Source organism: Scyliorhinus canicula, chromosome 4 (genome assembly GCF_902713615.1).
Source record: "Scyliorhinus canicula chromosome 4, sScyCan1.1, whole genome shotgun sequence".
NCBI lineage: Eukaryota > Metazoa > Chordata > Chondrichthyes > Carcharhiniformes > Scyliorhinidae > Scyliorhinus > Scyliorhinus canicula.
The window spans coordinates 82,553,813-82,697,991 of record NC_052149.1 but is presented as its reverse complement, the minus strand read 5'-3'; the positions used below and the strand labels follow the sequence as shown (position 1 = coordinate 82,697,991).

At 48.0% G+C, this 144,179-nt stretch overlaps 2 protein-coding genes across 7 annotated transcripts in view; one reads left to right on the top strand and one right to left on the bottom strand.

Moving 5' to 3' along the window:
* tprb (translocated promoter region b, nuclear basket protein) overlaps window positions 1–18,873 on the bottom strand; it is a 162,294-nt gene extending 143,421 nt beyond the window's left edge. The window contains 4 exon segments of the mRNA XM_038793506.1: window positions 183–279; window positions 5,580–5,653; window positions 5,907–6,011; window positions 18,639–18,873. Of these exon segments, the coding sequence (XP_038649434.1) occupies window positions 183–279; window positions 5,580–5,653; window positions 5,907–6,011; window positions 18,639–18,798 (436 nt within the window). The 5' untranslated portion in view covers window positions 18,799–18,873.
* A 23,006-nt stretch (window positions 18,874–41,879) lies between these two features.
* On the top strand, window positions 41,880–123,044 carry npl (N-acetylneuraminate pyruvate lyase (dihydrodipicolinate synthase)). Of its 6 annotated transcripts, none has more exons than XM_038794614.1 (13): window positions 41,880–42,135; window positions 59,348–59,415; window positions 59,511–59,584; window positions 71,688–71,775; window positions 75,599–75,656; window positions 83,165–83,240; window positions 99,170–99,262; window positions 99,338–99,483; window positions 103,116–103,162; window positions 110,983–111,067; window positions 112,803–112,961; window positions 113,074–113,113; window positions 118,615–123,044. In XM_038794614.1, exons 1-13 carry the CDS (start codon window positions 42,034–42,036, stop codon window positions 118,758–118,760), a joined length of 1,182 nt encoding a protein of 393 aa, XP_038650542.1. In that variant the 5' UTR covers window positions 41,880–42,033; the 3' UTR covers window positions 118,761–123,044. The 6 variants fall into 6 exon arrangements, with proteins under 6 accessions (XP_038650542.1, XP_038650546.1, XP_038650547.1 ...); XM_038794616.1 differs by lacking the exon at window positions 41,880–42,135 and adding an exon at window positions 43,642–43,699; XM_038794615.1 differs by lacking the exon at window positions 41,880–42,135 and adding an exon at window positions 45,022–45,095.
* Window positions 123,045–144,179: the final 21,135 nt, after the last annotated feature.

Genomic DNA, 144,179 nt, shown 5'->3' with positions numbered 1-144,179 from the left:
GATGGGTCGAATGGCCTACTTATGCTCATACGTCTTATGGTCTTTTTAAATCAAAGCTTGTAAATGCAGTTATGCTTTTCATAAATGTTTAACATGGATACATTAAAGCTGCAAACATAGATATATATTGCAGACCTTCACAAAAATATCTGTCTTTTGTCAAAAGGGTAAACCAAATTTACCATTTAGGTGTTCAACTTCCTGTGACCGACGCTCAAGTGTTCTCACCAGTTCTCGCTTTTCATTATCCAGCTCCTCTTTTGTGCGTGAAAGTTGATTCTGTTTTCAAATATATAATAAAAATTAGCATTCTTTCTTCCCCTGTATCTTATCTAAATCTAACATTCTGGGGTTATGACTGATCAAAGGTTAAACTGGACCAGTAGTACAAATACAGTGGTGACAAGAGGTCAGAAGCTGGGCGTTTTGTGGTAACTAGCGCCTTACTGACTCCCTTGCTTCTGCCTGCCAATTACAAGGCACAAGTGTGATGCAACGTTTCCCCCTTAGCTGGATAAACGCAACTCCAACAACACAAGAAGCTCAACACCATCCACGACAAATCAGCCTGCTTAACCAACAGTCACAGCATGTATACCACCTACAAGATGCACTTCAGCAGTTTACCAAGGGTACATTGGTAGCATCTTTCAAACCCCAGGCCAGAACCAAGTAGAAGGACAAGGGCAGTAGATACCTGGGAACATCACCACCACCTGAAAATTCCCCTCCAAGCCACACACCATCTTGACTTGGAATACATTTCCGTTCCTTCACTGTTGCTGGGTCAAAGTCGTGGAATTTCCTCCCTAATAACACTCTTGGCGTACCCCCACTACATGGACTTGCAGTAGCTCAAGGATTGGATTTGCTCATTGTCACATGTACCTGGGCACAGTGAAGAGCATTGTTCTGCGTGCAGCTCAGACAGATCATTCGTACATGAAAAGAAAACCACCACCCTCAAGTCCAATTTACAGTTGACAAGTACTGAACCATCCATTGATAACCCCATCCCATGAAAGAATTTTAAAAAACTTTGCAACATTTAATTCTCAGTCTTGATTTTTCTGTAGCCATGTCTCAGTAATACGACTATATCCAGTTCTTCCCATGCAGAATTGCCTCCAGTTCCCCTATGTTATTGCTGATAGTTGCATTACTCTGCATAAAGTTTAACAATTTTTAGATATAGGATTTTCCCTCGATGCTTAATCATCTTGGACTCCTATAACTTGTCCCTTGCCACAAATGTACTCAGTTACTTAATGGCGACTAGGGGATTTTCACAGTAACTTCATTGCAGTGTTAATGCAAGCTTACTTGTAACAGTGATAAAGATTATTATTGAATGATTTCCTTTCATGTTTTGCTTACATTTAGGCTAGGTTTCTTGTAGATCTCATATCCTTTGACCAATTTAAAACCTTTGGTGCTCCCACTATCTTTTCCACTAGGACACAGGTCCCAGCATAGTTCAGATAGAAGGTTTATTCCCTTTAGGGCAGCTCCATCATGTTAAAGTATTGGTGCCCCATGAAATGGATCTTTGTTCCCCAACTAGCCCTTTAAGCATTTTGGAATGCACTGTGTGGAGGCAGAGCTCATCATGGCTTTCAAAAGGAGTCTATAATTATCGGAAGAGAAAAAAATCTACAAGACTATAGGGGAAAAAGCAGGGGAGTGGAATCAGCTGAGTTGCTGCTGCACTGACATGGGCCAAATTGCCCTCCATGTTATAATGATTCTCTGATTAAATACATACACTTCAGTCATTTGAACAACACACAGCATCTCCAACATGAGCCCAGCTAAAGACAAGTTCCTCCTGTTCTTCCACCAAAATATTCTTCTTTCAAGGCCGTAAAATATGGTTCTCAATTACTGGTAGCACATTCTTTACATCCGAGCTGAGAGAGCAAGTGCTCAAGTCCATGAGTCCACCAAAATTAAAACCACTCTGGCAGCAGGAACTTAGGTTTGTTTGACTACTCCTTAGAGAACATCAGGACTAATCGCAATGCCACCTCTATCTAGATTGAGACCGGTTAATGCAAAACAAGTCTGCTGTTTATCTTCTTGATATATTTGGTTCACTATCCCAGCAGACCATGTATTTCAGAGGGTGCCATGGATTTATATACAAAAACAGGAGTCAAAGTCTTGAAAAGTACATGACCAATATTACTAGGCAAGCTGCCCTTTTAATTTCAGGGCTATTTTTTGTAAATAGACGTGTAGTTACACGCTCAACTGCAAATATTTTTTGTGGGGGTACAATGTATATCCTGCTATTGGATTGAAGAGAGAAAATTTAGAAATTCACCAGTATCTTACATTATGCAAAGGTGTTTTCAAAAAACAAACCAAATCGAGACTTCTGGTGGCGGCAATGGAGTGAGTGGTGGCACATTTGGCAGCTCCCGCTCAAAATGGATTTTACGAACCTTATTCCTGCTCATAGTGTGCAAGATTTGATTTAGGGTGCAGGAGTGATTAGAGAAAGCGAGATTCCACTGGTGTAGGTGGTGGATGGCGCCACCAACCAGAAGTGGGTCGAAAAGAGAGCAGTTGCAGTAGGAGAATCTTGTGTGCCAAACATCAAGATGGCGGAGGGTAAAGGCCTGTTCTGCCCGCCAAGTGATTGACGGAGCAACTTGTGGACTTCTTGAGTGAGATGCTCTGCCAGCAGAGGAGGCAAGCCCAGGAGGACCTAGCCAGGGCGTTGGAGCTGCTGAAAGTGGGAAATGACTATGGAGAGCAGAGGCTGGAGTCCCAGGGCCAGGTGATTCGGAGAATGGAGGAGACGGTGGGGGGAGCACGAGCAGCAACTCGCCTCCTTGGTAGCCGTGATGGATGTGATACAGGAGATCCAAAAGAGGTTGAACGAAAAAGGTGTAGGACCTGGAGAATCACTCCAGGAATGAAGGCGACGAGGGACTGGACAGCATCATGTATGTGGCTAAGGTGCTGGATACGTTGATGGGGGAGGGGGCCTTCGACCTACCCCTGGAGGTTGACAGAGTGTAGAAGGCGCTGATGAGGAAGCCGCAAGCGAGCGAACTGCCGAGGGTGACGGTGGTGCGGCTTAATAGTTTCCCGGGCAAGGAAAAGATTTTGAGATGGGCAAGGCAGACGAGGAGGTGCCCCTGGGAAGGGAACGAGCTGCAGGTGTATCAGGTCCTGGACGCAGACCTGGCAAAGAGGGTTGCCCGGTTTAACCGGGTTACGGCTGCCCTTTTAACAGGGTGAAGTTTGGGATGTTGTACCGGCCCTCCTCTGGGTGGTCTTCCACAACCTAGAACATTTTGAAATGCCAGAGGAGGCGACGGAATTTTTGAGGGACAATGGACTGGCAGGAGAAGGAGAACACTGATCTTTGGAAGAGGCGTTCGTTTTTCTTGTCTCCTCTTTAATGGTTGCTGGAGAACATTTCTCCTTTGAGATATTTGGCAGCAGGTTCTTGGGGAGCATCAAGGGTTTTCTATTTCTTTGTTTTGTTTTTTGTTTCAGCAGGAGGATGTATTTTGTTGGGGAAGAGGGGGCTGCTGACCAAGGTGTGGCTGAAGTTGTGCAGCAAAACAAAAAAGGGAGTGGCAGTGGGCATCTGTGGATGGACTTGGAGGGTTGCTCAACGTGGGCTGGGTGCCCCACAACCAGGCTGGTCAAGTGGAATTAAAGAGGGCTGAATGGGCCAGTCAAACAGTCACGTGATCAGGGATCAGACAAAGTTGAGGATGGGGTGGGGAGGGCAGGTCTTTCATTTGAGATTGGGCATGAAGAAGGGGGAGGGGGAAGAGAGAGATTGTGGTTTAAGACCACTCACCGCACTGGGTGGATATGAGAGTAGACCAGGCCCCCCTGGTGGGGGCGAATGGGGTATTCAGGTTTTATAGGAAGCTATACGAGTCAGAGCTCCAAGCTTTTTTGCGGGGTGGAGGGTGGGGGAAGAAAGAGAAATGCAGCCGTTTTTGGATGGGTTGGAGTTTGCCAAGATGGAGGACCACCTGGTGGAGGGGTTGGGGGGCCCCCATTGGGTTGGTGGAAGTGATGGTGTGTATGAAGGCGATGCAAGCATGGAAGGCCCTGGATAGGTTTCCGGTGGAGTTTTATAAGAAGTTCAGGCAGGGCTTTGTGGGTTGGGTCCAGCTGCTGTATAGGGCACCGGTAGCAAGCTTGCGGACGAACCGGCTGAGCTTGGGGTATTTTGGGTTACAAAGTGGGGGCATTGGTGTGATAATGAGCATTATGGAGTATTTTGGCCAGTTTTCTGGATACAGACTGAACCAAGGAGTGAGGTGCTCTCGATTGAGGCGAATGTGCAAGAGGGGTTGGGAGAGCTACCGTTCAAGATGCTGGGGTGAGTTTCAGGTACCTGGGCATCCAGTTGGCACAGGGATGGGCACTGCTGCACAAGCTGAATCAGGCTCGATTGGTGGAGGAGGTGAAAGGGATTTCAAGAGGTGGGACGTGCTGCCATTGTCGTTGGCGAGGCGGGTGCAGACACTAAAAATGGCGGTGCTGCCACGGCTCTGTTTGTACTTCAGAACCTCCCAACCTTCAGTCCAATATCATTTTTTAAGAAGGCCAAAGTCCTTGGGGATTGGGGATTTGTGTGGGCAGGGAAAACCCCACAGGTCAAGAAGGTGGTCTTGGAGCGGGGGCGGGACTGGTGTTGCCAAATATAACGAATCATTATTGGGCAGCCAACATCGCATTGGGAACATGTTTCGGGATAGTGTTGATAGTGTCTCTGCCGTTCTTGCCTGCCATGTCCACGAGCCCAATGGTGGTGTCAGCCTTGAAGGTATGGCGGCAGCATCCGAGGCTGGAAGGTGCCTCGGTGTGGGCACCGATTTGTGACAATCACAGGTTGGGGGGGGGGGGGGGGGGGGGGGGGGGGGGGGGCTGAGGAGGATCAATGCATCCTCGTCGTGTGCAAGCCTTATCCAGTTCAAAGTAGTTCACTAGGTGCATATGACGGTGGCGAGGATGAATAGATTTTTGTTGGAGTAGAGGATAGGTGCAGCCGATACGCAGGGAGACCCTGCTAACCATGTTGACATGTTCTGGGCGCGTCCAAAACTGAAGGGGTTCTGGTAGGGATTTGCGGACGTAATGTCTGAGGTGTTGAGGATGAAGGTGGCCTCGAGGTTGCGAAATGGGGTGTTAGAAGACCCAGAAGTCCAGGGGACGAGAGAGGCCAATGTCTTGGCTTCCCTGATAACCCGGAGACGGGTTTTGCTTGGGTGGAGGGACTCGGAGCCACCGAAATCGAGGGGTGTCGGTGAATCACCTGGCGGAATTCCTGAAGTTCGAAAAGATTAAGTTTGTCTTGAGAGGGACGGTTGATCGGTTCGTCCGGAAGCGGAAGCCATGCGTCGACTTCTTTTAGGCGGATTGTGGTATGTGTGTGGTGTGGCATTTTCACAAGTTTTTGAGAGGAAATTGGTTTTGAATCAAAGCAAACCAAATCCAATCTGCATTTTTAATTTATTAAGCACAAGCATCAAAAGTGGCTGAAAAGGCAAATTCCAGAAGACGGAGAGGAGATTATTCTTGCACACATTACTCCATACCTCAACACTGATTAATCTTTCCGTAGCAGATCCTAGTTCTTCATTTTTTGCTCTGATTTCTTTCAACTGTTCACCTACAAAAGGGAAAAAAGATATTGTAATGATGAAGAAGTCCTTAAATAATTGAAGGAAAAAATTTCTATACTTCCTACTCAGGAAGGGCCAGTCTTCAATGCAATGAATTTATTAATTCGATAATATACTGTTCAAAACATTGCAACAAACTCAACACAACACTACTTATTTTCCACATTGTTGGCATAAATTAATCTCCTAAAGACTTAGGTTGTCATTTTTTAAAAACTTAATATATGCAGCAAAACTTACGAAGTGCCAAATGTTCCTCACGCAGCTGTTGACATTCTTGCATCTCTGACACTAATTTTTCTTGTCCCTGGGTTAGTCGTTTCTCCACTTCAAAATACTGTTGCTCTGAAATATTAAAATCATAACTTGTACTTTTAGTGCAACTGTTAAGGTCCACAGTCACCGGGGATTTTACTAGATGACTGGTTACGGTTAGGACAAGCAATCTGGTGAGGTGCATTACACATAACAGAATTTACCACCAATGTACCACATTTTCCATTAAAGTCCCAGGCTATAAAAATGATAACCTCCAAGCAATTAAATACAACAAATCATAACCTAAAATATGATCAACACAAATAAAAGTTCACAGTGGAAACTATTAAGACATTCATCAAGTCCAATTCTAATGCAGAGTATTGAAAAGAAATTCTGACTTACAAAAGAACTGCAAGCAATATTCAATTTGCAGAAATGTAAAATCAGAGCAAGTAGAATCCAGCAGGAGCAATTATTTTAATTTGTTAATATTAATTTTCAGCATCAAGGCAGCCCTGGCAGTTATGTCCAATTCCTGGTGGACTTTTGAACAGTTAAATACTGGTTCATTATATCCGAATAGCCTCAACCACCTTAGAGAGCAGTTAACAATCTACTATATTGATATGAATGATCACACTGGTGAGATTGTATAAGCATGGCATACTGCTTTGTCTAACATGACATCAGCCAGCATGTTGGGCGGGGGGCTTCCACAATAATTCAACAGCTGCATGGTCACATTTACCAATAACAGCTTTTAAATACTCAAACCGTAATCATTTAGTCCTCACTCTTTGCATGGCAAGATAACTAGTTGTACTACCACATACATTGAATATTACAAACTGGGGCAGCATGTGGCACAATGGATAGCACTGGGACTGCGACGCTGAGGACCCAGGTTCAAATCCCGGCCCTGGGTCACTGTCCATGTGGACAATCGCACATTGGGTGACTTCTGCTCGAGGCTTGTTTTTTTCTTAAGAGTTTAATGCCCGCTCCCAGGACAATTTTTTGACAATCAAGTGTAAGAAGGCATAAGGAAGATGTTGAAAAACCAGGAGAAAACCGCAGTGAAGGAGGGAGGGAGTGTGGGTTCGCCGTCGAGTGAAAGGGTCAGCCTGGAAGCTGGTAAGATGGTGGAGACTGAGTCGCTGGGGCCGCACTGCTTAAGGCAGAAAAGATGACCGAATTGATGGCTTTGGAACTGGAGAAGCAGTTCGCAAGGCACATGGAGGTAATGAGGCAGAAGATGATGGTGGCGTTGAAGATGTTGATGGAGGCAATTGCCCCAGTGAAGGTGGCTGTGTCGAAGGCATCTGCCGAGGTGCGCAAGCTGGATGAGAAAATGAAGGCAATGGAGGAAATCATGCTTCCGGTTGCGGCTATGACCAGCTAAGTCGCACGTTTGGCTGCTCCTGCTACAAAGGTGTTTTCGGGCCGATTGGAGGGCCCCAACGGCGCTGGAAGGACAAATCCCGGTGGGGGAAGGCTCCCTGAAGAGAACCAGACCAACTTTATGGTCGGTACCCGGAGTGGGGTGGTAAAGAAAGCAACAGCAGCACCCAAAAAAAAGCGGGGGAAGAAGACCAAAATGGCGGCCGGTGGCGTACCCGAGGAATGGAGGAAATGGGCGGAGGAGCAGCAGGCCGCTCTCCTGCGCTTCTTTACGGAGCTGAAAATGGAGCTCTTGGAGTCAATGAATGCGACGACCACCAGGCTGATGGGAGCCCAGGCGACCCAAGAGGCGTCGATTCGGGAGCTGCAGCAGGAGATGACTGCGAGGGAGGAGGAGGCCACGGTCCTCGTGGGAAAGGTAGAGGTGCACGAGGCACTCCACCTGAAATGGCAGAGCCGTTTTGAGGAGCTGGATACCCGAATGAGGCGGAAGAACCTGAGGATCTTGGGCCTGGCAGAAGGCCTGGAGGGGTCAGACCTCCCGGGATATGTAGCAGAAATGCTGAGCTCCCTGATGGGGGCAGGGGCCGTCCCTTCGCCCCTGGAGCTGGAAGTGGCCTACAGGGTCATGGCTAGGAGGCCAAGAGCAAATGAGCCCCCGAGGGCGGTGCTGGTGCGGTTCCAGCGACTCAGCGATCGTGAGAGAGTGCTGGAGTGGGCCAAGAGGGAAAGGAGCAGCAAGTGGGAGAATTCGACGGTGAGGGTCTACCAGGACTGGAGTGCGGAGGTGGCAAAGCGGCGGGCCCGGTACAACCGGACGAAGGCGGTGCTACATGCAAAACGGATCAGGTTCGGAATGCTGCAGCCAGCGCGCTTGTGGGTCACCTACAGGAACCAACACCACTATTTTGAGTCCCCAGAGGAGGCGTGGGCCTTTGTACAGGAAGAGAAACTGGACTCGAATTAGACCCAGGGGATACTTGGCGGCCGTAGCCGCTTGGGTACTTTCAGCTGAATTCTTTGTTTGGATTTTGAACTCTTGCTGTGGTTTTTCTTCTGATGTTTTTTCCCCCTTTGCCAACTTCCCTTAGTTATTGTTATTGTGGTTATTCATGGTCATTTATGGTTATTTATGCTGTTTGGTAGAGGGCGACTGTTAAGTACATTGTTATTTGTTATCTATCTGTTATTTATAATGTTAAGTTGGGGAGGCGGGACGGGGGGGAGAGCAGATCGGGGATATGGGCTCCTAGGGGGGGTTCTTTACAGGCATGGACGGGGACGGGGGTGGAACTGAAGATGGCGGGGTGGGGTGTGGCAGGGCGAAAGCGCGGGCTTTCCTCTGTTTTCCCGCGCGCGGGGCAGAGGAGGGGGGAGGGGAGGAGTGCGGGGCGTGGCTAGCAATGGCGACCTTTCCCGCGCTGGAGCGGGGCCAGGGAGGAGTGGCAAGGGGGGGGGAGGCCCCCCCCCCCCCCCCCCCGAGCCGGGGGGAGTCGGTGTGGCAGGAGCAGCCGGGTCAGGGTGAACCAGCTGACTTACGGGAGTACGATGGAGGGTACATCGCGGCTAGGAGGGGTCCTAGCCTGGGGGGGGGGGGGGGGGGGGGGGGGGTTAGGGAGGGACACCGGGTTGCTGCTGAAAAGACCAGAAACGGGAAGTGGAGGACGGGAGAGGTGGGGGGAGGGGGACATCGCCATGGGGAGCGGGTCAGAAGGGGAGGGTCGACCTGGGGCGAGCAGGGAACAGGACATGGCTAATCGGCAGGGGAAGGGGGCGGGTCGTCCCGCGACCCGGCTGATCACTTGGAACGTGAGGGGGTTGAATGGGCCGGTCAAGAGATCAAGGGTATTCTCACACCTGAAGGGACTGAAGGCTGATGTAGCAATGTTACAGGAGACCCATTTGAAGGTAGTGGACCAGGTTCGCCTGAGAAGGGGGTGGGTGGGACAGGTGTTCCACTCTGGATTGGACGCAAAGAACCGGGGGGTGGCGATTCTGGTGGGAAAGAGGGTGTCGTTCGTGGCGGAGGAGGTGGTGGCGGATAAGGAGGGTAGGTATGTGATGGTGAAGGGTAAGCTGCAGGGGGAGAAAGTGGTGATGGTCAACGTATATGCCCCGAACTGGGATGACGCGGGTTTTATGAGGCGCCTATTGGGCCTCATTCCGGGACTGGAGGCAGGGGGCTTGATCATGGGGGGGGACTTTAACACAGTGCTGGACCCCGGGCTAGACAGATCGAGCTCAAGGACCAATAGGAGGCCGGCAGCGGCAGAAGTGCTGAGGGGGTACATGGAGCAGATGGGAGGAGTAGACCCATGGAGGTTTGGTAGGCCGAGGGCGAGGGAGTATTCCTTTTTCTCCCACGTCCATAGAGTGTACTCCAGAATTGATTTCTTCGTGTTGAGCAGGGGGCTGATGCCGAGGGTACGGGAAGCTGAGTACTCGGCCATTGCGATCTCTGATCATGCACCACATTGGGTGGATGTGGAAATGGGGGAGGCGCGGGACCAGCGCCCGCTGTGGCGGCTGGATGTGGGGCTGTTAGCGGACGACGAGGTGTGTAAAAGGGTCCGGAAGTGCATTGAGAGCTATCTGGACTTGAATGACACGGGTGAGGTGCAGGTGGGGATGGTCTGGGAGGCCCTGAAGGCAGTGATCAGGGGAGAGCTGATCTCCATAAGGGCACACAGAGAAAGAAAGGAGAGGCAGGAGAGGGAGAGGCTGGTGGGGGAGCTATTGGAAGTGGATAGGAGATATGCGGAGGCACCAGAGGAGGGGCTGCTGGGAGAACGGCGCAGCCTGCAGGTCAAGTTCGACCTGCTGACCACCAGGAAGGCAGAGACGCAGTGGAGAAGGGCACAGGTCTATGAGTATGGGGAAAAGGCGAGCAGGATGCTGGCACACCAGCTTCGCAAACGAGATGCGGCCAAGAAGATTGGGGGAGTGAAGGAGAGGGGCGGGAAGGTAGTGCAGAAGGGGCAAGAAGTGAATGGGGTCTTCAGGGATTTTTACAAGGAGTTGTATCGGTCTGAGCCGCCGACGAGGAGAGGGGGAATGGAGGACTTCCTAAACAAATTGAGGTTCCCAAGGGTCCAGGAGGGGCTGGTAGAAGGGCTGGGGGCGCCAATAGGGCTAGAGGAGCTAGTCAAGGGAATAGGTCAGATGCAAGCGGGGAAGGCGCCGGGGCCAGATGGGTTCCCGGTGGAATTCTACAAGGAAAATGTGGACTTGGTGGGACCGGTACTGGTACGAGCCTTTAATGAGGCGCGAGAGGGGGGGGGTTCTGCCCCCGACAATGTCGCAGGCTCTGATCTCCCTGATATTGAAGCGGGATAAAGACCCAGTGCAGTGCGGGTCCTATAGGCCTATCTCGCTTCTGAACGTGGATGCCAAGTTGCTGGCAAAGATCCTGGCAGCTAGAATAGAGGATTGTGTGCCAGGGGTAATCCATGAGGACCAGACGGGGTTCGTGAAGGGGCGGCAGCTCAACACGAACGTGCGGAGATTGCTGAATGTAATTATGATGCCGGCAGTGGAGGGGGAGGCTGAGATAGTGGTAGCGCTGGACGCGGAGAAGGCATTCGATAGGGTGGAGTGGGAGTACCTGTGGGAGACGTTGGAACGGTTTGGGTTTGGGGCAGGGTTTATTAAGTGGGTGAAGTTGCTCTACTCGGCCCCGACGGCGAGTGTAGTGACAAACGGGAGGAGGTCGGAGTATTTCGGGCTCCACCGAGGGACCAGGCAGGGATGTCCCCTATCCCCCTTACTTTTCGCACTGGCGATTGAACCGTTGGCGATGGCACTGAGGGGTTCAGGGGGGTGGAGAGGACTGACTAGGGGAGGGGAGGAACATCGGGTATCGCTGTATGCGGATGATCTACTGCTGTACGTGGCAGACCCAGAAGGGGGAATGCCGGAGATAATGGAACTATTAGCAGAGTTCGGGGACTTTTCGGGGTACAAACTAAATTTGGGCAAAAGCGAGGTTTTTGTGATACACCCGGGGGACCAGGGAGAGGGTATTGGGAGACTCCCCTTCAAGCGAGCAGGAAAGAGCTTTAGGTACTTAGGGGTGCAGGTGGCAAGGAACTGGGGGACCCTCCACAAGTTGAACTTTTCCAGGCTGGTGGAACAGATGGAGGAGGAATTTAAGAGGTGGGACATGGTACCGCTGTCGCTGGCGGGGAGGGTGCAGTCAATCAAAATGACGGTCCTCCCAAGGTTCTTGTTTTTATTTCAGTGCTTGCCCATCTTCCTCCCCAGGGCCTTCTTCAAAAAGGTGACGAGTAGCATCATGAGCTACGTGTGGGCGCACGGCACCCCAAGGGTGAGGAGGGTCTTTTTGGAGCGGAGTAGGGACAGTGGAGGGCTGGCACTACCCAATCTCTCGGGGTATTACTGGGCGGCAAATGTGTCAATGGTGCGCAAGTGGATGATGGAAGGGGAGGGGGCAGCTTGGAAACGAATGGAGAGGGCGTCCTGTGGCAACACAAGCCCTAGTAACGGCACCATGGCCGCTCCCCCCCACGAGGTACACCACGAGCCCGGTGGTGGCGGCCACCCTCAAGATATGGGGGCAGTGAAGGCGACACAGGGGGGAAATGGGAGGTCTGTTGGCGGCGCCAATAAGAGGGAACCATAGATTCATCCCGGGGAACATCGACGGGGGATTTCAGAGCTGGTACAGGGTGGGCATACGGCAGCTGAAGGACCTGTTTATAGAGGGGAGGTTTGCGAGCCTGGGAGGGCTGGAGGAGAAGTTTGAGCTCCCCCCGGGAAACATGTTCAGATATTTACAAGTGAAGGCATTTGCTAGGCGGCAGGTGGAGGGGTTCCCCCTGCTCCCCAGTAAGGGGGCGAGTGATAGGGTGCTCTCGGGGGTCTGGGTCGGAGGGGGGAAGATATCAGACATCTACAAGATAATGCAGGAGGCGGAAGAAGCATCAGGGGAGGAGCTGAAAGCCAAGTGGGAAGGGGAGCTGGGAGAGCAGATAGAAGACGGGACGTGGGCGGATGCACTGGAGAAGGTCAATTCTTCCTCCTCGTGTGCGAGGCTGAGCCTCATTCAATTTAAGGTGCTGCATAGAGCTCACATGACGGGGACAAGGATGAGCCGGTTCTTTGGGGGTGAGGACAGGTGTGTCAGATGTCTGGGAAGCCCAGCGAACCATGTGCATATGTTCTGGGCATGTCCGGTGCTGGAAGGGTTCTGGAAGGGGGTGGCAAGGACGGTGTCGAAGGTGGTGGGGTCCAGGGTCAAACCAGGATGGGGGCTTGCGATCTTTGGGGGCAGCAATGGTCGTGGGGGGACATGCACGACTGTAACGCGGGCAAGTCTGCTCGCTGCTCATGTCTGAAACTGTAGGCTGCCTTGTTTGTTAAGTTGTTGCTTGGGGGGGGGGGAAGGACTGGTGCGCGCGAGAGGGCGGGCGAGGGAGGGATATTTGCCTAGAGGGATTGTGTTGTAAATAATTTAAAAATTAGTAGGGGTAAATGTCTGTATGGAAAAACTCTTTCAATAAAAATTATTTTTAAAAAAAAATGGAGGAAATCATGTCGAGGCACAGCGATCACCAAACCTCAATGGGGGAGGAGCTGCAGAGGATATTGAGGTCAACAAAAGGGCTGCGAGCTAAATTGGAGGATCTGGAAAATAGACTGAGGTGGCAAATTTTGACGCTCATGGATCTAACCGAAAGGGTGGAGGGCCCGAGGCCGACTGAGTACTTTGCCAAGATGTTGGTGGGGGAGGAAGAGGATGCTTCCCAGTACGAACTGGACCGGGTTCGTCAGTCGTTGAGGCCTAAACCAAAGGCGAATGAACCGCCAAAAGCAGTGGTTGTTTGCTTGAACAGGTACCATGGAAGGGGAAGGTCATGAGTTGGGCGAAGCAGAAGCAGGAGGTGCAGTGGGCTGGAGGTGGTGTACGTATTTACCTGGACTTAACTGTGGAGCTACCGAGCAGCCTTCAGCCGAGTGAAGACAGCACTGTGTAACAGTGAGGTGTAGTTTGGCATAGTGTGCCCAGCGAATTTGAGGGTGACCTGCAACTCCAGAGACCTTAACTTTGAGATGGTGGAAACGGTGGAGGCGTTTATGAAGGCAGAAGGATTTGGTCAGAACTGAGGAATTTTGGATCATGCACCGCATTGGGTGGACATGGTCTTGGAGAGGCGAACAGTGCAGAGGCCGGGGTGGAGATACGACGTGGGGTTGCTGGGGTACCAAAGTTTTTGTGACAAGAGCGAGACAGAGCGCGCGCGCGAGACAGAGCGCGCGCGCGAGACAGAGCGCGCGCGCGAGACAGAGCGCGCGCGCGAGACAGAGGGCGCGCGCGAGAGAGAGCGCGCGCGAGAGAGAGCGCGCGCGAGAGAGAGCGCGAGCGAGAGAGAGCGCGAGCGAGAGAGAGCGCGAGCGAGAGAGAGCGCGAGCGAGAGAGAGCGCGAGCGAGAGAGAGCGCGAGCGAGAGAGAGCGCGAGCGAAAGAGAGCGCGAGCGAAAGAGAGCGCGAGCGAAAGAGAGCGCGAGCGAAAGAGAGCGCGAGCGAAAGAGAGGGCGAGCGAAAGAGAGGGCGAGCGAAAGAGAGGGCGAGCGAAAGAGAGCGCGAGCGAAAGAGAGGGCGAGCGAAAGAGAGGGCGAGCGAAAGAGAGGGCGAGCGAAAGAGAGCGCGAGCGAAAGAGAGAGAGCGAAAGAGAGCGCGAGCGAAAGAGAGAGAGCGAAAGTGAGAGAGCGAGAGTGAGAGAACGAGAGAGCAAAAGAGAGAGCGAAAGAGAGAGAGAGAGCGAAAGAGAGCAAAAGAGAAAGCACGAATGTAGTTCTGCAGAGAGGGTGGCAGGCAGGGAGTTGGGCCTCCCGAATTTAATTATACTATTATTGGGTGGCAAATGCTAAAAAGGTGAGAAGTTGGGTTGAGAGGGGGAAGAGTCCAGTGGGTTACAACAGAGAAGTGTCCGTGCAAGAGGTCGGGGGCGAGGGTGTTGGCAACTGCACCGCTCCCGATGGCCCCAGGTAAATATTCTGTAGTCCATTGGTGGTGGTAACACTGACCATTTGGAGGCAGTTGAGGCAGCACTTTTAAGCTGGGGGCTGGGTCAAGAGCCGATTAGGTGGAACCATAGGTTTGAACCAGGTAAGTTGGTTTGAAGGTTTTAGAGATGCGAGCCAAAGTATTAAAAGACCTGTTCCTGAGGGGTTGGGAGAGAAATAATGCTAGTGAGGCAATATTTAGGCGCCTGCAGCTCCAGGGTCTTGCCAGGAAGGTGGTCCAGAGTTTCCCGATGGCGCCAGCCCCCACATGCATGAGGTTGGGGCTGATACAGCTGAAGGTCGTGTACAGAGCGCACCTCAGGAGGGTGAGGATGAGCCGACTCAGAGGGTGGAGGATGTGAGTGAGCACTGTGGGACGAGCACCAAAGCACCCAGTCTCAGTGGACTGAGGAACTAACAAATCTGCATTTAAATATCTCAGTACATCCCAAAGTGCTACATGGGCATAAAATGTAGCAAGTAATTGCAGTAGCTGTAACAGCCAATTTGTGAACAGCAGTTCTCCACAAACACCAATGAGATCAATCAGCTGTTCATTTATTTTGGTGCTGTTAGATGAATACTGGAAAGTGCTTTGGTGTCAGACCACTGCTCAAAAATGCACTGTTGGATCCACAATATGATCACGCAACAGGAAAATGTTTACGATCAAATGGATTACATAGAACATAGAGCAGTGCAGCACAGAACAGGCCCTTCAGCCCTCGATGTTGTGCCGAGCAATGATCACCCTACTCAAACCCACGTATCCACCCTATACCCGTAACCCAACAACCCCCCCCCAACCTTACTTTTTAGGACACTACGGGAAATTTAGCATGGCCAATCTACCTAACCCGCACATCTTTGGACTGTGGGAGGAAACCAGAGCACCCGGAGGAAACCCACGCACACACGGGGAGGACCTGCAGACTCCGCACAGACAGTGACCCAGCCGGGAACCGAACCTGGGACCCTGGAGCTGCGAAGCATTTACGCTAACCACCATGCTACCGTGCTGCCCCTTAACATGTTTTGATCAGCAATATAGCACTACCTCACCACCGCTATGATGTGTCAGCCTCATTATGTGCTCATCTTGCAAAGGTGTTTTGAATTTCTAACAGGCTGACCCGAGTCAGACTCTTCATGAGCTAACGTTGAGTCTGGATGACTCTTTGTCAAAGCTTTGACAAAGACTCATGCAGACGCGAATCGTTAGCTCCCTTTTCTCTCAACAGGTGTCAGACTGGCTGAGATTGCCCAGTATTTTCTGTTTTTGTTTCAGATTCCAGCATTCGCAATAATTTGCTTTTAACTTCTTATTGATCCAAGTCTATATTGCAAAGTCTGGAAATCAATTATTAATTTTAAACAAATGCAAACGTGAATCAAATCAAGATTTTTGCATCTAGGGGAGGCATAAATTTCATATTGCATAGTACTGTCTTGTTGAAAGAACTCTTAATAACATCATTAACCACTGTATTAAATAACCAAATTTCCTACTTAGAAATTCTATTTATATTTCCATGGTATCATGGCAGAAAATAAAAATGAATCTCAATGTTTAAATCATTACTTTTAAATCAATAATTATGAAGACATTTGCACACTTCAACCGAACAGCCCTGCACTCATTCCATAGGAATATTAATGCCTGTACACAGATGTGAAATAAATGAATCATTAAGGAAAATGGAACGGATAACATCTGATGTTAACCTATTATCGACATTAGATTGCATACAAATCAGAATTGTTTTCCTGTCAAGGTGGAATCTCCAACTCTAATCACAACGTGTATATTAACTGGATAAGAACTGTCCAAATCTTTTAAACCTTGCTTCGCATTAAATCAATTATCGTTGCAAACATCAGGGGGCCGACAAACATCTTAATCGATATGGTTCGCAATTTCTGAATCAAGTTCTGCTTTTCATTTTACATTCGCAGGAACTGCAAGAACATAATTTAACCAGAGGGTGGTGGGAATTTGGAATTCGCTGTCTGAAAGAGTGGTGAAGGTAGAGACCCTCATAGCATTTTAGTAGTACTTAGGAAAGGGCAGCATGTGGCGCAGTGGTTAACACTGGGACTAAAGTAGCACCGTGGGGTAGCACTGCTGCATCACGGCACTAAGGTCCCAGGTTCGATCCCGGCTCAGGGTCACTGTGGAGTTTGCACATCTCCCTGTGTCTGCGTGGGTCTCACCCCCCACAAATCAAAGATGTGCACGCTAGGTGGATTGGCCACACTAAATTGCCCCTTATTTGGAAAAAATTAATTGGGTACTCTAAATTTTTTAAAAACATGGACTACGGCGCTGAGGACCCGGGTTTGAATCCCAGCCCTGGGTCACTGTGCACGTGGAGTTTTCACCCCCATAACCCAAAGATGTGCAGGTTAGGCAGATTGGCCATGCTAAATTGCCCACTAATTGGAAAAAATAATAATTGGGTACTCTAAACTTATTTTTTAAAAAGTAGTACTTAGCTATGCACTTGCGATCCCAGGGCATAGAATCATAGAATTTCCAGTGCAGGAGGCCATTCGACCCATCAAGTCTGCACCAGCCCTTGGAAAGAGCACCCTACCTAAGCCCAAATCGCCTAGTAACCCCACTTAACCTTTTTAGGACACTTAGGGCAATTTAGCATGGCCAATCCCCCTAACCTGCACATCTTGGGACTGTGGGAGGAAACCGGAGCACCCGGAGGAAACCACACAGACACAGGGAGAAAGTGCAGACTCCGCACAGACAGTGACTCAAGCCAGGAATCGAACCTGGGATCCTGGAGTTGTGAAGCGACTGTGCTAACTAACCACTGTGCTACCAGCATACAACTCCATGGGCCAAGTGCTGGAAAATGGGATTAGATGGTTAAGTGGTTTTTGACCGGCGCAGACACAATGGGCCAAAGGGCCTTTTCTGTTCTGCATGATTCTATGACTATATAATCAATGTGAAAGCGTTCATCCCCCTCCAAAATCTTCCTCCACAACCATGGACTGGTTTAGCTCACATGGGGCTGGTTTAGCTCACTGGGCTAAATCGCTGGCTTTTAAAGCAGGCCAGCAGCATGGTTCAATTCCCGTACCAGCCTCACGGACAGGCGCCGGAATGTGGCGACTAGGGGCTTTTCACATTAACTTCATTGAAGCCTACTCGTGACAATAAGCGATTTTCATTTCATTCCAGTCAACATACTCAAGAGACCAGCTCTTCGTCATCCACTCTCCCTACATCAGCCGGTTCAACTGTTGAACTAGGTTGAATCAAGTGCACTTTTAATTTTCACATGCCACCATACACAGTTCATTTCAGATTCCTATATGTTTTAGGAGGAACTGTTATATCATAGATCATAGAATTTACGGTGCAGAAGGACACTATTCAGCCCATCGAGTCTGCACCGGCTCTTGGAAGGAGCACCCAACCCAAGGTCAACACCTCCACCCTATCCCCATAACCCAGTAACCCCACCCAACACTAAGGGCAATTTTAGACATGAAGGGCAATTTATCATGTCCAATCCACCTAACCTGCACATCTTTGGACTGTGGGAGGAAACCAGGACTCCCAGAGGAAACCCACACATACACAGGGAGAATGTGCAGACTCCGCACAGTGTCCCAAGCCAGGAATTGAACCTGGGACCCTGGAGCTGTGAAGTAATTGCACTATCCACAGTGCTGCATGTGTTGGGGTGAAACTACATGAAAAGTCATAGCAAGTGATCAATAGCAATGTCAAAATAGGCAAAGTAGAAGAGTTTAGGGCGAGAATCCCCGAGAGCACGGTGGCTGAACATGATACTAATGGTAGAGCAAATTAAATCGAGCATACAAAATGTATTCAGGAAGTGCTGTGCAAAGTTGTGCACAGAACCTATGGAAAGGCTGCAAAAGAGAACACTTTTTAAATTATGGGTTAGGGAGCTAAAGCAGGTGGACCAAAACAGGAATGAATACAGATCATATTATGATATTACGATCTATAATACAGATAGTATTACCTTAACAGAATGATAGAATTTACAGTGCAGAATCTGAAGCAATTCTTAAAAGAAATGGCAAATTAAAATGCAAGCTTAGGGAAACAAGTATCAATAGGATATATAGTACTCATTCAAACCCTGCGGTTGACCCTTATAAATATAAAGATCCAAAAGTCTCAGTATAGGTGAAGAGAAACAAAAATACTCCGTCGCATCCTCATGCCAAGGGGCGGCCTACCTCCCTCTGGCTTCTCACCCAACATGCATTCCCATCCATTACTCACCACTGTCAATTTTAAAACGCTCATATTTGGTTTTAAGGAGCGTGAAATCCGCCTCTTTGTCGGTGATAAACTTCTCAAGTTTGGACACAGTAAGTTTGGGGAGTTTGGCGAGTTCAGCACGATCGAGCAACTGCTGCAATACAGCCACAGCCGCCGCCATATTACCGTCTGCGCCTGAAACTTCCTCCCGTCCACAAACCTAACAAGGCGCTTGTGTGACGTGTGACGTGACAGGCCGCGCGCGGTATCTGGGAGTCATAGATCCGCGCAGCCTCACTTCCCCTGTCTTTCCACAGGCAAAATCTACAAGACCCGATAGACACTGCGGGGGTCATGCACTCTCTTCCCCGCCCCCCAGCTGACATCCGGGTGAGCGAAAGCGGGGGGGAAAAGTCCTGGAATTAGAGCCGGAAAATACAAACAAAAACAGGAAAGAGCAATGATCCCACGAGACCTTCAGCGTTCCCAATCTAGTCTCTCATCGCATTTCAATGTTATTGGATTATGCCTTCCGCAGTCAGTACCCGGTTGCGTGTGTCTGTACACAGGATTTTGCAGCACGAAATAAAGAGGCCTTCCGGCCCACCAGGTTACAGCAGCGATATTCCAAATGTGGGTCGCGACTCGCGGATGGGTCACCAAAATGACCCACAAAGATAGCCTGACCACTTTTTCCGTTTTCTCTTTAGGTAAATTCTCACTGCAGTGTGACCACGCGAAGCTGATTATTGCCGATAGAGAAGCCGGTGCCGTGCACTTGTTTGCCTTTCTGGGCTAGAGTGTAGTTGGGCAGTTTGCAGTCGGAGATCTGTAAAATTCTCTTTGGGTGGCATATCCTGCTAATGTGTTCAGCGTCAGGATCTATTATTTTTTGAATACACTGTATCACTAACCAACCACTTTTTAATCATTGTTTCAGTTATCATTCTCTGGACATACATCCTCCTCCACCCCTACAAGCCCCTATGTCCACTCCATCTACTTCCGAATTGTCACTTCACACCGGTGCTCTTGGCCTTCATACTTTCCCGCAAAAGTGGCAGCACGGTGGCCTAGTGGTTAGCACAACCGCCTCACGGCGCTGAGGTCCCAGGTTCGATCCCGGCTCTGGGTCACTGTCCGTGTGGAGTTTGCACGTTCTCCCCGTGTCTGTGTGGGTTTCGCCCCCACAACCCAAAAATGTGCAGAGTAGGTGGATTGGCCACGCTAAATTGCCCCTTAATTGGAAAAAATAATTGGCTAATCTAAATTTAAAAAAAAAATACTTTCCCGCAAATATGATGACACCCCCTCCCGGGAGTTACTGTTTAGTTTTTCCCTCGCCTGCTCTCGGTAGTTCCTGCCCATTCTTTCCCCATCTTACCCTGCACTCCTCTGGCTTGCCACACCACTTTCTCTTTTCCGCTGCTCTGGGGCGGTGGCTTGCTGCTTCGTTGGCTCGTTACCGTGCTTTCGTTCCTTGCCATGGGCCCTTTATCGGTTCCCGTGCTGTCGCTGCTCCAATCCGCATTCCACAACAAACTTGTCTGCCTTGACAGGTTCTGAAAAAGTGTTCCTTGCCTTGGTATGTTAACCAGAGCTTTGCTGGTTACAGCATACCAAAGGGTACGCCATTCTTGTACAGTTCTGGCTTCACCCTGTTAAATTCCACCCAGCGCTTGGCCAGGTTAGCCCTAATGTCTTGGTATATTCTTATTTTTTGTCCTTCCCAACTGCGGTTCTTGGACTGCCTGGCCCAGCGCAGGATTCTTTCTTGGTTCTGGTATGAATGCAGTTTGCCTATTACTGCCCTCAGTTGTTCTCCGGCTTTGGGTTTCGGATGCAGCGACCTGTGTTACCTTTGTGGGTTGGGGAAAGTCTCTTCCCTACCAGGTTGCCCAGCATCTGGGCCACGTAGTTCGTGGGGTCCATGCCCTCAATTCCCTCTGGTAGGCCCACAATCCGGAGGTTCTGCTGCCTTGAGTGGTTCTCCTGATCCTTGACTTTACCCCTCAGGCTGCCCTGTGTCGTGACCAACTTTGCCACCTCTTTCTCGTGCCGTGATCCAATCACTCTAGTCGGTTGCAGCATTCTCTGAGTCCTTGATGGTTGCCTCTTGGGCTTCCAGTCACTTTTCCACTCTGTTCAGGGCGAGCTGTACTTGTGCCAGAGTTTCGGCCACCACTGCGGCCTGAATGTCCGCTTTTATCTCCAGCTGGTGTTCCCTCAGTGAAGGATGCCTTCCAGCTCTCTTCCCCCCCCCCCCCCCCCCCCCCCCCCCCCCCTCAGTGCGGGAATGGTTTGTTCATCCCTGCCCTTATCGCTCTGGCAAAACTTGCGCTGCGCTGGTTGGCTCGTCCGATTGCTGCTGTTCCTGGCCCCTTCCTGGTCACTGTTCAACAACTAGACTGTCTTTTCCGGGCATTTTTTCCTCCCTTTCTTCCTTTCCCTGTCTTACGAAGATTTGGGGAACGAAATGGCGAGTTTTCTGACAAGCTTTCGTTAAAGAGTGGCTATTTTTCGGATCCACTGGAGGAGAGCCACCTGACGTGCGACTGCTCAGCACATCGTTGTCACCAGACATCTGGACTCAAAATTAACAAGCAGGACCTCTGGATTATTGCCCAGACCATTTGCTAATTCGCATAGGAGCAGATTGTTCAGGAGAGCTTGTGACTGGTGTGAGAAAGAAGGAATCATTTTCATGGAACACACGACAGGAAGGATCTGTACCAAGGCTGCACCTGAAATGGGATTGGACCTGAAAGGGTAAAATGGGCATAAATAGGTAAATTGATGGGTGGAATATTCTTCAATAAACAGAAGTAGCCTACATATAAAAAGGAGAACCTGGAACAAAAATTAAGCAAGGGAGTTATTGTACACAGCCTAAAAAAGATGGTTAAGCAAGAGTTGCAATCATTTTAAGTCAACTAAAATCTCTGTACCGTATCCACAATAAAACAAGAGCTAGAGGGCAAACCTGCATTGGAGAGAACCCAAAATCATAGGGATTACTGGTCAGCACTGCTGCCTCACTGTACCAGAGACCCAGTTTCAATTCTGATCTTTGGTGATGGGAATTTGCACATTCTCCCTGTGTCGGTGTGGGTTTCCTCCAGATTCTCTGGTTTCTACCTTCAGTCCAAAAATGTGCAGGTTAGGTGGGGTTGGGGTGATAGGGTGAGGGAGTGGACCAAGGTAACCTCGTTTTCAAAACAAAAGGTTTTAATTTTTAAAATATAAATTTAGACTACCCAATTCATTTTTTCCAATTAAGGGACAATTTAGCGTGGCCAATCCACCTACCCTGCACATATTTTGGGCTGTGGGGGGCGAAACCCACGCAAACACGGGGAGAATGTGCAAACTCCACACGGACAGTGATCCAGAGCAGGAATCGAACCTGGGACCTTGATGTCACTGTGCTGCCCCTTTCAAAACAAAGGTGGCACAATTGTTAGCACTGCTGCCTCACAGTGCCAGGGACCCGGGTTCAATTTCAGCCTTCGTGACTGTGTGGAGTTTGCACTTTCTCCATGTGCCTGTTTGGGTTTCCTCCGAGTGCTCTGGTTCTTCCCACAGTCCAAAAATGTGCAGATTAGATGGGGTTACAGGGATTGGGCCCAGGTAGAGTGCTCTTTCAGAGGGCAAGTGCAGACTTAGAACATAGAACAGTACAGCACAGAACAGGCCCTTCGGCCCTCGATGTTGTGCCGAGCAATGATCACCCTACTCAAACCCACGTAACCACCCTATACCCGTAACCCAATAACCCCCCCTTAACCTTACTTTATTAGGACACTACGGGCAATTTAGCATGGCCAATCCACCTAACCTGCGCATCTTTGGACTGTGGGAGGAAACCGGAGCACCCGGAGGAAACCCACGCACACACGGGAGGACGTGCAGACTCCGCACAGACAGTGACCCAGCCGGGAATCGAACCTGGGACCCTGGAGCTGTGAAGCATTTATGCTAACCACCATGCTACCGTGCTGCCGTAGGCCAATGGCCTCCTACTGCACTGTAGGAATTCTATGGTACCTCGACATGGTTAACAGGGATGAGGATTTTCAGACTCTTGACTTTCACTGCCTCCAACACTAGTAGAGCTGAGAGCAAAAAGTCTGTGCCAATATCGAGGCTGGGAGCAGGCTTGGGGAAGACACCACTCATTTACCACAGTAGCATAGTGGTTAACACTGTTGCTTCACAGCGTCAGGGTCCCAGGTTCGATTCCTGGCTTGGGTCACTGACTGCGGAGTCTGCACGTTCTCCCTGTGTTTGCGTGGGTTTCCTCCGGGTGTTCCGGTTTCCTCCCACAAGTCCCAAAAGACATGCTGTTAGGTAAATTGGACATTCTGAATTCTTCCTCCATGTACCTGAACAGGCGCCGGAATGTGGCCTACTTGTGAGACTAATAAAAGATTATCATTATTTACCAGGAGAGTGAAATTTGTTGATGGAGTTAACAAGCTAGGCAGAGGTGGAGTACTGGAGCCCCAGCATCAATGGGTGCGACTTTAACATTGTTGTTAGCACTTCAGCCCCCAAGCTCCTGATCTACGGGCATCGGTGCAAAGGGGACAGGGAAGGCAGAGGACCTCTTCGTGAACCTGGGCCTGGCGAAGTTTGCCATAAATTAGTTCAGGCAGCGGGCAACCAAGATGAACATCCAACCTGAATGTCTTCCCCTCTTCCGCTCCTTCATTCGTGGCCGGATGACCCTGGAGAGGGAGCATGCGGTGTCCACGGGCACACTCGAGGCCTTCTGTGCTCGGTGGGCACAGCAGGGGGTTAGATTACTTTGTTGACCCCAGTTTGCACATTTTGATTTTATGGTATTAAGTTTCCGTTCCTCTTTTTAAAAAAAATATTTTTATTCTCCTTTTTCACATTTTCATCCAGATTTACTCCCACTAACAAACAATCAACGGTAACAAGTACAATGTCAATCCCCTGGCCAACAACTCCTTCCTCCTACCAAACCCCAAACAACCCTCAACATTTTAAATACAAACATCAAAGAAAAGGATTCAGGAATCCACCATCCACCCACACATAGTCATCAATAACTCACACAGTCCAACACCCCACCCCTAATGTTCGGTGTCATCCAATTCTTGAAAGTGCATAATAAACAAAGCCCATGAATTGTAGAACCCTTCCATCCTTCCCCTCAACTCAAACTTCAACTTCTCGAGTGTTGAAAATTCCAACATATCCCCCGCCATGCCAGGGCACAAGGTGAAGAAACTGACCTCTACCCCAACAGGATCCGCCTTCAGGCGATCAGAGAAGCGAAGGTTGAAGCATCTGCCTCTGCATCCGCTTCCAACCCCAGCTGATCTGCTACCCCGCATATGGCCTCCAGGGGACCCGGCTCAAGCCTCACTTGTACCACCTTCAAAATTACTCGGAACACCTCCCTCCAATACCCCTCCAGCTTTGGACAAGACCAAAACATATAAATGGTTTGCAGGGGGACGCTCACAAACATCCTCTACCCCCTCAAAAAGTTAGCTTATCCTCGCCTTTGTGTGGTGTGCCCTATACACCACCTTCATCTGTGTCAGCCCCAACCTCGTGCACAAAGTTGAGGCATTCACCCTCTGGAGCAGCTCACACCACAACCCCTCCTCCATGCGCTCTCCAACTCATCCTCCCACTTTGCCTTAATTCTCTCCAGCGGCGCCTTCTCTTCTTCCAGAATCGCCCCCTAAATCGCCGAAACCACCCCTTCTCCATTCCCCTGTCGTCAGCACCTCCTCCAACAGTGTGGAGGCCGGCGCCACCGAAAAGCTCTGTATCTCCTTAGCGAAATCTCGTACTTGCATATACCTAAACATTTCCCCCTGCCCCAACCCATATTTCACCACCAGCTCCTTCAGTCCTGCAAACCGGCCCCCTAGAAATAAATCTTTTAATGCCCAGACTCCCTTCTCCTCCCATCTCTGAAAACTCCCATCCCACGTCCCTGGCTCAAATCTGTGATTCCCGCAAATCAGCATTTCCTTTGACCCGCCCCCAGCCTAAGTGCTGGTGCAACTGCCTCCAGATTTTCAATGCCGCTACTCCCGGACTCGCTGAGTATTTCCCTGGGGCCATTGTTGCTCGTTATGCTGTCCCTTAATTTGCTCTTTTTTTATTAACCTTTGCTCAAGAGTCGCCAGGTATCTTTCTGATACCACCACAAGGTTCAAAACCGAATACTGATCAATGACTCAATACACCAGTTAGTAAGTTTGAAATCAATGCACATTTATTTACACACAGTCAATTATTACTCATGCATAAACTCTACTCGCTAAACTACAACTACTAAAAGCCTATACTTAGCTTCGGGGGGGCCCACTCGGTCAGAGGAACAATGGCCGTTGTCCAGTTCTGATACTGCTGGCTTCAAACTGGTATACAATAGTAGCTAGGAGCGCCTATCTCGTAACGTGCGTTGACCTTAGACTTAGTTGGCTGGTGCTTGGCGGGCCTCTCGTCGCTGAGAGCCAAAGGCCAAGGTGAAGGTGACGAATAAGAGTAAGGGAGCGTTCTGACCTTGGGAACTCTGTTTTATAGCCCCCAGGGTTTCGCGCCCTTCTGGGCGTTCCCTGGACTTGGCCCCAATTAATTGGACCATGTCCCAATCGTTTGTATCAATTCTCTCCAATAACGGGGTCGTTCCCCAATCGCTGGGCGGGCTCTAGGTAACCGTTGGCCTACCTTTGTTTTAGTCTCCACTGGCGCCGGGGAGTCTTTCCTGGTACCGATTGTTTCAATGTTTCTTTTTGTCCCCGGAGATAGCTCATTACTATGCTAATGGCCTGTAGTTTCAGTTCTGTCTGGACTCTGCAAGTTCCAATCCACAGGTAACCTTGTACATGCTTGTTTTTCTAGTGCTGTCGATTTTTGCCTGCACTCTTTGCGAGTATCCATTTTGGAATCGGGACGTAGCCACCCCAGGTGGCTACACCATCAAGAGCAGCGCTGTTGCCAACGTCCTCAGCCATGACCCTCTGCACACACTCCTCCATTCTGACCCACTGAATCTTCTGTTCCTCTTTGTTCTTTTTGGGCTGTGCTCCATTTGTCTTTTGTGAGCGAATCCTTTTAATTTATCCCTCAGTTAATTTCTGTTCTTCTATTTAGTTGAATGGGCCCTAAAATACAACATCAATGGGTGGGACCTTTTCAGTTTCTCAACAACGTTTTTAAAGTTTTGTTTGCACTTCAGCCCCACGCTCCTGATCTACGGGCATCCAGTGCGGAGGGGGGCAGGGAAGGCGGAGGACCTCCTCGTGAACCTGCTCCTGGGCCTGGCAAAGCTTGCCATAAACAAGCCCAAACAGGGGGCGACCGAGGGGGTCGTCCAACTGGACTGTCAGCCCCTCTTCCCCGGTTTCATTTGTGGCTGGGTGTACCTGGAGAGAGAGCATGCGATATCCACAGGCTTTATTGACCCCGGTTTTCACATGTTGATTTAATGTTTTTAAGTTTCCGTTCCTCTTTGTTCTTTTAGGAGTGGCCCCTTTTAATTTATCCATAAAACACTAATCTGTGTCCTGTGACCCAGCCAATCCTTCAAACAATAGTTAAATTACCTGATCATCTAGTTTTTGTTAATGGTGGGTGACCAATTGAAGATTGGCCAAGGCACTGGGAAGAACACACAATGTTCTTCAAGTTGCATAATATGACTATTAAGGGCTGCACGGTGTTGCACGTTTTACTTGAGTGTATTACGCGTTTATTGGAGTGTATTAACACGCCTCCGTTTAAAGGCCGTGTGCTTAACACTACTACAGCTCTGTGTATGTATTTTCAGCTCGGAGTCGCCAGGTGCCGTATTTAGACACCTCACAAGTATTTCAAGGTCAGGTTCAAAGTAATAAAACTATACACCGATTAGTAAGTTCAAACGATTGATATTTATTATACAAATATAATAAATACGCATGCATACGCTAAAGACTATACTTATTTCTACAATTTAAACGACTAAATACTTATCTAAGTAGGAACCAGCAAGGTCAGGGGACAAGGCCTTTGTTCTTTTCCGGACTGCACCTTCTGTTCTCTAATAGTCGGCTAGAGTATAGGTAATGCCGGGGTCACGTAGCGAGCGTCGTTTGGCACTTACTGAACGATGGCTGGTGCTCAACGGCCGGTGATGAAAGACAGGATCTGGAGGCTGGAGTCGGAGTCAAAACAGCAGTCCAAGCCGGAGCACAAAAACAGACAGCGAGGCCGGAGCAAAACAGACAGAACCAAGTGCGGGGTCTACCTTTATAGGTCCCCCAATGTCCGTGCCTCTTCGGGGCGGGCCTCTACCTGCCATGTATCGATTGGGTCATTTCCCAATTGATATCTTACAAATCCCCCAATCTGAGGGTCTCTTCTCGATGGGTGGGGCGGTCTCTAGGGTCTTTTGTGATGGATACTTCTGGTGCCGTTTCGTCTGGGCGTCCACTCAAAGTATCCATTCAAACTCAAATGTTGCTATTGTGTGGGCCCAGATCTGGATCGCCTCATTACTATGCAAAGCGTTTTGCTATTTACACCTTTGGTTGAGATCTTGCACCTGGCCATAAACTGGTTTCGATACGTGCAGAATGCTAATTAGCCTTTTGCAAACTGCTTGTCCTGGCTAAAACTGTTTTCTCCCTACAGCCTTAGCAGTTCTCCATTTTGGTAGCCCAGTGTCCATCTTAGGTGGCTACATTCCCTCCTTGTGATCCTCACAATAAAATTGTGAAGGATCACCTATGCACGTTGCTTCGAGTGCTTCTGGGTGCCTTCTTTGTGTTCCCTGACCTCGGCAAGTTCCTGGGCGTCTACTCTGTCCTTGACTATGGGAAGAAAAATTTTTTACCTGACATTTCTACTTGGCGCTATGTCAAAGGGGACATGCATTACCAAAACCGGGAACCTCTACCTATCACAACTATCCTTATCTTACCTTAAACATTTTATTACAGTCTAAACCTTATTCATTCATACCACATCACATAACATTTTCTGACTCGGCAGTCGAGTTCAGAACAATATAATACATGGGTATCTTTTATTCACATAGTGCTTTATTCATTGAGGGGCTGGGGGGATTGGTGGAAACCGAAAATAGGGGATTGAACTCCACAGATGGTTGAGGGGCAGGAACGGGAGGCTCTCCTTTTCCATTTCCTCAACCTGAGGGTCTGTACAATTATGCAGAGAATTGCAATCACTAGCAGTGATTCAATCACGTATGACATGGAGTACCACGTCATAAATTTTGTGCACCAGGTCTGAACTTCACTGATCAGAGCTGAGCACGGGGGAGTTGGTGTGAGGGAAACATTGACGGCGGGGGTTGTGGGGGAAGCGTGCCTTGCTTCCACACATGCAAATACAACATTTAACAGTAATAGGTAGGCTTCCATCATGGTCTTCTCTTCGTTCTCTTTCTCTTCCTCCTGTATGGCCGATCCTTGCTGTGAACCCTCTTTCGTCCTTCGAAAGCTATAGGATCAAGCACAGTATCTGTCAATACACAGTTTAATATCCGTACTTGTTAGTGTATCTGTCCTCTAATTCCAATTGACCCATTAAAATGACTGGCCAAGTCACACCCTGTGACTCCCCTCATTTTTTTTTCTCAAAAGCGAATTTTAGGAACAGAATACACCTAACAACTTTCCTCCTGCGAGCCGTCTCGCAGGCTTTGCTAATTTACCATCCGAATGTTCCTGGATGTAAATAGCATGTGGGATGGCAGCCTAAGGGCTACCTAACGAAAAATGAAAACAAATTTGAAACAAAAGGTCGAATGGGTTGCGTATGGGCCGCTACGGGTAAGAATTGAATGGGATCCCCGGGTAAGGCGTGCTGTGCCGTACCCGAGCTTGGCTGACCAAAGTGGGTTCTCAGACAGGGCGGGTCCTCAGTGCCGTTTGTCCACTGCCTGAGTAACCTGGATTAAACGGGCAAGAATGTGTTTACCGTGGGTTTGCAGCCTCTATTCACCGAATAGAGGGGCACCTAAAAACAGGGGAGGAGCCAAGATGCTCCAACATCCATTAAGGTTAATGGGGGTTGTTGGGTTGCTGGTATAGGGTGGATACGTGGGCTTGAGTGGGGTGATCATTGCTCGGCACAACATCGCGGGCCGAAGGGCCTGTTCTGTGCTGTACTGTTCTAATTCTAATCTGAAAACAGTGAACTGGAGTTCTCAGAGATTTCAGCAGAGAAACTTAGTGTGCGTGTAAGGTGGTCACAAGCCTTACAGCTGAAAAAATCTCCAATCAAACCATTGGGTTGGGAACCGAAGTTCTCAAAGGTATCGGCGGACAAGCTAAAGTGCGTGCGAGGTGGTCACAATCTTTTCAGCTGAAAAGAAGGTGTCCAGCCTCCAACTGAACCAGTAACATTAAAACAAACAAACATAAACTCACAAACAAAACATACGTGCAGGTTCCATCAGAAAGGAGATCGCTTCCCTCAAGCGGTTCCTATTTTACATCATCTGGACACCTCACTTTTTCTCTGCCTCTGTGAACAGGGTCACAAAGGGGTTGCCGTATCGGGATTCAGACACCGTGTCGTCCTGCTCTCCCGGATCCCACACCCTTGTGTGGATCAGGCATGAAATTTTTGAATTATGTGACCGGGGGTCACTTTCGTCGTTGCGGACAAGTCTGTACGAATTGTCCCTGTGCCAACGTAGTGGGTCTAAAACTGAATGGGTATTGTCGGGGTAGTCGGGGTCGGGTGGTGGGTCTGGGTTTTTAATATAAGTGACTTCCATGGGGTCACTGGAGTCGGGGTCATAGTCGCTGCAGTGTGGGCTGTAGTGTGTGCTGTGGCTGTCCTCAGAGTCAGTGTCTGTATCGCTGTCTCTGCTGCGGCAGCTTGTGGGCGTTTCGGGGCGTGGTCTGTCGTCAGTAGGCGGAGTCGTGGGCGAGTCCGATGAAGAACTGGTCTGTGAGGGGGATGGTGGAAACTTGTCTCTAGTGGGCGGGGCGAGGTGTTCTGCTGCGTCTAGCAGGACATGGTGTGCATGGTTAGACTGTGTTCCATATGCCTTTAGCTGGTTAATATGGAACCACGCGGTCTTTCCATTGGGGTATTTGATCCTGTAAACTGAGGGGCTAATTTTGTCCGAAATTGAATATGGGCCGGAATATTTTGGTGCCAAAAAACTGCTGGGGTTATATACAGATAGCATTACCTGTTGCCCAACCTGGAATTCTGTGGGATGTACGTTCTTGTTAAAGAAGGCTGTGCTTTGTCTACGCCGTTTCCCTAGCTGAACTGCGGCTGCGATCTGTGCAGACCTCACAGTCTCAACCAGGTCTTTAACTGCCTTTTCATGTGTGAGGGCCGTCACTACGGGGCTAGTCATGTCTAGTCCTAAAAGGAATTCTGTACCTTTCATAGGGCGTCCGGTCATGAGTGTGTGTGGTGTGTATCCCGTGGAAGTTGAAACTATTTCTGATAAACATGAGTGCAAATGGGAGCACTGAATCCCATGTTGAGTTGTTCTCTTGAACCATTTTTCTAAGTGTGGATTTTAGGGTCCGATTCATGCGCTCTACAATCCCGCTGGACTGTGGGTGATACGCAATATGAAAGTTTTGTTTGATGCCGAATATGGTCAGGACGTTCTTCATGACACGTCCTGTGAAGTGAGATCCCTGGTCCGAATCAATACTTCTGGGTAAACCCCATCTCGTGAAGATGTGGTGGGTCAGGATCTTTGCAGCTGTCTTAGCTGTATTTGTTCTTGAGGGGAATGCCTCTACCCATTTGGTAAAGGTATCAATTACCACCAGAACGTATTTATAGCCATTCCTACAAGGGGGCAATGGTCCTATAAAGTCGATCTGGAGGTTTGTCCAGGGGCCATTAACTGGTCGAGTATGCCGAAGCTGTGCCTTTTTAGAATACCTCTCCGGGTTATTCTGGGCGCAAATAAGGCAATTCTCGATGTAGTGGGTTACATCGGTCCTTAGGTTAGGCCACCAACAGAGCTGCCTGAGGTGCCTCGTGGTCGTGTCGATCCCTTGATGTCCATGCCCGTCATGGAACAAGGCAATCATTTGATTTCTGTCCTGCTGCGGGACCACATAAAGCTGGTCCTTGATGATCACACCCTCATGTGTGGTCAGTGCGTGTCTAAACTTGTCAAACTGAGGCACAAAGTTGCCTTTAAAAATCTCCCTGAGATCCTCATCCTGCTTCTGTGCTTCAGCTAAATCCTTGATATCGGTCTGTGAGATTTGAACTGCGCTCACAGGGGTGCTAGCTGGTGCGCTAGCTGGGGGTGTCCACAAGTGTCCTCGCCTGGAACCTGCCTTAGCCAGTGCGTCGGCTTTTACATTTCCAGGGGGGGATGACCTATGGTGGCTTCTAACTTTTATGATGCCGAAGGTTCTGTCCTTCGCTTTGTCTAAAATGTGGCGGAGTAAAGGGGCTGATGGAAGGGGTTTCCCGTCTGCGGAGACAAAACCTCGTGTCCTCCACAGGGGTAGAAAATCTGTTAGACTGTTGCAGACATATAGACTGTCCGAATATATGTCCGCCGGGCTGGGGAAAGAATCGGGGTGGTCCACTATATAAGCTATGGCCGCGAGCTCTGCTGCCTGCGCGCCTAAGTGACCTGGCAATTTTAAAGCTATTTCTTCGAGAGCGCGACCCTGCGCGTCCTCGACATAGATGCCGCATCCCGTGATACGCTCACCTTCTAAAACCGTGGATGAACCGTCCACGTATATCCGTAGTGGGCCACACGTGTCTGTGTGTTGGGGGCTTTGTCTTGGGTTCACTATCTTCCTGGGGGGTGTCTTCGCTATGAAGGGTCCTGTGTTGTGTAGGGGTGCTACAATTTCACATTCATGGGGCTGTCCTGGATATTGGAGGTTGTCGGCTAAAAATGTGTGTGTCCGGGTCCGTTTAACCGTAATGTCGCGTCCTTGTAAAAGTAGTGTCCACCTAGCTGCCCTAATCTGGCTAACTGAACCGTCCTTCAGTCGACCGTCTAGGAGTAACTGTGTGGGGGTGTGCTCGGTCAAAATAGTGATGGGGTTGAGTCCGGTAATGTACGAGAAGTACTGAACTGCCCAGAAAACTGCTAGCAGGTGCCTCTCGCAGGCTGAAAATCCCTGTTCTACTGGGTCTAAAAGTCGGGAGGCATAAGCCACTGGTCTTAGCTGCTCGTGCCGTTCCTGAAGTGACACGGCCGAGAGGGTCAGATCTGTGCTCGCTACCTCTATTGCATAGGGGGAAAGGTGGTCTGGGACTTGCAGCGCTGGTGCTGCGCTAAGGGCTTTCTTTAACTCCTCCACAGCCTCTGTATGCTGCGGAAGCCATTCCCAGGGGGCTCCTTTCTTAAGGAGGTCTGAGAGTGGGGCTGCCTTTGTCGCGAATCCGTCGATGTGGTTCCGACAATAACCAACCAGTCCTAAGAACGACCGGAGGGCTGAAACATTCTGGGGAAGGGGCAATTTGACAATCGAATCAATTCTTTTGAATTCGATCTCGCGTTTGCCGTGTGTGATGACTGTACCCAAATACATCACTTTATTTTCCAAAATCTGGGCTTTTCTGGGGTTAACTTTACATCCAATTGAGGTTAAAAGTTCCAGGAGCTCGGCCAGAAGCGTAATGTGCTCTGCCTTTGTGTCTGTCTACAGTAGTAGGTCGTCTACATACTGTACCAGACATTCGGGGCGGGAAAATTTTTCTAAACCATTCGCCAGCTGTCGGTTGAAAATGGAGGGGGAATTGTGGAATCCTTGTGGAAGGCATGTCCACGTATACTGTTGTGCTTTGAATGTGAAGGCAAATTTGTACTGGCACGCCTTTGCAAATGGGATTGACCAGAAGCCGTTGCTAATGTCCAATACCGTGAAATATTTGGAGTTGAGTCCCTGTTTGAGCATGGTCTCGGGACTTGTTGCTACCGTGGGGGCTACTGCTGGGGTTACTTTATTGAGCTCCCGATAATCGATGGTCAGACGCCATGATCCGTCGGGCTTTCTCACTGGCCAAATAGGGGCATTATTGGTCGAGGCTACTGTTCTAAGCACACCTTGCTCCAATAAGCTACCTATTACCTTCTCTATTTCTCCCTCTGCTTCTAGGGGAAATCTGTATTGTTTCTGTGGTCGGGGGTCAGGTCCGGTAACGTGAATTTGTCCAGTCATTCTGCCGCAGTCGTGCCGGTGACTGGCAAATGCTGTCCTGTGTTTGTGTAATACTGCCTTTACTTGTCTGTCCGTGTTTAGTGCAGTCAGGTCAAATGAATAGTCGCCTACTGCGCTAATGCGATTAGCGTACTCTCCTACTGTGAGAGTAGCGGGTGCTCTGTCTGATCTCGCCATTCGCCAGACACACTGGTTAACTGGGTTGAACGACAGGCTATGGGCATTCATAAAATCTATCCCCAGTATGTGTTCTGCTGAACGGGGAAGATTCACTAAAACAACTGGGTGTCTGGTGGAAATGTTCCCTAGCTGGATTGCTACGGGTGCCGTAATGTGTCCCTGCTGCGAGTGTCCTGTGAAACCGCTAAGTGTGATGGTGGAGGTGGTCGGCCACGTGTCTGCCTGTGCCGTGGTGGTGGATTTAATCGTGGTGCGGGACCCTCCTGTGTCCCAAAGTAACTCTATGGGCTTCCCTCTAACCTTAGCTGTGACTACCGGTCTTCCGGATTGATCCCAAAGAGTGTCACAGACCCAAGTGGGGGAGCCCGAACACCGTCAGTCCGTCCCGTCCACATTGGTCTGTCCTGACTGTATCCCTGTACTATGGATTGGCTTTGCTTTGTGTCTATTCAGAGTGCCTGTCTGCTGGCCTCTCTGTGATCTCTGGGGTGCATTGCATTCCTTAGCCCAATGTCCTAACTGGCCACAGTTGTAGCATTCCTGCGACTTCTGTGGAGGGCTGTTCTTTCCTTCATTTACCCATGTGGGGTTTTGGTGCGCTCTCACTGCCTGAATGTCCGCTGCAGCCTGAGCTTCTTCTGGGGACTTCACTTTGCCTCTGCTCTGAACTGATTGCTCCCAAGCGCGGGACAATCTTTTCAGGACCCACTTCTCATTATGGGCCTCTTCTGAGGGGTCATAACTGTTGCAAGCACTCTGTCCTGCATCTGTGGCATGGGAGATTATGGTGCGCGTCCATTTAACCATATTTTCACGGTTCAAATGGGCTCTATTTAAATCGCCGAAAACTGCGTTAAAATGGATCCACAGCCTTCCTGCAAATGCTGTGGGGTGCTCGGTTTTCTTTTGTCGGCACTTGTTAAGTCCTTCGACTGGGTCACCTCGATTATACCCTATGGCATCTAAAATGGAGGTGTGCATTTCCTCTAGGGTGCCTCCGCCAACGTTCTGTGGGTCGGGGAGGGCTGCTACTACCGATTGGTCTAAACTCAGAACCGTGAGCTTAACCTGCTCTCTCTCGTCCAGGCCGTACATGGTTGCCTGTTGCTTTACTTTTGCGAAAAATTGGTGGGGGTCTGCGGTGGGGAGAAACGGAGTGATCTTCTCACACGCATCCCTGAGTTGGGTTACAGTTAAGGGGGTGGTGTAGGTGATATCGGGTGCGCCTTCTGTGGTCGCTTTCCTTTGGGTGGTGACTGGATTCATTGGTGCGGTAACTATCTGATCTGTGGGGGGTTGGGGTGCTTGTCTTTTCTGCTGCGCTGCTGGCGCACATGTTCCCTGAACATAATGCTGCGCTGTCTCGCTTAATTCCTTCCAGTCTGGGGCATTCTCCTCATCTAACTGCGTTCCAAAGGTGCTTTGGAACCCATTTTGCACTGAAAGCAGCGATTGCAGCTCAGCAATCTGCTTCCTGCATTTTGCATGGTCTACTGTACTCTGTCTTTGTTCTGTGGTGGCAGCATGGAGTGCTCTTAAAGCTGCCTTTAGGTCAGAGCATTGCCTCTGCAAAGCCTCTACCTGCTTCTCTGATTCTTCTCTTATCAGGACGGCACGTTGCACGTCCTGATAGGCCTTTTCGTACTGGGTCTGGGAACTGCTGAGATGGGCTAGACAAGACTGATGTGCCCTCTTGGCATCATCCACCTCTCTACCTTTCTCTGACAGCTTCCCTCTAAGATCCATATTTTCTTTCTCGATGTCCCTGACATCCACTTTACTCATCCGATTTCTTTCTTCTAATTCTGCCCGGAGCGTCTGAACGACCTCCTCTGTGCCTCGCAATTGTGCCAAACAGGACACGATTGCCATCGGCTTGCGTGCTTTACTCAGGGTTTTCTTATGAATTTGAGAGAGGTTCTCCCACCAAGTATGTCCTATACTTCCGGGACCTGTCTCCTCATTCATACAGAACTCTTTCCAAAGGGGACATCCCTTTCCTTGCAGATAGTTGCGGAGTTCCAGCTCCCACACGGGACACTGACCTACTCGGCTACTGCTGGTCGCTGCGACCACAAACCGTTCTGGATTCATGAGGCGTTCCATTGCCTGCATGGCCATTTTCTCTGACTCACTTTAATTTGGAACAGGGGGTGTTGAGGTTATGTCTCACGAAACGGGTAAGGCTTACGCTATGTTCCGTTCACAAAACTCCCGAAAGTTTGTCGCAACAAAAATGCTTTCAGGTTTTCCTTACAACCCTGTTAGTACGCATACACTAAACACACTTCCGAATTATGTTTATTCGTTTGAACACCTTGAATACTTGTGATTTCTTTTCTTTTTCTTTACTCAGATTTCTAATTCAAATTTCAGGGTCTGCGACGGAGTGGGGGTGCCACTTGTAACCGCGTCCCGTTAGGAAGTCGCCACTAAATGTTGCACGTTTTACTTGAGTGTGTTACGCGTTTATTGGAGTGTATTAACACGCCTCCGTTTAAAGGCCGTGTGCTTAACACTACTACAGCTCTGTGTATGTATTTTCAGCTCGGAGTCGCCAGGTGCCGTATTTAGACACCTCACAAGTATTTCAAGGTCAGGTTCAAAGTAATAAAACTATACACCGATTAGTAAGTTCAAACGATTGATATTTATTATACAAATATAATAAATACGCATGCATACGCTAAAGACTAATACTTATTTCTACTATTTAAACGACTAAATACTTATCGAAGTAGGAACCAGCAAGGTCAGGGGACAAGGCCTTTGTTCCTTTCCGGACTGCACCTTCTGTTCTCTAATAGTCGGCTAGAGTATAGGTAATGCCGGGGTCACGTAGCGAGCGTCGTTTGGCACTTACTGAACGATGGCTGGTGCTCAACGGCCGGTGATGAAAGACAGGATCTGGAGGCTGGAGTCGGAGTCAAAACAGCAGTCCAAGCCGGAGCACAAAAACAGACAGCGAGGCTGGAGCAAAACAGACAGAACCATGTGCGGGGTCTACCTTTATAGGTCCCCCAATGTCCGTGCCTCTTCGGGGCGGGCCTCTACCTGCCATGTATCGATTGGGTCATTTCCCAATCGATATCTTACAAATCCCCCAATCTGAGGGTCTCTTCTCGATGGGTGGGGCCGTCTCTAGGGTCTTTTGTGATGGATACTTCTGGTGCCGTTTCGTCTGGGCGTCCACTCAAAGTATCCATTCAAACTCAAATGTTGCTATTGTGTGGGCCCAGATCTGGATCGCCTCATTACTATGCAAAGCGTTTTGCTATTTACACCTTTGGTTGAGATCTTGCACCTGGCCATAAACTGGTTTCGATACGTGCAGAATGCTAATTAGCCTTTTGCAAACTGCTTGTCCTGGCTAAAACTGTTTTCTCCCTACAGCCTTAGCAGTTCTCCATTTTGGTAGCCCAGTGTCCATCTTAGGTGGCTACAACGGTGTCGCAGTGGTAAGCACTGCTGCCTCACACGCCGAGGTCCCTGTCCTTGGGTCACTGTCCTTGTGGAGTTTGCACATTCTCTCCGTGTTTGTATGGGTTTCGCCCCCACAACCCAAAGATGTGCAAGTAAGGTGGATTGGCCACAATAACATTGCCCCCTAATTGGAAAAAATGAATTGAGTACTCTAAATTTATAAATAAAATTTTAAAAATGACTATTAACATTCACCTGAGAGCATCTTGGGGTCTCATCTGATCCAAAAACCAGCTCGTCTGACAATATTGCACTCTCATTCATGTGCAGGATAAAGCCACAATTTGATCAGCAATGATCTTATCAAAAGGTGAAGAACATGTAATGGGCTGAATGGCCTATTTTTTGCTCCTTGTGTTCTAAAACAGAAATGACAGGCTTGTGAGGTTGGTTACCTTCACATCACCTTAGCAAGTGTGCTGTCTGATGAGAAAATAATACCATAATGCGCTACTCAGCCAGTGAAAGTGCTTTTGATAGCAGAGTTCAACAATAACTTATTAGAAATAAAAATGTTCACGTGAAACTGGACCCGGGCCCTCAGGAGGCCATATTCGGGGTGTCGGACCAGCAGAAACGGGTGCAGAGGCTGATGTAGCCTTCGCCTCGTTGATCGCCCGAAGGCGGATCCTGTTGGGATGGAGATCAATCTCTCCACCCTGTGGCGGGGGACCTGCTGGAATTCTTGACTCTTGAGAATGTCAAATTTGAACTGAGGGGAAGGATGGAGGGGTTCTTCAATTCATGGGCGTTATTCATTGTGCACTTTTGAGAATTGGATTACATCGAACATTAGGGGGTGGTGTGGGTTGTAGGAAGGTGGACTGTATGTGTTGATGGTTACCATGGGAGATTCCTGATTCCTTTTTGTTATTTGTTTATGTTAACATGCGGGCTCCTGCTTTGGGGTTTGGTGGGAGGATGGGATTGTTGTTGATATGGGCACTGACATTGCATTTGTTACTGATTATTGTTTATTGTTGATGAGTGTAAATTTGGGAGAAAATGTGAAAAAAGGAGGATAAAAATATTTTTTAAAAATACAAATGCTACTCCAATGGTTCAGTGGATAATTACATCATATGATGTGACACTCCTGGATGAATCAAACCAAAGATTCTTAATTAATTTATTTTTGAAAATATTTTATAAAGGCAATATAATTTTAACAATTTTCAAGAGGAAAAAACAACAACAAACAACACCCACCCAACCAAACCCAGCCAGCGTGGCTTACATACACAGTTCCCAAGTCCCCCTTACCCACTATTTCCCACTCAACCAAACCCCCCATGCCTCCCTCTTTCCCATTACCATCCCCCACCCCCCTTATATTTGCTGACAACTTAATTTTCCCCAAAGAAGTCGATAAATGGCTGCCACCTCCGGGCGAATGCTAGCATCGATCATCTCAGGGCAAATTTGATCTTCTCAAGCCTGAGAAACCTGGCCATGTCACTGACCCATACCCATGATTTTGGGGGTTCCGAATCCCTCCACGGCAATAAGATCCGTCTCCAGGCTACCAGGTAGGCAAAGGCCAAAACATGAGCCTCTCTTGCCCCTTGGATTCCCGGGTCTTCCAACACACCAAAAATCGGCACCTCTGGGCTCGGAAGCACCCGTGCCTTCAATACCGTTGATGTGACATTGGCAAATCCCTGCTAAAACCCCCGAAGCTTCAGACATTCCCAAAACATGTGGACATGATTTGCGGGCCCTCCCGAACACTACCCACACCTGTCCTCCACCCCTTCAAAGAACTTGCTCATAAGGGCCACAGTCATATGCGCCTTGTGGACCTTGATTTGTATCAAGCTAAGCCTGGCACACAACGAGGACGCATTGACTCTACTCAGGGTATCCTCCCACAACCCCCCCCTCTAATTCCTTGCCCAATTCTTCCTCCCAATTTTGCTTCACTTCTCCTATCGGGGCTCCCTCCCATGAGTTATTTATAAATTTCTGAGACCTTCCCTTTCCGCACTCCCTTTTTTTACACTACCTTGTCTGTATCCCCTGGGGCGGTAGGTGCGGTAAGGTCAAGACCTGCCTCCGCGCAAAGTCCAAAGATTCTCAATTGTAATGCAATCTATAAAAAGTTATCCAATCTCAAGCACTGCAACATAACTACTTTGGCTTTCTGACTATGCACAAGGGAGTGGGACAAATATTAACAAAGGTTCCCACTCCGAATCATCATCTATTGAGTCCTGCTAGAAAGTACATTTGTTGAAACTGGTTGGTTGAGGGACCAGAAACAAACACAACTTTGATGTCTTTCCCAACAAAGTGGTTAAGTTGCCTGTCGGTATTCGTTCTCCGAGCACACAGGTGAAGAATGCCTACATAACAGCCACTATACTACATAAAGTAATTACTGTACAAAGGTAACAATTGGAACATCTGATCATCTCATATATAATCTCACAAATAACAAAGACTTTATGGTGAAACAGTTGAGGAACAATGGAGAACCCTCCAAGCGATTTTTCACAGTGCTCAGCAAAGGTTTATGCTAACAAAAAGGAATGACTGTAGAAAGGGAAAATCAACCGTGGATATCTAAGGAAATAAGGGAGAGTATCAAATTAAAGGAAAAAGCATACAAAGTGGCAAAGATTAGTGGGAGACTAGAGGATTGGGAAATCTTTAAGGGCCAACAGAAAGCTCCTAAAACTATAAAGAGTAAGATAGATTATGAGAGTAAACTTGCTCAGAATATAAAAACAGTAAAGGTTTCTACAAATATATAAAACAGAAAAGAGTAGCTAGGGTAAATATTGGGTCCTTTAGAAGATGAGAAGGGAGATTTAATAATGGCAGGTGAGGAAATGGCTGAGAAACTGAACAGGTTTTTTCGGTTGCTCTTCACAGTGGAAGAGACAAATAACATGCCAGTAACTGATGGAAATTAGGCTATGACAGGCGAGGACTTTGAGACGATTGTTATCCCGAAGGAGGTAGTGATGGGCAAGCTGATGGGGCTAAAGGTAGACAAGTCTCCTGGCCCTGATGGAATGCATCCCAGAGTGCTAAAAGAGATGGCATGGGAAATTGCAAATGCACATGTGATAATTTATGAAAATTCACTAGACTCTGGGGTGGTCCCGGCGGATTGGAAATTAGCAAACGTGACACCACTGTTTAAAAAGGAGGTAGGCAGAAAGCGGATAATTATAGGCCAGTTAGCTTAACTTCGGTCGTAGGGAAGATGCTGGAATTTATCATCAAAGAAGAAATAGCGAGGCATCTGGATGGAAATTGTCCCATTGGACAGATGCAGCATGGGTTCATAAAGAGCAGGTCGTGCCTAATTAATTTAGTGGAATTTCTTGAGGACATTACCAGTGCAGTAGACAACGGGGAACCAATGGATGTGGTGTATCTGGATTTCCAGAAAGCTTTTGACAAGGTGCCACACAAAAGGTTGCTGCATAAGATAATGATGCATGGTGTTAAGAGTAAAGTAGTAGCATGGATAGAGGATTAGTTAATTAATAGGAAGCAAAGAGTGGAGATTCATGGGTGTTTCTCTGGTTGATAATCAGTAGCCAGTGGTGTCCCTCAGGGATCAGTGTTGGGCCCACAATTTACATAGATGATTTGGAGTTGGGGACCAAATGCAATGTGTCCAAGTTTGCAGACAACACTAAGATGAGTGGTAAAGCAAAAAGTGCAGATGATACTGGAAGTCTGCAGAGGGATTTGGATAGTTTAAGTGAATGGGCTAGGGTCTGACAGATGGAATACAATGTTGACAAATGAGGAGGTTATTCATTTTGGTTGGAATAACAGCAAAAGGGATTATTATTTAAATTATAAAATATTAAAACATGCTGCTGTGCAGAGGGACCTGGGTGTCCCAGTGCATGAGTTGCAAAAAGTTGGTTTACTGGTGGAACAGGTGATTAAGAAAGCGAATGGAGTTTTGTCCTTCATTGCCAGAGGGATGGAGTTAAAGGCTAGGGAGATTATGCTGCAACTGTATAAGGTTTTAATGAGGCCACACCTCGAGTATTGTATTCAGTTTTGGTCTCCTTACTTGAGAAATAATGTACTGGCGCTGGAGGGTGTACAGAGGACATTCAGTAGGTTAATTATAGAGTTGAGGGGGTTGGATTATGAGGAGACGGGGACTGTACTAGTTGGAATTTAGAAGGATTGGGGGTGGGGAGGGGGGGGAATCTTATAGAAACATATACTATAAGATCCCCCCCCCCCCCCCCCCCCCCGCAGTGAAGCAGTTGAGGCTCCTTCATTAAATGTTTTCAAGATAAAGATAGATCGTTTTTTGAAGAATAAAGGGTGATGATGTTCGGGTGGAAAGTGGAGCTGAGTCCACAAAAGATCAGCCATGATCTCATTGAATAGCGGAGCAGGCTCGAAGGATCACATGGCCTAGACCTGCTCCTAGTTCTTATGTTCTTATATCAAATGGAGTTCTTTTCTTTTAAGTTAAATAGGAGTCCTTTGTGAGTACCATGGAGTCATACCATATTTCACTTAATCCCCAAAACAATGTAACATATGGTTCCATGGCATTATATAAAAGCATGACCAGAAAATAGTATCACCTACTAATGAGAGAGAGTGCAGTATTGTCAGAGGTCTGGTTTTGAATGTGATTAGACCCTAATCGGTTCTCAGGTGAATGTAAATGATCCCATTATGCAACTTGGAGACCAGAATGAGTTATCCCGTGTCCTGAGCAATATAGGTGGCACGGGAGCACAGTGGTGGGCACTGTTGCTCCATGGCGCCAGGGACCCGGGTTTGATTACCAGCTTGGGTCACTACCGAGTCTTAATGTTCTCCCCATGTCAATGTGGGTTACCTCCGGGTGCTCCAATTTCCTCCCACAAATTCCGAAAGACATGCTTGTTAGACGATTTGGACATTCTGAATTCTCCCACGAGTGTACCCAAACAGGCGCTGGAGTGTGACAACTAGGGAATTTTCACAGTAACTTCATTGCGGTGTTAATGTTCGCCTCCTTGTGACACTAAAAAGATTATTATTTATCACTCAGCCACAATCGCCAAACAGCAGATACGTAATTTAACTCTGTTGTTTGTAGGATTGGCTCGGTGACAGGAACCAGAGATTAATGGTTCATGGGTGCTTTTCGAACAGGGGGGAGGTTTGCAGTTGAGTTCCCCAGAGATCCTCTTTACTTTCCCATATATATATTCGTGATCTAAACCTTGGTGTACAGGGTAGAATTTGGAGCTAGATCGAAACTTGGAAGCACTGTGAACCGTGTGGAAGATTGTGCGCAACGTCAAAAGGACAGGGGTGGGGAGGTCGGTGGAATGGTGGCAGGTGAAATTGCTGATTCTGGGAAGCCAGCGCCGACAAGACACGGCACGAATGGTTTCCTCTCTGCGCTGCGATAATTCTGACTGGGCCCTGGGCTCCGTGGCTATGCAGACGGGGCTGACTGAACCGTCGGAAGTCACGCGGTGGGAGTGGGGTAGACAACCCGCTGAGTCTGGAGCAAAGGGGCCAGTCAGCTGAGCAAAGCGGGGCATTTGGCCAAGGCAGGGTCACAGGTCAGAAAGTGGCGCATGACCGCCTTCCGTGAATGCGCAGTGGGGATCATTGCAGCTGTTGAAGTGGAGCAGCTGTCAGCGCAGGAGGTGTCCCGAGACGACGGTCCGGTAACAACGGTTAGTCATTCAGGCCGCTTGGTCATTCGGCCATTAGCGGCGGACAATGGGATGTAACTGTGCTGCTGTCAGTCGCTCGCCGACTTCGTAACCTTAATGTGTGTGATTTGTCAATCTGATCTGATCAAACCGATCTCTTGCTTATTTGGATTTGTAACCTGGCCAATTTGAAACTTGAAAACAAAATAGCACGGATGCTGCAAATCTGTAATAAAAAGAGGAAATGCTGGATAAACGCAGGAGTTCTGAAGGGTCATTTGGATCCGAAACGTTCGCTCTGCTTCTCTCACCTCGGGCGCTGTCAGACTTGCCGGCCGAGTTTTTCCAACTTTTCCTGTTTTAATTTAAAACTGCCTTTGTTCGCTTTGTCCCTATTTTGGGATTGTCATCTCATATTTCGGGTTTCCTGCGTGACAAAACTTGTCAGTCCCGTGATAGGGTCATGTGGCGTTTGGTCACCTTTGCCCGATGTTGCGTTTGCCTTTGATGGATATTTCACCAGTTCTAACCCACTGAATAAAATTATTTATTTTGAGATTACTGATGTTATAAATTAAAATGACGATGTGGATGAATCATATTTAAATAAATATTCTTAGATATGTCCCCTGTGCTGACTAATGATAAGCAAGTGAATATGCCTGACAACAAAACACAATTTTTGACCGAATTTTCATACTTTATTGTTTGCACGGAGTTACAAAAATAAAACCTAATTAAATTCCGGAAGATGAGGTTCAGTCCTCGAGAATGCTGGCACATGTTAAATAAAACAGAAAAATGCTGGACCGACTCTAAGCCAAAGCACAATGCTGGAAAAATTCTGCCTATTTGGAACAGAGAATGAGTTAATGTTTCAAGTCCATACTTTCCTTCAGAACCATGGAGCTAAAAAAATTTTTTTTAATAATGTTGTTGAGCAAGAAGTGGGGGTGGGGTATCTGGGATGGGTTAGAAGAGGTTGGGGGGCATTAAATGCCAAAAATATCAAGTAACAAAAGACAACCAGAATGGTAATAATTGTACTCCAGTCACATGGCCATTCTGGCCCCATCTGTGCAAAGAGTAACAGTTAAAGGAAATGTTCACTTTTTTTTCAACCCACAGACGCTGCTCGACTTCCTGAATATTTCCAGCAGCCACAGTACTTTGCTATTTCGCAATACACTTGTCACGTTCACTCCCAAGTTGTGTTAGCAGGGCTTGGAGTTGCCAATTACGTTAGCATTCTCAACCTTTAATTGAAGCTGCATGTCAGCACAGGAACCAACTATGATAATGTGATTTGGTTCCCAGAAAGGCGGGTTATTTCCATGTGTGAATCACGCATATAAAGACAAGTTTTGCCGAAGGCAGCAGCACTCAGGATGTCAATTGGCATTCCTGCCAACTTTCGCTGAAAGCAGCAGAGTTGATGCACCAGTAAGCAGTGACGGATGTGAAGTTAATAGGGCCCTATGCCCAGCTTTGTTTTCAGGACCCCTCGTCGTTTGAGTGGTTGAATGTCCACTGTGCACATCTGTTGTACAACTTTTTCTTTCTGCTGACTCTGAAGTCATTGCAAGTATGAAAGTTTTTGTGTTACATCTGTATGTTACTTTAAATCTATTCTCAATAGCTGTGTTTACGATTCAGTTATAAAGATATAGCCCTTGGTGAATGACATGCAAGTTAGCTGATACTAAGATGTGAGATTCGGCACCAGATGATAATAATAACATTTTATTGTCACAAGTAGGATTACATGAACACTGCAATGAAGTTACTGTGAAAAACCCCAAGTCGCAACATTTTGTCGCTTGTTCAGGTACACAGACGGAGGATCAGAATTTTCAGCTGGTAGGGGGATTGAACCCGCGCTGCTGGCCTTGTCCTGCATCACAAACCAGCTGTCTAGCCCACTGAGCTAAACCAGCCCTCCCGATTATCGGTAACGATACTGATTATCGGCAAACCAAATGATGTAGTAGGTGTCAGCTTGCTCAGTTGGCTGGACAGCTGGTTCGTGATTCGGAGGGACGCGAACAGTGCGGGTTCAATTCCCATACCGACCTGAGGTTATTCATGTACCTCGCCCCTTGCCTGAGGTGTGGTGATCTTCAGGTGAAATCACCACCAGTCATCCCTCAAAAGGGCAGAACAACCTCTCAAACTATGGCGGCATTTAGATTTACCAAATGGTGTTGAACATGGAGTAGTGTAGTATGCATGTGGGCAGGGTGAATATTGAACATGCGTGCTCCCTTCAGAAAAAATACTAAAGCTAGTGGGAAAGGGAAAGATCTTTCTGACACATTGACATCTAAAGATTTGTGGCTGCTGTGAGCAAATAACCCACTTTTATTTGCCTTTCTCACAAGATCCTGAAATGAAAAAAATGAAATGAAAATCGCTTATTGTCACAAGTAGGCTTCAAATGAAGTTACTGTGAAAAGCCACTAGTCGCCACATTCCGGCGCTTGTTCAGGGAGGCTGGTACGGGAATTGAACCATGCTACTGGCCTGCCTTGGTCTGCTTTCAAAGCCAGCAATTTAGCCCTATGCTAAACCAGCCCCTAGTCTTCAGAATGCAGTTTTGGTCTCTACTTGGGTGATTATTGAAGATTTGTAAATGGAGTAGAGATAGATCACATCGACTAAAAGCATAGACTAAAGCCTCTTGGCTATTAAGGTGAATATAAAAAGCCAGGGGGTTCTATATTTTTAGAGGAGCTTAGACTTTGGGATGCTTTGATCTAGGTAGCTGGACTGGGATTTTATGATCAACGTAACTGTGTTCTCAATTGACTTGTCAAGACAGTTGGCTATGACGATCTGGTGATTTCTCCACTGTGAATTTCACATTTCTTATTTGTTTTTGTTTGACTCTTTCAAGACTATGGCATCTTCCAGTGTGCGGCAAGAATATGTCACCAGACAGGCTTGGCAGCAAATATTGAAGGATTTTCACAAACTGCAAAGTAGGAAATAAACACAACTGATTATTAAATTTATAAAATGAAAAATAGAGACTGCAATAGATTGGACAGACACATAGTGTGATGAATGTAGGAATTTCAGATATATTGTATTATGTATTGGTACAGTAAGGGTTAAACGTTTGGGAAGTATTTTTTAAAATTCTGGTTTGAAAGACCGTTCTGAATTTTGGAGCCAGAGGTGCAATTAAAGCATTGTAAAAGTTTGGGCTAATGGACTTTTATTTAGATTGAGAGTTCCCTGGGGAGTAGATAATTAATGGGCGGGGCCAGGTGTTTTTGCAGTCTGTGAAAAATCTTCAATATTTGCTGCCAAGCCTGCCTGGTGACATTTTCTTGTTAAAGCAGTGTTAGCTTTTTCAGGGTTAGTATTTGGCTGGAAGGTGAGCTGAGAAGGTTACTGAAGAAAAAGAGCCAAAGATTCTGCATTATTTTGACACGGTGTCAGATGTCTTTCAAACTGTCTCAAAATATCTCTTTTTTTGATGATTGGAGAATTTTAGGAAATCCGCAGAAATGGCAGATTTTGAAATGGCTCATAAAGCGAAGTTTGGTTTTCGATATCAATTTTAACCAGTGAAGGATAGAAACTGGGGAAATTAGAAGTTCACAGGTGATCAATGAAAAGGAGGTTTAATTGGTGATTTTTGAGGAGAGTTTGCCTCGGAGTAAAAATGAACAATAATAGGTTTCCTATGAAACGTATGAACAGGGTAGCGCATTGGTTAGCACTGTTGCTTCACAGCTCCAGGGTCACAGGTACGATTCCTGGCTTGGGGCACTGTCCATGCGGACTCAGCAAGCTCTCCCCGTGTCTGCGTGGGTTTCCTCCGGGTGCTCCGGTTTCCTCCCACAGTCTAAAGATGTGCAGGTTAGGTGGATTGGCCATGCTAAATTGCCTGTAATGTCCTAAAAAAGGTTAGGTTGTGTCACTGGGTTACGTGGATAGGGTGGAGTTGTGGGCTTAAGTAGGGTGCTCTTTCCAAGGGCCCATGCCCTTGGCCTCCTTCTGCACTGTAGATTCTATGAAATCTATGGTAGAGAGATAAGAATCATTGCAATAAAGTGCCATGTGAAGTTGCAGTGTTGGTAGCTTAAGAAAAGTACTGGGAAGACAGATTTGTTAAAAGAGGATTAAGTTTCTTAAAGTGGGAGGAAAAAACATTGTACCAGTGGAAGAGGTACCACAGAGTGTACAGCCTATCCAGAACTTGTTAAGAATTTTATCTGTGAAAGTAAGATTTACCCGTGTACATGGTGGAGTAGATAAGGGGTCTAAAATTTTAAGGGATACAGGAGCAAGTCAGTCTTTAATGGTGAGAGATGAGGAGAGATATAGTTTGGTCGGAGTATTACCAGAGAAGATGGTAATATGTGGAATTAGTGGTGAGAGCAGTAATGTGCCACGATGAAGATAAGGTTAGAAAGCTCAGTGAAAAGTGGTCAAATGGTAGTAGGATTAATAGAAAAATAACCTTTTTCAGGGGTACAATGTATCCCAGTTAAAATAACTGGATTACTTCTGGGAGGGAGTGCAGCCCATTGTGGTTGAAAAGCCAGTGGAAAGTCGAACAACAGATGTTGCAAGAAGTATATCGGGAGTGTTTCCTGATTGTGTAATAACTAGATCACAGCCACAGGGTGAGACAGGAGGAAGAGAACTTGAGTGCTGTTAGTGAGAACGAGGTTCAGTTCTCAGATACCATGTTTGCTGAGATGGTTAGTTAAGAACACCAGCAGGCGATGAATGAAGCAGATGTCTTCTAGTTCCAACAAGGTGGTTGAATTATAACAAAGATTCGGGCATAAAGCTGTTGTATCAGAAAGAAATAAAATGAGTGAATACTGAGTGTTATAACACATTAATGAGAAAATGGAGACCGTTACATATTCAAGCAGATGAGAAATGGATAGAAGTTCATGAAGTGATTTACTGGTAGGTTATTGAAAGAAGGTTTTGACTTCTGATGGCGGGCATGAGTTAAACGGCTGTACAAAAGGTGGCTCCCATCCGGAAATTCACTTTTGGACCTTTGTAACCTGATGAATTGCACCTTGGTGTCTGTGTTGTTCCTCGTGTCTTAATAAAGCTCGTAGTCTCAAATGTGGAGAAGATGCTTTATTGTGAGTTCGTTCACTCTTCAGAGCTGTTCCCTACGGTTACCTTCAGTGCTCCTAGCTGGTGTGGGTGTATGTGTCCTGCTCCAAGTTCTGCCCTCTGTGAAGTGTGTCCTCACTTCCTGTCCCCGTCTATTTATATGGCTCTCCCGTGCCCCCTCTAGTGTTTGCTCAGTTGTATTGCATCTAGTTAACTTGTGATCACCACATCCCCCTTTTTCTCTTTACATATTTTCTGTACATCGTTAAAGAAAATTGTACATCCTGTCCCGGTGTATTTATAGCTCTCCCTCTGGTGTTTGCTCAGTTGTTTTGTATCTAGTCAATCTACGATCACCACATCCCCCTTTTTCTCTTTACATATTTGCTGTACATCGTTAAAGAAAATTATAGAAAACAGTTACTTATGATATGCGTATCTATACAGGTGATGGTGCTATTGCATACTGTACAAAGCCAATGTAGTTATATGTCCAATCTCAATAAAACATTTATGAGTCCAAACTTGATGAATTTGTTCAGAGCTTTTTTTTCTTTTTTTTGTTGTTGATGACGTGGTGATATTGATATTGCAAGTCCGCTGTGAATGTTGTTGGTGTTCCTTGTTATTTTAAGTACCCAATGCATCATCCCGAGGTGTTTGCATGGTCACCTCACTGACTGGCATGGACTTTTTTTTTGTGCTTGTGGTGTTGATTTATTGTCTCATCCGCCTTGGATGCTGGTGTGCTTGCTCGTTCTGGAGCAGACGTGAGTTTGTGCGATTCGTTGTCATCCCATGACATGTTTGTAGTCTTGTCATCGTTTTGCAGTGTGCCGTGGCATTGTCCTTCATGTGCCGAGTAGTACCATTGTGTACAAGTCGTTGTTTCATTGCTGTTGTTTCTGTCGTTCCTGTTTTTGTTGTTTTCGTTGCCGTACTTGTTGCTGTTTTTGTCGTTTCTGTCTTTGGTGTTGGCACTGTCGTTGTTCCTGACTTTGTTGTTTTCGTTGCCGTTCTTGTTGTTTCTGTCTCTGTCGTTGTCGCTATCTTTGTGCCTGACTTTGTTGTTTGTCTTGTCGCGCTTCATGTTGCTTTTGTTCTTTCTGTTATCGTTCTCGTTTCTGCTGTGCTTCTTGCTATTGTTGTTGGTCTTGTCGCGCTTCATGTTGCTTTTGTTCTTGCTGTTGTTTGTCCCGTTTCTGCTGTGCTTCTTTTGACTTTTGTTTTTCTTGTTAAACTCTATTCGTGTCCCGAGTGGATAATTTGAGTCATTGAGCATTTCGTCTCGAGAGTGGTGCGAATGATCTGATGTTGCATCGGTGCAGGTGACATCAATCATTTGTGGAGAATTGGATTCCTCATCTTTGCTTTCTTGGTGCTCCTCTTCCGGAATCAAATTCTTCTCGATTTCATTTGACGCGGTGTCTCTGGATTCTTGGCGCTCCTCTTCTGGAGTCAAAACCTCCATGATTACAATTGACGTGGTGTCTGTGGACTTCTGGCGCTCCTCTTCTGGAGCCAAAATCTGCATGATTTCAGTTGACGTGGTGTCTCCGGACTCTTGGTGCTCCGTTTCTGGAGTTGAAATCTTCATGATTTCCGTTGATGTTGTCTCACCGGACTCCAGGTGCTCCTCTTCTGGAGTCAAAATCTGCATGGTTTCTTTTGGCTTGGTCTCTCTGGACTCCAGGTGCTCCTCTTCTGGAGTCAGAATCTGCATGGTTTCTTTCGGCGTTGTCTCTCTGGACTGTTGGGTGGCCCGATTCTGTGCTTCTGTACAGACAAGCTGAGAACTGTCAGTCTCGCTGTGATCCTGTACGTCGAGTGTGATCATCTTGTCACTGTCTTCGCATGCAGTGGGTAGAGGTGCATTGTCTTCTTTTTGTTCCTGTGAGCTTGGTAGACTTTCATAGTCTGCTTGCGGTTGCTCAGATACAGCGGGTTTACCTGCATGGTCTTGGTCATGCATGGTGTTCGCCAGGGAGTGTTTGCTTGCATCCCTTTTGGAGTCTTTCATCACTCGCACTGTGGAGCCTGTCATCGCTCGCTCTGTGGAGTCTTCCTGTGCTCTCTGTGTGGCGTCGTCTTCGTCTAGGGTATTGCTGTCATCCAATGTATCGACGAGCTGCCATGGCATCATGGTGTTGGATTCATCTACCATGAGTAGAGTCGTGTTGAGCTTTGCAACGGTGTCGCTGATGCTGTGATCAGCATGTCCAAATAACTCCTCCATGTCTGAATAGTATTCTTTGATACCCATTTCATCTTCGTTGGCTTCTTCTACCACGAGTTGATTCGTGTTGAACTTTGCGACCGTGTCGCTGATGCTGTGATAAGCATATCCGACTGACTCAGCTGTGTCTGAGTAGTATTCTTCGAAAACCAAATCATCCTGGTTGGATTCTTCTACCACGAGTTGATTCGTGTTGAACTTTGCGACCGTGTCGCTGATGCTGTGATAAGCATATCCGACTGTCTCAGCCATGTCTGAGAGGTAATCTTCAAAAAACAAATCATCTTTTGTTGTTTCGGAATTCTTTTTGTTCTCTTCACTTTGGGTGGTGCAGACTGCTTTTTTCAGGGTGTTGTGCAAGTTGTTTTTTACTGTTGGTTTAAGTTCAGGCGTTTTTCTGTGTTCTGAGGCAAGAAAATTTGTGTTTACCACTTTAAGTGTCTTGTTTTCAATTTTCGGGCATTTCCCTTTTAAGTGGGCGTGGTCGGGATGCTCAGACGTCATGACGTCACGCGTAGGAATGAATTGCGCATGCGCAAATCGGCTTTCCTTCCCTGTGCGGTTCTGTGTCCATTGCGCATGTGCGTCTTGCGCATGCGCATGACGATCCGCGACCAAGACTTTTTTTGACTGCGCATGCGCATCACGATCAGCACCGCGATCTTTTTTAAACTGCGCATGCGCGGCTTCCGGTTCCGGCGCATGCGCAGACGCCATTTGTAGTTCTTTGCTTACCGGAGACTGCAAAATGTGCTCCAATGCCATTTTTTGGCGTTTTTCGCGGATTTCAGGGATTTTTCTTTCCCACCAGGACTGGATCTCCAAAATTCGTAAGTAATCTTCTCTTCCCGATTTGGACAGGGTTTCAGCGTTTTGGCTTTGTGAGAAATTCTTGTTATTTCTTCTTTTTGATCTGTACTTTTCATTCGCGATTTCTTGTTCTTTTCGTGATTTTTAAAGTTTTGCATCACTCAGTCTCTGTGCAGTTTGGACTCTGAGCATGCCTTGCTGTTCAAATTTCTCACAGTACTCTTCAAATTTGTTTAGTAACGTTTGTAAGCTGTTTCTGTCTTCATCTTTTGAGTATTTAAATTCATTATACACTTTCCTATTTACAGGCCCTGTGGTGAGAATTGCTATTTTAATGTTATCTGAGGCTTCTTGTACATCATTAGCTACGAGATTAATATCAAACATTTGTTTAAACCTTTTCCAGACATTTCTTACATTGCCAGTCAGGTCCAGCTGATCTGGGTATCCAATCCACATCCTCGAATTAGCGATGTCTTCCCAAGTCAAATGTCCAGTAGGAGATTTCCATGCCATTTTGAGCTTTCTGTATCTGCCACTGAGTTGTCCTGTAGTAAGCGTCTGAAGCCACTCCTGGGTACCATGTGTTGTTCCTCGTGTCTTAATAAAGCTCGTAGTCTCAAATGTGGAGAAGATGCTTTATTGTGAGTTCGTTCACTCTTCAGAGCTGTTCCCTATGGTTACCTTCAGTGCTCCTAGCTGGTGTGGGTGTATGTGTCCTGCTCCAAGTTCTGCCCTCTGTGAAGTGTGTCCTCACTTCCTGTCCCCGTCTATTTATATGGCTCTCCCGTGCCCCCTCTAGTGTTTGCTCAGTTGTATTGCATCTAGTTAACTTGTGATCACCACAGTGTCCAAAAGGTTAGGTCGGGTTATTGGGGGAATAGGTAGGGAGCTCTTTCAGAGGGTCGGTGCAGACTCCATGGGCCAAATGATTGTCAGAACAGGCACCAAACTTGAAAAAAATCATACAAATCTGACCCTCGTTGATATTTCGGCCAGTTTACGTGGAATGTTCGTGGCCTGAATGGGTCGGTCAAGAGGGTCCATGTGTTCGCACACCTGAGACAGTTAAAGGCGGACGTGGCCATGTTACAGGAGACACACTTGAAGCTGGGAGATCAATTTAGACTGAAAAAGGGGTGGGTCGGACAGGTGTTCCATTCAGGATTGGACTTTAAAACAAGGGGGAGGGGAGGCCATCCTGATTAACGAACGGGTGGCGTTTGAGGTGGGGAAAATGGAGACAGACCCGGGAGGCAGATTTATTATGGTTAGCGGGAAACTGGAGGGAATGGCAGTGGTATTGGTAAATATATATGCCCCAAACTAGAATGATGTCGCGTTTGTTAGGAAGGTGCTGGGAAAAATCCTGGACCTCGACTCGCACTGGTTGGTTATGGGGGGTGAGTTTAACACCGTCTTGGATCCGAGGATGGACCGGTCGAGTTCTAGGTCGGGGAAGGTATCAGCAATGGCGAAAGAGCTGCGGGGGTTCATGGAGCACATGGGAGGTGCTGATCTGTGGAGATGTGAGAAGCCAAGGAGCAAGGAATATTCATTCTACACTCATGTGCACAAGGTGTACTCCAGCATCGATTTTTTTTTGATATACTGGACAAAACATTGTTAGCGGGAGTGGTGGACACAGAGTATTCAGCAATTGTAGTATCGGACCATGCGCCACATTTGCTAGACCTACAGGTGAACTGTTGCTCTGTTTATCTGGTTCTAAATATGGCGGTCAATATGGTCGCCTTCCTTAATCCTGATTATGTTTGCTCTAGAGTCGCCAGGTATCTTTCGATACCGCCACAAGGTTCAAACCCGAATACTGATCAAAGAACCATTTACACACACAGTAATATCTACTCATGCACAAATACTACAAAGTAAACAATCTCTAACGCTAATGCCGCCATGCTAGTGAGCATGCCAATAAACTGGGCCATGACAGGTCTCCTGAGAGGGTGGTGTTGTCTGGCATTGGGGCGGGAGCGGGGGGTAAGCCAGCAGGCTAGGGCTGGCTGGTACTAACGGATGGGGAAAGGGAAGGGAGGGGGCTTTCTGTCTGATCAAAGTGGAGCCAGGGGGTGGGGGGAGGTTGGCTTCTGGGTAGTTTGGGAGGGGAAGGGGAGAAAGGAGGATAGAATGCAGGTCATACACGTTTCATGGTTGGATGGTTTGAATGAGAAGGGTGGTGGTGGCCATCTTGGACAACCTGAGGAAAAAGGCAAGCCCTGGCATGCAGTGGCATGTCCACGAGGTGATTATGACAGGCCCGGTCAAAAGATCCCAACTTTTCTCCCACTTGAAAATCCTGAGGGCTGAAGTAATTTTTTTAAAGGAGGCACACCTGAGGGCCAAGGTCCAGATAAGGATAAGGAAGGGCTGGGTGGAACAAGCTTACCAATCTAATTTTGAAGCGTGAGCGAGAGAGGTGGCAACCTTGTTTAACAAACGAGTAACATTTATGGTGACCAACACAGTGACGGCGGGGTGGGGGATAGAGACATTACATAATAGTGAGTGGGGATTTGGAAGGTGCTCCAGTGGTATCGGTGATCGTGTATGCCCCGAATTGGGATGCTGCAGAGTTTATCAAGAAAGCATTGGGTGAGATCCCTGACCCCGATTCGCAGCAACCATTCATGGGGACCCAAGGGTGGACAGATCAAGTCCCAGGTCATGCACAAGGTTGGGAATGGCAAAGGAGCTGTCTGTCTTCATGGATCAGATTCGGGCGGGGGGGGGGGGGCACGGTTGTTAGATCCTTATGTGTTTCGGCCACCTGAGGGAGAGGAAGTTCTCCTTTTCACACAGGGCTTGCACCTAAATAGACTTCTTTTGTAGTGGGGAAATCAGTGCTTCCAGGGGTAGTAGGGGCTGAATATTAAGCAATAGCTATCTCAGACCATGCACCACATTCTGTGGATGTGAGGTTGGAGGCAGGTAGGGCCCATCACCCCTGTTGGAATTGGACACGGATGTGCTCACCAACAAGACTTTTTGTGAACAAGTGGCACTGGCCACTGGTAATTATGTGAGTTGCAACAAGAACGGAGACATTGTGGGAGACAGGGGGTTAGATAATATCATACAACGCACACAGGGATGGGGGGGGGGGGGGGGGGGGCGGAAGCTGCATACTGGTTGATTGACTCCATACTGGAGGCGGATCCGCAGTACTCCACTGCCCTGACGTTGGAGCTGCCAGCAGAAAGGAAAAGACTGCAAATGGAGTTTGAACATGTCAACAAAGAAGGCCGTGTGCCATCTCTACCATTCACGTGGGATCTTCAATGAGCATGGTGACAAAGCTAGCCACCTGATGGCCCACCAGTTGAGGAAGCAATTGGCCACACAGCAGATAGCAAAAATGAGGGATGATAGAATGGTTGGTCATGGCGCCAGAAGAGGTATGGTACCTTTGGGGCCTTCTACTGAGGACTGTACACATCTGAGGAGGGGGGGGTCTGCAATATATGGGCCAACTAGACTTCCAAGCGGTGGAGGAGGGAACGGGATCAGGGGCTGGAAGCACTGTTGGGTCTGGAGGAGATGATGGAGTGCAACAACCCACAAGAAATCCAGGACGGTTCTGGGACTAGATGGGTTCCCGGTGGCTTCAGCAAAATGTTTGTGGCAGTACTGGCTCCACACTTGCTGGGGAAGTTCAACGACTTGCTGTCGAGGAGGCCTTGCTGCCCAGACTGCAAAGGCTTCGATCTCATTGATTTCGAAGCAGGACAAAGACTCAGTGCAGCACCATCTCACTTCTGAACACCGTAAAGGTTCTAGTGAAGGTTCTAGCAAGACGACTGGAGAGTTGCTTACCAGAAGTGATTGCGGAACACCAAACTGTGTTTGTCAGAGACTGGCAGCCATCGTCTGACATCAGACAAATGTTGAACATTGTTATGTCCCCACCCAGGGAAGAGACGCCAGTGTTCATCTTGTGGATGAAAATGCTCCCATAGTGAGTGTCCGGACGCAGGCCACAAGCTCCGACTACTTCCCGGTTGTACCGGGATGCGAGGCACGCTGCTAATCTCTTTGACAATTGAGTCACAGGCAATCGCGTTCAGGATATCGGGTGGGTGGAGAAACATTAAGAGAGGAGGCAGGGAGCACAGAGTGTCCTTCTATGCAGGCGACCTGTTGCTCTATGTCTTGGAACCCTTTGCCAGCATGGGAAAGATAATGCAGCTCCTGAGGAAGTTTGGAGCCTTCTCTAGATATGAACTAAACCTGAGTAAGAGTGAAAACTTCCCAGCTAACCACCAGGGAGGGAAGGCGGAGCAGGGAGCGCTGGTGTTGAGTTGGTCCAAACTACGTATTGGTACCTGGGAATCCAGGTAGTCCACAGCTCGACCTGGCTCCACAAATTGAACTTGGCCAGCTTGGTGGAAGGGGTGAAATGGTACATGTGATGGTGGGACTCACTCCAACTCTCCCCAGCAGGGAGAATGCAGTCAATAAAAATGAACGTTTTGCTGAGGTTACTGTTTCTGTTATGGTTGCTCCTGATTTTTCCTCTCCAACCCATTCTTCACCTTAAACTGATCTCGGCTTTTGTGTGGTCGGGCAAGAATCCCAAAATTCATAGGATCATCCTGCAGAGGGGATGCCGCTCAGGTGGTCTGGCACTGCGAAACCTTGTGTATTACTATTGGGCAGCGAAAATGGAAAGGATATGGGATGACTTGGGAGCCGGGGTGGAGTTGGTGCTGATGGAGGAAGGATCGTCCAAGGACGTCCCTGTGGACACTGGTTTCTACCCCTCTCCCGTCTCCTCAGCCAGGTTCTCGGTGAGCCTGGTGGTGGTAGCATTGTTGAAAGCCTTGAACTAATTCGGGCACAATTTCAAGTTGAGGGGCATGTCTGTCTTGGAACCAATTTGTGACAACCATAGATTCATTGTGATGGGAATGGACACTTGTGTTCTGTGTTATGGCTGCAGTACAGATCAACACGGGCATCTAGTTCTTTGACGAGTAAGATGATTTATTAACGAGATGAACACGTGGAAAGATAACTGACGAACTATGATACAAACGGTAAAATAAATGAAGTCACTGAATTCTCACAGAGCTCCTTTTATAGTGCAACTATCCTCTTGTATAACTTACTACCAACTGCCGGATATCTCGAGTCACATGGTAGATCTCTATCAGCATCAGCTGGTTGGAGGTTGCATAATAACTATATACATTGATCGACAGATATATATATATATATATATAACTACGCACAGGCATCACCACATCCCCCTTCCTTTGGAGATGTTAATATCTATAAATGTAACTCTGCTTTACAAAATATGATATGCCTAATAATTTTAAACATGTCCCTTGTGCACAGTTTATTACACGTTCAAAAAGACATCGTCCCGTTGGTCTTCTGAACCTTGACCGGGTACCCGATCTTGCTTCAACTTTTGGAAGACCGGTTTTCTGGACTCTCGTGTATCTTGTCATTTGATACCCCGAACACCATCTGATCGCGGATCATCAACGACTTTAAAGTACTAAAGTTGCACTATTGCGCCTTCAACCACAAGTGGGTTAAAAAACTATCAAAGATTTGCCTGCTTTTTGGGTACGGATCCGAAATATATAATGTTCAAACGTTTCATTTTTCTTCGGGGAGCAATGCCAATCAAAGTACTTTATTACATCATCAAAGCTCTTTCTGTCCTCTTCGCTGTTGCACGTGAAGGTATTGTAAATTTCTATTCTTGACCTGCTACCGTGAGCAGCAACACAGTATGCCTCTCATCAGGCTGTGCCTGAGAGCCTGAATTGCTACTTGAAAACATGCCAATCTACTTTACTGATGACTTGAAGCTGGCAGGGTGCCTTCAGACCGTCCATATCTAACTTCACAGTCTTTCCTTGCGTTGAATTCCAGTTGCCCGTAGTTTACCAGGTATGCGGAAGAATCTTTTTCCTTACTTCAGCCTGTTTCGTCCCATCTTCTCCATTGCTTTCTTTAATTGTTCTACACTCTTGGTACCATGTTATGCTCTGTGTTATGGCTGTAATAAAGATCAACACAGAACATCTAGTTCTTTTAAGATGAACTACCAACTGCAAGATATCTCAAATCACATGGTAGATCTCTGTTGCCACCGGTTGGTTGGAGGTTGCATTGATAACAATGACATTGACAGACAACTACATACAAAACTACGCACGGGCATATCACCACAGACACTACCTATAAAACCTGGAAAAGGGAGGAGGGGGTGATGCGGTTTAGTGACCTGTATGTGGACGGTAGGCTTGCAAATCTGGATGATCTGATGGAGAAGTTTCAGCTCCAGTAAGGGAGTGAGTTCAGGTACCTCCAGATGTGGGACTTTCTCCTCAAGGAGGCCCACTCGTTCCCTCAGTTGCCTAAGCACACCTTGCTGGACAGAATATACTCGCAAGACGAGTTGGGTGAGTGAAAGATCTGAAACATATATGGGCGATTGCTGGAGGAAGTAAGGGCCCCGTTGGATGAAACAAGGGAGAGGTGGCAGGAGAGATTGGGCCTTGAGCTAGGAGGACTTTGGAGTGAGATCCTGCAGAGTTAATTCCACCTCCTCTTGCATTGGACTGGGCCTGATAGAACTGAAGGTGGTGCATAGGGCACAGCTGCCCAAAGCGCAGGAGTGGGTCATTGCCTGGATGGAGGATAGATGCGAGTGATGCCAGAGGGGGCTGGCGAACCACTCTCAGATGTTCTGGTCCTTCTTAAAGTTGGTAGAGTTCTGGGCCTCGTTCTTCTAGACCATGTCGGAGATCTTGGGGATTAGGATGAAGCCATGTCCGCTGGTGGTGATCTTTGGGGTGTCGGACTGGTTGGAGCCTTTTAAAGGGAAGGGGGCAGGTGTAAGGCCATCAGCTCTAAGCTAGCCTGGTGACAAGTCCTGATGGAATGGAGATCAGTAGTGCCACCTAGGGCTTCAGACTGGTTGGTGGACATGACAGAATTCCTAAGATTGAAGAAAATCAAACTTGCTTTGTTTTGCTACATTTGGAATAAAAATATATTTAAAAGAAAGGAGATTCTGAGGGTAGTGCATAATATTCCAGCAGGGGGCCATTTAGGAGTAAGAAAAACATGAGCAAAAATATTTTTATTGATCTGCACTGCATAAGGATGTAGTTGAATTTTGCTGTACATGCCAGGTAATAGGGAACCCTCAGATGGTAATCAAACCAGCACCTTTAATACCCATTCCAGTGTTTGAGGAACTTTTTACTCGGGTCCCAATTGATTACGTGGGACCTCTGTCGAAAACCAAAAGTATGAATCAGTATGTGTTGACCATAATGGATGCAACTACTAGATTTCTGGAGGCACTTCCACTGAGAAACATTACATCTAAGAGGGTTGTAGAGGAGTAAACCAATTTTTTAACGAAATATGGACTATCCAAAGAAATTCAATCAGATCAGGGATCCAATTTAATGGCAAAATTATTCAAAGAAGTTATGGCTAGCTTGGGAATAAAGCAATTTATTCAACAATGTATCATCCGGAATCACGAGGAATTAGAAAGAAAACATCAAACTCTAAAGAACATGTTGAGGCATTTACCAAGATTATCCGGAGGATTGGGATAAAGGAATTCCATTTGTATTATTTTTAATTGGGGTGCAACTAATGAATAAATTAAATTCAGTCCATTCGATTGGACCTTTGGTCATGAGGTGAGGACATCACTTAAATTGATCAAAGAGAAATACGCGGGTCAGCGGTCATCAGAGACTATGTGTTGGACTGTGTGTTAAACTTTAGAGAGAGATTAACTAGGGCTGGTGAGTTGGCCCGGAAACATTTAAAACTGTCACAATATGTAATGAAAAAAGAGGCAGATAAGAATTCAAAAAATCTTAGTTTTGTTCGTAGGGAGAAATTACTAGTGATAGGTAAACCGTTAAAAGCAAGGAGGCCATTCAGCCCATCGAGTCTGCACCGGCCCTTGGAAAGAGCACCCTAACTAAGCCCACACCTCCACTCTATCCCTGCACCTCCACTCTATCCCTTCACCTCCACCCTATCCCCGTATCCCCACCTAACCTTTTTTGGACACGAAGGGCAATTTAACATGGCCAGTCCACCTAACCTGCACATCTTTGGGTTGTGCCTCAAATATCTAAAGTAAGTTGTCGCTCCTGAAATGGCAACCCTCCTCCTCCTGTCCCTTGATATACTTGAGACACCACAATATATTCACTCTTCCCTAAATTTAACTTATACCCTGGAAATTCTCCAAATTTCCTTAGCAACTCCACTATGCCCCTCACCGATGAGCCTGGGTCTGCAATGTACAGCAGCAGATCATCAGAATACAGAGACACCCTATGCTCCATCCCCCCTCACTATCCCCTTCCATATGTCCGAACCCCTCAGCACAATAGCCAAGGGCTCAATTGCCAACACAAACAGAAGGGGGGGGGGGGGCGTCGGGGGACATGGGATATCCCTGCCTCATCCCCTAAAATAGTGGGAAGTAGCCCAAATTCGTATCATTCATCTGCACAAAAAATGTTTAAGTGGGGGTTACTGGGTTATGGGGATAGGGTAGATCCATGGGCTTCAGGAGGTTGCTCTTTGTAAGGGCCGGTGCAGACTCTATGGGCCGAGTGGCCTCCTTCTGCACTGTAAATTCTATGATTCAATGAATTCAGTGTCTAAGACTAGCTGAGCTGTTCTTGCAGAGAACCAGCATAGATGTGATATGCCAAACACCTCCTGTGCAGTAATCATTCTATGATTCTGAACCCTATCAACCTATCGATAGCCTTGATATTGGCACTGAAGTGAAGTTTCCAACACTAGTCTATGCAGTTGTGAGCTATTGGATCGATTTATTTCTGATAGAATAATATTATTTCTGCTTTGCTAATGTGCAAGTTATATGTCCTTGTGGTTGCACAATGTCACAAGATGCCCAGCAGTAAACTGCACTCTTTTTGAAGTTGCGCAGCGTTCCGACTGCCACGAGGCACTGGGTAAATAGGATGAACATCGCATGGTATTTGGCAGTTCAGTTGAGGTTTGTGAATATCTAATCAATATTTATTTTTCTTTCAGATGGCAATACCCAGGAACAAGCTTTGTGGTTTAGTCGCGGCAACCTTCACACCCATGACACAAGATAAGTAGGAATGTTTATATTACTTAATATCTGATGGCCACCTGTTTATTTAGTAGCAGAAATTGTCACATTAGCTTAAATTTATTTCTTGTCTTCTAGTGAAATAAATCTCTCTGTAATTGGTCAATATGTTGATTATCTCGTAAAAGTCCAGGGGATTAAAAATATTTTTGGTAAGTTTATGCCAGAGTTTCAGGTATGGTTTTTCTCCATTTTCATTCTTCACCTTCCTGGTAACACCTTTTAATTTGCTTTACTATTCGGAAAATTTCAATATCAAATTAAAACTACTACATATTGCTTCCAAATTGAGATGGAATTAAGCATGGGTTGTTAATTTTTAAAACTACGCCATCACCCAGTAACATAATCTGGGACTCCCTTTGATTTTATAGAATTTACAGTGCAGAAGGAGGTCATTTGGCCCAATGAGTCTGCAGCGGCCCTTGGAATGAGCACTCTACATATGCCCGCACAAGCAGGAAAGCTAGCGCCGGGGGCATGCAACAAAGCAGGGCTGCAGTGCGCCCCCAACAGGGGGGAAGGCACCAGGCAGGGGGTGGGGGGAACTACTCAACAGAGGCGGGAGAGCAAACGGTGATAGGAACAGGGGAAAGTGGGACAAAGGAGGGGTATACGGGAGAGGGGGGAAAAGGGAGAGACCAGGGAGGGGTGACACAGGGAAGGAGGGACAAACAAGACTAGAAAAGGAATAGGGCTACAAAGTGCCACAACAAAGGGCTCGAAACAAGGATCGCTGCAAGCACCCACTCAGTACGGTCTCTGGGCGAAGTGACACCCCAGAGTGCAGGGGACTACCCGCGTGGCAGACGCACAGTGGGCAGCCATGTCGTGTGCCCCCGGGACAAAGGGAAACCCCGGAGTGCAGGGACCTGACCGCATGGAGAGAGCAGCGACTGGTGCCATCCTGGACGGCCCCCTAATAAAGGGAAACCCCGGGAGGGCAGGGGCGCGTCCACCAGTTAAATATGGTTCATCCCACAGGAACGAGGGGGCAGAAGCCCCCCACCAGGATAGTCACCTGGAATGTAAGGGGACACAACGGCCCAGTGAAGAGTTCCAGAGTCCTCACCCACCTCAGAAATATGAGGGCCGACATAGTCTTCCTCCAAGAAACACACCTGAGAGAGCAGGACCGACTGCAGGTAAGAAAGGGCTGGGTGGGACAAACCTACCATTCCTGCTGTGGGACAAGGGCCAGGGGGGTGGTGATACTGATCGGCAAGAGGACGATGTTTAGGGCGACAAAGACGGTTATGGACTGGGGGGGGGGGGGGGGGGGGGGGGAGGGAATGGTAGGTCATGGTCAGCGGGGCCCTGGATGGGGCACCGGTAGTACTAGTTAACGTGTACGCACCTAACTGGGACGACACGAGCTTCATCAAGAAGACCATGGCAGAAATCCCTGACATAGCGACGCATCGACTAATCATGGGGGGGGACTTCAACTGTGTACAGGATTCAAAGACAGACAGATCAAACCCTAAAATGCGAAAAACCTCAAGCTTGGCAAGGGAACTCAGTCACTTTATGGAGCTGATGGGAGCGGTGGACCCCTGGAGGTTCACCCGCCCAGGGGAGAAGGAATTCACCTTCTTCTCCCCAGTACACAACGTATACACCAGAATTGACTTCTTTGTGGTGGGGAAAACGGTGCTTCTGGGGATAGACAAAGTGGAATACTCTGCAATTGTGATATCAGACCACGCTCCACACTACATGGACGTGAGGCTGGAGAGCGGGCAGGGCTCAACGCCCCACATGGAGGTTGGACGTTGCCCTACTAGCTGACAAGGCCTTCAACGAAAGGATATCACGGGCCATACCAGATTACACCGAGAACAACCAGAACGGGGAGGTTTCACCCTCCAAGTTCTGGGAAGCGCTAAAGGCCGTAGTAAGAGGGGAAATCATCACTTTCAAAGCGCGAAGAGATAGGGAGGAAAGGGCGGCTAGGCAGCAGTTGGTCGACTCCATACTGGAGGTAGACCGTAAATACTCAGTGGCCCTGACCGTAGAGCACCTGGTGGAGAGGAAAGAGCTACAAAGGAACTTTGACCTGCTCTCCACCAGGAAAGCAGTGCACCAACTCCGCCAGGCATGTGGGACCCTATACGAACACGGAGACAAAGCCAGCCGCTTGTTGGCGCACCAGCTGAGAAAGCAGGCAGCCACCAGAGAAATTGCACAAATCAGGGCTACCAGAGGTACGTTAGAAACAGAACCAGAAAAGATCAACAAAACCTTCAAGGCCTTCTACCAAGGGCTGTATACCTCAGAGCCCCCAATGGGGGAGTCCGGGATGAAACGGTTCTTTGATGGACTGGACATTCCAGTCGTGGGGGAGGGCAGAAAATGGGGCTTGGAAGCGCCACTAGCACTGGGAGAGATCATGGACAGCATTAGCTCCATGCAGGCGGGGAAGGAGCCGGGACCAGACGGGTTCCCGGTGGACTTGTGCAAAAAATTTGCGACAGCACTGGCCCCAAACCTGCGGGAGGTGTCCACAGACTCGCTAGCAAGGGGCACACTGCCACCCACGCTACCACAGGCTTAAATGTCGCTGATACCTAAGAAAGACAAAGACCCAACGGAATGTGGGTCATACAGACCCACCTCACTGCTGAACGCGGATGCCAAAATCCTAGCCAAAAGGCTAGAAAACTGCGTACCAGAGGTGGTCGCAGAGGACCAGACGGGCTTCGTCAAAGGTAGACAGCTTACCTCGAACATCAGGCGCCTGCTGAACGTGATAATGACCCTCTCCGGGGAGAGAACATCAGAGGTGATCGTCTCCCTAAACGCAGAAAAGGCCTTCGAAGGAGCCAAATGGAAATACCTCATAGAGGTACTAGAGCAGTTCAGGCTTGGAACAGGGTTCGCCTCCTGGGTAAAGCTCCTATACAATGCTCCCATGGCGAGCTTACAGACCAACAATACCAACTCCCGATACTTCCAGCTGCACAGGGACACCAGACAAGGATGCCCACTGTCCCCGCTTCTGTTCGCTCTAGCGATCGAACCACTAGCAATCGCGCTCAGGGCAGCAATAAATTGGAGGGGGTTCCGAAGGGGAGGCAGAGGGCACAGAGTCTCACTCTATGCAGATGACCTGCTCCTCTACATTTCAGACCCACAGAGCAGGGTGGATGGAATCATCACGCTCCTGAAAGTGTTTGCCGCCTTCCCGGGCTACAAACTCAACATGAGCAAAAACGAGATCTTCCCAGTACACCCACAAGTAGGGGGGCAGCACTAACGGGACTGCCGTTTAATCCGACACAAATTCCGCTACCTGGGAATCCAAATAGCCCATGACTGGAAAGGGATCCACAAATGGAACCTCACCAGTCTGACAGAGGAATTAAAAAAGGACCTATAAAGATGGAATACACTCCCACTCTCCCTCGCGGGGAGAGTCCAGATGATCAAAATGAACGTACTGCCCAGGTACCTCTTCCTGTTTAGATCCATTCCGATCTACATCGCAGCCCGGTGGTGATAGCCACCCTCCAATCCTGGAACCAACTACGGCAGCAATTTGGCTTGACCAAAATGTCGGACAAAGCTCCCACCTGCAACAACCATAGGTTCACACCAGCACTGACTGACGCCACCTTCAAAAGGTGGGGGCAGAACGGTGGGACACTGACATTCAGGGACCTATCTACGGACGGCAGGATCGCAAAACTGGACGAACTGACAGAGAAATTCCAGCTAGCCAGGGGGAACGAACTACGGTATCTACAGCTCAAAAACTTCCTACGAAAGGAGACAAGGATGTACCCACAACCGCCACGACACACTACTGGAAGAACTAATAGATGCAAGCATACTAGATAAAGGAAACTGTAGTGGCATGTATGACCGACTGATAGAAAGGGCCGACACCGTACTGGACGCAGCAAGAAAGAAATGGGAGAAGGACCTGGGGATTGAGATAGGGTGGGGACTCTGGAGCGAAGCACTGCATAGGGTCAACTCCACCTCCATGTGAGCAAGGCTCAGCCTGACGCAACTAAAAGTGGTGCATAGAGCCCACTTAACAAGAACCCGTATGAGTAGGTTCTTCCCGGAGGTGGAGGATAGATGTGAATGGTGCCAAGGAGGCCCGGCCAACCACGCCCTCATGTTCTGGTCTTGCCCCAGACTTGCAGGGTACTGGACAGCCTTCTTCGAGGCAATGTCCAAAGCGGTGGGGATGAGGGTGCAGCCATGCCCGAAAGTGGCGGTCTTCGGGGTTTCAGACCAGCCAGATCTATTCCTGGGCAGGAGGGCGGACGGACGCCCTTGCCTTTGCCTCCCTGATCGCCCGCCGTAGAATCCTGTTCGGCTGGTAGTCAACAGCAGCACCCAAAGCTGCAGACTGGCTGTCCGACCTCTCGGAATCTCTCCAAATGGCGAAAATCAAATTCGCCATCCGAGGCTCAGACGATAGTTTCCACAGAAAGTGGGAGCCATTCACGCAATTGTTCCGGGACCTGTTTGTGACCAACGAACAAGCAGAAGAATAGCCAGGTAGCCAAGAATCAGGGGAAAGTCGCCAAAGCATGAGAGGGAGAGATAGACCGGGAGGGGAGGGGAGACAGCTAAACCTAAGAGGAAGGAAAGGCGAAAGGTGGAAGAGACAGCGAACAGGAGAGGAGAACCAGGGAGGTGGGGGGAGGCAGGTAAATGAGAGCCGGAAGGAAGGCACGGGTTACAATAACGAACATGGCATCTCCCGGAGTAGGGAACGAGGAGAATAAAGACGAAAGACTGGAGGAACGGCAGAAGCGGAGGTGAGCGACTTCCGGTTGCGGTGATGCGGAGCTAAGCCGCACGTTTGGCAGCTCCCGCTATTAAAGGACTTTCGGGCCTATTTTAGGGCCCCAAACGGCGCTGTTTCGACGATTCCCAGTGGGGGAAGGTGTTTGGAGGAACATTCCCCGAAATTTATGGTGTGTACCCGGAGTGGGGCAAAGGAAAAGGCTGCAGCAGCTCCCCAGGAAAAGAGGGGGAAGGAGGACAAAATGGCGGCCGGCGGAGCACCCGAGGACTGGTGGAAGTGGGCGCAGGAGCAGCAAGCCGCTCTTCTGCGCTGCTTTGCGGAGCTGAAGGCTGAGTTGCTGGACTCCCTGAATGCGACTACCAACAAGCTGCTTGAGACCCAGACAGCCCAGGGGGTGGCCGTTCAGGAGTTGCAGCGGCAGGCCGCTGAGCAGGAGGAGGAGGCCGTGGTCCTCGTGGGGAAGGTGAAGTTGCACGAGGCACTTCACAAAAAGTGGCAAGACCGCTTGGAGGAGCTGGACTTTCGCACGAGGCGAAAGAATTTGAGGATCCTGGGCCTGGCGGAGGGGCTGGAGGGGTCGGATCTTCCGTCTTATGTGACCACGATGCTGAGCTCGTTGATGGGAGCGGGGTCCTTCCATTTGCCCCTGGAGCTTGAGGGAGCTCACAGAGTGCTGGCCAGGAGGCCCAAGATGAATGAACCCCCGCGGGCGGTGCTGGTGCGGTTCCATCGATTCAGTGACCGGGAGTTTATGCTACGCTGGTCCAAGAAAGAGAGGAGCAGCAAGTGGGAGAATTCGGTAGTCCGAATCTACCAAGACTGGAGTGCGGAGGTGGCTAAGCGGCGGGCCGGGTTTAACCGGATGAAGGCGGTGCTGCATGCCAAGCAGGTCAAATTTGGAATGCTGCAGCCTGCGCGTCTGTGGGTGACATATAAGGACCGGCACCACTACTTCGAGTCCCCGGAGGAGGTGTGGGCCTTTGTACAGGCGGAGAAGCTGGACACGAACTAGGGTCAGGGGGCTGCGGGGTCCGGTGCACTGCGGTCGTTGCTGTTGCTGTTTTTGTAATTTTGACATGTGTTTTCTATGCTGGTTTTTGCTCTGTTTCCGGGTGGGTCTGTTGGGTATGGTTTTGGGTTATGTGGGGAATGTTGGGGGTTTGTTTTTATTTTCTCTTCTGTACGGGGCTGGGGGATGGGGTGGAGCTGGAATTCTGGGAGCTGCGTCAGAAGGGTGGGGTGTGGCAGTGCGAAAGCGCGGGCTTTCCTCTGGTTTCCCGCGCTGCGGGGCAGGGGGGGTGGAGCTGGCGGTGGGGGCGTGGCCTCTACTGTTTTTTTCCCGCGCTGAAGCGGTGCCAAGGAGGTGTGGCAGGAGGGGGGGGCCGGGTTTTGGCGGAAGTTGCCGGGGTCAGCAGAAGTCAGCTGACTCACGGAAGTACCATGGAGGGTTCGTCGCGGCTAGGAGGGGTCCTAGCCTGGGTGTGGGGGGGAATACCGGGTTGCTGCTGGAAGGGCCAGGAGAGAGCTGGTGTGGGCCGGGGGGGGGGGGGGGGGTAGGTAGAGGGGAGGCGGTATCGTCATGGGGGACGGGTCGGGCAGGGTGTGCTGGCCTGGGGCGAGCAGTTGATGAGCTATGGCTAGTCGGCGGGGGAGGGGGAGCGAGGTGCCCTCTGATCCGGCTGATCACCTGGAACGTGAGGGGGCTGAATGGGCCGGTTAAGAGGGCTAGGGTATTTTCTCATTTGAAGGGGCTGAAGGCGGACGTGGTATTCCCCCCCACACCCCCACCCCCAGGCTAGGACCCCTCCTAGCCGCGACGAACCCTCCATGGTACTTCCGTGAGTCAGCTGACTTCTGCTGACCCCGGCAACTTCCGCCAAAACCCGGCCCCCCCTCCTGCCACACCTCCTTGGCACCGCTTCAGCGCGGGAAAAAAACAGTAGAGGCCACGCCCCCACCGCCAGCTCCACCCCCCCTGCCCCGCAGCGCGGGAAACCCACTTGAAGGTGGCGGACCAGGTTCGTCTGAGGAAGGGGTGGGTAGGGCAGGTTTTCCACTCAGGATTAGACATGAAGAACTGGGGGGTGGTGATTCTGGTGGGGAAGAGGGTGGCGTTCGAGGCGTCTGAGGTGGTGGCGGACAAGGAGGGCAGATATATTATGGTGAAGGGTAGGCTACAGGGAGAGAAGGTGGTGCTGGTTAATGTGTATGCCCCAAATTGGGATGATGCTGGCTTTATGAGGCGCATTTTGGGCCGCATTCCGGACCTGGAGGCAGGGGGCCTGATCATGGGGGGAGACTTTAACACGGTGCTAGATCCCCCACTGGACCGGTCCAGTTCAAGGATGGGTAGGAGGCCGGCGGCGGCCAAGGTGCTGAGGGGGTTTATGGACCAGATGGGAGGGGTGGATCCCTGGAGGTTTGGGAGGCCGAGGGCGCGGGAGTATTCCTTTTTCTCCCATGTACATAGGGTTTACTCCCGAATAGATTTTTTCGTCCTGAGCAGGGGATTGATCCCGAAGGTGCAGGATGCCGAGTATTCGGCCATAGCAATTTCAGACCATGCTCCGCACTGGGTCGATCTGGAGATGGGGGAGGCGTGGGACCAGCGCCCACTGTGGCGCCTGGATGTGGGGATGCTAGCTGATGAGGAGGTGTGTAGGAGGGTCCAGGGAAGTATCGAGGGGTATCTTGAGACCAACAACACGGGGGAGGTCCGGGTGGGGATGGTCTGGGAGGCTCTGAAAGCAGTGATCCGGGGGGAGCTGATTTCCATCCGGGCCCATAGGGAAAGGAGGGAGAGGAGGGAGAGGGAGAAACTGGTGGGGGAGCTCCTGGACGTGGATAGGAGGTACGCGGAGGCGGGATTGTTGGGGGAACGGCGTAGTTTGCAGGCCAAGTTTGACTTGTTGACCACCAGAAAGGCGGAGACACAGTGGAGGGGGGCGCAAGGCGCGGTATATGAGTATGGGGAGAAGGCGAGCAGGATGTTGGTGCATCAGCTCCGCAGGCGAGATGCGGCTAGGGAAATTGGTGGAGTGACGGATAAGGGTGGGAATGTGGTGCGGAAGGGGGCAGAGGTGAACGGGGTCTTTAGGGACTTTTACGAGGAACTGTACCGGTCGGAGCCACCAGTGGGGGGGGGGGGATGGAGAGCTTCATGAACAGGCTACGTTTCCCAAACGTGCAAGAGGAGCTGGTGGAGGGGCTGGGGGCGCTGATAGAGTTGGAGGAGCTAGTCAGGGGGATTGATCAAATGTAGTCAGGTAAGGCGCCGGGGCCGGATGGGTTCCCGGTGGAATTGTATAAAAAGTATGCGGCTCTGGTGGGCCCCCTGTTGGTGCGAGCCTTCAATGAGGCATGGGGGGGGGGGGGGGGGGGGCTTTGCCCCCGACGATGTCACGGGCGCTGATCTCTCTGATCTTGAAGCGGGATAAGGACCCCTTGCAGTGTGGATCATACAGGCCAATCTCGCTCCTCAATGTTGATGCTAAGTTGCTGGCGAAGATCCTGGCCACCAGGATAGAGGAGTGTGTGCCAGGGGTGATACACGAGGATCAGACAGGATTTGTCAAGGGAAGACAGCTTAACACGAATGTACGGAGATTGTTAAATGTTATTATGATGCCAGCGGTGGAGGGGGAGGCGGAGATAGTGGTGGCGCTGGATGCAGAGAAGGCGTTTGATAGAGTTGGGTGGGGGTACCTGTGGGAGGTGCTGGAGCGGTTCGGATTCAGGGAGGGGTTCATCAAATGGGTGAGGTTGCTCTACGAGGCCCCGATGGCGAGTGTAGTTACCAATGGAAGGAGATCAGAGTACTTCAGGCTCTACCGTGGGACCAGGCAGGGGTGCCCCTGTCCCCCTTGCTTTTTGCACTGGCGATAGAACCTTTGGCTTTGGCGCTGAGGGAGTCGGGGAGGTGGAAGGGCCTGGTGCGGGGTGGGGAAGAACATAGGGTATCGCTGTATGCAGACGACCTGCTGTTGTATGTGGCGGACCCAGAGGGGGGAATGCCGGGGGTGATGGAGCTGTTGGCTGAGTTTGGGAGCTTCTCGGGCTATATGTTAAATTTGGGCAAGAGTGATGTATTTGTAGTGCACCCGGGTGATCAGGAGGAGGGAATTGGGAGGCTCCCGTTTAAGAGGGCAGTGAAGAGTTTCAGATACCTGGGGGTGCAGGTGGCCAGGAGTTGGGGGACTCTCCATAAGCTTAATTTTACCAGGCTTGTGGAACAGATGGAGTAGGAATTCAAAGGGTGGGACATGGTGCCGCTATCGCTGGGGGGTAGAGTGCAGTCCATCAAAATGACGGTTCTCTCGAGTTTCTTGTTCCTTTTTCAGTGTTTGCCCATCTTTATCCCTAGGGCCTTTTTTAGGAGGGTGACTAGCAGCATCATGAGCTTTGTTTGGGCGCATGGGACCCCGAGGGTGAAGAGGGTCTTCTTGGAGCGGGGTAGAGATGGTGGGGGGCTGGCGTTACCCAATCTCTCGGGGTATTGTTGGGCAGCCAATGTGTTGATGGTGCGCAAGTGGGTGATGGAGGGGGAGGGGGCAGCATGGAAACGGTTGGAGAGGGCGTCCTGTGGGGGCACAAGCCTGGGGGCCCTGGTAACGGTGCCGTGGCCGCTCCCTCCTACGAGGTATACCACGAGATATACCACGCGGCTACCCTCAAGATTTGGGGGCAGTGGAGGCGACATAGGGGGGAAATAGGGGGCTCGATGGAGGCTCCGCTGAGGGGGAACCATCGGTTCGTCCCGGGGAACATTGATGGGGGGTTCCAGGGTTGGCACAGAGCGGGCATCAGACAGCTGAGGGACCTGTTCATTGATGGGAGGTTTGCGAGCCTGGGGGAGTTGGAGGAGAAATTTGGGCTCCCCTCGGGGAACATGTTTAGGTACCTGCAGGTAAAGGCGTTTGCTAGGCGGCAGGTGGAGGTCTTCCCTTTGCTTCCCGTGAGGGGGGTGAGTGACAGGGTGCTTTCGGGGGTCTGGGTCGGGGATGGGAAGATATCTGATATCTACAAGGTAATGCAGGAGGTGGAGGAGGCGTCAGTAGAGGAGCTAAAGGCTAAGTGGGAGGGGAACTGGGGGAACAGATCGAAGATGGGACATGGGCTGTGCCCTGGAGAGGGTTAACTCTTTCTCCTCATGTGCGCGGCTTAGCCTCAACCAATTCAAGATGCTGCACCGAGCCCACATGTCTGGGTCTAGGATGAGTAGGTTCTTTGGGGGCGAAGACAGGTGTGTCAGATGTTCGGGGAGTCCAGCGAACCATGCCCATATGTTCTGGGCATGCCCGGCACTGGAGGAGTTCTGGAAGGGGGTGGCGAGGACGGTGTCGAGGGTGGTATGATCCAGGGTCAAGCCAGGCTGGGGACTCGCAATTTTTGGGGTTGGGGTGGAGCCGGGAGTGCAGGAGGCGAAAGAGGCCGGTGTGCTGGCCTTTGCGTCCCTAGTAGCCCGGCGAAGGATCTTGCTACAATGGAAGGATGCGAGGCCCCCAAGCGTGGAGACCTGGATCAATGACATGGCGGGTTTCATTAAGCTAGAGAAGGTCAAATTTGCCCTGAGAGGATCGGTACAAGGGTTCTTTAGGCGGTGGCAACCTTTCCTCGACTTTCTGGCTCAGCGATAGGGTACTGGGTCAGCAGCAGCAGCAACCAGGTGGGGGGGAGAGAAAGGGGGGCGGAGAGGAAGGGGGAGAGAAAGAGGGGGGAGAGAGAAGGGGAGGAAAAGGGGGGAGGGGGGTGGGGGTTGTGATGCATGGGTTGATACGGTCTTGGGGGTGTTACAGTTATTATGGTGTTTTATTGTTGCTTTTCATTGTTTGTTATATTTTCTGTAAAAAATTTCAATAAAAATTATTTTTTTAAAAAAGAAGCGGAGGTGAGCACGAGACGGCCTCAAGATCCGTCCAGGAAAAGCAAGTGACAACACCAGCACCAAACCCATTCGAGTATTTCCCACTGTAATTGTTTCTCCGGCACCCAAATGTATATTTACCTCCCCAGTCTCTCTCTCTCTCTCTCTCTCTCTCTGTCTCTCTCTCCCACCACCACCATCACCACCACCACCAAAAAAAGGAAAATTGCCTCTCTCCGCATCCGCTCGATTCTTTGTGCCGCAGGGTTGTTTGTGTGTGTGAACTGTTCATGCTCTTTTGGTTGGCGATGGCGAGCGTGTCTCGCGTCTCTTGCCTTGCCACCGTCTTGCAGCATTACATCAAAACCAAGGGAGCTTCTGTGGGTTTGGGTGCTGCCTTGCGGCTTGCCGACAGGAACGCCGGCAAGCGACTACTGTGTGACTCTGCAGGATTTGGACCGGTGAGGCAGGGCCGGCTTTCCTTCCCACCGTGCTGACGCAGTAGTCGCTGTCCTAGTCACTCTCCCTTCGGTTACAAGGGACCTAAACGTCTCCCTATCAGCTCATGCGGGCTGGGCGCCTCGGGGGTGGCGGTTTACAGACTCGTGTGTCGTCGAGTTTTGTTATTCCACCGAGTCGTCGTTCGCCACATTCGAGAGAATGTGCTGTCCAGGCCCCCTCCTTTCGCCTTGTGGTGTGCTCCTTCTCATCTTCCCCCACCCTACCTCACCTCCCGGACCGTTGGGTGTTTGGTGGTCGTTGTCTCACATGCATCGCTTGGAAGAAGGAGGGGGTGCCCCCTGTGGCGTGCACCCGACTCAGACCGTGCCGTGTCGGCTCCCGTGTGTCTCGCTCTTGCTCAGCTTGCCAGCAGCCGGTGGCGGCGGAGCACCTTTATCTGGTTGGTGGCTGCGGGACGTGAAGGCAAGGTCAGGCTCTGGCAATAAATTCCACCTACATGCGCAACCTCACACGAGCACCCTGACCATAATGATGGTCGACTGGTAACGGGCGAGTCCCTCGCTGGTGGTGGGCTGCGCCAGGCTGGGGCTCCTGTGCGTTCGGCGGGTGCGTTTTGCACAGTCCTTACTACCTAGGCCTTTTGGCATGTGGACTCACATGACTCCATCCATTATACCTTTGATAAAAAACAGGGTTCCAAAACATAGGGTGGGATTCTCTGGCTGCGTCCGCACAGCAACCGTAGAATCCTACCGAGGTCAATGGACTTCTCCATTGTCCGCTTTTCGTCCGTGGCGTTCTTGCCGTGGGTTGGGCGGCAGAATCCAGCCCATAATTTTAAAACTCAATTGTAACAGGAGCAATAAACTATACAAGTGCCAAGCATGGTGACAAGTGGGGAAAGGGGTTGGAAAGATACAGTAAGTTGAACTAAAATTTAAAAAAGCTTAATGTAAAACTTATCAGTTGGAGAAAATCCTGTCATGTTGGTTATCTTGTCAAAATGCAGTAATGCTTTTCTTTTATAATTGCATGTGGTTTCCTTTACCTATCAAATGTTATGCTGATTTTTACAATTGCACCTGGTTTGAGATTTTGTCCCATTCTCATAAACTGATCTCCAATATCTAGATAATGTGTCTTAACTGTTGTTTTTCAGTGAATGGCACAACGGGAGAGGGCCTGTCTCTTACTGTTGAAGAAAGAAAATTGCTTGCTGAAGAGTGGATCAGCCAAGGAAAGGACAAGTGAGTGCTCGCATTTCGATCCAGTCTGCGGGTAACAAATAAGCAACCATATTCAAGGCATTGTTTTTTTAGAAAACCTATTTAGTTTATCTCTTCCAACTTCTGATGTCCTGTCCTTTTCTGCTCCTCTCTCAAAGGTGGCCACTTGGATTAGGATATAATTTCAAAGGCATGTTTATTTTAAGAAAATAACAGTAACTTGAGCAAATGATGTGAAAAGCCCCAGTAAGAGACGAGACGTTATAGGAGATGTGTGCACTTCTAATTCATTCATTAGATTGCTGACATGACCCTGAAGCATTTTATACCCAATTATTTTTTCCAATTAAGGGGCAATTTTAGTGTGGCCAATCCACCTATCCTGCACATCTTTTGGGTTGTGGGGGCGAAACCCACGCAGACACGGGGAGAATGTGCAAACTCCACATAGACAGTGACCCAGGGCCGGGATTCGAACCCGGGTCCTCAGCGCCATAGGCAACAATGCTAACCACTGTGCAACCGTGCTGCCCCCCTGAAGCATTTTAAAGTATAATAGGACTTACTTTACCAGGAATATATACAAGAAGAAAGGAAGGACTGTAGAGTGCTTTTGATCTCTGTACGTTCCAAAGCACTTTACTTGCAATTTTGATATTTTTGAAGTGTAACCACTATTGCAAGGTGGGCAATGTTCAACCTTGCACAGCAAGCTACCAATCAGTAATAAGTAGATAACCTGTTTTAACTGTTTTTTTTTTTATATAATTTTTATTGGAATTTTTTACAGAAAATATAAAACATAATGACAAACAATGAAATGCAACAAAATAACCCATAATAACTGTGACACCCCCAGACCGTATCGGCGCATGTATCACATCCCCCCCACCCCCCCCAACCCTAATGAACAACAAAAGAACTTAAAAAATATTAAAATTAAATAAACAAACATAGTCATTGTCGGCCCCCCCCCCTTTTCCCTCCCCTTTTCCCTCCCCGGGTTGCTGCTGCTGCTGTCCCCATACCCTATCGTTGAGCCAGAAAGTCGAGAAAATGCTGCCACCGCCTAAAGAACCCTTGTACCGACCCTCTCAGGGCGAATTTGACCTTCTCTAGCTTAATGAAACCCGCCATGTCATTGATCCAGGTCTCCACGCTTGGGGGCCTCGCATCCTTCCATTGTAGCAAGATCCTTCGCCGGGCTACTAGGGACGCAAAGGCCAGCACACCGGCCTCTTTCGCCTCCTGCACTCCCGGCTCCACCCCAACCCCAAAAATCGCGAGTCCCCATCCTGGCTTGACCCTGGATCCCACCACCCTCGACACCGTCCTCGCCACCCCCTTCCAGAACTCCTCCAGTGCCGGGCATGCCCAGAACATATGGGCATGGTTCGCTGGACTCCCCGAGCACCTGACACACCTGTCCTCACCCCCAAAGAACCTACTCATCCTCGTCCCAGTCATGTGGGCCCGGTGCAGCACCTTGAATTGGATGAGGCTAAGCCGCGCACACGAGGAGGAAGAATTAACCCTCTCCAGGGCATCAGCCCATGTCCCGTCTTCGATCTGTTCCCCCAGTTCCCCCTCCCACTTCGTTTTCAGCTCCTCTACTGACGCCTCCTCCGCCTCCTGCATAACCTTGTAGATATCAGATATCTTCCCCTCTCCGACCCAGACCCCCGAAAGCACCCTGTCGCTCACCCCCCTCGCGGGAAGCGAAGGGAATCCCTCCACCTGCCGCCTAGCAAATGCCTTTACCTGCAGATACCTGAACATGTTCCCCGGGGGGAGCCCAAATTTCTCCTCCAACTCCCCCAGGCTCGCAAACCTCCCATCAATAAACAGGTCCCTCAGCTGTCTGATGCCCGCTCTGTGCCAACCCTGAAATCCCCCATCAATGTTCCCCGGGACGAACCTATGGTTCCCCCTTAACGGAGCCTCCATCGAGCCCCCCACTTCTCCCCTATGTCGCCTCCACTGCCCCCAAATCTTGAGGGTAGCCGCCACCACCGGACTCGTGGTATACCTCGTAGGAGGGAACGGCCACGGCGCCGTTACCAGGGCCCCCAGGCTTGTATCGCCACAGGACGCCCTCTCCATCCGTTTCCATGCTGCCCCCTCCCCCTCCATTACCCACTTGCGCACCATCGACACATTGGCCGCCCAATAATACCCCGAGAGATTGGGTAACGCCAGCCCCCCACCATCTCTACCCCGCTCCAAGAAGACCCTCTTCACCCTCGGGGTCCCATGCGCCCAAACAAAGCTCATGATGCTGCTAGTCACCCTTCTAAAAAAGGCCCTAGGGATAAAGATGGGCAAACACTGGAAAAGGAACAAGAACCTCGGGAGAACCGTCATTTTGACGGACTGCACTCTACCCGCCAACGATAGCGGCACCATGTCCCACCTTTTAAATTCCTCTTCCATCTGCTCCACCAGCCTGGTAAAATTAAGCTTATGGAGAGTCCCCCAACTCCTGGCCACCTGCACCCCCAGGTATCTGAAACTCTTCACTGCCCTCTTAAATGGGAGTCTCCCGATTCCCTCCTCCTGATCACCCGGGTGTACTACAAATACCTCACTCTTGCCTAAATTTACCTGTTTTAACTGTTAATTGACGGATATCTATTGGCCAACACACTGGGAAAACTACCCTGCTAAAATGTTTTCTTCTGAAATGTTGCAACAAAAATGGGGATGATATTACTAAGTGCAGTTTATTCTATGCCTGCCTTCTAGGACTTTTTGATCTCATTGATAATTGCCACATTAATATTACGTGCCTAATGTCATGGAGGATGACATTAAAAACGGAACATGAGCTGGGATTTGTGGTTAAAAATAATGGTGAGATTATTGGCACACCACATTATTTTTGTGGAATTTGGACAGCAAATTCAAGTTCACCATAGGTATGCAGCTAAATATAGAAATCTGAAATTTGCTGTCCATATTGCCCTGTTGAACCAGACGTTCCCCAGTTATAATTTCCCAACAATAGTTTCTTGCCGAGAGCTTGGTATTGAATCGTGTGAAATGCCATGAAGTTGCTGTACTTGCATGATAATCCACTCAACTCTTAGAGAAAGTTGAGGCTTATCCGTTCCAATGTAAGCACTCTTTTCATAGCATTTACAGTGCAGAAGGAGGCCATTCGGCCCATCGAGTCTGCACCGGCTCTTGGAAAGAGCACCCTACCCAAGGTCAACACCTCCACCTTATCCCCACAACCCAGTAACCCCACCCAACACTAAGGGCAATTTTGCACACTAAGGGCAATTTATCATGGCCAATCCACCTAACCTGCACATCTTTGGACTGTGGGAGGAAACCGGAGCACCCGGAGGAAACCCACACACACACGGGGAGCATGTGCAGACTCCACACAGACAGTGACCCAAGCCGGAATCAAACCTGGGACCCTGGAGCTGTGAAGCAATTGTGCTATCCACAAGGCTACCGTGCTGCCCACTTTTAACAGTGCAATGAGATTAATTACTGATATAGGTGCAAAGTATCATCCGTTCAGATTTTTTTTTAACAATTTTGTCTCTTCCTCTAAATCCAACCTTTTTTCCTTCTCTGTTTTGGATGTATGTACCCAATGTGACATTTAATTCAATATTAGTCTCTGCTCATCAATAATTCTTCAAAGATGCACAGTTGTTTCAACTATTGACACAGGCATCACACTTTTTCACAATTTGCTCGATGGCCTTCCACTGCAAAAGTTGAAAGGATTGGTGTATCCTGACCCCACAATTCGTTCAAATGTTGACCTATATGCTGTAATTTTTCTACAAGTTTATTTAAGCATCATTGTATTCTTTCTCTCTAGGTTAGATCGGGTGATAATTCATGTGGGTTCCTTGAGTATAAAAGAATCGCAACAGTTGGTGAGCTTAAATAATTTAAACAAATATACTAACTGTAGTTACATTTCATTTCATTTTGAAGAAATAAAAATGAGTGATAAAGAGTGTGCTGAAAATCTCTAATACCTGGATTAGCGAACAAAAATCTGGAAATTTACAAAAGATTCGTCAATCTGAAAATGAGGGAGGGGCGGGGAATGAGCAACAATGAAACATTGGATTTGAGCTACAATGATAAACAAATGGACGGCCACTGGGTGTGGAGGGCTATCATTAGATGAACTAGGACATGACTCTAAGATACAATCCTCACTTGGGCAGTATGCATACAAAGAAAGCTATGCTGACAAACAAAATGTGGTAGAGCAGACCATATGGGTGGTGCAACAATGCTTTTACTGCCTGAAAGCCTCTGGAGAAATCCTGCATTCTCGGTATCTCTGGCTATGTAAGGTCTGCCTGCAGACATACTGGAATGGGCGGCAGAGGCTTGACCAGGTGCTTGGCTGAAGGTCAACAGCAGATGGAGCATCAGAGTGGGAGTCAAATGCTGTCCTGAGACAGAAGAACAGACTGGTGCTCCATGGTGCCACTGCCACTGGTCTGTGGCAATACCTTAACAATCTAATATTCTGGAGGAATGACTGCTGGTTGACACCCTGCAAGCCCTTTTATGAACTGGTAAGTGATCTGAGCTTCCATTGCAGCACTCAGTCATTGAGTAGCTTCTTCTTGTGCAACGCTGGAATCTAAAAGCGTGCTCATAGAGTTGTCCAGCAGTTGCAACTGGAAAGGATGGGATCTATTTGATGCTTTTGATACCACCCCCCCCCCCCCACCCCCTCAAATCCCCCCTAAACCTCCTGACCTTGAACCTGTGTCTCCTCGTGCTTCAACTAAGGGGAACAGCTTCTCCCTATCCACCTTGCAGGTGCCCCTCATAATCTTGTACACCTCGATGAGGTTGCCCCTCAGTCTTCTCTGCTCAAGCAAAAACAACCCAAGCCTATCCAACCTCTCCTCATAACTTAAATATTCCATCCCAGGCAGCATCCTGGTGAATCTCCACTACACCCCCTCTAGTGCAATCACATCCTTCCTATAGTGTGGTGACCAGATTTGCACACACTACTCCAGCAGTGGCCTCACCGAAGTTCTATACAACTCCAACATGACGTCCCTGCTTTTGTAATCTATGCCTCGATTGATAAACATGATGTGGAGATGCCGGCGTTGGACTGGGGTGAGCACAGTAAGAAGTCTTACAACACCAGGTTAAAGTCCAACAGGTTTGTTTAGGCAAGTGTCCAATGTGTCTTTTTCACATCCTTATTAACCTGCCCTTCTGCCTTCAAAGATGTGGGCAGAAACTCCCAACACTTCCTCAGAACTTCCCAGTCAGGCTATTCATTGAATTATCCTGAAGTATGCTGGCACCTTTGCTACCCTTGCTCCCTGTCCTAGCTGCCGGCCACTCTTAGTGTCTCACCATATGCAGCTCCTGTTTCCAAACTTTAAATTATGTGGAGAATTAGTATCTGAGCTGGTGGCTGTACATATGAGAGCAAGTGACAGTATTTTTTCTTTGTTGTCTTCCCACTTTTCCACCAGTATTCGAGCAGGTTCTCTGAAAGGAGAAGGGCACGCGGTTAGGGTTAAAATGAAGGGACAGAGAAATGCAGGAAGTGAACTTGTACTATTTTTACTTGTAAATCAAAAGAGACTGTGGAATGACGGGAAGTGAGATATGAGAAATAGGATTAGGTTTAAGGGCGTGATCATCTTTTGATGTTTTCAGTTGCCATGCTGGCCATGGCTACTCCAATAATGACAATAACACTCACTTTGAGGTGAGGATATGTAGCTTTGCCTCTTCTCACACAACTAGTTTCATCTGCCTCCAGTTATGTGCTAATTTCTACAGGAAGATGGATCAGTGAAAGTGGTGCAATATGTTTGAGTGATATGGCTGTTGTGGTTGAATCGCTGATAATGTGTTCAAGTGTAGGTGTGCATCTGAGTAGCACTGAGTGTGTAAGAGTGCAATGAAGCAATGAATGTTAGATATGTTGTGATTGATAACTCTTTTTGTTTGAGTGGTTGGTCTGTATGATGTCATGTTTGCACATGCTCAGTTGCTTAATTTGCAATTCATCCATGAATGTCTGATTCCCATGCAACATAGAACATAGAACAGTACAGCACAGAACAGGCCCTTCGGCCCTCGATGTTGTGCCGAGCAATGATCACCCTACTCAAACCCACGTATCCACCCTATACCCGTAACCCAACAACTCCCCCCCCCCCCCCCCCCCCCCCCAACCTTACTATTAGGACACTACGGGCAATTTAGCATGGCCAATCCACCTAACCCGCACATCTTTGGACTGTGGGAGGAAACCGGAGCACCCGGAGGAAACCCACGCACACACGGGGAGGACGTGCAGACTCCACACAGACAGTGACCCAGCCGGGAATCGAACCTGGGACCCTGGAGCTGTGAAGCATTTATGCTAACCACCATGCTACCATGCTGCCCCTCTTCATAAGCACTTTTTTGGGGGGGGATGTTGAGTATTTATGGACTTGTGTCATTAACCTTTTTTTCCATTTTTAAGTTACACTAACCCTGTCTTGGCTAACTACGATATCCAATAATTACTTATTAATGCTTTACTTCAGAGGACTTTTAAATGTTCTGGCAATTGGATTTTGAGCTGGCTTAACTTTTTAAATTCTTTGATGGAATGCAAGTGTAATGGACCCATGCTTAGTTGTCCATGAGAAAGTGGTGGTGATGCAGCATCTTTAATTCCTGCCGTCCATTGGGCAGTGGTACACCCACAGCATGTTGGGGAGGGAGTTCTGATTTTAATCCAGTAACAGTGAAGGACTGGTGATATAGTTCCAGTCAGGATGACTTTGAGGGAAACTTGCAGTGGTGGTGTTGCCATGCATCTGCTGCCCTTGTCGTTCTAGGTGGCGCAGATCATGGGCTTGGCAGGTGCTATTGGAGGAGGCTAGGTGTGTTGCTGCAGTGCATTTTGTATATAGTACACACTGCTGCCACCTGTGCTTTGGTATTGGAGGAGTGAATGTTTCAGTTGGTTGATGGAGTGCAATCAATCAAACTGTTGCTACATTGATGGTATAGAGTATTCCATCACACTCTCCTGACTTGAGTCCATATGGTGAACAGGCTTTGGGGAATAGAGAGCTGAATTATTACTGCAAAATTCCCAGTTTCGGAACTGCATTTGTAGCCATTGTATTTGTATGCTGGTCCAGTTCAATGGTAAGCCCACAGGATGTTGATAATGGAGAATCCAGAAACGGGAGTGCTACTGAATGTCATGGGGTGATGGTAGAGTCTGTCTTGGGATGGTCATTGTGTGGTGCAAATGTTAATTGCCATTTTCAACCCAAGCCTGAATGTTGTCCAGATCTTGCTGCATGGTGACATGGACTGATCCAGTGTCAGTTCTGAGTGCAACTGAACATTTTGCAATCAATCCCCATTTGTTGGAGATAAGGTCAGCTGATGAAACAGCTGATCTTGGTTGGGCCTGCAATACAACCCCAAGGAATAGCTTGGCTAGGGACACAGCTAGTTTTGGAGCACAAGTCTTCAGTACAATTTCCAGAATGTTGTCAGGGCCCATAGCTTTTGCTGTATACAGTGCCTTCATCTGTATCTTGGTATCACAAGTGAATTGAATTAGTTAAAAGTCTGGAACCTGTGATGCTAGTACCTTCAGTGGTGGCCAAGGTACTTCAACTGCCGGCACTTCTGGCTGAAGGTGATTGGAAATACTTTAACCTCGTCATTTGCACTGGATGTGCTGGACTCCCCAATCAGAGGGTGGGGATATTTGTGAAGCCTCCGCTAGTTGGTTGTTTAATTGTCCACCAACATTCATTATTGGATGTGGCTAAATTGCACAGCATAAGGTACACTTAGCTTTGTCTATCACATGCTTTTGACATGCAGGTAGTTATGCTGTTGCTTCATCAGATTGAGACCTCCGTTTTCGGGTATGGTTGGTGCTGTTCTTTGCTTGCCCCCACCCTCCGCTCCCGCCACTCTGCCATTATCATCAAGCCAAGGATCAACCCAGTTTCATAGAAGAGTGAGGGATATGTTAGGTCATGAAGTTGCAGCTTATGGTTGAATACAATTTTGCTGCTGCTGATGGCCCACAGCACCTTGTGGATGCCCAGCATCCCAATTCACATGGGGGTACACCATGCCTGAACAGTCTATATGGTAATTTCATATAAAAAGGAGACACTTGTTGATTTTAAACCCAAAATTTCAATATGTACAAACTAGATCCTAACCTTATTACTAGATGTGATCTAATGGACTGTTATCCATCCCCATTTGTGAACCAGACTTGTATACTGCAGATACTTAAAATACTCAGCAGGTCTGGCAGGTGATACATGAAACAAAATTGATGTTTCGTGTCCAATATGATGATTCTTTCGCACTCGCAGGAAGTGGAAAGCAACAAGGTGAACAAGGCAAAAGAGACAAACAGAAGACTTGGAGAGAAAAGCAGAATTTCTTGCTGAACTAGTATGCTGAAAGACAAGTCAAAATGCGTTTAATCTATATGCTTATAGATATTACTTTAAAATTACTTTTTGTGGAATTTGTCTTTCCGATCAAAGTGAAGAATGTTTTTTTAACAATTTTAATAAGGTTTTTTTGCATTATAAACAGCAACAGTATAAAATAATGTACAAAGAACAATAAACATAGTGCAATCACCGACTCTCATCCCACCAAGACCCGCCTAATTGAACCCCTATTCTACGCTACCCTAACCCCCCCCCCCCTGCTGACGATTAATTCTCCACGAAGAAGTCGATGAATGGTTGCCACCTCCGGGCGAACCCTAACAGTAACCCGCTCAAGGCAAACTTAATCTTCTCTAGGCCGAGGAAGCTCGCCATGACAGTTAGCCAGGTCTCCGACTTCGGGGGCTTTGAGTCCCTCCAAGCTAGCAGTATCCGTCTCCGGGCTACCAGGAAAGCAAAGGCCAGAACATCTACCTCTTTCTCCTCCTGGATTCCTGGGTCTTCCGACACCCCGAAAATTGCCACCACTGGTCTCATGCCACCCTTGTTTTCAAATTCTCTGGACATGACGTCCGCGAATCCCTGCTAATATCCCCTAAGTTTTGGACACGCCCAGAACATGTGAACATGGTTCGCTGGACATTTTGCACACCTGTTCTCTACCCCAAAGAATCTAATCATCCGGGTCACTGTCATGTAGGCCCGGTGGACCACCTTGAATTGGATCAAGCTAAGCCTGGCGCATGTTGTGGTCGTGTTGACTCTGCTTAACGCGTCCGCCCATAAGCCATCCTCCATCTCACCACCAAGCTCCTCCTCCCATTTACGCTTCAGCTCCTCGGTCTACGTCTCCTCCACCCCCATGAGTTCTTTGTAGATGTCCGAGACGCTCCCCTCTCCCACCCATCCCCTAGACACTACCCTATCCTGTTTCCCCCTTAGTGGCAGGAGTGGGAAGGATGATACCTGCCTACGCAGAAAGTCCCGCACCTGTAAATATCTAAATTCATTCCTCCTTGCCAACCCAAACTTCTCCTCCAGCGCCCTCAAGCTAGGGAAGCTCCCCTCTAAAAACAGGTCCCCCATCCTCTTAATCCCCGCCCTTTGCCATACTCGGGACCCCCCCCATCCAAGCTCCCCGAGGCAAACCGGTGATTGTCACATATTGGGGACCAGACCGATGATCCCACTGCTCCAGCTTACCTCCTCAAAGTGAAGAATGTTGATGTGGAATATATCTCATGTCTTTGCTGCCAACCTAGCTGAAATCCACAAACTTGGCCCAATTGGAGATTTGCATCTGTTTTGTATAGCTTCCTGACACACTGCCAGTGCATTTTCGTCATACCAACGCTTCAATGCTTGACAAAGCGAAACCTTGCTGCTTGATCAGGAACTCTTCAAGAAATGAAAGCCAGGCTTTTCATTTGAGTTTGAAAGTACCAATTTCCATGGTAATAAAGGTGTCAGTATAGTTGTGACGAGCTTAAACATGCTGTAAATCTTTGGCTCACTAAGTTTAAAATGTAGATGAATGTCCGGAAGAAGTTAAACATTTCCGAACTCACCTAAATGAAAATTTTGGTGATCATGATAATTTTCAACCCTCTGGAAATCGCAAATGCACAGATGTACCTTTTCCACTGCAGGGCGCTTGGCATTCTTGTCAGCATCATTCTTGTGTGCCTTTTGGTTAATTCTGGAATTCAATGTAGGTGTGTTAGCTATGCCAATACGACATAATATTGATGCAAACCTGTCACTGTGCATTTTTGATTTGGATATTATGGAAACATTTCCACAGAAAGTGGCACCTGCTGCTTCTATCATTCCCCTGCATTATTAGTACTTAAACATTTAAATGTGCTCCTTGGGTATTTGCAATTACTTTAATCTTGTCTGAAATTTTGGAAACAAATCTCTGTTTTTACATCCTTTATTTCTGGTAGATGTATGTCCTCTTGCGTATCCATCTGAGCACCAAGACTGTGTTAATTTAAAATTTCATACGAAAGATAAACACTATTCATACGAGAGATAGACTATTGCAACTCGTATCAGCCAAGATGATATGCTATAATCCAGGAATGAGGCTCCAACCCACTACCTTTTTGCCTGAGATGAAGCTTCTGTAACACTCATACCATAGTGGATGGCATTCTCCAGGTAGATATTTCCCTATCAATTAATGGCATCAGAAACTCAGTGGAAGGAACCCATGACCACTTATAAGCAAATGATAATGTTCTTTTCTTTAAGCCCTTTGATAGTTTAATTTAAGATGGTGCCCAAGGGAAATCAACTTACTTTTAAATATCATGGGCTGGAGTGGAGAGAATATTGACCATTTCTAATTTTTTCAATTACAGCACAAGGTCTGAACAGTTTTCCTAAACCGCACAAAAGAGTTGTTTTGATACTTTTCTTGAAAGTGAAAGGTGTCCGTTCCCCTTTGTTTCCTTTCAATTTGCATGAGGGTGAACATTCAATTCTGATGCATTATCATATGATTGTGTGATGTGGAGATGCCAGCATTGGACTGGGGTGTGCACAGTAAGAGGTTTTACAACACCAGGTTACATTCACCTGAGGAGGAGCAGTGCCCCGAAAGCTAGTGATTTGAAACAAACCTGTTGGACTTTAACCTGGTGTTGTAAAACTTCTGACATTTGATTGTAGTATGACCTCATACAGAGGGCAGTTAGCTGAAATGGCGAGACTGTGGTGCAGAATAATGCCAACAGGACGGGTTCAGTTCCGTACTGCCTGATGTAGTTATTAAGGCCTGCTACTTTGCCTTGCCCCACCATGTTATCATAGTATAAGCCATGATTAACAATTCTCAGAACATGAGGGCAATAAATGGCAGAGAGATGACTGCATACAGCTGTGGCCATTGAATAAGATGATTGATAGTATTCTTTCTTTGTATTTTGTTTCAGGCAAAACATGCCGCCGAGTACAATGCTTCTGGGATTGCAGTCATTTCACCGTTCTTCTTCAAACCTCAAAGTATAGGTTGTGTATTTGTGTCAGTTTTCCACACTTTATCACACAAGTGCTGACTGACAATTCAGTCAAAGTTCTTAGTACACAACATGGATTGAACTTTGTAGAATATTTACTTGTTTTTTTGCCGTGTAGGTGAAAATTGCTTTTGCAATGTAGTGTGGATAAATCTCATCGAAAGGAATTCATCGAATCTGCTGATTAAATCTAGCTAGCATTTTGAAATGGTCAAACATTTTAAAGTGGGGGAACAGTAAAATATAATCAATTTTGAAAGCCTATATCTTGCAATATCAGGGCGAACTGTAGTTCATCTGGTGTGGCAAGTGAATTGATCTCTCTTTTTTCAATCTTCTCTCTCTCTCTCTACTCATAAAGGCAAGCTTGTCCTGATTTACATCTTCAAGGACAATTGAATTTGTCTAACACGTCACTAAGATTAACCTTGGCTTTGAGTATCTTAAGGATAAACAGCAAAGCCTAATTATGTCTTCATATTGCAGCCCCACATGTATTTTCTAATGGAGGAATTGGATCAGGAGAAGCTATCTTGACTGATTCTGTTTTTTACTCTGTGACATGAGGATCTCAGGCCAATTATAGCACTATCTTAGAACAGTCTAAGGATCAAGCCGCGCGGAATGGTTCAGTACCAACACAATGGATAATATATTTACCACTGTGATGAGGTAACCTGGGATTGATTTGCTATCATTATAAAAAAACTAAGGTAAATGTGAGGAACAAGCCCACCACCTTCCTGCACACTTCAAGCTGTCCTTTAACGGTAATTGGGTGGACACCCAAACCGACAGCCCGCTTGACGACATTATCTAAAAATGGCAATTGAGCTTGTTAACAGGACAGTTGAGCTGGATAATATACCACCTAAGCTATAAAACAGTTGGCATGGGCAGGCCATTTTATAAAAGAGAAAGGCAGTAAGAAAGGGGAGCACCACATTAAGTAGGTTGCCCGTTGCCCATCGGGTGCACCATCCCAAGATGTTACCCGGCATTGTTATTTTCTGTCTAGCCTCCAAAACGCGTATTCTCTCCTCCCCTCCCTAGGCTGCTCAATCTGGCCTTGTTGAAGTCCTCTGACTTGTTTGGGTAGAGATGCGAAGAAAGCCCATCACTAACCATTATTCAGTTCTGGCACTGCCGGCCCATCAGATCATACTCGATGAGGGACACAAGTCCACTATTGGCCTGTTTAGCTCTCTTACAGCACATTATTCTCGATGTGTTGGCTGCCAGCCAACTCTTGCGATGAGGTGGGGGTGAAAAATCAGCCCCAATGCTCTGTGGAATCCAGCCCATGCTTTCATGTTGTCGCAAAATACCTTGTTTCTTTTGGCTGTCGGTGCTTCTGAACTACTTTTGACAATTAACTTGTAGATATAGCGGGGGACCAAGTGTTCTGTGACAATTTTAAGGAATATGTAGGTTTCAACTGTATGGGTGAGGTATCGAAGGCGGTCGTCTGGGAGGCTCGAAAGGCGGTGGTGAGGGGTGAGGTGATCACGTTTGTAAGGCCAGGGTGGACAAGGAGGAGAGGTTGGAGCAGCAGAGGGTAATAGATGAAATGTTGGAGGTAGATAGGAGTTACGCAGAGGATGGGGACCCAGCAAAGCTGGAAAAGAGGAAGGAACTACAGGCGAGCTTTGACCGACTATCTACCAGGAAGGCGGTGTGCCAACTGAGGGGTGCAGTTTACGAACATGAAGATAAGTCTGTTAGCAGGTCAGCTTCGGAGGGAAGCAGTGGCAAGGGAAATTGTACAGGTGAGGGATAGGGCAGGGAAGTTGGTGGTGGCGCCGGATTTGATTAACAAGGCTTTTGAGGAATTTTATGAGAGGTTGTACAGGTCAGAGTCACTCGGGGGAGATCGTGAGATGCAGGAATTTCTAGATGGGTTGGAATACCCGAGGTTAGGGGAGGGGGACAGGGTTACATTAGAAGGAGCGATAGGGGAGCAGGAGATAAAGGATGCGATTGGGAGGATGCAGTCAAGGAAAGTGGCAGGGCCGGATGGGTTTCCGGTGGAATATTATAAAAAATTCAAGGATAAGCTGGCACCCCTGATGGTGGGGATGTTTGAAGAGGCGATAGAGAAGTGGGTGTTGCCACAAACCTTGGGGCAGGCATCGATCTCCCTGTTGCTGAAAAAAGATAAGGATCCGACGGAGTGTGGGTCGTTTAGGCCCATATCACTTCTGAATGTGGACGCAAAAATATTGGCAAAGGTACTGGCGGGTAGGCTGGAGGAGTGCCTCCCGAAGGTGATGGGTAAAGATCAGACCGGGTTCGTGAGAGGGAGGCAGCTCTTTTCAAACATTAGAAGAGTATTGCAGCAGAGGGCAGCAGAGCAGAGCTACTGATCAGCTGTTCTGGGGAAATTTGCATACGTGCAGTGCGGTCAGCCTAAGTTGAAGGTGAATCTGCGAAGGAGACCCGAGGAGTTTGAGTGAAGGCAATCATCCAGCAGAGGGCAGCAGAGCAGAGCTACTGATCAGCTGTTCTGGGGAAATTTGCATACGTGCAGTGCGGTCAGCCTAAGTTGAAGGTGGTTTGTGGAGAGACTGTTAGCAAGTGACAGTCACTCACGTTTGGTATGTTGCCTCCCAGGTGCAAGGGTACGTGATGTCTCGGATCGTGTTTTCCGGGTCCTTAAGGGGGAGGGGGAGCAGCCCCAAGTCGTAGTCCACATTGGCACTAACGACATAGGTAGGAAAGGGGACAAGGATGTCAGGCAGGCCTTTAGGGAGCTAGGATGGAAGCTCAGAGTGAGAACAAACAGAGTTTTTATCTCTGCGTTGTTGCCCGTGCCACGTGATAGTGAGATGAGGAATAGGGAGAGAGAGCAATTAAACACGTGGCTACAGGGATGGTGCAGGCGGGAGGGATTCAGATTTCTGGATAACTGGGGCTCTTTCTGGGGAAGGTGGGACCTCTATAGACAAGATGGTCTACATCTGAACCTGAGGGGCACCAATATCCTGGGGGGGAGATTTGTTAGTGCTCTTTGGGGGGGTTTAAACTAATTCAGCAGGGGCATGGGAACCTGGATTGTAGTTTTGGGGTACGGGAGATTGAGAGTATAGAGGTCAGGAGCACAGATTTGACTTCGCAGGAGGGTGCCAGTGTTCAGGTAGGTGGTTTGAAGTGTGTCTACTTCAATGCCAGGAGTATACGAAATAAGGTAGGGGAACTGGCAGCATGGGTTGGTACCTGGGACTTCGACGTTGTGGCCATTTCAGAGACATGGATAGAGCAGGGACAGGAATGGTTGTTGCAGGTTCCGGGGTTTAGGTGTTTTAGTAAGCTCAGAGAAGGGGGCAAAGAGGGGGAGGTGTGGCGCTGCTAGTCAAGGACAGTATTACGGTGGCGGAAAGGATGCTAGATGGGGACTCTTCTTCTGAGGTAGTATGGGCTGAGGTTAGAAACAGGAAAGGAGAGGTCACCCTGTTGGGAGTTTTCTATAGGCCACCTAATAGTTCTAGGGATGTAGAGGAAAGGATGGCGAAGATGATTCTGGAAAAGAGCGAAAGTAACAGGGTAGTTGTTATGGGAGACTTTAACTTTCCAAATATTGACTGGAAAAGATATAGTTCGAGTACATTAGATGGGTCATTCTTTGTACAATGTGTGCAGGAGGGTTTCCTGACACAATATGTTGACAGGCCAACAAGAGGCGAGGCCACATTGGATTTGGTTTTGGGTAATGAACCAGGCCAGGTGTTAGATCTGGAGGTAGGTGAGCACTTTGGAAACAGTGACCACAATTCGGTGACCTTTACGTTAGTGATGGAAAGGGATAAGTATACCCCGCAGGGCAAGAGTTATAGCTGGGGGAAGGGCAATTATGATGCCATTAGACATGACTTAGGAGGTGTTGGTTGGAGAAGTAGGCTGCAAGGGTTGGGCACACTGGATATGTGGAGCTTGTTCAAGGAACAGCTATTGCATGTTCTTGATAAGTACGTACCAGTCAGGCAGGGAGGAAGGGGTCGAGCGAGGGAACCGTGGTTTACCAAAGAAGTAGAATCTCTTGTTAAGAGGAAGAAGGAGGCCTATGTGAAGATGAGGCGTGAAGTTTCAGTTGGGGCGCTTGATAGTTACAAGGAAGCGAGGAAGGATCTAAAGAGAGAGCTGAGACGAGCAAGGAGGGGACATGAGAAGTCTTTGGCAGGTAGGATCAAGGAAAACCCAAAAGCTTTCTATAGGTATGTCAGGAATAAAAGAATGACTAGGGTAAGAGTAGGGCCAGTCAAGGACAGTGGTGGGAAGTTGTGTGTGGAGGCTGAGGAGATAAGCGAGATACTAAATGAATACTTTTCGTCAGTATTCACTCAGGAAAAAGATAATATTGTGGAGGAGAATGCTGAGACCCAGGCTATTAGAATAGATGGCATTGAGGTGCGTAGGGAAGAAGTGTTGTCAATTCTGGACAAGGTGAAAATAGATAAGTCCCCGGGGCCTGATGGGATTTATCCTAGGATTCTCTGGGAAGCCAGGGAAGAGATTGCTGAGCCTTTGGCTTTGATTTTTAGGTCATCATTGGCTACAGGAATAGTGCCAGAGGACTGGAGGATAGCAAATGTGGTCCCTTTGTTCAAGAAGGGGAGTAGAGATAACCCCGGTAACTATAGGCCGGTGAGCCTAACGTCTGTGGTGGGTAAAGTCTTGGAGAGGATTATAAAAGATACGATTTATAATCATCTAGATAGGAATAATATGATTAGGGATAGTCAGCATGGTTTTGTGAAGGGTAGGTCATGCCTCACAAACCTTATCGAGTTCTTTGAGAAGGTGACTGACCAGGTAGACGAGGGTAGAGCAGTTGATGTGGTGTATATGGATTTCAGTAAAGCGTTTGATAAGGTTCCCCACGGTCGGCTATTGTAGAAAATACGGAGGCTGGGGATTGAGGGTGATTTAGAGATGTGGATCAGAAATTGGCTAGTTGAAAGAAGACAGAGAGTGGTAGTTGATGGGAAATGTTCAGAATGGAGTTCAGTTACGAGTGGCGTACCACAAGGATCTGTTCTGGGGCCGTTGCTGTTTGTCATTTTTATAAATGACCTAGAGGAGGGCGCAGAAGGATGGGTGAGTAAATTTGCAGACGACACTAAAGTCGGTGGAGTTGTAGACAGTGCGGAAGGATGTTGCAGGTTACAGAGGGACATAGATAAGCTGCAGAGCTGGGCTGAGAGGTGGCAAATGGAGTTTAATGTGGAGAAGTGTGAGGTGATTCACTTTGGAAAGAATAACAGGAATGCGGAATATTTGGCTAATGGTAAAATTCTTGGTAGTGTGGATGAGCAGAGGGATCTCGGTGTCCATGTACATAGATCCCTGAAAGTTGCCACCCAGGTTGATAGGGTTGTGAAGAAGGCCTATGGTGTGTTGGCCTTTATTGGTAGAGGGATTGAGTTCCGGAGCCATGAGGTCATGTTGCAGTTGTACAAACCTCTAGTACGGCCGCATTTGGAGTATTGCGTCCAGTTCTGGTCGCCTCATTATAGGAAGGACGTGGAAGCCTTGGAACGGGTGCAGAGGAGATTTACCAGGATGTTGCCTGGTATGGAGGGAAAATCTTATGAGGAAAGGCTGATAGACTTGAGGTTGTTTTCGTTAGAGAGAAGAAGGTTAAGAGGTGACTTAATAGAGGCATACAAAATGATCAGAGGGTTAGATAGGGTGGACAGCGAGAGCCTTCTCCCGCGGATGGAGGTGGCTAGCACGAGGGGACATAGCCTTAAATTGAGGGGTAATAGATATAGGACAGACGTCAGAGGTGGCTTTTTTACGCAAAGAGTGGTGAGGCCGTGGAATGCCCTACCTGCAACAGTAGTGAACACGCCAACATTGAGGGCATTTAAAAATTTATTGGATAAGCATATGGATGATAAGGGCATAGTGTAGGTTAGATGGCCTTTAGATTTTTTCCATGTCGGTGCAACATCGAGGGCCGAAGGGCCTGTACTGCTCTGTATCGTTCTATGTTCTATTGAACGTCATTATGGCACTGGCAGAGGGGAAGGAAACAGAGGTGGTTGTGGCATTGGACGCTGAGAAGCCGTTCGACCGAGTAGAATGGGGGTACTTGATGGCAGTTTTGGAGCAGTTTGGAATTGGACCAAGATTTGTGAACTGGGTAAAGCTATTATATAAGGAGCCGAGGGTGAGTGTCCGCACAAACAACATCAGCTCGAGATACTTTTCTCTCCACCGTGGGACTGGGCAGGGATGTCCGATGTCCACCCTGCTGTTTGCATTTGCAATTGAGCGGTTGGCCATCGCATTAAGAAGTTCGGGGGTATGGAAAGGAATACTGCGGGGGGGGGGGGGGTGAATAGAGCATAGGGTGGTCCTTATATGCCGATGACTTGCTGTTATAACGTGTCGGAAGAGTGTGTCGATTCAATAGGGGGGAATATTGGAGCTGCTTCGAGTGTTTGGGCCATTCTCGGGGTACAAGCTGAACCTGGACAAGAGTGAGTAGTTTTGTGGTATCTCGGTCGGGTGTGGGGGCAGGGGTTGGGGGGCTGCCATTCTGTAGGGCAGGGAACTCACTTCAGGTACTGGGCGGGGGGGGCGGACCTCCGCTGGTACATTTCGAGTTTGGTGGGGAGAGTGAAAGCCCATCTGCAGGTGGGGATGGTCTCCCCTCTGTCACTGGCTGGTCGGGTACGGGCGGTTAAAATGACGTGTTGCCAAGATTTCTGTTTATTTTCAATACCTGCCGATTTCCCTGCCAGAAACTTTTTTCAGAGAGATTGAGGGAAGGATTACGTCCCCCCCCCCCCCCCCCCCCCCCCCCCCTTTACTCTAGGTTGCTGATTATGAACAGATCTTGGAACAAGGAAGTGAACGGTTTCCACGTGTTGTGGAAGCTTTCTTCCGACCCTCTGATGGCAAATTTACGGTTTGCGAAATTCCACCACGTCGGTTAGCCAGTCTGTAGCCTTGGGTGGTGTTGCCGATCATCAGCCGAGCAGGGTACTCCGCTCAATTACCAGGGAGGCAAGGGTAGGGCGTTGAACACCTCCCCATGAGTTCTGGCTGGTCTGAAACCTGAAAAATATCACTTTTATAGGCATGTCTCCACCCTCACTCTCACAACCCTGGGCATTGCCTCAAAAAAGGTCGTCCAGTACCCAGCATGTTTGGGGCAGGCCCAGTACACGTGGGTCGGTTGGCTGGGCCTCCCTGGCACCGTTTACATTTGTGCTCCACCTTCAGACAGAACCTACTCTTTTGGATTATAAGAACTAGGAGCAGGAGTAGGCCATCTGGCCTCTCGAGCCTGCTCCACCATTCAATGAGATCATGGCTGATCTTTTGTGGACTCAGCTCCACTTTCCGGCCCGAACACCATTACCCTTAATCCCTTTATTCTTCAAAAAACTATCTATCTTTACCTTAAAAACATTTAATGAAGGAGCCTCAACTGCTTCACTGGGCAAGGAATTCCATAGATTCACAGCCCTTTGGGTGAAGAAGTTCCTCCTAAACTCAGTCCTAAATCTACTTCCCCTTATTTTGAGACTATGCCCCCTAGTTCTGCTTTCACCCGCCAGTAGAAACAACCTGCCCGCATCTATCCTATCTATTCCTTTCATAATTTTAAATGTTTCTATAAGATCCCCCTCATCCTTCTAAATTCCAACGAGTACAGTCCCAGTCTACTCAACCTCTCCTCGTAATCCAACCCCTTCAGCTCTGGGATTAACCTAGTGAATCTCTTCTGCACACCCTCCAGTGCCAGTACGTCCTTTCTCAAGTAAGGAGACCAAAACTGAACACATTACTCCAGGTGTGGCCTCACTAACTGTGGTGATATGACTAGGAGGTTTACGGTACCTATCTGCCATTGGTGCAGAACACTCGTTGCCCATTGGCTCAGGCCGGTCATGTGCCTCTCGGCTGGTTGGTTGAGACTAGTCATGTGACTGCTCACCGATTGGTCGGGAGGCAAGTAGTCCCGCCTACGAGGCGGGGTATAAGGACCCGGCAGTCGGCCTTTCTCTGTAAGTCGACTGCCGGGCACACAACTAGTCGATTAAATCCTAATGTTTGGATCTTCATCTGGACTCGTGTCCAATTGATGGTACATCAATTTAATCGACTAGAAGTTTAAAATGGAGCTACGGATCAAACCAGACTGCTTCCGCATCAGCCCGCACGCTACAAACGCGTCAGCAACTTTTAAACACTGGCTGGCATGTTTCAACAGCTACCTCTCCACCACAGACAGCCAGCCCACCAAGGAGCAGAAACTTCACATCCTCCACTCGTGCGTGGGCACCGCCGTCTACTCGATGATTGAGGACGAACGAGATTATGACGCGGCCATGGACCTCTGAAAGGACATTTCCTCAAGCCTGTTAACCAAGTTTACGCACGGTATCTCCTAGCTACAAGGCAACAGTTTCCCGGTGAGTCCCTTGACGAATTTTATCGGGCCCTCGTCCTGGAGAGAAATTGCGCCTGCCCACAAGTTACTGCGGCAGAGCACACAGAACTGTTAGTCCGTGATGCCTTCGTTGCAGGCATGCAACACTCTGCAATTCGCCAGAGGTTGCGAGAGAAGGACACCTTGAGCCTCGCTGATCCAAGGACCCTCGCATCCTCCCTGGAGGTTGCCGACCGAAACGCCCGCGCATATGCCCCGGGCTGCGCAGCAGCCCCTTGAGCAACGTGGCATGCAACCCCCTTGTCCCCCGCCGACTCCGACCCCCCCAGGCCTGCGCTGCGGGGCGCACCCATAAGCTCACAGGGCTCCGCTGTTATTTCTGTGGCCTAGCAAAGCACCCCCGCCCGCGCTGTCTGGCCCACTCCGCAGTGTGTAAAAGCTGCGGGAAGAAAGGTCATTACTCGGTGGCCTGTCAGTCAAAGTCGGTCGCTGCTGTTCCGCGCAGCGACCGCGGATCGCCCCCCCCCCGCGCTCCCCCAGGGCCCCGCGCGGCACACAGGCTCCCCTACCGCCGCTCCCAGCCACCACGAGTGACCCACGGACTTCTCTGCCCCTGACTCCAGCCCCCACGGGCGCCGCCATTTTGGGCCCCGGACGCCACGTGTGGGTCCCGGGCGCCGCCATCTTGGGGCCCCGACCCAGACCTACTGCCACGACTCGCTGCAGTGACTCTCAACCAGTCGCGACCACGCACGCTCTCTACAGCAACGACACAGATACTTTTTTAAAAAAAATTTAGATTACCCAATTCTTTTTTCCAATTAAGGGGCAATTTAGCGTGGCCAATCCACCTAATCTGCACATTTTTGGGTTGTGGGGGCGAAACCCACGCAGACACGGGGAGAATGTGCAAACTCCACACGGACAGTGACCCAGAGCCGGGATCGAACCTGGGACCTCAGCGCCGTGAGGCGGTTGTGCTAACCACTAGGCCACCGTGCTGCCCGACACAGATACTTCTTAATGGACACGAAACGAGCTGCCGAATAGACTCCGGGAGCACAGAAAGTTTTGTCCACCCTGATACGGTAAGACGCTGCGCGCTCCCCGTTCACCCAGTCAAGCAGTCTAGCCTCAGGTTCGCACTCCGTCCACATCACCGGGTGCTGCGTAGCGGACCTCACGGTCCAAGGGAGAGTTTTTAAAAACTACAAACCCCTCGTCCTCCCCCGCCTCTGCGCACCGGCACTCTTAGGACTGGATTTCCAGTGCAACCTGCAGAGCTTAACTTTCAAATTTGGCAGCCCTATTCCCCCTTTACTGTCTGCAGCCTCACGTCCCTCAAAGTGGACCCCCCTTCCTTATTTGCGAACCTCACCCCGGATTGCAAACCAGTCGCCACTAGGAGCAGAAGATACAGTGCCCAGGACCAGACCTTCATCAGGTCCGAGGTCCAGAGGCTATTGAAGGAAGGAGTCCTCGAGGCCAGCAACAGTCCCTGGCGAGCCCAAGTGCTGGTAGTTCGGACTGGGGCGAAAAACCGAATGGTCATTGACTACAGTCAGACCATCAACAGGTTTACGCAGCTGGACGCGTATCCTCTGCCCCTGTATCTCCGACTTGGTTAACAGGATCATGAAGTACAAAGTCTTCTCCACGGTGGATCTTAAGTCCGCCTATCACCAGCTTCCCATCCACGTGAGTGACCTCAAGTACACCGCGTTCGAGGCAGATGAGCGCCTCCAACACTTCCTCAGGGTTCCATTCGGTGTCACAAATGGGGTCTCGGTCTTCCAATGGGAGATGGACCGAATGGTTGACCAATACGACTTACGGGCGACATTTCCGTATCTTGAGAATGTCACCATCTGCGGCCACGACCAGCAGGATCACGACACCAACCTCCAAAAATTCCTCCGTACCGCAAAACTCCTTAACCTCACTTACAATAAGGATAAGTGCGTGTTTAGCACCGACCGTCTAGCCATCCTCGGCTATGTAGTGCGTAACGGAGTGATAGGCCCCGATCCCGAACGCATGCGCCCCCTGATAGAACTCCCTCTCCCCAATTCCCTCAAATCCCTCAAACGCTGTCTGGGCTGCTTTTCCTATTACGCCCAGTGGGTCCCGAATTACGCTGACAAACCCCCCCCCCCCCCCTCATCCAATCGAATATTTTTCCACTGTCGATGGAGGCCCGCCAGGCCTTTAGCCGCATCAAAGCGGATATCGCAAAGGCCACGATGCGTGCTGTCGATGAGTCTCTCCCATGCCAGGTCGTGAGCGACGCGTCTGATGTAGGTCTGGCGGCCACCCTGAACCAAGCAGGCAAACCTGTGGCCTTCTTCTCCCGGACCCTCCACGCTTCCGAACTCCGCCATTCCTCGGTGGAAAAGGAGGCACAGGCCATAGTTGAAGCTGTGCGATACTGGAGGCACTATCTGGCCGGCAGGAGGTTCACACTCCTCACAGACCAGCGGTCAGTGGCCTTTATGTTTGATAACGCACAGAGGGGCAAGATCAAAAATGACAAGATCTTGCGGTGGCGGATCGAGTTGTCCACGTACAACTACGATATCTTATACCGTCCTGGGAAGCTCAACGAGCCTCCTGATGCCATGTCCTGCGCCAGCGCGCAGATTGACCGCCTCCGCGCCCTCCATGCGGACCTCTGCCATCCAGGGGTAACCCGCTTCTACCACTTTATCAAGACCCGCAACCTGCCCTACTCCATCGAGGAGGTCAGGACCGTGACCAGAGACTGCCACGTTTGCACGAGTGCAAACCGCACTTTTACCGCCCCGAGCAAGCGCATTTAGTAAAGGCGTCTCGCCCTTTTGAACGTCTTAGTATGGACTTCAAGGGTCCCCTCCCCTCCAACAATCGAAACACCTACTTCTTAAGCGTGATTGACGAGTACTCCCGCTTCCCTTTCGCCATCCCCTGCCCTGACATGACCACAACGACCGTCATCAAGGCCCTCCTCTCCATTTTCTCCCTGTTCGGTTACCCCATGTACATCCACAGCGACCGGGGGTTCTCTTTTATGAGCGACGAACTGCGTCAATTCCTGCTCAGCAGGGGCATCACCTCTAGTAGGACGACCAGTTATAACCCTCGCGGTAACGGGCAAGTCGAGCGGGAGAATGGCACAGTCTGGAAGACCGTCCTACTGGCCCTACGGTCCAGAGATCTCCCTATCTCCCACTGGCAAGAAGTCATCCCCGACGCCTTCCATTCAATTCGATCTCTCCTCTGCACTACCACAAACCAAACACCTCACGAACATCTTCTTGTTTTCCCTAGAAAGTTGTCTGCAGGATCCCCTCTCCCGACCTGGCTGGTCGCCCCCGGGCCCGTCCTGCTCCGGAAGCATGTGCGGGTGCACAAGTCCGACCCGTTGGTTGAACGAGTCCAGTTACTCCACGCTAACCCGCAGTACGCGTACGTGGAGTATCCCGACGGTCAGCAGGACACTGTCTCCCTTTGAGACCTGGCACCCGCTGGCGTGCGGCCTCAACCCCCCACACCAACGCCCTCCTCCCAGTCCCATTCCCCCCCCGGCGCCCCCGCAACCCAGCGCACAGGAACCCGCTCCCCCAGCCAGAGTTTCACTGGCACCGACCAGGGGTACGGACACAGGATCACAACCGCCGCTCCCGGAGTCAAGGACAGCCACCGGCCCGACGTCACCGGCACCGCTGCGACGGTCCAGCAGAACATCGAGGGCGCCCGACAGACTGATTGTGTCGATCTGATGTTTCCACTGGACTTTTATCGGACTCCTCGTGTCATTCAGAGTTCCAATGTACATGTTGCACATTGTTTTTCTCTTGTTTTACTTGTATACTGTTCATTGTTTTGTACAATCGTCACGAGCCAGTGGGCAGCCACCAATTATCTTGGTACACCTCACAAGCTCTAGTCATATCACCAGTGCTACAGCCCCCGCCCCCCCCATTCTTACTCCTTTAGTGGTAAATCATCACTAGTGCATCTGCAATTTCCCTAGCCATCTCTTTTAGCACTCTGGGATGCATTCCATCAGGGCCAGGAGACTTGTCTACCTTTAGCCCCATTAGCTTGCCCAATCCTCTCAAGGTCCTCACCTGTCATAGCCTCATTTCTATCAGTCACTGGCATGTTATTTGTGTCTTCCACTGTGAAGACCGACCCAAAAAACCTGTTCAGTTCCTCAGCCATTTCCTCATCTCCCATTATTAAAACTCCCTTCTCATCCTCTAACGGACCAATATTTACCTTAGCCACTCTTTTTTGTTTTATATATTTGTAAAACTTTTACTGTCTGTTTTTATATTCTGAGCAAGTTTACTCTCATACTCTATCTTACTCTTCTTTATAGCTTTTTTGGTAGTTTTCTGTTGCCCCCTAAAGATTTCCCAGTCCTCTAGTCTCCCACCAATCTTTGGTTAGTGTGCTCTGTGCGGCACCTTTAGTTTTGTTAGACTAAGCCCTGTGCATGCGGAGGTGAAGTTTTCCCTGTGCAGTGCTTTGATCCAGAGTCCATGGGAGAGTGAGGCCTTCCATGTTTCCTTTCCTTTGTAGGACTTTTGGATCCTCGGGTTCTCCTCCCACCCCCTCCCCACCCAACACACACACATACGCCATGAGTAGTTCATCTACTGTGTTGAAAAAGGCTTTGGGGATGTAGGAAGGGAACTGAACAGGAAGAGGAACCTGGACAGTACATTCATTTTGATCGTCTGCATTCTCCCTACCAGGGTCAGTGGGAGTGGGCCCCATCTCTGCAGATCCCTTTTGACTTCCTCCGCCAGACTTGTCAGGTTCAATTTGTGGATCTGTGTCCAGTCATGGACTATTTGGATCCCCAGGTAGCGTAATTTGGACTGGGCTTGTTTGAACTGCAATTCCTCCAACTCTGTCCCTCCCCCCTGCGGCTTCAGGGAAGATCTCACTTTTGCTCAGGTTAAGTTTGTAACCCGGTCATATGCAGTCTCAATTGGCCGAATGGCCTCCTTCTGCGCTATAAATTCTATGACTTCTCCCAGTTCGAATGGTGCTTCCAGGCCTCGTCTCTTATCTCATAACCGGGAAAGCTCCAAACTAATTTAGGAGTTTCATTATCCCTTCCATGCTGGCCCGGGTGTTCGACATGTTCAGGAGCAGATCATCTGCATGGAGTGAAATTCTATGCTCACTGACGTCCCTTTGGATACCTCTCCACCCCATCACCTGAGGGTGATCGCCCGTGGCTCAATTGGCAGAGCAAACAGCAGCAGGGTCAGTGGCATCCCTGCCTCATGCCTCTATGTAGCTGGACGTATTCAGAACAGGTGGTGTTTGTCCATACGTCCACCATAGTAGGGCTGTATCATAGTTTCAAATAGGAGGTGAACTGTGATACGTTCTAGTACCTCTATGTACTTCCACTTGACTCTGTCGAAAGCCTTTTCTGCACCAAGGAAGATGATTACCTCTGGTATTTTCTCCCTGGATGGGGGGGTCTCATGTTCAGCAAGCGCCTGATGTTCGCTGTCAGCTGCCTGCCCTTGACAAAGTCCGTCTGCTCTTCTGTGACTACTTCTGACACGCGGCTCTTCAGCTGCTTACCCGGGCCTTTATTAGGATCTCTGCGTCTACATTGAGCAATGAGATGGGCCTGTAACACGCATATTCAGTAGGGTCTTGGTCTTTTTTGGGTATCAGCGATATTGAGGCTTGTGCCAGTGTCGATGGTAGGGTGCCCCTAACTAATGAGTCTGCGAACATCTCCTGCAGGTGCGGGTCCAATGCTGGCGTGAATTGTTTGTAGAGGTCTGCCGGGAATCCTCTGGTCCTGGTGCCTTCCCTGCCTGCATGGAGTTGATGCTCTCCATGTGGTGCACGGTGGTTAGCACTGCTGCGTCTCAGCTCTAGGGACCCGGGTTCAATTCCAGCCTCGGGTGATTGTGTGGAGTTTGCACTTTCTCCCATTGTCTGCGTGGGTTTCCTCTGGGTGCTCTGGTTCCCTCCCACAGTCCAAGAATGTGCAGGTTAGGTGGATTAGTCGTGCTAAATTGCCTCTTAGTGTCCAAAAGGTTAGGTCAGGTTATGGGGATAGGTTTAACTAGGGTGCTCTTTCCAAGGGCCACCAACCTTGCCATCTTTGTCTCCAGTGAGGTGACCCAATAGCTCAGTCACGCCCTTCTCCAGCTATCTTTGGGCAGCACGGTAGCACAGTGGTTAGCACAGTTGCTTCACAGCTCCAGGATCGATTCCCGGTTTGGGTCACTGTCTGTGCGGAGTCTGCACGTTCTCTCCGTGTCTGTGTGGGTTTCCTCCGGATGCTCCGGTTTCCTCCCACAGTCCAAAGATGTTAAGTGGCTTGGCCATGATAAATTGCCCCTAGTGTCCAAAAAAGGTTAGGTGGGGTTACTGGGCTACGGGGGCAGAGTGAAAGCATGGGCTTAAGTAGGGTGCTCTTTCCAAGAGCTGGTGCTGGCTCGATGGGCCGAATGGCCTCCTTCTGAAATATAAATTGTATGATTCTACTCATCGCCTCCTGCGTTTCTAGACGTTGCTCCATCTTTTCCAGCGCTGCTTGCAGGGTGACCAGTGCTTCTGCTACTGCCATTTTCACCGTCACCCTCATTTCAAGTTTGATGTCGTCTTTGAGTTCTTGAGGTTCCTGTGTTAGGAATTCCCTCCATTCGTTCATCAGGAGGTAGCCAAGCAAATGTTCTGGTTGTCCATCCCGTTCAGGAGTGGCCGGGACTTCATTGTCCCGCATGTTCACCATCATCTCGGTCTTTCTCTCCAGGTTTTTACTGCCTCTGCCATCTCTTCGGCTCCTCAGGTTGTTGCTTGGCATGTTTCATTTGTTCTGGTGTTGGAGTAGGTTGGGAGGATTTGTTCCCAGGTTTAGCAGGCTGGGTTAAAAGTGGCCAATTTTGAGTTTCCAGAACAACCCCCTCACCTTTGCATCTCTGTCCACTATGGCATTTTGGGCCAAATCAGGAACGAGCACCTTCATATTATCAACTTTCACTGGTTCAAATTTTAAGCTAGTTAAAGATGATTTTGATGAACTGTTTTTTTCCAAAAATTAACTGTTCTCTTAGTCTAATGCTTCTTGTCACATCATGCAATTCAACTCGGGCTTTTATCTAATCCTACGCAGCAACTTAAAAATTCACCAGTTATGATATGTGCAATTGTAGAGCATGTTTTCATTTTGAAGTGCCTTGGCATACTTCACACAACTAATTATTTTTGAAGTGTAGCAACTACTGTGTTAGCAAGTTTATGCCAATATATAACCAGGGGCTGGTTTAGCATAGGGCTAAATATCTGGCTTTTAAAGCAGACTAAGGTAGGCCAGCAGTGTGGGTTCAATTCCCGTACCAGCCTCCCTGAACAGGCGCCGGAATGTGGCGACTAGGGGCTTTTCACAGTAACTTCATTTGAGGCCTACCTGTGACTGTAAGCGATTTTCATTTAATTTTTCATTTCATATTGCACAAAGTTGATAAGAAATTAACTTGTCATTACAGAGGCTTTGACAGAATTTCTCAAGGAAGTGGCATCTGCTGCCCCCAGCACTCCTTTCTACTATTACCATCTTCCTGAATTTACTGGAGTATCTTGTAAGTATAAAAATGTGCAGCAGATTCTGGCTATCATATGACCCTCAAATCTAACATAACTTTTACTCATTGCAGTAAACATGGTGGAACTGTTAGATGGAATAGAGAAAAGGATTCCCACATTCCAGGGAATAAAGTTCACCAGCAGTGACTTGTTGGAATTTGGCCAATGTGTTCACAAGTACCAGGATAGATATGCTTTGCTGTACGGGAAAGATGAGGTATGGAAGTTTTGATAATTCTTAAATAACATCTCATTCTTAATTAAATTAATCAATACAGGTAGCATGTATTAAAGTAGTGATGAGGCTTGTATGCGCAATGTGAGGAATGGCAAGCCTTTGGAAAGGAGGAAAGGACAACTATCTGTTGAGATCTGTTTTTCTGTCTATTCTGCATTTTGGCATCAGGTTAGTACACCTGCCTGGGTGGAAAGATTCTGGAAGATTATCTCTAACGTAGAGGATTAGTCATTCTTTCTACCTGAACTTGGCAAATTCCAAGTAAGTGCAACACCATGCCTGGTGGAGATGATAAAAATAACTTTAGTTTGATATGGCTATGATTGTTCTTGGGGTTGTACTCTTGTGGTGAATGTAACTCCGTAATTCACACTGTATTGTATATACATGAGACCATGCATTTGTAAGCGCAGTTGCGTTGCCCGACCACTAGGGGGAGTAGCACTGGGAATGCTTAGGAGTTTGTACAGGGCTCCACCCTTGGCTCCGCCCACGACTCCTCCCCCTGGATTGCTGTATAAATACCAATGCTCAGAGCCAGTCGTTCAGTTCATCGAGAGTTCAACGCGGAACAGGCTGGCTCTGTTGTAAGTAGATTAAAACCACTGTTCATATCTTAAAGCACGTGTCTAATGAATTGATGGTTCCATCAACTCTTAATAGGGATGTTGTTAATTCTTTGCTACGGTTAATTTTTTCTAAAGTTTCCCCAATTCCTTTGGTTTTTTGAGCTATGTAGCTCTGCCCTACTACCGCTGCAATAAGTATTTTCATTTGGTGGCCTCTCCTTTTCCCTTTGTTTTTTGTTTACACACTTAGATTTTTTTTTTTACAGATTTCTACATTACAAGCGTATACCTCTTAATTCCTCGGCCACAAGTTTAGATTGAATCAGTTTATTTATTTTTTTACATTTCTATTCTCCTTTTTCACATTTTCTCCCAAATTTACACCCACCAACAATAAACAATAATAAGTAATGAATGCAATGTCAATCCCCATATCAATAACAACAATCCCATCCTCCCACCAAACCCCAAACAGCAGCCAGCATGTTAACATAAACAAATAAGAAAAAGGAATCTGGAATCACCCATGGTCACCATTAACACATACAGTTCCCCCCCTCCCCCCAATGTTTGATGTAATCCAATTCTCGAAAGTGCAGAATGAATAACGCCCATGAATTGTAGACTCCATCTTTCTCCTCAGTTCACATTTGACCTTCTCAAGAGTCAAGAATTCCAGCAGGTCTCCCTGCCACGTCAGGGCACAGGGTGCAGAGGTTGATCTCCATCCCAACAAGATCCGCCTTTGGGCGATCACACACATCTTCTACCCCCTCAAAGAGCCGGCTCATCCACGCCCTTGTGAGGTGCACTCTATATACCACCTTCAGCTGTATAAGCCCCCACCTCATGGACGAGGTGGAGGTACTCCCTCTGGAGCACCTCACACCAGAACCCCTCCTCCATACCCTCTCCCAACTCTTCACCCACTTTGCCTTGATCCCATCCAGCGATGTCTTCTCCTCTTCCAAAATATCCGGCACTACTCCCTTCTCCAGTCCCCTGTCATCAGCACCTCCTCCAGCAATGTGGAGGCCAACTCCACCGGGAAGCTCTGTATCTCCTTTCTGGCAAAGTCTCGAACCTGTATGTATCTAAACATTTCCCCCTGCTCCATACTTCGCTCCCAGCTCCTTCAATCCTGAAAATCGACCCCCAAGAAACAAATGTTTGAGTCCATCTCCGAAAATTTCCATCCCACTGCCCTGGCTCAAATCTATGATTTCCCCCCAATCGGCATTTCTCCTTTTCCTTTTGTTATTGGTCCTTTTCCTTTTGATTCTTTATACTCATTGGGCTGGACTCTTCGGCTGCACCTGCCGCAAGATTGCCACGGATGGGACGTGGACCATGTCCTCGGGCGGGAATGTCCGGTCATCAGGCAGGTGGAGACGAAGAACCCCACCTCTTATTTTGTTAGTTCATGCTTGACGGAAGTACACTGAAGATGTAGATAAACTGAAAGACCTAAAGTTTCAAATGAATAATTCCCTAAATAATTCCGTAAAGCTACCCCCACACATAGATAAAGCAATGTATATCTTGAGCTTTATAAATTGAGATAATTGAGTACTTGAGTAAAGACGCACTAAATTAGCACAACATTATTTGAGCTACAGTTCGAGTACTCTGTAGTTTTGAGCACCAAATTAAATACATTGAAACCATGGAGAACATACAGTAAAGATTTGCAAGGATAATGCCAGAGATAAAACACTATAGTTATGACCAGGTTAAGTTTGAGTCTGCTGTTGTTTAAGTTTGTTGCTGACCATTGTAAAAACAAACTAAAACTTGCGGGATATGGACGGCACAGTGACGCAATGGTTAGCACTGCTGCCTCACGGCACTGCAGACCCGGGTTCGATCCCAGCCCTTGGTCACTGTCCGTGTGGAGTTTGCACATTCTCCGTGTCTGCATGGGTTTCACCCCCACAACCCAAAGATACGCAAAGGTAGGTGAATTGGCCACACTAATATGCCAATTAATTGGAAAAAAATAATTAGGTACTCTAAAAAGTTTTTTAAACTTGCGGGATATACGCAGGTAAAAGGCAAATTTTTAGTCCAAAAGTTAGATGGGTAGTGTTTTTGTGAGATTGACATGCAAAATTGATTTTAAGTGAAACAACATTGATATTGGTGTTCTCGCATTTATTTTTATGTTTTATATATTTCAAATTAGATGCATATCATCCAATACAATATAAATGTGGATCCATTAAAATTCTTTGAAGTCACTCTGATCACCATCGATTCACTGAATAATTTGTCCTAATTTTGTCACATGAATCCACAAATAATAAGCTTCAGTACCCTTAAATATTCCACGGGCGGGATTTACCGAACACCCTGCCGCGTGTTTTTGGCGATCTGCCAGCGGCATCTACCGGTTCCACTTTGTCAATGGGATTTCCCATTGACAGTACCCCTCGTGACCGGGAAAGCCGCTGTGGAACCAGAATTTCCTGTTGGCATGAACAGTCGGTAAATCCCACCCCATATGGGGATCAAGTTCATTCCAGACATCTATGACCCATTAGTACAATGAGAGTGTCAGTTGGCTGGATGGCTGGTTCATGGTGCAGACCAGTTCAATTCCCGTACCGGCTGAGGCTGTCGATAAAGGCTCTACCTTTTCAGCCATGCCCCTTTCCTGAGGTGTGGTGGTCCTCAGGTTAAATCACCACCAGCCAGCAGTCTCTCAGTCTTACAGTTATTTAAGACAAAGTGTCCAAGTTTATTGCCTTTTTACTGCTTTGATGCGTACCTTGAAGCCTTGGGGAACAAATGAAACTCAACTTGTATGTTTTTATTAAATTGCTTATAATACACCTTGTTCCGGTTTGGGATTTATCCATCAATAAGGCAACAGCATTAAGAATGGCTCTTTCAAACTTTTAGGCCCATAACTTCAAACAGGAAAAACCATTAAGTAAGTGATTCAAGTACACATAACTGGGATGCCTCAATTTTATGGACTTCTGCAGTTTGCTCACCTCTACGTATTGACCAGTTCTAAAGTAAGCTTTTGTTCTTCAGGTACTCTTGTCCGCAATGGTATTGGGAGCAAGTGGAGCCGTCGGCAGGTAAATCTTTTAATATTTTTTCCCTGACCCTTACCCTTCATTAATTGTTTGCATGGCTTCATTGACCAGGCCAATGCATTTTGGTGATATGCAAGTTAGTTTTTAACTATAAAATTCTGTCAATTAAACTAGCATTTATGTGATTAAGTTCTGCAGTTCCATCCATTTCGCTATTAAAACCATAAGCCCTTGCCTTTAATAACAATTGGACTGTCTTTGGGTTTTTATTTTTCGGTGGTGTCAGAAAGCTGCATTATATTTATTTATGATGGTGTTTTGTTGCTCAGATATTGCTCCTTTTAAGCAATGTCTGGGTCAACTTGCTTCCTTTACATTTCCTCTTGGGATGTAAAATTGGAGAACTTTTTTCCTGTTAAATGAGGAGTAAAACATTTTTTTGTGTGGTACAGCAGGATGTATGGAACCATAAATGTAATTCAGTGCTTAAGCATCATCTGGTAGCTGTTTTGCTTTCATTTAGATTGTGAGGTAATCTTTTGAGCTGTCTTTCCAAATGTGGAAGTGTGGCAGAGGAAATAAAGCTGCAATACCACAGCTCCAGTTTTGTAGCATGCAATCACCAGAAGTGGAGCTTCACAATTATGTGTTTGTGTATTTCATGTGTATTAATGCTCTCAACAAGTAAAAGAATATGGCTTCTGTTGTTGTTTGTTTGTTGCCTGCATTCCTGGTTTTCCAAGCTTTTCAAGTTTACTTCTGATTCCTTGTTTCATTTATCTGATGTTGTTCTGCCTTGTTGCATTTTTATTCACTCACTGTATTTTCCTTGTTCTTTTTGTGTCACCCTTCTATCTTTTTGTCACATTTTTCCCCCCTCTTTTGTTTGGTGGGGTGAGTTTCACTTCATGAGTGGCTAGAAGATGGGACTGAGATCAGAAATATGTTTTCATATCACAGCCGAAGGTGGGCGCTGAATTGGGACTGGAGGCTTTGACCTTGATGAGGTGGGGAGGCCAAGAAAAGGTCAGCAAAGCTGAGGTCCTGCCAAACCGAACAACATGGCAGTGAGAGGGACACACTCGGCCATGAGGTTACAACTAGTGGTTGGATACAATCTGACTGCCGATGGCCCACAGTGCCTCATGAATGCCCAGTTTTGAGTTGCTGGAACTGTTGAAATCTAATCCATCTGGCACGGTGGTAGTGCCATAGAATGAAGGGTATCCTCAATGTAAAGATGGTACTTTGGCTCCACAAAGACTGCAGTGGTCACACTTAGCAATAATATATCATGGACAGATACATTTGTGACAGGTAGATTGGTGACGATGAGATTGAGTAGGTTTTTTTCCGTCTTGGCTCCCTCACCACTTGCTGCAGAACTTTAGGACTCTAAAAATGTGGTCAGTAATGTTGCTATCAAGTCATTTTTTAAAATTTAGAGTGCCCAATTATTTTTTTATCAATTAAGGGGCAATTTTAGTGTAACCGATCCACCTAACCTACACACCTTTAGGTTGTGGGGGTTTAACCCAAGCAGACGCGGGGAGAATGTGCAAACTCCATACAGACAGTGACCTGGGGCCGGAATCGAACCCAGGTCCTCAGTGCAGTAGGCAGCAGTGCGAAGCACCAAAAGATCAATGTTGAGCTGCTTCAAGAGCCAAGCATGCTACGCGAATGGGGAAAAGTCTCTGGTTATCCACTCTATCCATGCCTCGCGGCTCTTAAACTCAATCCCTCGGTTTTTAAAAAATATTTTTATTCTCCTCCTTTTTCACAATTTTTCTCCCGAATTTACACCCAACAACAATCAATAACCAACAACACATATCTCAAACCCCATAACAGTAACAACAATCCCATTCTCCCACCATGCCCGGACATCAGCCCGCATGTTAACATAAACAAATGACAAAGAGAAAAAAAAAGGAATCAGGGATTACCCATAGCCATCTCCAACATACACTTCCCTCCCCACCCCCAACTAATGTTCGATGTTATCCAGTTCTTGAAAGTGCATAATAAATAGTGTCCATGACTTGTAGAACCCCTCCGAGCTTCCCCTCAGTTCGAACTTAACCTTCTCAAGGGTCAAGTATTCCAACAGGTCCCCTCGCCACGCCAGGGCACAGGGTGGAGAGGCCGCTCTCCATCCCAGCAGGATCCGCCTTCGGGCGATCAACGAGGCGAAGGCTATGATATCTGCCTCTGCACCCGTTTCCAACCCTGGCTGATCCGACACCCCGAATATGGCCTCCCGGGGACCCGGGTCCAGCTTCACATGCACCACCTTGGAAATTACCCTAAACACCTCCTTCCAGTACTCCCCAAGCTTTGGACAGGACCAAAACATATGAACGTGATTAACATGGAGGCCAGTTCCTCCGGGAAGCTCTGTATCTCCTTCCTGGCAAAGTCCCGAACCTGCATATACCTAAACACTTCTCCCTGCTCCAGCCCATACTTCGCTTCCAGCTCCTTCAATCCTGCAAATCGATCCCGAAGAAACAAATCTTTTAGAGTCTTAATCCCCTTCTCTTCCCATTTCTGAAAGCTTCCGTCCCACCTCCCTGGCTCAAATCTGTGGTTCTCCCAGATCGGCATTTCCCTCGACCCTGCCCCCAACCTGAAGTGTTGGCGAAACTGCCTCCAGATTTTCAATGAAGCTATTACTACCGGACTCCCTGAGTATTTCCTCGGAGCTATCGGGAGCGAGGCTGTTGCTAGTGCCTTCAGCCCCGACCCCTGAACGAACTCTCCTCCATTCTGACCCACTGGGAATCAACCCCTCTGACCCAGCTCCGCACCTTCTCCACATTCGCCGCCCAGTAGTAATACATCAGGTTCGGGAGACCCAAACCCCCTGCCTGCCTTCCCCTCTGTAGCAGCACCTTCCTCACTCCGGCCACCTTCCCTCCCCATATAAACAAGGTAATCCTCCCCTCAATCTCCCTCAAAAAAGACTTTGGCAGGAAAATCGGTAGGCATTGAGAAAGAAACAGAATTTGCGGCAGCACATTCATTTTAACCGCCTGCACCCGACCCGCCAGTGACAGAGGGAGACCATCCCACCTCACCAGGTCGGCTTTCACTCTCCCCACCAAACTAGTGATGTTGTATCTGCGAAGGCTTCCCCACTCCCGGGCAACCTGCACCCCCAAATACTTAAAGTGAGTCCCTGCCCTACGGAATGGCAGCCCCACCCACCCCTGGTTGAGACACCACGAAATACTCGCTCTTGTCCAAGTTCAGCTTGTACCCAGAGAAAGACCCAAATACCTCTTTGGGCAGCACGGTAGCTTAGTGGTTAGCATAAATGCTTCACAGCTCCAGGGTCCCAGGTTCGATTCCCGGCTGGGTCACTGTCTGTGCGGAGTCTGCACGTCCTCCCCGTGTGTGCGTGGGTTTCCTCCGGGTGCTCCGGTTTCCTCCCACAGTCCAAAGATGTGTGGGTTAGGTGGATTGGCCATGTTAAATTGCCCGTAGTGTCCTAAAAAGTAAGGTTAATGGGGGGTTGTTGGGTTACGGGTATAGGGTGGATACGTGGGTTTGAGTAGGGTGATCATTGCTCGGCACAACATTGAGGGCCGAAGGGCCTGTTCTGTGCTGTACTGTTCTACTGTTCTACTACCTGCAGCAACTCCAATATTCCTCCTCTCGACACATTCGGCTCCGACATATACAGCAGCAAGTTGTCGGCATACAAGGACACCCTATGCTCTATCCCCCCCCCCTCACTATTCCTTTCCATGCTCCCAAACGTCTTAATGCGATGGCCAACGGCTCAATCGCAAGCGCAAACAGCAGGGGGGGGGACATAGGACATCCCTGCCTCGTCCCACGGTGGAGAGAGAAGTATCTCGAACTGATATTGAACTCGATCCCTCTGTTAATGAAAGCCAACACACCATAAGCCTTCTTAACAACCCTATCAACCTGGTTGGCAACTTTGAGGGATCTATGTACGTGGACCCCAAGATCCCTTTGTTCCTCCACACTTCCAAGAATCCTGCCTTTAACCCTGTATTCAGCATTCAAGAAAAGTAAATGAGCAGGTGGTCTGTCCATCATTCATCTGTACTGGTCATTGCTTTGGTAATAAGGGCATTCCTTTGGTCTCTGGATCAGATGAAGACATAGTTGATCATGAGCCAGTGCTTTGATCGTGGATGTCTCCAGGAAGTCTTGAAGTTGTCTTTTGGAGGAACAGTGTGTTAGTGATGACAGGCTGGTGTTCCATGCATTTGCTGAGCAGGAGAACCCAGTAGGAGTTGCAATTCCCAACTCCTTCCTTTCTGATGGTTCCTTTCCAGAATTGGCATTTCTTTCCAACCCTGGAGTTGAAGTCCCCAAGGAGGATAATTTTATCTTCCTTAGGAATCTTTGAGGGTGTGGTGTCCAGGGTAGAGTAGAAGCCTTCTTTGGACTCATCGTTACCATCAAGGGTTAGGGCATAGGCATTCACAACCTTTGCCTGCTGGTCCTTGGCAACTTGTAGACCGAGAGCCATGTGATGTTCGTTGAGGCTGATGTGGAGCTCCGAGTCAGTTGACTAGTTTGTTCTTGATTGGGAATCCAATTCCATGTGTCCTGGTCTGATCCTTGGGTTTTTCTCTCCGGAAGAAGGTATAACCACATTCCTTTAGCTGCCCTTCACCTGCTCTATGGATCTCTTGCAGGGCAGTGATGTCAGTGTTGAAGTGCCTGGGGCAGCACGGTGGCACAGTGGTTAGCATTGCTGCCTCACGGCGCTGAGCTCCCAGGTTTGATCCCGGCTCTGGGTCACTGTCCGTGTGGAGTTTGCATATTCTCCCCGTGTTTGTATGGGTTTCGCCTCTCAACCCAAAGATGTGCATGGTAGGTGGTTTGGCCATGCTAAATTGCCCCGTAATTGGAAAAACTTAATTGGGTACTATAAATATTTTTCAAAAGTGTTGGAAGTGCCTGTGTTCACAGGCAACAGGGGCAGTCCTCCTTTCCGGTCAATTGATTTGCTTGTTATCCATGAGGGTTTGTGCATTCCAGGAATGTGGTGAGTGTGGTGCCTGAACGGTGCCTCTGATTTGGGTGGAGAGGAGTGAGGTTTGAAATGAAATGAAAATGAAAATCGCTTATTGTCACAAGTAGGCCTCAAATGAAGTTACTGTGACAAGCCCCTAGTCGCCACATTCCAGCACCTGTTCGGGGAGGTTGGTACGGGAATTAAACGATACTGCTGGCCTGCCTTGGTCTGCTTTCAAAGCCAGCAATTTAGCCCTGTGCTAAACCAGACCCTTGGTTTGTTGCGAGTCTTGGCTTGTTGCAAGACTCCTTGGGAAAAATCCTGGTGTTCCACTTTGCTGGGGTTTTCTTTCTTTATCTGGGAAGTAGCAGCGCTCTTCCAAGCTCTGATTGGCTTTATTTAATTCTAGGCGGTTTCCCTTGTCTTGGGGAGAGGAATTGTACATCTTCCCAAGATACCCTGTTGGTGGGTGTCTGCGAGGTTTCTCTTTTTTACTTAAAGTACCCAATGCAATTTTTTTTTCTAATTAAGGGGCAATTTAACGTGGGCAATTTAACGTGGCCAATCCACCTACCCTGCACATCTTTGGGTTGTGGGGCTAAGACCCACGCAGGCACAGGGAGAATGTGCAAACTTCACATGGACAGTGACCTAAGGCTGGGATTGAATCTGGGTCCTTGGCACTTGAGGCAGCAGTGCTAACCACTGCACCACCCTTTTTTGTATTTCATTTTCTGTTTGGTGGTTAAAGACTTGTTGACTGACTCCTGCAAAGGTACAGGCCAGTCTCATATTTGAGAAAAAGATGTTATAGGGGCAGCACGATGGTGCAGTGGTTAGCACTGCTGCCTCACGGCACCAAGGTCCCAGGTTCAATCCTGGCCCTGGTCACTGTGTGGACTTTGCACATTCTCCCCGTGTCTGCGTGGGGTTTGCTCCCACAACCCAAAGATGGGCATGGTAGGTGGATTGGCCACTCTAAATTACCCCTTAATTGGAAAAAATGAATTGGATACTCTAAAAAAGAAAAAGATGTTATAATGTGCCACTGGTGTCATCTGGTATAATTGGAGTTGGTGGGCGGAGGGGGGGGGTGTTTTGGTCCACGCCTGAGCGGGACTCAAAAGTCCTATCCTATATTTTCATCAGCTGTATGAGCAATAGCTTCATGTGAAGGCGTGCACCATTTTACCATGTTTCCATGGTGATGAACCATCAATCGACGCGAGACAAGTTGCTGTACAAAAGTTAGGCTTTAATAAGCTAGAAGTTAGCCCTGCGGTCGACTACAGTAAATGGACGACCGCTGGGCGTTCTTGTTATTTATACCTCGATCTGGAGGCGTGGTTAACTCAGCCTCTCTACCAATCAGAGAGCCGTCACATGACTGGTCTCAACCAATCGGTCGAGAGGCACATGACCGACCAGGGCCAATGGTAAGCCGGTGTTCTGCACCAATGGCAGACGGCTATGCAAATCATACCACCACACATGGCTTTATCCTCTTCCTAATTTATTCATTCACTTTTTTTCTTGTATAAAAGAAGACACCAAGTTTAAGGTGGATTGACCATGCTAAATTGCCCCTCAGTGTCCAAAGATGTGCCGGTTGGTGGATTGGCCATGATCAATGCGCGGGGTTATGGTGCTAGGGTGGGGGAGTGGTCCTATGTAGAGTACTCTTTTGGAGGGTTGATACAGACTCAATGGACCAAATGGCCTCCTTCTGCACTGCAAGGATTCTATGGTTTCAGCTGTGTTGATGTTCTCCTGTCTTTTTCTGCATTCATGTACGCAGAATCACTTGTGCTGTACTGTACCAGTTTTGAGGGTTCATTGCATTATTTGCAAAATTGGAAAATCTGTAATAAAAGTATATATATTTTTTAAACTGCATCACTTTTCGCAAGTTTGCAGACTGCCATGTATGCCTCTGCTTACTGGTTTGCAGTGGCAGAGCTGAAGTCTGAGACTCAGTGTTGGTCTTTGCTGGTTTCACGTTATTTTCGAGTATGTAAGGCAGTAGATATGACAGATTTCTCCAGATATATACGCAATGCAATAATAGATTTTTCTTAAACATACAAATGCTGCAGCTTAAAGTCTAAAAAAATGGAATAGAAAAAAATATTGAAATACTCAGCAGATCGGACAGCACCTCTGGAGACAGAGAAGTTAATGATTGCCATTTCATATTTGTCTGAAAGATCAACTAACTGACTGTTTAGGTTTCCCATTCTAAAATGTAAATTAGCTGTTTCTCTAAAGGTGCTAACTTCTCATTCAAAAATGTGACACCGAAGTGTTAAGCTTAGCTGAAGCCTGATGGACTGTAACTGTTGAGGGTGATAGAATTTTAGCTTCAATCAAATTTGAATTTATTTTTTATAAATTTGGAGGACCCAATTCTTTTTTTTCCAATTAAGGGGCAATTTAGTGCGGCCAATCCATCTACCCTGCACATCTTTGGGTTGTGGGGGGTGAGACCCACGCAAACACAGAAAATGTGCAAACTCCACACGGACCATGATCCAGGGCTGGGATCGAACCCGGGTCCTCGGCGCATGAGCAGCAGTGCTAACCACTGCACCACCATGCCACCTGATCAAATTTGAATTTAAATGCTTGTTCGGAAGTCTAATATTTGTCTGAGATGTCTAATATATGTCTATGATCAACTTATTTTTCAAGATTACTTCTGAATATTTGGTATAATATTTGGCAAAATAATAAGGTACACAATCGCCATAAATGTTTTTGCAGCTGTTTATTCAAAATAAAGACTTGATTCTTGAAGATCAAAGTATTTGAGGAGTATTCTTGCTACTCACTGTGATATGCTGTTTTCTTTCAGTACGTACAATTATATTGGAAATTTGTGTAATAAGATGCTGACTGTTACTGAAAAAGGAGACTTCAACATGGCCAGGGAGTACCAGGTAAGCTCATTTTACAGCTTGCCTTTATTCTTATTTTCACTTCTACCGGTACAAAAACACTTGTGTATATCACTGCAAAGTCTTGAGGAAGTTGAAAATTGAAGGCCCTTAATTCATAGCATGATGACTCACAACGCTGAGGACTCGGGTTCGATTCTGGCTCCGGGTCACTGTCTATGGAGTTTACACATTCTCCCCATGTCTGCGTTGGTCTCACTACCACAACCCAAAAGATGTGCAGGTTAGGTGGATTGGCTGTGCTAAATGGTCCCTTATTGGGAAAACAAATTGGGTACTCTAAATGTTTTTTAAAATTCATTAAGAAGTCTTACAACACCAGGTTAAAGTCCAACAGGTTTGTTTCAAACACGAGCTTTCGGAGCACGGCTCCTTCTTCAGGTGAATTTAAAATTCATAGCATGATGATTAGAAGTTCTATACCAGTTTTAAAGAGATGTAATGTTCCCTGTAGTTTCTAATTTAAGAGTTGCTATTTAAAAGTCATTGTGGTGAACTCTGATCAGGATACTTGAAAATCTATCCCACGTATTTGGTAACTTCGTTCAAATAATCATATGTATAGATTGGCCTATTTATAAAAATGACTTAAACTTTACAATGTCAAAACGCCCCCACATCTTGACTTAAGACCAGATACCCCTTTTCTGATCTAGTTTACTCCAAAACTGTCTTTGATCCTTTTCGCCATGATGTGGAGATGCCGGCGTTGGACTGGGGTGAGCACAGTAAGAAGTCTTACAACACCAGGTTAAAGTCCAACAGGTTTGATTCAAACACGAGCTTTCGGAGCGCAGTTCCTTCCTCAGGTGAATCTTGATCCTTTTCAATCTCCCTTCTCTTCCCCTATTTGGCAATAGATTTTTTGTCTCGAGTGCTTCAAGGTGCAATCCTATGGGTGAGGATACTGCTTGTGGCCTTGGTGTCATATTTGACCCCGAGCTGCACTTCCAATCTCACATCTGCACCACTAAGACTGCCTACCTCCACCTCCATGACTTAACCCTGCCTCAACTCATCTGCTGAAACCCTCATTCAAGACTCTGGAATTGAATATTCCAGCATATTCCTTGTTGACCTCTTTTATTCTATCCTCTGTAAATTTGAAACCATCCAAATCACTGCCCATTGTGCCATGTTCTGTCCACCTAGTACCCCTGTCCTTGCAGGTCTACATTGGTTCTTGGCTAAATAATTCTAAAAATTCCCATCCATGTTTTTAAATCTCTCCATAGCCTTGCCTCTACTCCCTCTCCTCTCTGTAATCTTCTCCAGCCTAACAACCCTCAGATAATAACCCTCCTATAATTCTAGCCTAGTGACCAATCCCAACATTAATTGTTCCACCATTGGTGATAGTACTTTCAGCTGCCTGAGCCTTAAGCCTAGAATTACCTCACTAAACTTCTAGCCTCTGTGCATCCTTTATAAACACTCAACGCCTATTTTTTTCCAAATGTTTGATCATCTTTCCTAATGTTGCCTTCTGTAGCTCGTTGCATGTCTAATTTTGCTTCATAACATTCCTGTGAGTGGCTGATCATATTATATTACAGGTACCAAATAAAATTGTTGGGTACTATGAAAATGCAAGTTGTAAGGAATGCAGGGGGAGAGGGCTGAAATCAGCTGTACCCCTCACTTCTGATTGCTGTCTAGTGCCCCCAATGTAAAATGTGGATTTGTGAATATTGAATGAGAACACAATTGGTCTCAGCTTTGCTCCCAGGATCAAATAGTCTGCCTACTGTCTTTGAGATCACACATGGAGAATACCAGCACCTCTGGATTTATAGCCTCGTATGAGTGCATATTTAAGACTGGAAGAGAAGGGAAGCTTTTGAATGAATGCAACAGAATATTCAAAACCACACAGGTATATTTTGGTTCTGTTGCTTTTACTTTCTGCTTCCTTCGACACATCTGTACCAAGGGCAGCATAGTCATGCACACTTTAATTGTTTGCTTTCATCTGTCACCTTTTGCAGGCTGTAGTCCAGGAATTCATTGGTTCTGTGAATCGATTTGGTGAGTAGTTTGAGATTGTTATCAAAGATTCTTGACTGTTTTTCCATTTGCTGGATGTCACTGGCAAGGTCAGGATTTATTGTTGATCCCTAACTGCACTTGAGGAAGTGTTGTTGAGCCATATTCTTAAACTGCTGCAGTCCATATGAAGGAGGTATTCCCACAATGTTGTAGACAGCTCCAGGATTTTAACTCAGTGACCATGAAGGAATCATAATCTCTTTCAAAATGGTGTGGAACTTAGAAAAACAAAGGCAGCAATACATTAGAACACAACTTTTGTGTGTGCTTGGATGATGCTGTTGAAGAAGCCTTCGCAATTTTTCTGCAGCTCATCTTGTGCCTTGTAAATAATGGAAAAACTTTCGGGAGTCATTTGTTGCAGCATACCCAGCTTTGGAGATGCTCTTGTAAAATTTCTGTGACTGATTCAGTTAAATTACTGGTCATTGGTTACCCTCCAGAATGTTGGTGCTGGGGGAATTCCACAACGGTCATGCTGTTGAATGTCAAGGAGAGGTTATTGATCTTCCATTCAAACATTCTCGGAATGCATGGGGCAATACAGCAACTGTTTATTCCTGTCTGGCACAAAAGCAAAATGGGTAAGAGGGCCAATCCATGGCTTACAAAGGAAATTAGAAATAGTATCCGATCCAAGGAAAAAGCATACAGATTGGCCAAGAAAAATAATAGATCTGAGGATTGGGAACAGTTTAGAATTCACCGTAAAGAAGGACCAAAAGATTGATTAAGAAGGGGAAAATACAGTCTGAAAGTAAGGATGCAGGGAACATAAAGACTGACACTGAGAGTTTCTATAGATATGTGAAGAGAAGAGATTGGTGAAGACAAATGTAGTCCCCTACAGACAGAAACAGGGGAATGTATAATAAGGCACAAAGAAATGGCTGAGCAATTAAATACGTAACCAAAGAGAAAATGCTGGAAAATCTCAGCAGGTCTGGCAGCATCTGTAGGGAGAGAAAAGAGCTAACGTTTTGTGTCCAGATGACCCTTTGTCAACTACAGTTGCTGCCAGACCTGCTGAGATTTTACAGCATTTTCTCATTGGTTTCCGATTCCAGCATCCGCAGTAATTTGCTTTTGTCCAGTTTATTAATTGAATACGTATTTTGGTTCTGTCTTCACAAACGAGGACACAAATCAGATACCAGAAATGTTGGAGAATGAAAGGTTTAGTGAGAAGGAAGAACTGAGGGAGATCAATGTTAGTAGAGAAATGGTGTTGGGAAAATTGATGGGATTGAAGGCGGATAAATCCTCAGGGCCTGATCATCTGCATCCCAGAGTACTTGAGGTGGCTCTGGAAATAGTGGATGCATTGGTGGCATCTTCCTGCATTCTTTTGACACATAGTCCCTGCAGATTGGAGGGTAGCTAATGTCACTCCAATATTCAAAGAGGAAGGTAGAGAGAAAGCAGGGAATTATCGACCAGTAAACCTAACATCAGTAGTGGGGGAAATTCATGAATCCATTATCAAGGACTTTGTAGTGAAACATTTAGAAAGAAGTGGCAGGATAAGTCAGCATGGACTTATGAAGGGGCAATCATACTTGCAAATCTGTTGGAATTCTTTAAAGATGTAACTAGGACAGTTGACAAGGGGGAGCCAGTCGATGTTGTATATTTGGATTTTCAGAAGGCGTTCAAGCTTGTTTCGCAATTCATCACGATCATGGCTGATCATCCAACTCGATAGCCTAATCCTGCTTTCTCCCCATAGCCTTTGATCCCATTCTCCCCAAGTTCTATATCCAACCGCCTCTTGAATATATTCAAAGTTTTAGCATCAACTACGTCCTGTGGTAATTAATTCCACAGGCTTACCACTCTTTTTAGTGAAACAATGTCTCCTTATCTGTGTCCGAAATGGTTTACCCTGAATCCTCAGGCTGTGACCCCTGGTTCTGGACACACCCATCATTGGTAACATCTTCCCTGCATCTACCCTGCCTGGTCCTGTTAGTATTTTATAAGTCTCTATGAGATCCCCCTTCTTTCTTCTGAACTCCAGCAGGAATAATCCTAACCTAGTCAATCTCTCTTCATATGACAGTCCCGCCATCCCTGGGATCAGTCTGATAAACCTTTGCTGCACTCCCTGGAGAGAAAGAACATTCTTCCTCAGAAAAAGAGACTAAAACTGCACATAATATTCAGGTGTGGCCTCAAGGCCCTGTACAATTGCAGCAACACATCCCTGCTTCCATACTCAACCTCTTGAAGGCCAACATACCATTAGCCTTCTTTACCGCCTGCTGCACACTCCCCTCTCCCAATTTACAATCATTCAGGTAGTAATCTGCCTTCTTGTTTTTGCTTACAAAATGAATAACCTCACACTTATCCAAATTATACTGCATCTGCCATTGGTTTGCCCACTCACCCAACCTGTCCAGATCTTGCTGTAGGATCCCTGCAACCTTGTCACAATTCACCCTCCCACCTAATTTGGTATCATCTGCAAACTTTGAGATGTTACATTTCCTTCCCTCATCCAAACCATTAATTTATATTGTGAATAGCTGGGGTCCCAGCAGCGATCCCTGTGGTACCCCACTGGTTACTGCCTGCCAATTTGAAAAGGACCCATGAATCCCTACTCTTTGTTTCCTCTCTGCCAACCAGTTTTCTATCCACCTCAATACATTACCCCCAATTCCATGTACTTTAATTTTGCACAATAATCTCTTATGTGGGACTTGTCAAACACCTTCTGAAAGTCCAAATATACCACATCGACTGGCTCCCCCTTGTTGACTACTGGTTCCCTCTGTAGTAAACAACTGTTGCACCTATATTAGGTGATGTATGGTAGGACCTGCACTACAGGTACGTCGGTAGTCCCTGCCTGCTGGCTCTGCCCAGTAGGCGGAGTATCAATGTGCGTGTCCTCCATACTGCAGCCACTTCACCAGCTGCTGTGGGAGGCCACACATCTTAGAGCAATAAAGCCTCAGTTGTATTCAACTCACGTCTTTGTGCAATTGATCGTGCATCAATCTCTTCAAAGAATTCCAACAGATTTGTCAAGCATGATTTTCCCTTCATAAATCTATGCTGACTCTGACTGATCCTGCCGCTGCTTTCTAAATGTTCCGCCAGAAAGTCCTTGATAATGGATTCAAGCATTTTCCCCACTACCGATGTTAGGCTTCCTGGTCTATAATTCCCTGCTTTCTCTCTACCTCCCTTTTTGAATGTCGGAGTGACGTGAGCTACCCTCCAATCTGCAGGGACAGTTCCAGAGTCTATAGAATCCCGGAAGATGACCACCAATGCATCCACTATTTCCAGAGCCGCCACCTTAAGCACTCTGGGATGCCAATTCTCAGGCCCTGGGGATTTATCCGCATTAAGTCCCATCAGTTTCCCAGCACCATTTCTCTACTAATATTGATCTCCCTCCGTTCTTTCCTCTCATTAAACCTTTCATTCTCTCCAACATTTCTGGGGTCTGATTTGTGTCCTCAGTTGTGAATACAGAACCAAAGTATGTATTCAATTGCTCAGCCATTTCTTTGTCCTTTATTATGCACCCCCCTGTTTCTGTCTGTAGGGGGCCTACATTTTTCTTTACCAATCTTCTTCCCTTCACATATCTGTAGAAATTCTGAGTGTTAGGAAGTGAGCTCCAGGTTTCTGACCCAAATGGTGGAGGAACATATTGTTCCAAGTCAGGATGGTGTGTGGCCTGGAGGAAAACTTGCAGGTGCTATTCCCTGCCTCTGCCTCTGCTACCCTTGTCCTTCTGGATGGTAGATGTTGCAGGTTTGGAAGGTGAGTAAAAAGTGGCCGATGAATTTCATACATACTGACACTGAATTTCATACATACTGACACTGAATTTCATACATACTGACACTGAATTTCAGTGTCAGTATGTATGAAATAATGCATTTTTACTGGAAAAAGAAACAGAAGTCATTAGTTTTGTAAATGGAAGTAGGCATAGTGCTGTGGAAGAGCGAAGCGGATTTAGGGGTTTAGCTTCACAGGATTTGAAGCAGCACTTTTGGCTGATTAGAATTCTATTTGCTTTGTTTATGACTTTATGTTTCATCACAAGGTACGGTCTAAGCCAAGGAATAATGGTACGGTTATATAGAATGTTAAGACTTCAGTTAGAATTATGTGTACACTATTGAACTTCAATATATTGTTGAGGAATTGGAGAAGGTATAAAGACTATTCACTGGAATGCTGCCTTATGTGAAGGAATACAAATATGATGAAAGACTTGGAGAAAGTGGGGCTTTTTTTATTAGAACAATACAAATTAGAAGACAAAATATTTGAAGCGTGGAACTGGATAACGTGAATAGAGATTGTGTGCAGCAGCTGAGGAGTGCAGAACAAGAGGTCAGAATTTGTATTTTACACACAATTTATGAACATTCAAAACATGTGAACTCAAATCATTCCTGGTTTCAAGGATCACATACATAATTTGTTATTTCTATTCTCCCTAGTTAGTTGTAAATGTTGGAATTTTCTGGAATAGCAGTTTTTTTCTCAATATGCTGTGCACTATTTTGAGAGACTGATTACATCTCGAGTAAATAAGATGTGATCAAGATGTTAAATGTTGAGTTAAATTTCTAGGAATGCTAAAAGAATTTTTTTGGGACAACCGATTTTACATTTTATGAATTGAATTTCAGTATTTGAGTCAACTTTTCTTGTTGGAACTTTTTGTGATTTTAATTTTCAGGCTTGAGGTGTGTTGCATTCTTGGGTCTTGGTCAATAGAGGTCTGTAGAAAAGCTATGTAGTTACATTGTATTGAGGTGTGTTTTCCTGTGATAACTGGGTACTCCCAATTGGTCTATGTGTACTGTTAACAAAAATATTATGACTTGCTAAAATTTCTATCTCAGAAACACTTCTTTAAAAAATAAATTCAGAGTACCCAATTATTTTATTCCAATTAAGGGGCAATTTAGCGTGGCCAATCCACCTACCCTGCACATCTTTGGGTTATGGGGGCGAAACCCATACAAACAAGGGGAGTGTGCAAACTCCACATGGACGGTGCTGTGAAACAGCAGTGCTAACCACTGTGCCCGAGAAGCACGTTTTCAAATCTTGATTTATGATATAAATGGAAAATGATGGAATAACTCAACATAGCTGTAAGAATCTGGAAGAGAAAAGTGGGTTAGCATTCCATGGATGACCCCTCAACCAAACTGCTGAGGAAATTCCATCTGATGTAGAAATCATTTTCCCCTATTCCATTTTGGAACTAAACTGAACTGCACATTTATTTGACTCTTTATTCCTTTATTTACAATGGATTGTGTAGTGATTCGGCCATCGTAACCTGGATCTTACAGTTGGTAACATGGATCAGAGATTGTTATGTAATTATGTCACAAAATTCTGTGAAAATATATCCAACAAGTTTGAGTCAAAGAGGTTGTAAAATAATTATTGTATTCAATGCTTATGTTTGGTAATTCTTTCCACAGGTTTTGGAGTGGCTGAAAACAAGGTTACAATGATACTTGTGTCAGGAATTCCACTTGGACCCCCTCGTCTGCCATTATTAGAATGCAGTGAAGAGAAGCGAGCAAAAATATTGGCCAAATTGAAAATCCTGGGAATATTGACATGAGCACTCCAGTAATAATGGATGAAATTTAAGCTTTGGATATTCATGTTTGGGTGTATTATTATCATTCAGTCTGTCTTCCTTGATATTGTCAGTTGGATACACGATAGAGCAAGGAAGACTCTCCGAATTGTTACAACATGGAAGGAGGCCATTCAGCCTGTCGTGTGTACTACACCTAGTGCCATTCCCCTGCTTTCTCCCTATAATTCTGTATATTCATCCTTTTCAGTTAATAATCCAATTTTTTAATGCCTTGATTAAACCTGCCTCCACCTAACTCTCAAGCAGCATATTCCAAATCTTAACCACTCGCTGTATGAAAACAATTTTCTCATGTCTCCATTGCTTCTTTTGCCAATTGCCTTAAATCTGTGCCCTGACATTCTTGATCCTTCCACCAGTTGTAACAGGTTTCCCCTATCTACTCTGTCTGGACCCCCTCCTAATCCCTCAAAATGTTGTATATCAATCAAGCCTTCTCTTGACCATCTCTTTTCCAAGAAAGACTGTCCCGACTTTACCTATATGTAACTGAAATTCCTCATCCTTGGTACCATTCTTGTGAATCTTTCCTGCGCTCTCTATTGCCTTCACATCCTTCCTAAAACACGGCACTCTGAAATGGACACAATAGTACAGTTGAGTTTCAAACAGGATTATCATAACCTTCTTGATCTTGTACTTATGACCCTATTAATGAAGCCTAGGATACCATCTCCTTCATTGACCATGCTCGCAACCTGTCCAACAACCTTCAGTAACTTCGGCAGACAGATACCCAGGACCCTCTGCACTGCACCTCATTTCGAATTGTACCTTCTATTTTATCTCTGTGTTCCGCCCATCAAAATGAAGTGCTTCGCATTTCTCCATATTGAATTTCATCTGCATCTTGTTTGCCCCTATGTACTTTTGAAGTTCTAAACTATCATGCTCGCCGTTCATCATGCTTCCAAGTTTTGTCTCATCCAAATTGTGTCCTAAACACCAATGCTTTTCGAACTTTTAACTCAGGATCCACTTTTACCAGCTGGCTGACCTTTGTGACCCACACCAGGCAACCTTTGCAAGCCACAATTTTTGCTTACTTTTAATGTGACAGGTGAGCCTGCTTGGTCCTCATGATCTCAAGTGCTTTACCATGCAATGTTGCATTTCTGCTAAGGACTTCAGCTGATGATTTAAGTTCTCGCTGCATCCTTTGAAGTTTGTCCTCGTACTTGCCATGCTTAGTCTTCAGATGCCTTTTGAGTTTTGAAGGTTTTAAACTTTATATGTCAGTCCTTCCCTGCATATAACACAAATATTTGCACCTCATTTGCAGTGGCACAATTAATAAGGCCATACCTGAAGAAATCATCTTTGTACTGCTTTGTTACCGATTTCAGCTTCTTAATGGGTTGTTCACCAGAGGCCCTGGAGCTCACAACAGCACTGCTTTGTCCTGTCGTGGAACCTCCTGCGCAGCTCACCAGCACTGCTTTGTCCTGTCGTGGACCCTCCTGAGCAGCTCACACCAGCACTGCTTTATCTTGTCATGGACTCTCCTGTGCAGCTCTCTCCAGTAGATTTAGTTGTGAGATCCTGGCCTGTTTGTGTCTCTGGCCCTCTCTTCCTTATTACAAAACAATCCATTTTCAATTCTTCACAGTCCAGTTGCCTTGCTTGCTGGCACCAAAACATGGGGGGAATCTTTCCTCCGTGATTTTATGCCCAAAGCACGGATATGCATGTGCCAGGCATGTGACCCTGCTCTCTGCCGCCATTTCTGGCAAGAAGACTCAATCGTTTTTAAAAGAAATTTGGTCCTGGGACAGTGCGCTGACATCAGAAGGAGGCGGCACTGGCACAGCACACTGACGTCGGGCAGAGCTGATGAGGCATGCGAGCGCGGGAAGGTGGCATTCTTGAAAGCTTTTCTGACGGCCGTTGTGTGTTTCTCCCGTAATCAAGAATGCCACGACTGATTGATTCGCAACCCTCCTGACAGCCACTCGTGAGTCGCAACCCTGACTTTGGAAAACCCTGCTGTACACCAAGGTCTAGGCCATCAATATATATATGTCAGGAAAAGCAAGAATACCAACACTGACCCATAGGGAACTACACTACAAACCTTCCTCTCGTCTAAAAAACATCCATTGACCACTATTCTGTTTCCTACCACTCGGCCTATTCTGTATCCATGTGATTTACCCGCAGTAAACCCAGGCTGTCTTTCCTTAATTAACCCACATTTGCCCAAGTGATTATGAATTTTTGTCCTGAATTATTATTTCTAGAAGCTTCCCCACCACAGAAGTTAAACTGACTGTCTGTAGTTTCTGGGATTATCTTTATGCTCTAGTTCAAAAAAAGGCATAACATTTGCCATTCTCCAATCCCCCAGCACATCTGAGTCTAAGAACGACTGGAAAATTATGCCAGTTCCTCTGCATTTTCCATCCTCACTTCACTCGGTATCCTTGGATACACCTCATCAATTTTATCAACTTTAACTACAGACAACCTATCAAATATTTCTTTATCAATTTTAAATCCTTAAACCCTTGGAAGTGCCTGAATTACCTCTTCGTTCACCATGACCCAGGCAGCAACATCCTCCTTGCTAAAGACAGATGCAAAGTTTTCCTCAACGACTTCCCTTTCCTCCAAAATCCCTTTTTTGGTCCCACTCCTCCTTTAACACCCTTTTGGTATTTCTATGCATATGGAAGACTTCAGGATTCTCATTTATGTTGGCTGCCAATCTCTTTTCATACTCTCTTAGCTTCTCTTATTTGCTTTTTCACTTCCCCTCTGAACCTTCTATATTCAGCCTGATTCCCAGTTGTATTATCCACCCAACATCTGCCATGAACACATGTCGTCCTCATCTTAACCTCTATCTCTTTTATTAGCCACCTCGAGGGAGCGCTGGATTTGTTTGCCTACCTTTTCCATTTGTGGGAATATACCTTGGCTGAACCTGAACAACTTCAAAGGCAGGCCATTGTTCAGTCGGTCAACCTTTGATTCCAATTGATTTACCTAGATCCATTCTTTGCACATTTGCTTTCCCCTGGTTAATTACTCTGGGTTGTTCTTTGTCTTTTTCCATAGCCAACCTAAAGTTTATGATACGTGATCAATGTCTCTTAAATGTTCTCATTCTGACACTTGAAACACCTCATTCCCAAGAACCAGGCCTAGCAGTACCTCCTTTCTTATCGAACTGGACACATACTGCTGTTGAAAATTTTACTGAACACACTCCAGGAGCTCTTGCCCCTCTGCCCTTTACACAGTTGCTATCCTAGTCTATCTTCAGATAAATAAAGTACCCCATTATAATTACTCTATAATTCATACAACTCTGTAATTTTCTTGCATATTTGTCCCTCTACATCATTTTTCAATATTTGCTGGCCTGTAGACTATGCCGACACATACTGCTGTTGAAAATTTTACTGAACACACTCCAGGAGCTCTTGCCCCTCTGCCCTTTACACAGTTGCTATCCTAGTCTATCTTCAGATAAATAAAGTACCCCATTATAATTACTCTATAATTCATACAACTCTGTAATTTTCTTGCATATTTGTCCCTCTACATCATTTTTCAATATTTGCTGGCCTGTAGACTATGCCGAGCAATACAATTGCACCTTTCATATTCCTTAGCTCTAGCCAAATAGATTCTGTCCTCTACTCCTCTGGAACACCCTCACTCTCCAGTACTGCAATGTTCTCAGCCAATACCCCTCTTTCCCCCTGTTCTTTCTTTATTCTTTTCCTGAACATCTTGCATCCAAGAATACACAGTGATTAATTGATTAACAGGTTCCTGCCTCACAGCGCCAGGAACCTGGGAACCTGTTACTGAATTCCTACTCTAGTGCTAGCTATCTCTCCTGATATTCTGTGCACTTTGGTATTTCTGTCTGATATTGTCTCTTCGTTCCCATCCCCTGACATTTTAAACCCTCCCCAAAAGCAATAGAAGTAGAGCAGTAATTTTTTATTTGTTGCAATGTATTAAAATTATTGCACTTTATATGGCGTGGCATGCTTTAAAAGGCTGTCAAGTGATTGCTTTTGGCTAAGATGAACGTGAGATCAGGTGTAATGCCTGGATCTGGTATGTCTCTCTTGTGGGGACCATGAATTGGATTCAATTTGAATTGATTTTTGGAACAGGCAAGGAGCTGGATTAGGGGTTTGCCCCTGTCCACACTCTGAGCTCTGGCTTTGTAACTCTGATAAAGTAATAAAAAGAAAGGCTGTCCTGTGCTGTTGCAACCAATGTTGCCTTTATAATATAATAATGTTCATTGTCACAAATGGGCTTATATTAACACTGCAATGAAGTTACTGTGAAAAGCCGCTCGTCGCCACATTCCGGCGCCTGTTCGGGTACACAGAGGGAGAATTCAGAATGTCCAAATTACCTAACAGCACGTCTTTTGGGACTTGTGGGAGGAAACCGGAGCACCTGGATGAAACCCACGCATTCACGGGGAGAACGTGCAGATTCTGCACAGGCAGTGACCCAAGCCAGGAGTCTGGTCAATTTAAGATAGGGATGGCACGGTGGCGCAGTGGTTATCCCTGCTGCCTCACAGCGTTGAGGACCTGGGTTCAATCCCAGTCCCGGATCACTGAGCTGAGGACCCGGCTTCCATCCCAGGTAACTGTCTGCGTGGAGTTTGCGCATTCTCCATGTGTTTGAATGGATCTCAACCCCATAACCCAAAGATGTGCAGGCCAGGTGGATTGGCCACACTAAATTGGCCTTTAATTGGAATAAAAATGAATTGGGCACTCGTTTAAAAAAAAAAAAACAATTTTTTAAATGTTACCTTTAGGTTGTGCAGGTGGGTTGCCAGGCAGCAATATGAATGTGTTGCACAAGGAACAAACTGTTTCCTTATGATATGCACATGCACAGCCACTCACTTAGAGATCACACAGTGCAATAAATAGGCCATGCGCAACAAATACAAAATAGAGGGAACATTGGTTGTGCATCTTATTGTGCAAGCATCATGGCTGAAGAATCATTCCAGTTTTATAATCTTGTAACTTTAGAAGCCACAGTTTAACTGAGGACATAGTCTTCCCCACCTTAGCAGATTTAGATGGAGCCTGACCTCAGTTGGGTAATGCAGAAACTGTTTACTGAAAAGGAGTCGTCATATTCAGCTCTAAACATTAACACACGGATGCACCCAGATCTGCTGAGGTGAGTAAAGGCAGGGGATTAAATTTGGAATCTTCAAACTATAAACTGAATTATTGGTGAAATAAACTTACTGAGATATCTTGGAAAACACTAAAATTCCTTTGGGTGTCAATTTTCTACAACTAAGTGCATTGTGCACGTAAAATATGGTGCTTTCTTTTTATTGATGGAACTGTAAACTGAAAGAATTAAAATTTTGACAACATTTCACAATCTTGTACATTTCATCCATGTCTTTCCCCAGCTATTGGTTAAGTTGAAATTCCAACTCTCCAGTTTTCTACTAACTGATGAATAATAAAGCTATTGGAAATATTTATTTTTGTCTGTTGTAAGCGAGTGACCTGTAAACCCAGGATGACACTGAGCTGCTTGCTTTTATGAAACTGATTTACTATTAATACTTATCATTCAGATAGTGTCAAATCAAATTTTAATTTACCAGCAATTTATTTCAAGACAATATAAATGCGCATCAACATTTTTGGCAGCAAATTTCCTTTCTCCTGAAGCAATACAATTCAATTGATCTTCCCAACCACCAATGCAATATTTAGTGAAAAATCACCATTTACTTCAAGGTAAACATAATAGCTTAAAAAAAAGAATCTCCAAATAGGTTTGATTTAAATTTCAGTTTAAGGCCAAGACAATTGGGGTTTGTTTTATCATGAGAACACCACTTGGAGGAAGCACTGAGGGAGGCAAGGGTGAAGAATATGCTCTGGGTGGGGGACTTCAATTTCCATCACTAAAAGTGGCTCGGTTGTAACACCACCGACCGAGCTGTCCAGGTCCTAAAGGACATAGCTGCTAGACTGGGACTGCAGCAGGTGGTGAGAAACCAACAAAAGGAAAAAACCTACTTGACTTCATTCTTGCTGCCTGCTACAGATGCATCTGTTAATGACAATATCGGTAGATAGAAGTAACCACCCACAGTCCTTGTGGAGACACAGTCCTGTCTTCACATTGAGGATACCCTCCATCGTACTTTGTGGCACTACCACCGACCTAAATGGGATAGACTTCGAACAGATCGAGCAACTCAAGACTGGGCATCTATGAGGCGCTGGGCCATCAGCAGCAGATTTGTATTCTACCACAATCTGCAACCTCATGGCCTGGCATATACCCCACTCTACCATGGACAACAAAGTCAGGGGATCAACCCTGGTTCAATGAAGAGTGCAGGAGGCCATGCCAGCAGCAACATCAGGCACACTGAAAAATGAGGTGTCAACCTGGTGAAGCTACAATACAGGACTGCCTGTGTGCCCAACAGCATAAGCAGCAAGTAATAGACAAAGCTAAGTGATTCCACAACGAACGCATCAGATCTAAGCTCCGTAGTCCTACCACATCCAGCCGTGAATGACGGTGGACAATCAAGCACCTCTCCCTGAAGGAGGAGGCTCCACAAATATCCCCATTACGTGCCAAAGACAAGGCTGAGGCATTTGCAACGACCTTCAGCCAGAAAGGCCGAGCGGATGATCTATCTCGCTCTCCTCTGGAGGTCCCCAGCATCACAGATGTCAGCCTTCAGCCAATAAGATTTACTTCACGTGATATCTGGGCAGCATGGTAGCATAGTGGTTAGCATCAATGCTTCACAGCTCCAGGGTCCCAGGTTCGGTTCCCGGCTGGGTCACTGTCTGTGTGGAGTCTGCACGTCCTCCCTGTGTGTGCGTGGGTTTCCTCCGGGTGCTCCGGTTTCCTCCCACAGTCCAAAGATGTGCGGGGTTAGGTGGATTGGCCATGCTAAATTGCCCGTAGTGTCCTAAAAAGTAAGGTTAAGGGGGAGTTGTTGGGTTACGGGTATAGGGTAGATACGTGAGTTTGAGTAGGGTGATCATTCCTCGGCACAACATCGAGGGCTGAAGGGCCTGTTCTGTGCTGTACTGTTCTAAATTCTAAATTCTAAATGGCTGAAGGCACTGGATACTGCAAAGGCTAAGGGGCTTGACAATATCCCGACCATAGTACTGAAGACTTGTGGTCCAGAACTTGCCGCACCCCATAGCCAAGCTGTTCCAGTGCAGCTACAACATCGGCATCTACCCAATAATGTGGAAAATTGCCCAGGTGTGTCCTATACAGAAGAAACAGGACAAATCCAACCCAGCCCTAATTACCGCTCTATCAATCTACTTTCTATCATCAGCAAAGTGATGGAAGGAGTCGTCAACAGTGCTATCAAGCAGCACTTACTCAGCACGGTAAGTGCTTGGGCAGCACGGGAGCACAAGTGATTAGCATTGTGGCTTCACAGCGCCAGGGTCCCAGGTTTGATTCCCTGCTGGGCCACTGTCTGTGCGGAGTCTGCACGTTCTCCCCGTGTCTGCGTGGGTTTCCTCCGGGTGCTCCGGTTTCCCTTCACAGTCCAAAGACGTGCAGGTTAGATCGATTGGCCATGATTTTTAAAAAAAAGGTTCGGGAGGGGTTATTGGGTTACAGGGATAGGGTGGGAGTGAGGGCTTAAGTGGGTCGGTGCAGACTCGATGGGCTGAATGGCCTCCTGCATTGTATGTTCTATGTAATAACCTGCACACACATGCTGAGTTTGGGTTCTGCTAGGGTCACTCAGCTCCTAACCTCATTACAGCCTTTGTTCAAATATGGACAAAAGAGCTGAATGCCAGAGGTGAGGTGAGAGTGACTGCCCTTGACATCAAGGCAACATTTGATTGAATATGGCATCAAGGAGCCCTAGCTAAACTGGAGTCAATGGAAATCGGGGGGAAACTCTCCTCTGGTTGGAGCTCTCCTCTCCATACCTGGGACAAAGGAAGATGGTTGTGGTGGTTGGAGGTCAATCATCCCAGCTCCAGGACATCACTGCAGGAGGTCCTCAGGGTAGTGTCCTAGGCCCAGCCGCTTCATCAATGACCTCCCTGTCATAATGTACATCTATGTATATAATGGAGTGCAGACAGACAATGATTGACACACAGGATGACCAGTAAACACACAGAACAGAGCAGCCAATCACCAGACAGGACACTACCACTATAAAGCCAGAGGGCACAAGGTTTCCCGCTCTCTCGGGACCCAGCCACTGAGACAGAGTGCGTGAGCTAGCCAGTGCAAACACCATGTGGTAGCTAGTAAGTCTGGTTAGGCTAGTACCAGGTATCCAGTCAAGTCAGCATAGTGTCAACCCACAGTTGAACATTTATAATAGTTAAGACGTTAAATAAAATTGTGTGGCATCTTATCAAGTGTTGGAGGTCTGTCTCTCGCTACACTGCATTAAGTGCAGTCCACATCGACCCAGCCTGCCCAACATATCACTCCCTTCCATCCTAAGGTCAGAAGTGGGGATGTTTGCGGATGACTGCACAATGTTCAGGACCATTCATGACTCCTCAGATAATGAAGCAGTCCATGTCCAAATGCAGCAAGACCTGGACAATATCCAGGCTTGGGCTGACAAGTGGCAAGTTACATTCACACCACACAAGTGCCAGGCAATGAGTATCTCCTACAAGTGAGGATCTAACCACTGCCCCTTGACATTCAATGGTGTTATCACCGCTGAATCCCCCACAATCAACATCCTGGGGTTACCATCAATCAGAAACTGAACTAGAGTAGCCATATTAATGCTGTGGCTAGCAGGTCAAACACGAGGACGCCTACAGCGAGTAGCTCACCTCCTAACACCCCAAAGCCTGTCCACCATCTACAAGGCACAAGTCAGGAGTGTAATGGGATACTCTCCACTTGCCTGGATGAGGGCAGCTCCAACAACACTCAAGAAGCTCAACACCATCCAGGACAAAGTAGCCTGCTTGATTGCTTCCCTTTTCACATACATTCAAACCCTCCATCGCCAATGAACAGTTGCGGCCATGTCTCCCATCTGCAAGATACACTGCAGTTATTCACCACGGTTCCTGAGACAACACCTTCCAAACCCACAACCATTGCCATCAAGAACAGCAGATACCTGGGAACCCCACAACCTGGAGGTTCCCCTTCAAGTCACTCATCAACCTGACTTGGAAATGTTCCTTCACTGTCGCTGGGGCAATGTCCTGGAACTCTCTCCCTTGCAGCACAATGGGTGTACCTATACCTCAAGGACTGCAATGGTTCAAGAAAGTAACCCACCACCATCTTCTGAAGGGCAACTAGGAATGGGCAATAAATGCTGACCTAACCAGCGTCACCCACATCTCGTAAATGAAAAAAAAAGGTGTGGCCTCACCAAGCCCCTGTATGATTGCCCCAAGACATCACAGCTCCTGCATTTTAATCCTCTCGCAATGAAGGCCAGCATACCATTTGCCTTTACCGCCTGCCGCATCTGCATGCTTACCTTCAGTGTCTAGTGTACAAGGACACCCAGGTGTCATTCCACATTCCCCTCTCTAATTTATGGTAATTTAAATAACAGTCTGCCTTTCCATTTGTGCTACCAAAGTGGATAACCTCGGATTTATAAAATTATACAGCATCTGCCATTCATTTGCCCATTCACTCAACTTGTCCAAATCATACTAAAGGATCTCGGCATCCTCCTCACAGCGCACTCTCCCATCCAACTTGGCACGGTGGCACAGTGGTTAGCAACGCTGCCGAGGTCCCAGGTTCGATCCTGGCTCTGGGTCACTGTCCGTGTGCACATTCTCAGTGTTTGCGTGGGTTTCGCCCCCACAACCCAAAGATGTGCAGGCTAGGTTAATTAGCCACACTAAAATGTCTCCTTAATGGGAAAAAAATGAATTGGGTACACTAAATTATTATTTTTTTTAAACTTTGTGTCATCTGCAAATTTGGAAATATTACATTTTGTTCCCTTATCTAAATCATTAATGTATATTCGGCATGATTCTCCGGAAAGTGTGGTAGCACGAGGGCACTGCCACGAGCTTCCTGGCACTCGGCCTGGCGATGCCCGCAATGTAATACGACGTTAATTGGTCCACTTATTGAGGCCCCATTAGCTTCATGCCGCAAATGAAAACCTGCCAACCAAAAACCGGGACTGCCCTCGCCAGCCCCCAGCAACAAGGTCAAGCAGCACTTAAACAACACTTACACCGCCAACCCCACTCAGCTCGCAGCCAAGGCGCCCAGGCATTCGTCCCCAAGGTTTGGAGACTGGGACCTGGGAGCATCCTAGACGCGGTCAAGGCCAGGAGGGATGACCTGTTCCCCTGACGGTGAGCCACAGCGCAGCCAGCGTCGCCTGGGGCGAAGTGGTAGCAACTGTCGGCTCGGGAGCTTGACCAGGAGGACTAACCTGAAGTGCCGCAACTAGGTCAATGACTTACAACGAGCAGCAAAAGTGAGTTGACACCACTACCCCATCCCCTCTTGTGTGGTGCGCACCATAGAGTTGCTGATGCATATCAGGTGGAGGCAGTAACGCCCAGGTGAGACAATAGTTGGAGGTCTGCTGGATCCCAGGACTCAGCTGGGTCCCAGCAAGATGCTGAGCCTATGGACCAGGCTATGCTGGACCTGATGGAGATGTTAGGGAGCAGCTGGTACATTCAGATGCAGATGTCAGTGACCCTCCAGCAGATCCATAGCCAATTGGAGGAGTCCCAGACGCTACAGGTGCTGGAGATGTCGCCGGCAATGCATGGCACCGAGGCCAACAGTGCTAGGGTGATGACCGCAGTGGAGTGCCTGGTGCACAACGTCAGCAGCATTAGTGGAGGTGTCCAAGACTGGCAAAGTCACTGACAGCCATGTCTGAGAGCCTCGGCTTAATGTCCGACTTGCTGGGGGACGTGACCCAGTACCAGTCTGACATTGATCAGGTATTGTGGAACATGTCCCGGTCTCAGATGGGAATGGCCGAGGCGCTGCTGAGCTTGTCCCAGTTGTAGGCGGGCACTGCCAAGGTGCTGCAGAGCATGTCCCAATCACTGAGGAGGATCATCGAGGATGGGTGCCAACCTGGATCTGACCCATGGAGTGGGGATATTGCCACCAACTCGCCCTGTGTTCCACCCCTCTGACGATGTCGTGTCTCATGGTGCACGGCTGTACATATGCTAAGGACAAGTTTTCCGGGGCCCTCTGGCTCCAGAGGACGTGCCCGCAGGGGCATCGAAGGCCATGGGATGTGGGAAGCAGCTGGCTTCCTCCACTTCTGATGTGCACCCTGGGAACACACCTGGACATAGTGGTAGAGGAAGGAAGGCAAAGCACGTCGAGGATCTGAGAAGGCATCGGGGGAGTGACAGGGGAGTAAGTAGGGAATGCGGGGAAGGTGGGCACAGCGTCAGGGGAGTGGGGCACTATTGGACACTTATGAAACATTAAAACCCTTCACCACAACCTGTATGACGCCTCTGTCATTTTCTTCTGCTATGGTGCCGGCCCAGTCCCAGAACCTTGGCTTGATGTAACACAGACCCTGGGAGGATGGGAAATGGGCGTGGAGTGGGTAGCGATGGTGGACCAGGCCACTCCCTATGTGAAGCAGGTGGGTATGAGGGCCTCCCTGGCCCTCCGGGCTTGCCGGTCCCTCGCCGTTGCCGCTTGTGCTGCAGCCTCTGGGTGATCCCTTGGTTTCTCCATTGCATCGTCCTCCAGCCCCTCGCCATCCTTGTCTTCGTCGTCCTCATCGGAGGTGGCCACATGTTCCTCATCCCCACCCCTATCACGTTGCCCTGCTGCTGTGCCAGGTTGTGAAGGAGTTCAGGTACACAGGACAACCATGATCTGTTGGATACACCTGTGGGCCTTGGACTGCGAGATGCCACACAGGTCCCCTCTTAAACACTGGAATGATCCTGAAGCGTAAAGGATAAGGTCTGTGGGGAACTTGACAGCCAAAGAGAGTGGGTGTCCTCCTTCTCCACGTGGTGCCAGGTTCACAAGGACATGGCGCAGATGCTGCACCATCTCCTTGTTGAGGCGGAGCCGCCTGCGACATGTGCTGTCCGTCATCTGCTCGAGCGACCAGCGGCACCTATGCACCCTGGGCCGTCACGGGCCTCCCCCTCTGGGTCTCACCCTGGCCTGATAGGTGGCCAGGTTCTCGGGGTGGGGGGGCAGAGTCCGGCACTTGGGCTGCCTCCTCTGCAGACGCTGCTGCCGCTGTCTCCGGTGTCTGGTCGCCCGGCCTACTTGCAGCACCACTAGGGCCTGTTCTGCAGGGTCCAAAATGGCGTCCATACCATTCAATATATATACGGAATTGGGAGAGGGTGTTAGACTGATGAACAGTGGTGGCTTCCACCCTGGGACCCTCCATTCCCCCATTGATCTCCCCCTATTCCTCCCCCACACCTGGCATATCCTGCCCACACACACCTGGCTGCTGCGGGCCCCCCCTCAATGGACCCTAGACCCTGTAGTCCTGACACCACATAACATTACCTGGACTGGGCAGTGGGCCCCTCCCCGTTGTACTCATCCACTCTGGCGATGGACATGTCCTCGGTGCTGGTTCCCATCCCCTTGGTGTTCGGATGTCGTCTGCTGCGTGTGTGATGTTGCCTCCCGCAGTGTTCAGGCACCGTGTCCAGGCATCACGGTCGGATTGCGATGCGAGGCAATATATCCCACATGCTATATGGCCTGTCCATCCATGGGAATCCACTTAGGATTTGTAAAATGCCCACTCAACTATGATTGCCACTTCAGCAATAACCTTCAGCCACACGGTCAGAGGCCTCCGCAGATGGTGAGGGTTATGGGTGGTCAGTCAGTGGGGCAGATGAGCAGGGACAAGGGTTGCCCCCATAATGGGTGCACATGATCCAGCGGTTGGCATGGTGGGGTTGTGCGCAGTTGCCCCCCCAGTGGATGTGCAGATTAGGTATTCTAAATTGCCCTTAATTGGGGAAAAAAAAATTTCAGTGTATGAACATTGGACTTAAGTGGTGATTACTGGCTTCTCGCCACGCTATGGCTGGATCCCGATTTCCTCTAAGGGAGCGGGACGGTTGCATCGTAAACTGGCGCGGTTCTTTGGCCTCTCCCGCTATTCACCAGCCAGCCAGCAGCCAGGGACCAATCCCTGCGATAACCCACGAGTCATTGCCTGCCAATTTGAAAAAGACTGGTTAATTCCTACTCTTTGTTTCCTGTCTGCCAACCAGTTTACTATCCATCTCAGTCCACCACCCCATATCTCATGTGCTTTAATTTTACATGCTAATCTCTTTCTCTAAAGCCTTCTAAAAGGCCAAATAACCCACTTCCACTGGTTCCCCCTCTTCAACTCTACGAGTTACATCCTCAAAGAATTCCAGTAGATTAGTCAAGCATGATTTCCCTTTCATAAATCCATGCTGACTCCGTCCGATCCTGCCACTGTTTTCTAAGTGCTCTGCTAAAACATCTTGATAATGGATTCTAGGATTTTCCAAACCACCGACATCAGGCTTACTGGTCTATAATTCCTTGTTTTCTCTCTACCTTCCTTTTTAAATAGTGGAGTTACATTAGCTACCCTCCAACCTGTAGGAACTGTTCCAGAGTGTATAGAATCCTGGTAGATGACCACCAATGCATCCACTATTTCTAGAGCCACTTCTTTGAGTACTCTGGGGTGTAGATTTTCAAGCCCTGGGCGTTTATCAGCCTTCAACCCTACCACTTTCCCCAAAACCACTTCTCTACTAATATTGATCTCCTTCAGTTCCTCTGACTAAAAAAAAAGTAAGGTTGGGGGGGGGGGGGGGGGGGGGGGGGTGTTGGGTTACGGGTATAGGGTGGATACGTGGGTTTGAGTAGGGTGATCATGGCTCGGCACAACATCGAGGGCCGAAGGGCCTGTTCTGTGCTGTACTGTTCTATCTATGTTCTATTCCCCAACATTTCTGGTATCTTATTTGTGCCCTAATTTGTGAGGACAGAACCCAAGTATGTATTTAGCTGTTCAGCCATTTATTTGTGCCCCATTATATATTCCCCTGTTTCTGACTGTAAGGGACTTACATTTGTCTTCACTAATCCTTTTCTCTTCACGTCCTATACAACTATTACAGTCAGTTTTTATAAGCTTACTCTCGTACTCTATATTTTCCCTTTCTTAATCAGTCCCTTGGTCCTTCTTTGCTGAATTCTAAACTGCTCTCATTCTGCTCACCTGTTGTTTTTCTTGGCCAATTTGTATGCTTCTTCCTTGGATCAAATACTATCTCTAATTTCCCTTGGAAACCATGGATTGGCCACCTTTCCCATTTTATTTTTGTGCTAAACAGGAGTAAACAATTATTGAGTCCCCCATGCGCTCCCTAAATGTTTGCCATTGCCTATCCACTGTCATCCAATGCTTCCCAATGACTCATAGCCAACTCACTGCTCATATCATCGTAGTTTCCTTTATTAAGATTCAGGAACCAGATCTCAGAATCAACTACTTCACTCTCCACCTTGATGAAAAATTTAATCATATTATGGTCGCTAATCCCCAAGGCATTTCACACAACTAGATGGCCAATGATTCCATTCTCATTACACAGTACCCAGCTTAGGATGGCCTGTCCTCTAGTTGGTTCCTCAACATATTTGTCCAGAAAACCATCCCGTATACGCTCCAGGAATTACTCCTCAACGGTATTGTGACTACATAGTGTGAAAGAAAGTGACTTATTTAAAAAACACAAGTTACACTGCACTACCGTCACAGACTTCATCAGTAAGTATGTTGAGACTGTGTACCAAAGAAGACAATACGGGTGTTCCCCAATCGGAAACCCTGGCTCAATCAAAGGGTTCAGTACCTGCTGAAGTACCGGACGGAGGAGTTCAAGTCTGACGACCCTGACCTATAGAAGAAATCCAGGTACGACGTATGGAAAGCCATCAGGGATGCCAAAAGACAAAACTGCATCAAACTAGAGTCCTAGGCCAGTTGAGGCATGCACTGTTCTAAACCGACTATCTGAGGTGTCATGATGATTAAAAGCGGACGCCTACTACTAATTAAGGTGGCCAATTTCTGATGGAGCCTGCCCCTTCTTCTTCGGTTTTCTCTCCCTACGCCATGGTTTTAATTCATTTGCTGCATTGTCTCACACAACGCATGTGGTGGTATGATCAGCATAGCTGCCTGCCATTGGTGCAGAACACCGGCTTACCATTGGCCCTGGTCGGTCATGTGCCTCTCGACCGGTTGGTTGAGACCAGTCATGTGATAGCTCCCCGATTGGTCGAGAGGTTGCGTTAACCCCGCCTCCAGGGCGGGGTATAAATACCAGTACTCCCGGCGGTCGTCCTTCTACTGTAATCGACCGCAGGGCTAACATCTAGTAGATTAAAGCCATACTTTTGTTCAGCAACTTGTCTTGCGTTCAATTGATGGTAGATCAATGTATCAAATTCATACAACCCTGCAGCCAGCGGTTGGCACTGCAGTGACCTGCCTTATCGAAATGCAATCCCCATGGAAACGAATCCACATGAATACAAATTCTTTCTGTTCTTTTACAGTCTCTCAGGTAGAGAGAAACGGCACTAATTCCCGCCTTGCCTGGGGACTTCAAAATGGTCAAGCAACGCTCGTGTAGTGGAGAAATGGCATTTCCCCTTCCCTACCCGGGGATCCCACACATTTGTCACCTCGCGGCCCATACGCACCTCATGTCACCCTCATGCTATCTGGAATGGCTTTCTACACTGTATACAGGCCTGAGCAGGTCTTCACCTTCGTTTCAAGTCTGATCTAAACTTTCTGGTTGGTTGTGGCATGAGGAATGTATTTCCACAACGCTCTGTCCACTCTAAACCTTGCCTCTTTCACCCTTTTTCCAGACCCCTTTGGGTCACTCCCACATCCTATTTACACTTCAGACACACTGGTTGGTGATCACTGCTGCTATGAAAACACGGGCTGTCCTAAACTTTTCGTCCTTGCCAAGTTGGAACCTCTGTGCCAAAATAAATTTGTCTGTGCCCCCAAGATGAAACTTTATAAAACTGGCCTCCCTAAAATTCGTCTGGTTAAACAAAACCTTAACCACACATGGTTGTGATCAAGATGGAGATGGATCCGAAGAACGTGTCCGACCACTCCCCTCTTCCAGACAGGCTGTGAGAAACACGTATAATTTTTTTCCACCTGCGCTTTAATTTGCATTTCTTGTCTCTCTCCTAAATTTATTTAAAACAAAATTAGGGAGTCACGCATAGTGACAATCAACATATAAACCTGATTATAAAAAGGGAATTGAAAATAAGAGAGAAATGTAATAAAATATAGATGCTAAACATAAAGATTTTTTTTTATTTTTTTTTTTTTGTTTTTTTTTGTTTTTAAAAAAATTTAGATTACCCAATTATTTTTTCCAATTAAGGGGCAATTTTAGCGTGGCCAATCCACCTACTCTTCACATTTTTGGGTTGTGGGGGCGAAACCCACGCAGACACGGGGAGAATGTGCAAACTCCACACGGACAGTGACCCAGAGCCGGGATCGAACCTGGGACCTCAGCGCCGTGAGGCGGTTGTGCTAACCACTAGGCCACCATGCTGCCCTGCTAAACATAAAGATAATAACACAATACTATGCTTGATTCCCTGGAACAACACGGATGACAGACACAACCACAGGATGAATCCAGGAACAATCATCTTCATCATCGTTCTGGTAGCAACAGCAACGAGAACACAGGACATATGAACTCTCTGTACTCAGGGTAACTATGGTTTGCACCACCTAGTGCAGGGGAATGTGAGGAAGGTACATTATGGGTAACCCCAACATAAGCATCCTATTCAGGTGTAACAATCAAAGGGCCAAATACAAAAAGCCCAATGGGACCTCATCAGACTGCTGTATCAGCACCACTGTGAATTTCCAACAAAGAGTGCCCCGAAATTGGATGTTGGGCAAAAAGCCCGAAAAAGGATTGAGAATTGGGCAAAAATGCCCTGGGACACTCACAGAGGGTAACTTAGCCCTGTACAAATTCAGGATAGGATCTAAACCAGTCCCAAACACCATACAACAGACCCAAGATATCATCCAACAATTGTTAGAGACCGAGACCAGCACCTAGTGGGAAGACATTGGAAATTGGAGCCCCAACCTTCGAAACCATCATCTCCCACCTAGCCGAAGTCCTCCTCCTGATTGCAGTAATATATATTGGTATCCTCACATTTTAGCTCCGCAGGTGGAAGGCAAGAGTCACCCACCCACATATATACACAGTCCAAGCTCCCGTTTTTGGAATTCAATAAAGGATACCTTGAAATTTATACTTCATGAACGTATGTAAAAAACCGCTACTAAAATGAACCATTTGTGCCTTTATGTTAATGTTTAGGATAGATAGTATGAAATGTGATGCTGCTGCTTTAAACCTTGTGTTGTAAATATTTTTTTAAATGTATAAGCAAGCAGCATGTGATTAGGTTAGCTTAGAAATGAACTGTCTGATGGAACCATCAATTCACCAGACATGTGTTTCCGATATGAATCTAGGCTTTAATCAACTTACTTCAGAGCCAGCCTGTTACCTGTTGATGAACTCTCTGTAAACTGCAGGCTGACTCTGGACAAGGGTATTTATACAGCAGCACTAGGGGGAGGAGTCGTGGGCGGAGCCAAGGGTAGAGCCCTGTACAAGCTCCTGAGCATTCCCAGAGCTACTCCCCCTAGTGGTCGGGCAATGCCACTGCGCTTACAATATACAGTGTGAATTTACCATGTTATATTCACCATATTCACCCCTTGCAAAAAAAATCAAGTCAGTCTGTCCGGTGGTCGAACTGTCCGCAGTGATCTGCGGAGCATCGGGGTTGCAGCCTTTTGCGGTGGCTGGATGGGTGTGGTGTGCTGGGGTATGATGGCGGACACCAGGGAGGGTTGTATCCGAGCTTCATACTCTCCTGATTCGACCGGCGACTGGGGGCGCTGGGGGCAGGTGCGCGGAACTGGTGGAGTGGGCTCGGGAGCGCGAGGGGGCGGCAGCATGGGGTGTAGGGTCAGGGGTCCTTCTGTGGGGGTCGAGGGGGTGCTGGATCCGTCGGGTGCCAGATCCCGGAGTAATACAGTGTCCTGACGACCGTCAGGGAACTCGACGAATGCGTACTGGGGGTTGGAGTGGAGCAGGCGCACCTTTTCAACAAGGGGGTCGTTTTTGTGTGCCCTGATGTGTTTCCTAAGAAGTACGGGGCCCGGTGTCCTCAGCCATGCCGGAAGTGACACCCCCGTGGTAGTGCCCCTGGAAAAATGAAGAGCCTCTCGTGAGGGGTTTGATTGGTCGCTGTGCACAAAAGGTACCTAATAGCGTGGAGCGCGTCTGGGAGGACTTCCTGCCACTGGGGGACTTGGAGCTTTCTAGGCCAGAGGGTCAGTAGGACGGTCTTCCAGACCGTCGCATTCTCCGTCTCCACCTGCCCGTTCCCCCTGGGGTTGTAGCTGGTAGTCCTGCTCGAGGCAATGCCCTTGTTGAGCAGGTACTGACGCAGCTCGTCGCTCATGAAGGACGAACCCCGGTCGCTGTGTATGTAGCTGGGGAAACCGAACAGGGTGAAGATGCTATGCAGGGCCCTAATGACTGTGTGGGAGGTTATGTTGGGGCACAGGATAGCGAATGGGAAATGGGAGAACTCATCTATGACGTTTAGAAAGTAAACGTTCTTGTTAGTTGAGGGGAGTGGCCCTTTGAAATCAATCGCGAGGCGTTCAAAGGGCCTAGAAGCCTTGACCAGGTGGGCCCTGTCTGGTCTATAGAAGTGCGGTTTGCACTCCGCACAGATCGGGCAGTCCCTGGTGACCGCTTTTACCTCCTCGTTGGAGAAAGGAAGGTTTCGGGCTCTGATGCAGTGGGCGAGCCGGGTGACCCCCGGGTGGCAGAGGTCATTGTGGATGACTTTCAATCGGTCAATCTGCGCGCTGGCGCATGTCCCGTGGGATAGGGCATCCGGAGGCTCATTGAGCTTCCCGGGTCGATACTTAATCTTGTAATTGTAGGTGGAGAGTTCGATCCTCCACCTCAGAATTTAGTCGTTTTTAATTTTGCCCCTTTGCGAGTTGTCAAACATGAAGGCAACCAATCTTTGGTTGGTGATGAGGGTGAACCTCCTACCTGCGAGGTAGTGCCTCCAGTGACGAATAGCCTCCACAATGGCTTGTGCTTCTTTCTCGACTGAGGAGTGTCGGAGTTCTGAAGCGGAGAGGGTACGGGAGAAAAATGCGACTGGTCTCCCTGCCTGATTTAATGTGGCTGCTAGAGCTACCTCTGAGGCGTCGCTCTCAACCTGGAATGGAGTGGATTCATCCACCGCCCGTATGACCGCTTTGGCGATGTCCTCCTTTTTTTTTATAAATTTAGAATATCCAATTCATTTTTTCCAATTAAGGGGCAATTTAACGTGGCCAATCCACCTAACCTGCACATCTTTGGGTTGTGGGGGTGAAACCCACGCAGACACGGGGAGAATGTGCAAACTCCTCACAGACAGTGACCCAGGGCCGGGATTCGAACCCGGGTCCTCAGCGCCGTAGGCAGCAATGCTAACCACTGTGCCACCGTGCCGCCCCGGCGATGTCCTCCTTGATGCCGTCGAAGGCTTGACGTGCCTCGGCTGACAGGGGAAATCGTGTGGCCCTAAAGAGTGGGCGGGCTTTGTCCGCATATTGAGGGACCCACTGGGCGTAGTAGGAGAAGAAACCCAAGCACTGTTTGAGGGCCTTGGGGCAATGGGAGAGGGGGAGTTCTAAGAGGGGGTGCATACGGTCCGGGTCTGGGCCCAGGACTCCGTTTTCCACGACATAGCCGACGATGGCCAGTCTGTTTGTGCGGAAAACGCATTTCTCCTTGTTATAAGTGAGATTCAGTTTCTGTGCCGTCTGGTGAAAACGGTGGAGGTTGGCGTTGTGGTCCTGCTGGTCATAGCCGCAGAGGGTGATATTGTCCAAGTACGGAAACGTGGCCCGCAGCCCGTACTGGTCCATCATTCGGTCCATTGCTCGTTGGAACACCGAGACCCCATTAGTGACGCCGAAAGGGACCCGGAGGAAATGGAAGAGGCGGCCATTGGCCTCGAATGCCGTGTAGTGTTGGTCCTCCGGGCGGATTGGGAGCTGGTGGTATGCAGACTTCAGATCCACCGTGGAAAAGAGCCGGTACTGGGCGATCTGGTTTACCATGTCTGCAATCCTGGGGAGGGGATACGCGTCGAGGAGTGTAAATCTATTTATGGTCTGACTATAGTCGACAACCATGCGGAATTTTTCCCCGGTCTTAACGACCACCACCTTAGCTCTCCAGGGACTATTGCTGGCCTCTATAATCCCCTCACTGAGAAGCCTTCGGACCTCTGCTCTGATAAATACCCTATCCTGCAGGCTGTACCGCCTGCTACGAGTGGCTACGGGTTTACAGTCCTTTGTGAGATTGGCGAAGATAGGAGGGGGGGGGAATTCGCAGCGTAGCGAGGCTGCAGATAGTGAGTGGGGGCAGGGACCCGCCGAAGCTGAGGGTGAGGCTCTTAAGGTTACATTGGAAGTCTAGTCTTAATAAGAGTGGCGCGCAGAGTTCGGGCAAAACGAAGAGTTTGAATTTTGAGTAGCTAGCGCCTCGGATTGAGTGTCGCGGCGGTGCGTCCCTGGATCTGGACCGAGTGGGAGCCTGAAGCGAGCGAGATAGTTTGCCGCGCGGGGAAAACGGGAAGCGAAGAGCGTCTTACCAGGTCTGGATGTATGAAGCTCTCCGTGCTCCCGGAGTCGAAGAGGCATGCCGTTTTGTACCCGTTGATTTGGACCTCTGCCATTGAATTTCGCAGATGCTTCGGGCGTAATTGGTCCAGAGTGACTGCGCTGAGTTGCGGGTAGTCGGCGGCTCGATCAGCTGTGCTGGAATGGCCCCGAGATGACTGCCCTCTGAGTTCATAGTCGTGCGGGTAGTCGGCGGCTCGATCAGCTGTGCTGGAGTGGCCCCGTGATGACTGCCCTCTGAGTTCATAGTCGTACTCTTCCGAAGATTTGTCCAAGCGTGGAGATGCCGGTCGAGCCCGTGGATCACACGTGGCAGGCGGCGAGGAAGATGGCGTCCAAGATAGCGGCCCCCATGAGTCGCACATGGCCGGCCGCGTGGTGGAGGTTTTCCAAGATGGTGGTCCCCATGGATCACACGTGGCGGGAGGGGGCGGAGTCAGGGCATAGGCCGCAGCGTTTCGGGCCCCGTGGACCTGCGGGAGTGGGGAGTGATTACTTCGTGCCGCTGGGGAGTTGGGAACTGGGGCCCTTTTAGCGAGGCACACACTTGCGTAGTGGCCTTTCCGCCCGCAGCTGCTGCAGGTCGCGTCGCGGGCCGGGCAGTGCTGCCGCGTGTGCTGGTTCTGGCTGCAGAAATGGCAGGCTGGAGCAGCATAGTGGCTGGCTGGGGCAGCATGGTGGCTGGGCGGCCACGTAGCACAGGCCTGGGGGAGTCACTGGTCGGGGGCCCATAGTTGGGTCGCGGGGTCCGCGGGGAACGAGTTAAGACTGCGGAAGGAGACCTCGATCGTGGTCGCAGCTTCCACAGTCGTTTCTTAGTCTTGGGCCCCCTTTTCCAGCAGCCGTTGGCGCACATAATTAGACCTGAGGCCCGCTACAAAAACATCGCGTACAGCAAGTTCTCTGTGTTCAGCCGTGGTAACCGCTTGATAATTGCAGTCATTTGACAAATTATTGAGTCCCCTTAAAAATTCGGCGAGTGATTCTGTAGGCCGCTGGTGGCGAGTCGTGAACACAAGGCGTGCGTAAACTTCGTTAATAGGCCTTACATAACTTTTATCGAGAACTGCTAGCGCTGCAGTATATGAACCGGCCGAGTTTAGTTGCGTAGAGATTCTGTGGCTCACCCTCTCGTGCAGTAGGCTTAGCTTCAGTTCCTCTGTCGTTTTGGCTGTGCTTGCTTCTGCCAGGTAGGCCTTAAACACCGCATCCAGTGGGAGAAGATTTCTTTAGCCTCTGCATCCTGCGGGTCGAATTCCAGGCATCCAGGCTTGAGGGCCGATTCCATGGTCGATCTTTACTGTTCTTAAGTTGATTAAATTGATGGAACCATCAATTCACCAGACACGTGTTTCCGATATGAATCTAGGATTTTAATCAACTTACTTCAGAGCCAGCCTGTTACCTGTTGATGAACTCTCTGTAAACTGCAGGCTGACTCTGGACAAGGGTATTTATACAGCAGCACTAGGGGGAGGAGTCGTGGGCGGAGCCAAGGGTAGAGCCCTGTACAAGCTCCTGAGCATTCCCAGAGCTACTCCCCCTAGTGGTCGGGCAATGCCACTGCGCTTACAATATACAGTGTGAATTTACCATGTTATATTCACCACACTGTCTTTAAATGAATTTGATTCAAAAATGAAATTGTAGTTAGAACATAGAACGATACAGCGCAGTACAGGCCCTTCGGCCCTCGATGTTGCACCGACATGGAAAAAATCTAAAGGCCATCTAACCTACACTATGCCCTTATCATCCATATGCTTATCCAATAAATTTTTAAATGCCCTCAATGTTGGCGTGTTCACTACTGTTGCAGGTAGGGCATTCCACGGCCTCACCACTCTCTGCGTAAAAAACCCACCTCTGACCTCTGTCCTATATCTATTACCCCTCAATTTAAGGCTATGTCCCCTCGTGCTAGCCACCTCCATCCGCGGGAGAAGGCTCTCGCTGTCCACCCTATCTAACCCTCTGATCATTTTGTATGCCTCTATTAAGTCACCTCTTAACCTTCTTCTCTCTAACGAAAACAACCTCAAGTCCATCAGCCTTTCCTCATAAGATTTTCCCTCCATACCAGGCAACATCCTGGTAAATCTCCTCTGCACCCATTCCAAAGCTTCCACGTCCTTCCTATAATGAGGCGACCAGAACTGTACGCAATACTCCAAATGCGGCCGTACTATAGTTTTGTACAACTGCAACATGACCTCATGGCTCCGGAACTCAATCCCTCTACCAATAAAGGCCAACACACCATAGGCCTTCTTCACGACCCTATCAACCTGGGTGGCAACTTTCAGGGATCTATGTACATGGACACCGAGATCCCTCTGCTCATCCACACTACCAAGAATTTTACCATTAGCCAAATATTCCGCATTTCTGTTATTCTTTCCAAAGTGAATCACCTCACACTTCTCCACATTAAACTCCATTTGCCACCTCTCAGCCCAGCTCTGCAGCTTATCTATGTCCCTCTGTAACCTGCAACATCCTTCCGCACTGTCTACAACTCCACCGACTTTAGTGTCGTCTGCAAATTTACTCACCCATCCTTCTGCGCCCTCCTCTAGGTCATTTATAAAAATGACAAACAGCAACGGCCCCAGAACAGATCCTTGTGGTACGCCACTCGTAACTGAACTCCATTCTGAACATTTCCCATCAACTACCACTCTCTGTCTTCTTTCAACTAGCCAATTTCTGATCCACATCTCTAAATCACCCTCAATCCCCAGCCTCCGTATTTTCTGCAATAGACGACCGTGGGGAACCTTATCAAACGCTTTACTGAAATCCGTATACACCACATCAACTGCTCTACCCTCATCTACCTGTTCAGTCACCTTCTCAAAGAACTCGATAAGGTTTGTGAGGCATGACCTACCCTTCACAAAACCATGCTGACTGTCCCTAATCATATTATTCCTATCTAGATGATTATAAATCGTATCTTTTATAATCCTCTCCAAGACTTTACCCACCACAGACGTTCGGCTCACCGGCCTATAGTTACCGGGGTTATCTCTACTCCCCTTCTTGAACAAAGGGACCACATTTGCTATCCTCCAGTCCTCTGGCACTATTCCTGTAGCCAATGATGACCTAAAAATCAAAGCCAAAGGCTCAGCAATCTCTTCCCTGGCTTCCCAGAGAATCCTAGGATAAATCCCATCCGGCCCCGGGGACTTATCTATTTTCACCTTGTCCAGAATTGGCAACACTTCTTCCCTACGCACCTCAATGCCATCTATTCTAATAGCCTGGGTCTCAGCATTCTCCTCCACAATATTATCTTTTTCTTGAGTGAATACTGACAAAAAGTATTCATTTAGTTAATATTGAATTAACTTTTGATGAACTGGATGTAATGATGGATTAGGTAAAATATAGAACATAGAACATACAGTACAGAAGGAGGCCATTCAACCCATCGAGTCTGCACCGACCCACTTAAACCCTCAATTCCACCCTATCCCCGTAACCCAGAAATCCCTCCTAATCGTTTTGGACACTAAAGGCAATTTATCATGGCCAATCCACCTAACCGGCACGTCTTTGGACTGTGGGAGGATCCGGAGTACCCGGAGGAAACCCACGCAGACACAGGGAGAACGTGCAGACTCCGCACAGACAGTGACCCATCAGGGAATCGAACCTGGGACCCTGGTGCTGTGAAGCCACAGTGCTAGCCACTTGTGCTACCATGCTGTCCATTAATATATTTTGGTTTAAGTAGAATAGGACCTCGATTGAACGACAGGTGACTGGAAATGCAGGGGAAGTATTGGTTTGAGCCTGTGATCCACCACACTTTGCGTTCAGGATCAAGAGGATGGATATGTGGAGAAGGCACAGAGGAGGCATAGTGAAGGCATAGTAAAGGACAATGTCGAGGGTGAGCAAAAAAACAGCTGTAAAAAAACAGCTGAAGGTCCGTCGGGGAGTGGAAAGGTCACCGCGGGGTCATCAAGGAAAATGGAGGCTGGAGCACCAGGGGAGGCCGCATTCCTTACGGCTGAAAAAATTACTACGGTGATGGCTGCAGAATTCGAAAGGCAGTTTACAAAATACATGGAGACAATGAGGAAGCAGATGAGGGAGGTTTTGAGTGTGCTGGTGGAGGAGGCGATTTCCCCGGTGACGACGGCAGTGGCGAGCGCAGTGGCGGAGGTGGGGAAGCAAGGGGAGGCGCTGAAGGAAGTGGAGGAGACATTATTGCAGCATGGTGATCAACTTACGTCGATGGGGAAGGAGATGCGGAAGATGATAGAGATTAACAAGTATGTGCAAGGAAAAATGGAAGACCTGGAAAACAGATCCAGGCGACAGAATTTGAGGATTGTGGGGCTGCCCGAAGGAGGTGAAGGACCGAGACCGACTGAGTATTTTGCCGCGATGCTGGCGAAACTATTGGGGGAGGGGGAGGATCCCTCCCAATGTGAACTGGATCGGGCTCATCGGTCGTGGAGCCCTGTACCAAAGGCGAGTGAGCCGCCAAGGGTAGGTACAGTGTGAGGTGACCATCAATTCACTAGAGA

Excerpts from the sequence above, each read along its gene's own strand:
- npl (XM_038794614.1), top strand. The coding sequence starts at position 42,034 with ATGACCGCCTTCCGTGAATGCGCAGTGGGGATCATTGCAGCTGTTGAA. Across the intron at positions 83,241-99,169 it reads CTTCAAACCTCAAAGTATAG|AGGCTTTGACAGAATTTCTC; the intron begins GTTGTGTATTTG and ends TTGTCATTACAG. Across the intron at positions 99,484-103,115 it reads TGCTGTACGGGAAAGATGAG|GTACTCTTGTCCGCAATGGT; the intron begins GTATGGAAGTTT and ends TTTGTTCTTCAG.